This window comes from Vicugna pacos, chromosome 25 (assembly GCF_048564905.1).
Source record: "Vicugna pacos chromosome 25, VicPac4, whole genome shotgun sequence".
In the NCBI taxonomy this organism is placed as follows: domain Eukaryota; kingdom Metazoa; phylum Chordata; class Mammalia; order Artiodactyla; family Camelidae; genus Vicugna; species Vicugna pacos.
In genome coordinates, this window is record NC_133011.1 from 6,752,502 (window position 1) to 6,896,073 (window position 143,572).

The 143,572-nt window shown below is 44.8% G+C and overlaps 3 protein-coding genes across 6 annotated transcripts; 1 reads left to right on the forward strand and 2 right to left on the reverse strand.

Annotated features, from left to right (window-relative positions):
* Window positions 1-17,791: 17,791 nt before the first annotated feature.
* On the reverse strand, window positions 17,792-22,171 carry UQCRB (ubiquinol-cytochrome c reductase binding protein). Its single transcript, XM_006218742.4, has 4 exons — window positions 22,083-22,171; window positions 19,375-19,446; window positions 18,680-18,846; window positions 17,792-17,999 (listed from the first exon to the last, which is right to left on the reverse strand). Exons 1-4 carry the CDS (start codon window positions 22,099-22,101, stop codon window positions 17,922-17,924), a joined length of 336 nt encoding a protein of 111 aa, XP_006218804.1. The 5' UTR covers window positions 22,102-22,171; the 3' UTR covers window positions 17,792-17,921.
* A 2,740-nt stretch (window positions 22,172-24,911) lies between these two features.
* Window positions 24,912-44,003, reverse strand: MTERF3 (mitochondrial transcription termination factor 3). 3 transcript variants are annotated; one of them, XM_006218743.4, is made up of 8 exons: window positions 43,856-44,003; window positions 41,021-41,369; window positions 39,589-39,741; window positions 34,696-34,885; window positions 30,811-30,958; window positions 30,361-30,432; window positions 28,399-28,560; window positions 24,912-25,183 (listed from the first exon to the last, which is right to left on the reverse strand). In XM_006218743.4, exons 2-8 carry the CDS (start codon window positions 41,352-41,354, stop codon window positions 24,989-24,991), a joined length of 1,254 nt encoding a protein of 417 aa, XP_006218805.2. In that variant the 5' UTR covers window positions 41,355-41,369; window positions 43,856-44,003; the 3' UTR covers window positions 24,912-24,988. The 3 variants fall into 3 exon arrangements, with proteins under 3 accessions (XP_006218805.2, XP_072805586.1, XP_072805587.1); XM_072949485.1 differs by lacking the exon at window positions 43,856-44,003 and adding an exon at window positions 43,741-43,845; XM_072949486.1 differs by lacking the exon at window positions 43,856-44,003 and adding an exon at window positions 41,891-41,999.
* Window positions 44,004-44,258: 255 nt separating this feature from the next.
* Window positions 44,259-104,224, forward strand: PTDSS1 (phosphatidylserine synthase 1). Of its 2 annotated transcripts, XM_072949483.1 has the most exons (13): window positions 44,259-44,563; window positions 56,067-56,158; window positions 68,724-68,768; window positions 71,459-71,583; window positions 77,557-77,715; window positions 81,113-81,264; window positions 84,299-84,440; window positions 86,325-86,437; window positions 89,492-89,557; window positions 94,777-94,876; window positions 100,534-100,602; window positions 101,254-101,323; window positions 103,151-104,224. In XM_072949483.1, the coding sequence occupies exons 1-13, from the start codon at window positions 44,385-44,387 to the stop codon at window positions 103,258-103,260; spliced, it is 1,422 nt and encodes a 473-aa protein (XP_072805584.1). In that variant the 5' UTR covers window positions 44,259-44,384; the 3' UTR covers window positions 103,261-104,224. The 2 variants fall into 2 exon arrangements, with proteins under 2 accessions (XP_072805584.1, XP_072805585.1); XM_072949484.1 differs by lacking the exon at window positions 56,067-56,158 and having other exon boundaries at window positions 44,447-44,563.
* Window positions 104,225-143,572: the final 39,348 nt, after the last annotated feature.

A 143,572-nucleotide genomic window follows, 5' to 3' on the forward strand; every position in this document is an offset into this window, starting at 1 on the left:
AGCTGCGCATGAATTTACCCCTTACACCACTTCTCCAGCAGACAGCTGACAAAAGGGAGGACTCCCCTATTTTTAAATCCTTGATCCATCCTTCATTTCTCTCTGACATCTTCAATCTTTCTATCATTAGTGGCTCCTTCTCCTCTGCCCACAAAAACATATCAATCTATTCATTTTTAAAATTTTAATTCTGTTTCCAATCCCCTTCAAATTCGTATCCACTCTCCCTCACTTCACTGCCAAACTCCAAAAAAAGGACTCTCCCGGTCTTTTTTCATCACTTAAAATCTTTCTCCTCCCACTATCCGTTGGCATTTCTTTTGCGAAAGTCACAAAGCCCAGGCCTGTGGCTTCTTCGCAACCTTCCTCATCCCTTCACTTCCCATCACACAGTGCCCAGCGTGCCTCTGGCTTCCACCTCACGCCATGTGCTCATCTCTCACGAGAGGGTGCTCCTCAGTTGGCAAAAGGGAGAAAGGAAATCAGTGGGTAATTCCTGGCTGTTGGACTAAGAACAATGATGTCTATTTATGGTTTAGTATTTAGAATTGTCAGATAAAATACAGGTTTCCAGGCAATAGTTGGGATATATTTATACTAAAAATAATTACTCACTGTTTATCTGAAATTCACATTTAATTGACAGTCTTATAGTTTTATCTGCCAAGTCTGGTAACCCCATTAGTATTTGGTTTAGGTGAATGGCCTTTCCTTACCCTGCACCTTCCGCAATGTCTGCTACTCACAGTGGTAATTTGGGGAGTAAGGAATTAAGGTAGTGTCCTGAAGGGGTGAGGGTTTGAGGAAGGGAGAACACACACAAGAGACTGTAAATTCAGAGAAAGCAGTTAACTGGGAGGGAGGGAAGGCCAGCCAGAAAATCCCTAGAGAGCTAGAAAAAGGTGTACCAAGGTCCCCACCTTATATGAAAAAACAATTCAACCCAATTGATTCCAATAGGAAAGCAAACAGTCATGCATAGCATCTGTCATATGATTTAGAATACCTCGGTGAGGACAGAGTGACATAACTGCAACCTAGTGCCCAGGGAACACCCTATCAGACGTACAGTTAGCGCTCAGCCATGAAGATGAAATAACGCCATTTGCAGCCACACGGATGGACCTAGAGATCATCATACTAAGTGAAGTAAGCCAGACAGAGAAAGAAAAATATCATCTGACATCACTTACATGTGGAATCTAAAAAATGATACAAATGAATTTATTCACAAAACAGAAGCAGCCTCACAGACATAGAAAACAAACTTATGGTTACCCAAGGGGACAGGGGAGGGGAGGGATAAATCAGGCGTTTGGGATTAGCAGACACAAACTACGATATACAGAATAGTTTGAAAAATAAGGTCCTAACATTGTAACTGACTGCACTTCAATAAAACAGAAACAAAAACAAAACAAATAACGTCTTACTGTATAGCCCAGGGAACTATATTGAATAGCTTGTAACAACCTATAATGAAAAAGAATATATGTACGTATAACTGAATCACTATGCTGTACACCAGAAACTATAAACGACATTGTGAATCAGTTGTACTTCAATTGAAAAAAAGAGAGAGATACGGTTAGCCTCTGGAAGGCCCTACTAGGCACCCACACTCTAGGAGCAGTGCCAAGCTGACATTAGTAGAAGCAGCTGCTACAGGAGGTTCAGAGCTACCGTCAGGTTTGTAAACTAGCATCAAGAACGTTGCTGGCGGGGAGGGTGCAGCTCAGGGGTAGAGCGCGTGCACAGCGTGCACGAGGTCCCGGTTCAATACCCGGTGCCTCCATTAAGTAAATAAATAAACCTAATTACATTTCCTCCCCAAACAAAAAACAAAACAAACAAAGTTTTTAAAAGCTATAAAATGTCTTACCGTGGAATTGAGTGATGCTACAGATATGGGAACCGGCCTGAAACGCTGCACAGGCCTCCAGCCAAACCAGATGTCAGATCTGGCGGGCGTGGCAGCCCAGCTGTTTTGGGGGGGCCTGTTATGATCACTTCCTATTCCCCTCCCAGCTAAGGAGATGACCAGACACGGGACACTCAGCCCTGGACAGGTCAGATGGATGGCAGCTTGCTAGTCACATGTACTCACAGCCCGGGAGGGGACCCCGAATGCCACCTGCGGCCAGGTGGGCATCAGACTCAGGAAAGACCAGGCACTCTGGGGAGCCAGCTTCGCAGCATGCAGAGGGGGAAGCGGCCCCTGGCATCTGGGCCTATTTGAATAGCTCCGCGGGCTGGCAGGGAACCGAAGCCCACTCGCTACTCTGGGATCGGCAGGAACTCTGCTGGTCCGTAGGGAGGTTTGTTGGGCCAGGGGGTCTTCTCCGCAGGAGCAGAGCCGGGGGGGAACTTGCAGTTAGGCCCTTCAGGGCCCTCCTGACTTTACTAGAGGCCAAGGCAGCACGAAACAGGGGGCCTTGTTGTTTAGACCGCACAGCTCCCTAGGCTCAGGGCTCCGCTTGGTCCTGAGTGTTCCTACTTCAAGGAGGATTCATCCCATCACCTAGAAGCTGATCCCACCACCACTGTCACATCTACCTCCAGTGCACATTACATGCTAGGTGCTGTTGGAGGTCCAGGGCTCCATTGATCTTAAAAGAAAAGGTTTCGCTGCACCTGCTAATGAACACGTGTGGCATCATTCCTCTGACACTTGCTCTTCCCATTGTCACCTACGTCTTGATGGAGATACTTTGTGGGAGAGCTCATATAACTTTCATGGACTCTACTCCTCAGACTTCCTTTGAAATTTGTCCGGCAATTGTGAGAAGCCAACAGTGGCCCTCGTGGTCTAGAACGCTGGGGGACGCCAAGGTGGCTGACACTAGGGAAACAGGAGCAGCCCCCCAGATGTGTCCCTAGGACCTTTCTCACCTCGCCCACACTCACTCTGCAACATATCTGCTCCCAGGGCTCCAGTTATAATCTCTCTGGATTTTCCCAGGATCGTTACATCCCGGTCTTCTCTAAAGCATCAGATTTGCTTTCCTACCCATGTAGTGAACCATTCATTCATTAGTTCAGCCGTCTCTCAGACATTTATTGGGTAAGAAGTGTTCTAGGTACAAAAATACATGAGAAGTCTTGCTGTCTCCGTGGGGTTTATGTTTGGATGGGGGGTGTCATGGCGGCACATAAACTCAGCACGTCCGATATATTATTACCATCTTCGATCCCCAAATTGATTCCTTCTTTTTCAACTGAAGGTGTCACCATCCCACCACCTGCTAAAACCTACGTCTCCAAAGTCAGACCCGTCTCCTCTCTCTCTCCATCATCCTCACAGTTCCCGGTGGGGCAACAGCACAGCTACATAATCACAATCAGTAAAATAAAGCAGTTCACTGCAGCCCCTTAACCTCCATCTCCAAACTTACGACTCTAATGTTTTATCAAGTAATCCCTCTTAAGGTCCCTTTCAAAGTAGATTCTTGTCTACAAAGAGTTGCACTTTGGCCTTTGCCTTATATCTTTTAAATCCTCTTTTAATCAAGGTTCTCATTATTTTTAAGGTAAAATGTCTAAAACTTCAAAAAGGCTGACAACGCCATTGTCTAGAAGGCCCAAACAAGCCAAGAGATAGGGTCTGGTTTTCTAAAGGCCAGATCCGAGGTGGGGAAAGAAACATCTTTGCTGCTTAGAAAGATGCTGATGGTGCTATTCAGAAAGGGACTCTAAGGATTTCAGGCTTCAACAGACTCTAATAACAAGACACCGTCAGCCAAAGAGAAAGCTGATCTCCTGACATGAAAGATGCCAGCAGTACCACCTTCCTCCCCTCGGTGAGGCTGCTGACGCCAAATGACGCATCTCCCACCCGCTTTGTGGGAGAGCCAATCGGTTCCCTTTGAATGAAATCTTTTATTCAACCCTTTAAACCCTCCTGGGGGAAGGGAGGGAGAGGACCGGAGCAGTATTTCAGAAACAAACGGAGACCCAAACGCCAAGTTTCTGTTCTTGTTACTGTTCAGGTTTTGGCCCCGGGAAGACAGTCTCAATTCCATGTTTTTCGTTCAGCTGGTTTGTTTGGCAAAATCCAATGATAAATACAAAGCTCTGAGGTCAGTCTCACCTTACTCGGAAAGCTGGCTCTGGGAAGGTCAGTTTCCTGTGGTCGGGGAAACTTTCGAAGCCACTGACCTGCTGTTGACAACGGGAGGCGGAGATATGGGCCAGATAATTTTTTTTTTAACAAATGTATGAATCTAGGATTTTTTTTTCCTTAAAAAGCCAGCATACAAGCAATCCTGTGTTGATAGTTCAGCACCGGCTAGGTGGGGGAGGGGAAGGCAGGGTTGGGGGCAGGGTAGAAGAGCCCATGGAACTATTCTTTGGTTAATAAACATGCAAACTGCCTCCTCTCCCTTTTTTTCTTATCCTCAGCAGCTTATAGGCAATCACACCCCTAAGAAGGTAAGACATTCGGGGAAATGGGAGGGGGCAGAGGCCTGGGGGTTTGCAGAGCAGCTGGTCAATCCGGGAGAGTCGATGTTGACTTTCTGGGACCCAGATCTGCGATCCTGGCCTTGCCCCCCAGGTCACGTGCCCCCATAGCTGCTTTACTCCAGCTCAGTAAAATAAGCCCTCTTCCTCCTCCCGCCATTGTCAGCTCCCCTCACATCAAAATAAGAGTCTCAATGTGAAGAAGCCTCTGTTTCAGTGCTGGAAATCAGAAGGCCAAGGTGAACATTTGGTTCTGTGTCACCACCTGTGAAATCGTAGTGAGCAACATGTAGTAAGGGCTTTTATTAAATGCCAAGCGTGTTCTCCATGCTTACCTGCTTAATCACACCATCGCATGAGATGTGTAATATTATCATCACCCATTTTTTTATAGGTGAGGCAACAGTGGCCCAGAGAGGCTTAGCAACTGGCCAAACATCACACAGCAGGAATTCGAACCCAGGCAGTCTAACTTCAGAGCCCATGCTCTTTAAACATCCCCACACAGATCTGGCCTGTCCCCTAAATAAAGGCATGTGACATATGGCCAAGCGTCATGGACAGTACTTCCCCTGACACACACATACTTATTTCTATGAGTGAAGGGCAGCAAATGAGGGCTGCCTGGAAGGGCAGAGGGAACCACGTAAAGAGAGGGCAGCGGCAGCACTGAGTCCTTAGACCGGCCAAGAATACAGGTCTCACAGTGCTGAGCCCGGCTCAGGGCCCCTGCCTTCCCAGACGCCAACTGACCACTCAGAGAGGACTGAGAGGCACCTTACCATTGCATGGCTGTTGGTGGATGTTCCCCCTGATGGAGACTAGGCAAAGCCGGCAAACTGTCCTCAAATGTGAATGAGACTGAAGTGCCAATGCTGGACACTTTATATAGATATAAAATATACAATAATATGTAATATTTATATACATATAATAACATAAATATGTGATGTATGACATATGCCATATTATCTATCATCCAGTAACCCACCAAAGACATGTAGCTTGGATTCAATTTGTAGATTAGAAACTAAACAGCTTGACAGTTAAGACAACCAACAGATCTCCTAGTTGTCTTAGTTCGTGCTGCTGTAACAGAACACACAGACATAGCTGAGTGCCTTAGACAATAAACATGTATTTCTCACAGTTCTGAAGGACAATATATCCAAGATCATGGTACCAGCGAGGCAAGTGAGAAACCACTTCCTGGTTTGTAGACAGCTGTTTGCTCAGATTACCACGTGGCAGACGGCAGAAAAAGAGGACAGGCTCTCTGGTATCTTTTCTTCTAAAGGCACTAACTCATCATCGTCGCTCCACCCTCATGCCTGATTACCTTCCAAAGGCTCCATCTCCAAACACCATCACATGGAGATGAGGGTTTCAATATATGGACTTGGGATGGGGGCCGGGGCAGGGGGCACACAAACATTTGGTCCACAGCAGATGTCATTGTGTAAGTCTTCACTGGCACCATTAAACATTACACCCCCCACCCTCAACACACACACACACACACACGCACACGCATACACACACAGACACGCACAGGTCCGAACCAAGCTCAGAGAGAGCTCAGCCTCACTGATAAGCATCTCTCCCCAAACCTTACTCAGCCAGAAGCTTTAATTACTTGCCTCATTTTAATCACTGTGTCACTGCACTGTCTGCCTAATATTCCACTGCCCAGGACGTAGAAGTACTCAGCTAGAACTGTTGAATTCAGTTTCTCCGACTCTCCTGTTCCTTCGTGTCCTCAAGGTCTGTCTCTATCTTCTCCCTGAAACTTCCAGTACGTCCAAACCTCACACAGTGTCCCTAGATTCTGACTAGACTAAGCTACGTTCATGGACACACAGCAAAGATGGCTGCAATCTGTGGTTATTACCAGTATTTCCATAATTGGAAGGAAGTAAAGGTTCCAGAGTAAAGATAATACTGGGTCAAGATACAGTTAAAGATTTTTCCAAACTATCAGAGAGAAACCTCAAAATACTATATCTCTATTTTTTGTTTAGCTCAATTGCAAACGCTACATTAAAAAAACAAATCTGTCCAGTGAATGAATCCTTTCAAATATTTAAACAACACCCTTCATCTGTCCCTCCGTTCTCAAACCTCTATCTTAAATCCCTGACCCAAAGTTCAGAGATCTTTCTCTCCTAGGAATGGTGGAGCTTTGGAATTAAGGTTATAAATTCAGTCAAACCCCAAGACCATGTTCCAAGTTGAAGTGTTAAGGTCTAATGTTGATATTTTGCTTTTTAAGTCTAGCAAGTCATAATCTGAAACAGTTGTTCATCAGCAAATTGATTTTCTTACTTTTTCCTGATGTTCTGATAACAGCCTCAACAATTAAAAGATTAAAATGTGGATCCGTGAACTAAGCTGTGTTTTTTTAGGTCTCAATACTCGAGTTAGTTAACTATCAAAAATCTTACACCAAAACTTCAATGTGGGTTGGAAAGAAAAGCCATCTGGGGAGAAAAAAAGAAAAATGAACCATTGCCCAAAAATGTCTTTTCCTTCTTTTGGCTCACCCGTTTGCGCTGTAAATATTTGAATAAGGTAAAGACATAAGGTACTCTCTCTAACCCTAGAGACAAGTTCCAGCCAGTGGGTCAGCGAGTTCTTTGCCTTCTCAATCCATTTCCAGTAGGAAGCTTTCCCTCTGAGAAAAGGCATCTGACTGTGTTGCTTTCAGGCCAAGTTTTGCTCACTAAGTAATTGAGTCTTGCAATTTTCCAGTTAAGCACATTAAGATTTGACCCTTGCTCTGGAGGGCAATTTAGGACTTACTCTTTCCACTGTCGGCAAACTTCCAAGGAATAACTATGAAAGTAACTTTTTCATAGTTGAGTGTTAAACATCATTGAAATGGTGGCAAAAAGCAATGGCATATAGACTGAATGCTCTGCCAGAAAGTTCAAGATCCAGAATACTTTATAGATGATAACAGTGACACAAGACATATTAAAGGGTGGGAGATTTCCAAGATTTAAGTTAGAATAGTGCTTTCTGGTAAGATGCACGCTACTGAGAAGTAGAAGAGAGATGAAGAAATGAAGCTGAGAACCAGAGAATCATCTAATATCTTACTTATGAAGAAATTAAGAGAGAGAAGGCATTAACACCAAGGGAGTTTTGGAGTTTGCTCTTTCAAATGGGAAATACATGTTTGAAATTGATGATCCTTAAGAAGAGGAGCCCAGATGATTATGAGGAGGAGGAGGAGGAGGAGGAGGATGATGATGATGATGATGATGATGAAAACATACCGAATCAGAATCTCTGGGGCAGGGATGAGGTGGAGGATGGATGTATTTTGTGGAAAAAGCACCCCAGGTGGCTCTAACATATACCTTCTTGGTTAGGAAAATGTGTGCTCCCATACACAGTTTTCCTTCTTTATTTTCTCCTGAACCAGATTAATTTTTCCAATGCCATAATTTAAAAAATAAGTTCAGATTATAAACACAATTCATTGAAAATTTGGAAAGCATGAAAAAGTACACATAAAAAGGCTAAAAATCTTCTCTAAACTCATTACCCAAAGATTTCCTCTTTAGTCCAGGGAGTCTAAATCTAGAATCCCTGGATGGATTTCAGAGGGTCCATGGTCTAAATCTTGAAAATTTATGGAAAATTACTGTGTCTTTTTTTCCCTTAGCATATACGTGGCTTTAAAAATATTAGTAGCGTATTACATGTTTTGTTTTGAGATTGCTTTTTTTCAGTCCCCAGGACATATTCTTAATATCCCATATCCTTGCGTTTCCTTTGAGAATATTGCTTTTAAAGAGTGAATAAAATTCCAACAGCCATCCCCCACATTGCTGGACAGTGATATTATCCATGTTGGCTACTAGAAACAATGCTGGAATTAACATATGTAATTGTATGTATTTATGTAGCTATGTACATAAATCTCCACATTTTCCTATTTTTTCCGTTCTGAGATGTACCTGAGATGACCTAGAGTCACCGGGTCAAATGGTATGTCCTTTTAAAGACTCAACATCTATTGCTTTGAGGAAAGATCTTGTCAATCTGTACACCTACCAGGAGTGTATTAAAGTGTGGGTGACTCTAGTTTTTTGTTTGCACTCTTTTTTGGGGGATAGGGGGAGGTAATTAAGTTTATTTATTTATTTTTAATGGAGGTACTGGGGACTGAACCCAGGACCTTGTGCATGCTAAGCATGTGCTCTACCACTGAGCTATACGCTCCCCCGGTTTGTATGCGTTTAAAACATTTTGTGTGTCTTTGGTTTCATTTTGAGTCTTTTATTAGTAAAGTTCTTTTGGAAAGTGGCAGCCTAATAAAGGGCTCGGGTGTCCTTAAATGTGCTCCCTGAAGAAGAAAGGACAGAAGAACTCTCCCGAGTTACTCTCACACCTTCTCCAGGCCTCCAGCCCAGGCTTCTCTTCTTCCAGGACGACGCCCTGGCGATCGGTCCGTCCCTGTGATGTAGATGAGGTCGTGAGTCCACACCATGGCCGCCAGCATCTGAACACCCTCCCGGCAGGATGAGGGGGCAGGGAATCCCCGAGTGTGAGTCCTGGTGGGAGGCATTTCCATGCTTCTCATCACCAGAGCTCTAGGAGCAATACTCTCTGTCCTAGCAGTCGGCCCGGGGTGTCTGAGCCAGGCTCCACCAGCTGGATGCTCCAACACAGGTGCAGGGAGATGGGGGAGTTACTCAGGCCAGCCGCAGGGTCCAGCAGCCGCAGCGGCCAGCAGCCGCAGCGGCCAGCGCAGTGCGTCAGCCTGGTCCTGAGGCAGGACCTTGCCTGGGTGTACTTGAGCCCATCCCTCCCTTTCTGGAGGCTTCTCTCTTGCCTTCTGTGGTGGATTGAATAACAGCCTTCCTCCCGGGAGACATCTTGTCTTAATCCTTGGCACCTGCGAAGACATTACTTTCCATGGCAAAAGGGAACTTCGCAGATGTGACTCAGTTAAGGATCTCGATCTAGGGGAAATGTCCTGGATCCTTCTTATGAGAGAAGGCAGGGGGCTCAAAGGTAGGGAAGGGCCATGAGCTGATCGCAGCAGAGATTGGAGTGATGTGGCCACGAGCCAGGCGATGCCTCTAAAAGCTGGAAGAGTCAAGGAACAGATTCTCCCCTAGAACCCCTACAAGGAACCAGCCCTGATGACACTTTGATTTTAGTTCTCTGAGACTTACGGGCTTCTGACCTCCAGAATCGTAAGACAATAACTTTGGTTTGTTTTAAGCTAGATATGCCATGATTTGTCACAACAGCAACAGGAAACTCATACATTTTCCACTATACTCCCAATACGAATGTCTGCTTGGTTTAGCCACTACCCATTCCAGTTGTTTATCACCAACTGAATGTCACCCACCTCCAGCCCTCAGCATGGTGTTAGGTCCATCCTCTGTGTCCCCATCATTGCCTGCTTTGCTTGAAGAAGCCCTACTCACCCTGAGTTGTGACTCTACCTGCTGGGCCACCTCCCCCTACCCCCCAGCATGCACACCCAACACGGGTTGCATGTGTGCATCTTTGGACCGCAGCACCTAGAGCAACCTATGAATAAATGTTAGTGAAATGAATAGATCAGAACCCATTTGTATACAAACACGTGCAGAAAAGGTAAAAACACCTTGAAAAAAATAGAAATAAAAATCTGAGTAGATGGAGAAACATTTTTCGTTAGGCTCCTTTTCTTTGGACAATGGAAAATATTTTTAAGTGGTATACTTATCTATCTAAAAGGAAATTTCTGTTCTGATTTATGACAGGATTAAAAGCTGACTTTCATGTGAACATGAAATACTAAACATACAATATGCTAGTGAAATCATTTGGATAGAACTCAAAGTAGAGCAAATGTGATCAATTTATGATATTACTAAAACCTAAGGGGAAATGAAACGTCCGTTTCAGCAGCGCTGGGTGTGTCCGTGTTTCTCACACTTCAGTGTTATTGCAGGACACTCCAGCAGCGGTTTGCAAAAGCTTGATGGTCTGCTAAACCTGGCTTTATCCAGCCTGGTGTGGAACACACATTTGAGACACTTGGGCTTAAGAGATCACTCTCCCTTGCACGACAGGGAGTTTTAAAGGATTTTCTCCCCTCCCCACCAACCGTATTCCCTGTCTAAATTTTTTAAGCCTTTGGACTCTATCCTACAAAAATGCAAAAGCACAAGTGCACAAGGATATTCACTGCAGCTCTGTTTGTAATAGCATTCCATTGGAAGCAACCCAAGTGTCAATCAACTGGAAAGTGGTTGAGTAAATTATGGGACATCCATAATCTGGAGGGCTACACTCTCCTTAAAAAGAATGAGGTAGTTTTATACATAGTACTTGTTTCAAAATCAGAATTCTCTGCTCTGCTCAAAACTCTCCAGGGCTTCTAGTTGCATTTACATCAAATTCAAACTCCTTCCCCTGGATAAAATGCCCTCCATGGGGGGCTATGCCCGCCTTTCTGACCCAGGGTCTGCACTCTCCATCAGCCTTCTCCATCAGCTCCCCCTCACTGCTCCCCCCAATGCTCACTGCCACCACAGGTCCTTTGCACTTGATATTTTCTCAGCTGAGAATGTTCATTCTTCCCTTGACCAATGTTTCTCAGCCTTAGTTACATGGTAAAACTATCTGCATTCCAGGCGGCATCCCAAACCCATCAATTCACAATCTCCGGAGTGGTACCCAGGTATTCAGCGGTTTGGGTTTGGCTTGCTTGTTGGGTTTTAAGCTTCTCAGATGGTTCTCTGCACAGCCCAGTTTGAGAACCACTGTGGCTTCCCATGGTGGCTCCTCTCCAACATTCAGGGCGTAGTTCAGATGTCACCTCCTCAAAGAAAGGATGGTTCTACTACTTTTCAAACCAAAGAGAGATAAGATGAGTACAAGACAAAACTGAATTTGTAAATATAAAGATGGAAAGTACAAGGTGGCATACATCGAAAAGACGGCATAGCACACAAAGGCCGATGGAATTGAAATTTCAGTTTGCTCACTTGCTAACTGTGATCTTGCAGCAGTTAGGTACCTACCATCTTTGAGCCTATATGAAAAGCAGATAAGCATATCCACCTTGAAGAGTGTTCTAAGGAATAACAAGACCACACAAGGCACATAGTGAACATTAGGTAAATAGTATTTGCTTTTGTTAAGTAACAAAGGATTCGTTGAAGCAGTAACACTTCAGAATTCAAAGAAAGCAGAAATGTCAAGTGTCCGGAGATCAGAGAGGGCTTCTCCAAGTCTTAAAGTAAAGCTAGAACTTGGGCAAGTGGAGAGAACGGTGAGGGTTGCAAGTGGCATCCCAGGAGACAGGGAACAGGAGGGACAGAGGTTAGAGGCAGAATTTTGTGGTGTGCATTTGGGGAAGAGGGAGTTAATCAAGAGGGAAGAGCTTGCCCAGAAAGACGGTGCAGCGGTATGTCAGGATGGGCGAACCTTCTGTTTTCTGTCATACAGCATCTTTTTAGCACTGGCGTTTCCCTGAATTTAATTGTGTAGAAGAGCCTAAGTCTCTGATTGGAAGCAGGCCCATCAGGCAGAAAGGTGGAGAGGTAGCGGTGGTAGGAGACAGGTTGGGAAGGGCATTTGGAAGGACAGGAACTTGTGTGGTCTCTCGGAGGCTGACTCTGAGCTGTTAACTGGCCAACCTCAAAGAAGCAAGCTTGTCAGGCTTCCCAGGGACAGACCACAAACCAGTTTCCAGCCCTTGGTGCTTCCTTGGGAAATCCCAGCCACCCTCCAGGGGGAGGCGGGGCAAAGCTCAGCTCTGTCTGTGTGACTCAGGGTCCTTGGTTGCCAGTCAGGTTCCTGCAACCAAGGAACATTCAACAAAGGAACTACTAACAAAGGGCAGGCAGGGTTAAGGGGAACGAACAAGGGATAGATGTGGAAATGGAAAGGGTCCTGAGCAGGGCGGGTGGGGGTGGGGGCTGCCAGCCCACAGCCCAGCAGGGGTGGGATGGGGGAATAAATACCCTGGTCTCTCTTCTTGATTGCCCTTATCTGCATGTGACTTCCCATTGGCCAAGCCCAAGCCAGAAGCCAAAGGGCAAGGGTGTCTACTGATGCAGTCCATACAGCTCAGCCTCCGGGGTGCAGAGCAGGATGGAGATGTGCAGAGTGGACCTGGAATTTCCAGCACAGCAAACAATCTAAGAGGCTGATTACCAGCCTGCATCTTCAAGGGATCCCCCTCCTCACTTTCCTCTCTACCTCCCACCACCACCCTCTACACATGTAATCGATCATCCAACCTTGCCAATTGGACCTCCTAGTATCTCTCAAAAATATACTCTGCTCACACCATATACCTAATTCCATAGGGATTAAAGATTTATGGTTTTACTTCTTACAGCTAAAAGTCCTGGATGAAAACCTCGCTGGATATTTATATAACTTAGAGTAAAGGGAGGACTTCTCAAATCATGACTTAAAGGCAAAACCACAGAGGAGAAGACTGATAGATTGTACTGCATAAAAACTGGAAACTTCCATTTGACAAAAACCACCATGAGAAAAATTGAAAAGGCATCAAAAAACAACCAAAATATAGTCAAACAACAAAATAAGAAAATACCATTTCAGCAAATTTAAGTAAAAGGAGAACTGTCTAAATATATAAAATTCTCTTACAAATAGATAAGAACTGACCCAAATTTGGGGGAGGAGGGAAATGAGAAGAAAACTAAACAATTAAGGAAAATGCTGTGAAAATAAAAACAGACGCACAGGCAAAGGACATGAACAAGACTGATTAGGGAGGAAAAACAACTGGATAGCGGCATATGGAACATTGTTTAACTACTTAGTCCAAGAAATGCGAATTTAAACAAGAAAATTTCTCCAAACAAATTCACAAAGATTGTTCTTAATGAGAATACTCAGTGCAGGCCAGGGTACAAAGAAAAGGGCCTTCATGAATTGCTTAGAGGAGTGTAAATTATCACAAAGTCTTGAAAAGCAAATTGGCAGCTCAGTATTGAGAAACTTTAAAATTCACTCCCCTTAAGCCAGCTTCAAAATTCTGGGAACTTGTACTTGCTTGAATCTGTTCAAGCACTCTCTTGCACAGGTACCTCAATGGGGCATATACCTTCCGAGTTTCACCTCCCTCACCTCCAGCTGATGTTTTTCTACTCCATCAACATGAAGCTACCTGTTCTTCCCTGTGCATATGCCCTGCACTTCCGGGCCTCTGAGCATCTCCGGTTTATTTTCCTCCTTCACCGCCTTCTTGGCTTGACTGGCTTTGCTTCCTCTTTTGGAATCAGCTCAGTTGTCAGAGGGTCTCCTCTGATCACCTGCCCAGCTGAATTAGTTTTCCCTTCTCCATGTTTCCGTAACACCCAGTGCATATAATTTTACAGAAAATTCACACATTTGTTTACATATATTTACAGATTCATATATTTATTTAGCTATCAGTCTCCACCATCTTGGTTTCTCTTTGTATCCCCTGTACTGGTACTTTTCAACTGGAGGCAATGCTGTCCCGCAGGGGGACATTTAGCCATGTCTGTAGACATCTTTGGTTGTCATAACGGGAAAACCAGGATACTGCTAAACACCCGACAATGTACAGGGGAGCCCCACAACAAAGACTTACCCTGCCCAGAATTGTGATAGTGCCGATGTTCAGAAATCTTACCCTACACCTAGCTTCTGCCTAGCGTGAAACGTAAAAAGCACAGATCAAAAAGGGCTTTTAACTACACCGCGAACAAGGGTAAAATGACCTTTTGAAGCCCAATTTCTTCTTCCATGCAGTGGGTGTAACACTACCTATGCCAGAAAGTTGCAGGGAAGGTTAAAAAAGATGTTATGAACAGTGCCTGGTACAAAGCTGATACTCCATCGGTATTAATTCATCCTAACAGTAAGTGCATAAATTAAAAACACTGGCCTGGAATATTTTGGTCCTGAAATAAAAACTCATTTCATAAACCACTTCGTTTTGTAGCTGAGGAGCCCCAGTCTTTAAAGGATAATGACTTGCCTAAATTGTTGGCGTCAGATCTGAGTTTCTAGTTTAGTGGCAAATCATATTTTAAATGCTTGCATAAGAAAAGAATTAAAAGCGGACTCTTGCAAAATAAATAATTATCATTTTTTTAGGTTTGACTTATTAATACAATTTTCATGTGTAAGTATAAAATTTTCTTTAAAATAGTTCGAATACTATTCTAGCAATAATTCAATTGAGTAATGTTACCAGAAGTTTCACAGGGATTTATTTTGAAGTTACATTCTTGGCATTTATGCAAAAATAGGCAAATGTATTAAAATACAAAGTTAAATAAATAATACATTCTTTTGACTGCAGAAGAGGTATAGCCAGAATCCAGAATAACATTTTAAATAATTTGTCATAATACATAAGCCACTCAAATATTAACATGCTTTCTGGAATCTATGCTAAAAATTAACGACCTTGTAATGACTCAGTTCTTCTTCCCTGCTCAGTTGTTAATACATACAATGAAATTCCTTAGCAAAATATAATTCAGAGGCACCATCTGACCTGAGATCTGATTCTAACATGTTATGGCTTTTAATATGAACACCAGTATAACCAGAATTTAAACAAATTATGGCAAACAAATTAAAACATATATATTTTAATATCTATCGACTTTATTAGGTGTTCCTTATACAGTCATCTGGTATGTTTAAAGAGTGAGCAATCATATATAAATAAAAAGGAAATATGGTCAAAACTGATTGAAGTAATAAAATCCTGAAACTAAATAACATCTCATAATTCATTGCACAGTATATATTAGATTTCATTACATCAGTATATAGCTTAGTAGTAAATTCTCCTGATGGCCATAAACCTCTAAGGTGTTGTCATCCTGAAAAATGAAGGGGAGGGAGTTGGTGGGGGTACAGAATGGATAAATCTTCAGTAATGCTGGTGTGATGTACCTTTACACAGTAAAGTTGTAGTGCATCACCACCTACTGGCTGAACTTAGTACCTATTCCAATAAAGGGATCTTTTTCCTGTTAAACGTCCCATTCACCCTTTAAATGTAGTCACCTCTGATACTGTGGTTCCTAAAACTCCTGTCAAATGGGTAAACCCATTTGCACTTCACCCGCCAGGCCATCAAGGATTTGGTTAATACAGTTTTTATGTTCCTAACCTTTAAATTCTGAATATTTTGGTTATTTTTAAAGCCACGTATTTGATGCCTGTATTAACAAAACAGCATCCTGTTTGTGAACATAGATTATGACTATAGGAACTTTGGGCTTTGGCTCAGTTTTTATTCTTATTACTGAACCTTTTAGCAAGTCAGAATAGTCCTGTGTGCCAGGAGCTGAGTGCTTGACATATAATGAAGTCAGTTAATTTTCATAACAATCCTGTAAAGTAGGTTATCATTAGCCCCATTTTATTGCTGAGGAAGAGACACAGAAGGTTAAACTATGTTCCTAAGGTTACCCCGTATGTGAATGGCTTCAGGTCTGGGCGGTCTAACTCAGAATTGGCTCTGAATTTTTTTTTTTAATTCTGTCTACAGGACGATGAGCCAAATGGGTTTTATGAATATAACACCCACCAGCAATATATGGGATTCAAACTTATTTGAAAAGATCTGAGAGAAGAAACTGGAGCATTGAAACAATGGCAGTCCTTTGCTATCTGAGAATTTATCTCAGTTACCTTGTTAGGTCTAATAGGGAAGCATCATGACACAAAAGTGTTTACTAATCAGCAGATGCTTAAGTAAATAATCCCTTACCATCAGCACTTACCTACATTTCTCAGTTTCTCTGTGATTTTGCAATACTGTTCTGACAGCGTAATTCGATTGCAAAGTCAAATCACAAATTTTACAAAAATACCAAGCATGTTGAAGAACTGCTTTTATCATGACCAAAACCACTATCAAACGAGAATCTGGGCAGCTTGGACAGACCAAAAAATCGACAATGATTTCAGGATAGGTATTTCAGAAAATAACCTGAGTATCAAGAGAAGAGAGGCTCTCAAAGATTTTAATGAGGGTTTCTAATATTTTAGCAAAATTTTAGACATTCTCTATTGGCACAATTTCCAATAGCATTTGGAACTTCATGTCTCTGTCACATGTTGGCAATTCTTGAAATATTACAAACTTACCACTATTGTTATTTGCTATGATAACAAGTGATCTTTGATGTTACTACAACTTGAAGGCTTAGATGGTGTTTAGGGTTTTTTAGCAACAAAATATTTTAAAATTATATGCATTTTTTTTGGACATAATGCTTTTGCACACTTAATAGATTACAGTTATAAACATAACTTTTACATGCACTGGGAAACCAAAATATTCGTGACCCACTTCATTTTGATGTTTGCTTTATTGTGGGGGTCTGGAACTGAACTGGCAATAATCCCTGGGGTACGCTCTATCACACAAAACTTGCTTTCCACTCTGTTGTTTTGTTCTTCAAGGTAAGACCCCAATCAGATATTCCCCCAACACACAGCAGTGGCTTGTGGAACACCGTGTAGTCTGCAGGCTCCACACAGTTGCTTCCCCGCTCGCTGTGGTTTCACACTTCCACCAAAGAAGGCATTTTAAAATTTAGGGGTGGGAATGATGACATTACTGAATGGTTCAAATTTATATTTAAAAAGTAGACCTTTAAATATTACTAGTATCCAATTCTTAAAAATATACTTTTAACAACCACTTTCAAAGTGGGACAGTCACTGGGAAGAAAGTAAGATTTGTGTTCATATTTTTGTTTATTTTTCTAAAGCCTATTTTTCGTTTTCTAATACACATATTAACACAGGTGCATGTATATATATATATATATATATATATATATAATTTATACAGATGCATACAGGGGTTGCATAATTTTTTTTAAAAGATAGGATGTAAAATCAATTATACTTGGAGAGTAGTGGTTGGAAAAGGCTGTCTTCCAATCCTGGCAACCTAGGGGGTGAGTCCTCTCTTTCACTGAGTAACTTTTAAAGTCTGAGAGCCAGTCTGCTTGCGCAGTTTGCTTCAGGTCAAATAGCCACTGATTTCTTACTCCATCCATCCCTGTAAGGGAGGCCCTTCTAAGTGTCTTGCTAACCTACAAAGACAATACAAATGGGACTGTTCTACTTGGAAGGATGTGATTTACTTCAGTAAATTAAAAAGTTATCCAACCAGTGAAGAAAATGGATTCAAGTGGCTCCTCTGAGCTCCAGGAGGCAGTTAACCACTAACTGAAAAATATTTTAGAAGTTTGGAAAGAACTGTCACAGATATGTAAATTCAGTAGTTACTCAGAATAAGGTTTAGAATTCCAAAACTCCAAAATAATTATAATAGATATTTATTTAAAGTAATACATTTATACCCAGATAGTTCTAAGTTGTACATTTCAGGTTTAACCAACTTCATAAAAATATTTTGAGGACAGCGGCATCTGCAGATTTCAACTACATGATTATTTCTTTGCCCATTCTTCTTTCTCTTTTCTTTCCCGAATAACCTCTTTCAGATATGGTTCAAGGTAGAATTTATCCTAAAGAATAAATTAAAAAATATATTATATGCCACCATCACATACTCATATATTGCAAATACTCATTAAATCTTAAACAGAAGAACTCCATCAAAATTAATTTCCAACTTAAGAAAATATATTTTCAAGCAGACTAAAAACTGTCTGCTTTCCTAAAATGTAAAAACTCACAAAGATATTGTCACAAGCTGCCTTGACAGGTTATTAGAGGAAAGTCTGTCAGAGAAGAAAAAGGAATGAGAGCCTAAAGGTTTGGCCTGATTTCAATGCAGCTCCAGGGGTGAGAGTTTGCTTCAGATTGTCCTTCTGGGAGCCAGAAGGCCGCTCAACGGGCTGATCCCATGAGCACCACCATTTTTTTTTCATCTGAGCAGAAAGCAGACTGCAGAGGGAGAACACCACCTGGGACGCAGAAGACCTGCATTCCAGTCCTGATCTCCGTATCAGAGACCCGCTTAGCGATTTGGGAAGTCACGTTACCTCTACGGCTCAGTGTGTTTTATGTCTGAAATACGGAGCTAACATTTGCTCTACTAACCTCACCAGACTGTCATAAGGATATGATTTGTTTGACACAACTTTAAGAACACTAAAGTACTATACAAATGAATGTGCTTCTGTTTCTAATGCTCGAACCTTAACAGCCAACATTATCAGATACATAAAAGCTCTTCTTCTACCTCCTCATATTTCGTCCACTGCTCTTTAGGCAAGATCTGCTGCCTCATGGACAGGTCCAGTGCTCTCTTAATGCGAAACACCCTCTCGTTATAAAGGTGCTCAGGAAGCCTTCTTATGGCCTCTTTTACATCGTCATTCTCATATATTGTATCATCTCGCATTAAGCCTATGATAGAAAACAAGAGAGTTAGACTAAATATTCATTTCAAATTAGGGAATTTTTTAAAAAATGAGTGAAACATTTTTATGAGTTATAACTTAAGTCATTAACTTGGGTGAAATATAAACAGTTAAGTACGATGGAAACTCAGTGCACTTCATATATAGTAAAATGGGTTATTTCTTAAATGGTACTATTGAAACAATATGAGCCTTTTAAAATCTACTTTTACCAATTTTATCTACAGTAATTTTAAAAAGTTAAAATGTCTACCTTGTTTTTAAACACATATCAATAAACCACATCTCTACTTTCTTATACTTTAATTCTGACATCAAGGTATTAAAGAACCTTAAAAGGACAGTGTACTAAGGAAATCAGTAACATTCAATGATGCTTCCATCAGGCTTCAATTACACAAGATGACATTCATGGCCAAGTACACAGTTCTAAAAAAAGTTCAGGCATCAAATAATTGCAACGATGTCAGACATTTTTAACATTTGAAAAGCAGAAGAAAACACAGATACTCACCCAGCTTATTAAACCCGGCAGCATTGTAATACCATTTTCGAATACCATCCAGCCACCGGCTTGATGCTGCAACTGATATTGTCACATTGTTAGCTGCTAACAATTCACTTATACCGTGTGGAAGCAATTAGAGAACACAAACACAGGAAGGAATTTCTTTTAAAAGGATATACTGTATATACTGTAGATAAAAATTGCTTACTTTATCTATGAACAAAAGTGACTGCAGGTAAAAAATCAGGTAGTAAGTCATGGGGAAAAAGGGTAAACTGAAACATCAAATATACAAAAGATCATAGGTACAATTACAGTCCCTCGATGTCCACTGGACATTAATTCCAGGACCCTCCTCAGATACCAAAATCTGAGATGCTCAAGTCCCTTACGTAAAATAGTGAAGTATCTGCATATAACCTAAGCACATCTTCCAGTATACTTTAGCTTCTATTGTTTGTGTTACGAGGGGGAGGTAATTAGGCTTCTTCATTGATATCCACTTGGAGGAGGTACTGCGGATTGAACCCGTGACCTCTTGGGTGCTGAGCATTCGCTCTGCCACTTGATATATGCCCTTCCCTCATTCCAGTATACTTTAAATCATCTCTACATTACTTATAATACTTAATACAATGTAAATAGTTGTAAATACAAAGTAAATGCTAGGTAAACAGTTGCCCAAGAGCAGCAAATTCAAGTTTTTGCTTTTTCAAATTTTCTGGAATTTTTTTTCCCAAAGATTTTCGATCAGGAGGTTGGCTTAATCCACAAATGTGGAACTGGGGACACGGAGGGCCAAATGTACTGCCACCCTCACTTCTCAAAGTCAAGCACCCTATTCCTTTATGTCCCTCCGCTATCATCAAAATTGAAGGGGTGGGTGGAAAAGAAACTACGAACTTCTCCATCATTTGTTGTTTCAGAAATAGATTACAGGAAAAACTAAACTTTTCAAGGGAGTTGGAGTTTTATGAAAAGGTGAGATTTCATGATATGCAGGTAGGTCTAAATGACCCCTATCCCCACCCTCCACCCCCCAAATTTTTATTCTACATTACCTTTATTTCACTTGGTTACTCTCTTAGAAATACATGTATTTCTAGGATTTTGTCATTTAATATCAATATGGACTAGTAAAAGAAGCCCATTTTCCTTCTCCCAAGCAGCTAACTTTACACCAAGGGAATGAACAAGGAGAAATATGTACAGTTAAAACTCTTTGGGGAACAGGACTGAGCCTAATGGGTTAGCCGGTAGGTACTAAGGGCAACATCATTGTGCCTGATGTTTATAGAAGAGCTATGGTATAGAAGGGGAGGTATGCCAAGTTCAAATTTCCCTTAAAACTTTGTCTTAGGGCTAGCCCCTTACCAAAGAAGGAAAGCAAATTTTCCTTTTACTCCAACCTCTCCTTGTTCCCTGCTCCTTAGCACATCACAGATTACAGGGCTTTAGTAAAACTCCCTGGAAATTAAGCACCACGTGTAACACTGCTTTTAGAAAAATAACTAACAAACAGTCAACAATCTATAAACATACTTGCAAGAGACAACTTATTTGTAAACATATTTATCAGTGATGGTGATGATTAACATTCACTGAACTTACTGTGTGTCAGGCACTATCCTATTTGCTTTACCCTCATTAGCTCGGGTTATTTACAACTCGCCTGTCGTTGCAGAAGAGGAATAAGGCTTACTCAGTTATCCCACCCGAGATTAGAGGCAGTTAGGGTTGAGGCCAGGCCTATCTGCTTTCCAAACACAGCACAGAAGCAGAATGCCGTCAATATTTGTCAAGTTAATGAAATAATGTTTTCTTAAATGTTTCTCCCACCCACAAAATTTAGGTCATTTAGGTTAACGAATTTTTCTGGCAAGCTGACGTTTCCTGATAGCTTCACAATTGCTCTGGGGGCAGAGAGAAAAGGGACCAACATTTTAAAAAAACTATTTCAATTTATACCGCCAGAGGGCAGGGATTGGCAAAAATAAAAAAAAATTCGGAAAACCGTATTTGATGTTCACGTTGTTTTAAATATTCCGGTAATTTCTGCATCCTATTCCATGACAAATACGTTTGTTCTAATGCCTACAATGAATACAAATTTCTCCAAATGCACAGATCAAGCTGACGTTCCAGATCAGCCAAGGTTAACCTGAAGCTTTGCCGTAACCCTTGCTCTAATTCCCAGTAGGAGAAGCGCGAGGGATGGAGTGAGGTTTCCAATCCTATTTCTTCCGGTCACTTTGCCTCAGTTATCTTATCAGCGTAAAAGGGAAATTAATACCGTCCTTGTCGCGCGGGCAGGAAAATGCATCGAACTGACAACGCACATGACAGCGCTTGGCTCACAGCGAGCACTCAGTTCACTTGGGTTGGGTCAGCCACTAACTGTCTCCTGATGCCCTTGAATCTTCTAAGGCCGAGGGGAAGGACTGCGCAGCACGCGCTGCCCGAACGCCAGGGCTGTGAGAGCCACCGCGGGCACCTTCACCACCCGCAGGTCTCATCCCAACCCTCCGGGCGAGCCCGGCCAGGAGACAGCAAGGGGGTGGGGCCAGGACGTCCTTTAGGCCGGCCGGAGCCGCCGCCTTCCCTTACGCCGCAAACCTGGCCACTTAGAAAAAACAGAGGAAGAGGAGCAAGTTGCTGCTAGAATAAAAGGTTGAGCGCGGCGATGCCCGCCGACCGGGACGCCGCTCACTTACCGGCAGGCCTGCCCGCCATTTTGACCCGAGACAGAAGCGTTGCCTGCTGGGTAAGTCCTAGAGGACGCGCAGGGCCCAGAGCGCAGGCGCTTCACGTCACGTCGCGGGGCGAAGGGGGACGCTCGCGCAGGCGCAGTTCTGGCGTCCGACGTTCGGCACCTCAGAGCGCGCCTGTCCGTCAGGGCTGTACTAATCCGGTAGGCTTGGAATCCCGCCCAGTTGCAAGACGCATTCCTTGTGACATAATGGGAAAGATACTAGGCAAGGAATTAGGACGTCAGGTCTTTAGCCTTGGGTTCTGTTACTGACGAGCTCTGAGAGTTTCGGCAGTATTTATTGTGCCCTTTGTGCCAAAGAACACGCTAAGCGTTTTGTGGGCATATTTTCATTTAATTACGAATCTGTAAAATGAATGCTACTATGATTATACCACTGTAGGGAAAAGGAAACCGAGGTTCAGAAAGGTTGCATAAATTGTCCAAGGGCACATAAGCTAGGAGAAATTCAGATTCATCTTCCAGAATCTGAAGGACTCAGATAAAACTTTGGCACTCCTTAATTCTAGGGCCATATGCTACACCACTAATCCCAGAGACACCAACCCTCTATGACATTCAATTTCTCTAGGTGAAGTTCTACATCAAGTATTTTAGTGGTTAGTTGAGAAAAAAAAATGTTTACTATTAAATCTAATATGCATAGCAGAATTTGGATGCAATTTTAAGGTAAAAGCAAGTACACTTTTAAGGTCTCAGTCCCAACATGTTAAATCTAACGTACGAAAAACTAGGGGCAGCCGTATCACAAATTGTCGAGGGAGAAAAGTTATTACTAAAGGATGCAGAACAAAATAATTGGTTAATTAGTAGACATGGGGCGGGGTGGGAAGGGGGCAAGTCCGACCCTCTCTCTACCCTTTTCGCTAAAATAAGTTCCAGATATATTAGAGATTTGAAAGTTGGCGCGGGGTGGGAGGGAATACCTAGGGACAGAAAACAGTTGGAGTTAAGATAACTGATAGCTCACTCAGTTACTGATGAACTTCTATCAGCACTACTGTCTTGGTCAGCTCAAGCTCCATGACAAAATACCATAGAGCTGGGTAGCTTAAAAACCAGACATTGATTACCTCACAGTTGTGGAGGTTAGAAGCATGAGATCAAGATACCAGCATGGTCAGTTTCAGTTGAGATCTCTTTTCCTATGGCTTGTAGAGGTCTGTCTTCTTACTATGTCCTCATATGGCAGGGAGAGAGCACTCTGTTTTGTCCCTTATAAGGACACTAATATCATGGAAGTCTCAACCTTTTGACTTCATCTAAACCTAAATTATCTCCCAAAGGCCCCAACCAAATACCATTACATTGGGGGTTAGGGTTTCAACATGTGAATTTGGAGGTGGAGGGACAATTCAGTCCATAGCAACTACCCACTAATGTCTTTTTCTTCCATCCTGAGACCTAGGACAGTACAGAATTCCATATAATTGTAAATTCAAAAGATCTCATGATCTGAGTCACAATCCAGTTCTAAAATTCTGTTGCCTTCTCCCTTCTCTGTGCCCCGCAATTTCTCAAGTTACTCAGTGCCACACATAGTACTAAGAAGTGATGAATGGCTGCTCCCAGACTACACCAGCCAAAGTCAAGTCTGAGATATGAAGAAATGCAATACACTTGTAAGTTGGCATATTGCCACAGGAAGTACTCAGTAAACTCTTCTCCCTTCCTTTTTACCCTTCAAGTTTCAGTTTGCTGGTTCCTGGGTGAAGACAGTGAGAAGGAAGACCTTGCTGTGGGATCAGATACCCAAGACTGCCGCAAAATCCAGCTCCTACAGGTATTAAGTCTAGAGAGCCTGGATGTTTGCTGATAATCATTAGTATTGATTCAAAAATTATTTTTGGTTTTCCTCCAGTCATATGGCAGGATTGCACTTCTCTGCCCCCATTAAAGCTAGGGATGGTCCTGTGATGCTTGGGCCAAGAAAAATCCTGGCTCAAGTTTCCAAGAGGATAAGCACAGATGTGCAAGTGTCCCATGAACCAGAGTGCACCAGCCCAGAGTCAGTGTGGGAGGGGACTACAACACAAGTGCAAATACCAGGTATGGTTCCTTGGGGGCCACCAGTATTAAGTCTACTCAATCTTGTGACCCCCAAGGCAGGTAACCGAAGTCATGATGCCTCATTTTACAAATAAAAAATCAGACTCAGAGGTTAAATCACTTGCTCAGAATTATATGTCTAAATGGTAAATGGAAAAAAAAAGTATCAATTCATGCTATAAATCTTTACACACTGGCAGTAAGTCAAAGTTTTGTTATGGCCTTTTACCTGGTCTTACTGCTTACTTTCAAACTACTGTCGTCCCTATTCCTTGTCCTTTCCTGATTCTTAGCAGCCAGCTGTGGCCAACTATGAATATCTGTGCTCAGGAACGTAACAGTGTAGCTAATGCAAAATCGACTGTGTTTTGTAGCATTATCTAAGTGAGTAGTATATTACGTAGGTAATACTTTATGCTACAGAAGCTCCTAACATTTCAAAGAAAATAGAGCTGTCTTGTGATGAAACCACTTTAAAAGACCTTGAAAATAAAGAGGATAATCCCTTACTGTTCTCATCTTCACCAGAGGGGCAATACACCAGCCTCCAGTACAATGACTCTTTCTCTAAGCTTGCTGTATCTTCAGTTCTCTCTTTCCCAAGGAAGGAAATCGTTGAGTCAAAGGTGAATTACGCTACCAGGAACTTGTAAGAAACATCCACCAAAAGTGTACCCAAATTTACAGTAACAAGAAATTGTTTCCAATATCAATTGAGGCTTAAGGCATTTATTTTAAAATATATTAATTTATTCATATATACATTCATTTACATTATTACATTTTAACATTCATCAAAAACTAAAGAGTTTTTAAGAATTTTTCAAAGTCCTGTACTGAGGCCTTGGCCATCTCTTCACAAAATATTTCATCAGGCATAGATACCAGTTTGTCCAAAGAGATGTAGTTAGGTTTTGCTGGATCATACTGTGCTCTTCCTAAATAGGTAAGAAACAAATGCCTTTCTTTGACTTTGAACAACCTTGTATTAAATACCTAGGGAAAAAAAACAGTTAAAAAAAAACATTATGCACTGAAAAATGAACTGTTTATTTGGCTAAAAATTTTAATAGGCTAGCAAGTACAAAGTTTTGACCACATGCTCTGTTAAGTATGATAAATGCTAGAGGGTTTAAACCCTTTGGCTTCTGCTAAGAAATTCTGATTAAAAAGGGACTCAAAACTTAACAAACAACAATTGTAAAATAATAAAGGGCTACATTACAGGCAAAGACCAGACTAATCCAGGGAGATGGGAGAAGCTGTTAAGAAAGCAAATTCTCAGGCTCCACCCCAAACCTTCTTAACCAGAGACTTTGAGAGTGGGGCCCACAAGTCCACCAAGGGAGTCTCATGCCTGCCAAGTTTGAGAACCAAAGTTAGAGATCAAGGTTTACAGCATCAAAGATTGTGTAAGATTTCATACTCTGTGATGCTCCCCTATTTTTCCCTTCTTTCTTTCTTTTTTAATTCCTGGTGCTCCCTCTGACTGGTATCAGAATGAAATGTACCTTGACCTCAGGGGAGCGGCTTACCCACCTTGGGGTTAAAACTCCTGAGGGAGTGGAATGAGGGCAGTAACTTGAAAAAGGAATCAGAAGCGGGCTAAGTCCTGACAGCCAGATGCAAGAAAGGAGGGAGACCTGGGAGATGTGGCCAGACTTAAAACAGAGCCCCAAGCTGAAGACACATCTGTGAGGCTCGGGGCCAGGCCCAGTGAACCACGTTCAGTGTTCCGTCTCAGGTTCTTCTCTTGGCTGTATTCAGATACACTGGGGATGCTCCACATGGCACATAACCTCCAGGAGTCATTATGTTCAAGTGGAGACAAACTAATTAACAGATCACTTGGAAAGGCTTGGATTCTCTCTCCCCTCCCCCAACCTCTCCCTCCCTCCCTCTCTCGCACTCTCTCTCACTCTCGCTGCTGACCACCAGGGACCACTATGCAATGTCAGAAAAGTTTCATCCTATTAATGATCCATTAAATTCTCAGCAAATAAGCAAAAACAAACACAAACAAACAAAAAAACCCCCTCTAAGTGGAGAATTACTGATCCCTTCTCATCCTAACTGGACTCCAGCTCTGCCTTCGCAGAAGCCCGCAGGCGAAGAGGAGAAACAAGGTCTTAGCGGAAGCAGAATATAGCCTCTTTCCTGCACTAGTGACTTCCTCATGTTAATTACCGCCACTGCTTTGAAATGAGTAAATCAACCATACTTATTAAGTTAAAATTGTTTCCCTGTTTTTAATTAATCATAAAAATAACTACCAACCAGAACTGTTAAACTGCTTTTGCATGAGAAAGCTGTTTCACAACACTAAATTTTTAAAGCACCAGCCAAAAATTTAAAGTCAGTATCAGTTCCCTCATGGTCCTGCTGTCAATTAATGTATTTTTCTACTAATTTTTTTTTTTTTTTTTACAATATTACCCAGACCCCTAGGAGTCTGAGAATCCTCCTGCTATGGAAGCCACAGCTGTTCTACAATTGGACTTCTCAGAGCTAGGAGGTGGGGGGCCTAAAACCTGTTTTTTCAAACAACTGATTTTGATGCATCTAGTCAAGTTTATAGTTCCCTCTCCTTGGAAAGTCTCTGTCCATTTTTGAGACTCCACTCATTCTACTGACAGCTCAGCTGTCACCTTCTTAGAGTGGCAGTATATCCTAGGGAAGCGTGTGCGTTTTCAAACTGACTGCCAGGGTTCTAATCCCGGCTCTGGCCCGTTACCTGGGTAACCTTGGACAACTTACTGAATCTCTTTATGCTTAATTTCTTCATTTGTAAAAATAGGGATAACAATAGTACCCACCACATCTGGTTGTTGTGAGGAGGAAATGAATTAATACAAGTAAAGCAGTAAAGACAGAGCTGGCACATAGTAAATAAGCAACCAACGGCTGTTACTATTTCTGTGCTTTTCCTACCTCTCCTAAATTCAGTCAACAGCTCTGTAAGATATCTGGTTAAGACGCTAACATTATGGAAAGTGAGTACATTTTAAGAACTTGTCTTCCACACGAGATTACAGGTTCCACAAGAACACACGACTCATTGATTTTTTTTTTATCCTCAGATCTTTCCTATCATGCTCTACAGTCACTGAGTTATCTACCAACCCAGTGGAAAACAAATTGTTACTGCTTTTTAGTTGAAGATGATTTACTTTACAGTGCTTCCATAAGCCAAATTTGCACTACCAGGCTTCTAACACTTTTTATAATGAATACATATGATAAAATGGAAAAATTCTCTATTAAGGACCCATTCATAGTGAAGCATGATAGATAAATAAACACAGCTGTTTGTGAAGGGGAATTGTACTGAGCACAGTCCAGTTCGGAGAGTTATATTAAAGTCATATTTCTTTGCCCACCTTTACATCAGGAACACATGTACCAAAGGGAGTAGAAGGATTACTTTAATGAAATTCAATCTTTCATTTATCCAGTGAATACTCACTGAGTGTCTATTCACATGCCACACAGGGAAGAAGGATGACTTTTATGAGATTCAATCATTCATCTGTTCAACAAATATCTATCCAGTACCTACTAATCGGCCCGGTATAGTTTCAGACTCTGGGAATTCAGCAGTATATAAATCAGACAAGATCTCTGCTTTCAAAGAGTTAACATTCTTGTGAACAAGCAGATAATGTCATCCACTCGGCAAAGAACAGTAAAGTCTAATTACTTTAGAAAATGTAATTATGGCTTTGGCGTGATGGCTAACTGGAAGTGTTCTATGCTTTGATAGATCATTACAATATGGCTTATTAACTAATGAATTTAGATAGATTGTGAATAAAAAAGTACACTTAGAATTGAAAGAACCTTTAAGAGCAGTGGTGTATTTCAAACCTAAATGGAGAAAAGCGTAAGAGAGAATAAGTTAGATTCCAACAGGTAGAACCAGGAATAGGTGCAAACCACAGGGAAATAGATTCGTCACTTATATGTCCTCAGAGATGTACATGTGTGCCCTAGAAGTTGTAAACTGTTCACAGGTGGTCCCTCGACTGCATCTGCTGGATGTGTTCTTGATCAAAAGATGAGGGAGAAAAAAGATCTTAATGCAACTCTCAGAACTATACTGCAATTGGTCCAATTCCTTCACAAACAGCAAGGGGTTTTCACAAGTGGACAGCACTGTGTGCGAAGAGCGATGACAGTGCTTACGGAACAGAGAGCCACATGCTCCTTACCTGTGGGAACTTCACAATGATGTGGTGGGGAACGCGCATCACGTTGTGCACGTAGTCAAAAGTCTCGGTAAGTTTCCTTTTATTTGCAGTTAACATCTTTGGGATTTTGGTGATCATATGTTGAATTTCATTATGTTTAAAACCTAGTTCAAGTCGATAAACCTAAAAGAAAGCAGAGTTGCTATGAATCACCGACAGAAATAGTTATTTTGGTAATATGCCAGAGGACACATTGATTCTTTCAAAATTTAAAATTAGGATGTTAAAATCTGGAGACGGCTATGCCAATGCCCTTAAGGGTTCATGGCTTCCTGCTTCTGGGGTAACCTGAACTTTAAACCCCTCTCCTGAGAGTGAGCTACTCACAGCCTGATGATCATCACGAAGATCACCAAGGAGCTATCATAATTATGGGACAGAAGAACGGTGGACAAAGGAGGACTGGTCAGGCTGTCTGTGTGGGCTCCACACCACACAGGCGGGCAGTAAGATTATAAAAGTGCTTCCTGAGCCTCTGCTTCCAAGCACCCTCATATACATGTCATCTGGAAAAACTACATGTCAAAATTCCAGAGATCACCTAAATGTGGGTTAGGTCCTCTGTGTGTAGTCAGTCTCCTGAGCCCCTCACCACCCACTGTTCTGGTCACCGTGCATGCAACCCCTCACTGAGCTGTAAGCACCACAGTGCAGGGACTATCTCCCCAGCCCAGAGCATGAGCAGGTACTCAACAAAATTCTTCAACAGCTGAGTATGAGACACTTGAAGCACCTCAGAAAATAGTCTTTATATAATTCCAAATACCACTACAGCTTCGTATGCTAACAAGTCAGCTGCCCTTGGTTCTATACTGTCCTCATGGAGGGAGGACAGTGAAGAAGATCTGGGATGTTCTGTGACAGAACCAGAGCTGGCAGGTGGCACAGGTTCTGAGAGCAACACACTGGCCACTACTCTCTTCAAAGAAGCCTTTTTTTTGGCTCCAGGCTCCACAGCTCATGTTCCCCTGAGGTGACAAAGACACAGACCCTCACACTGGGCAAAGGGAGCAGACATCCAACCTGCTACTCGAGGATTACGGGGATCAGTGTCTGCAAGGCCACTTATTCATGCCACACCGGCTCAACATGTGAAAATATCAGAAACTAAAATCAACTGCTTGCTAGATATTTATTGTATCATTTCCTTGTCCGTCTTTTTAGAAGTAACTTTTTTTACAATCTAGTTTTCTTTAAGATGATGGTAGCAAATCTATCCTCTTCAGAGGACTTAAACACTTAAAGAAATGGATTCCTCAAAAACTTACAGGCATCTGGGCATATATCCAGAAGGAACCCTACTTCAGAAAGACACCTGCACCCCAATGTTCATAGCATCACTATTTACAATAGCCAAGACATGGAAACAGCCTAAATGTCCATCAACAGATGACTGGATAAAGAAGATGTGGTATATTTATACAATGGAATACTATTCAGCCATAAAAATGACAACATGCCATTTACAGCAACATGGATGTCCCTGGAGAATGTCATTCTAAGTGAAGTAAGCCAGAAAGAGAAAGAAAAATACCATATGAGATTACTCATATGTGGAATCTGAAAAAAAAAAAAAAAAAAAAGAACATAAATACAAAACAGAAACAGACTCAAGACATAGAATACAAACTTGTGGTTGCCAGGGGGAAGAGAGTGGGAAGGGACAGACTGGGAGTTCGAAATTTGTAGACACTGACAGGTATATATAGAATAGATAAACAAGATTATACTGTATAGCACAGGGAAATATATACAAGATCTTGTGGTAGCTCACGGTGAAGAGTATGCAACAATGAATATATGTATGTTCATGTATAACTGAAAAATTGTGCTCTACACTGGAACTTGACACAACATTGTAAACTGACTATACAAAAAACAAACAAACAAAAACAAACAAACAAAAACTTACAGGTGTCCTACCTTCATATTTTCCTTCACAGGCTCCAGACTTCCAGTAAGGAGCCTTGGGAGACGAATTACCAGATCTCTAGTCTACGGTTATAAAACAATCTATTATTAATACATTTGCATATTCAACTGGTTTGGAAAAAAACAAAGCATTACTAGGAATACAAAACTAAAATGTAAAATACGACCCAGTAGAGAAATGCTAAGCCTAGAAATATATAAACTTAATACTGTTTGAGGAAAAAATTAGTGCTGAGAATAAAACTTAAGGAACTAATTTTATGGAATTATTATAAAACAACACAGCTATATGATTACCCTAGCAAGGTAACTCATTTTTGTACAGAAAATACTAGGCATTTATAGAATTCATGTGGGACGGGTATCGGTTAGAAACAGGAGATTTAGCAGTTACTAAATGTAGTTGATGTGGAAACATACAAATTCTCCCCTTTTCTTTACCTTCTTCACACTAAGTTCAAGTTCCTTCTGAAAAAATCCCAATCTGTTATCCAGTCTTTCCACTGAAAAACTCAGCAAAAATGGTGCATTTCTGACCATCTGTGCAATGTCTGCCTTACTGAAATTTTTTGACTGTAGATAAGCCACTCTAGAGAAACAAACAGAATACATGCACATAAGAGAAATATTTAGTGTCACGCGACTTTCCAAAGTAACAACATTCAATAATAAGGGCCCCAAAATGGTGAGAAGAAAACAAGCATTCACCAGCTCTAGAAGGGCTTCCACGTACGTGCAGACACAGACAGTGTTTCTAACATCGACTGATAGATTCCCTTTTCAGTTAACCTGACATTTTATTAGTTGGTAGAAAAAAATGAAATAGATTCTGTTTAAGAATTTTTCTTTCTTTGCTAAGAGTAGAAAACACACAAATTAAGAAAAGAAGAGATTCAGAACTCTTTTTATAAAGAAAGCCTGTCAAGAATGGCTAAGACTGAAAAGAGGAATTTTTTCTTTCAGTACATTTACTGAGAATGTATTTTCATAAATAATTTTTACTAGAATCTTTCAATATGTATTTTGTTAATAACTGAGAACTTTCCTGATAAGTTTCTGGGAACCAAAGTAAGGTAGTAAAATATAGAGAGTCTGACTATAAAATTACATTATTTATTTAAAAAAAATCTATAAATATACAAAAGGCAGTTTACTTAAATGCCTAAAATTCCAGGACATGATCTTGTTTAATTCTCACCACGAAAACAAACAAAAAACAAACAAAAAAACCCTGTGTGACGAGGTAAATGTCCCACATTGCACCTGAAGAAACAGAGATTCGGAAATAACTTGTCTCAGACCAGCAGCTAATTAATTACAAAGCTGAAATTTAAACTCACGCATGCCTACTTCTAATACCTATATTTTTATACCACATATCAGAACTTATATTTTATACTCAGTAACTATTACTCCTTTAAACCAGTCCCTTAGAGGTGATGAGAGAAAAGATTGATAAATTTTAATTACGTAAAAATTTTAAATGCAAGGCAAAACAAAAACAAAAAACCCACCATCAACGAAGTCAGACAAGTGACAAGCTGGGAAAAATACTTACAACGTGTCACAGAGAAAGAACTAATTTTGTTAATATATAAAAGACTGCTTACCAAAAAAAGCCCATTTAAAATGGCAAAGGACATATAGAAAAGGAAATATAAACACAAGTTTGACACATGGAAAGATCCTCCAAACATCTGATGGGCCAAACGTCATTTCCAAAGCAAAAAAGAGGCATTGTTCTTATCTATAAAATGAATTGAACTCATAAAGTTTGATGACACTGGATTAGTGAGGATAACAGGGAACCTGGCACTTCTGTACACTGTTGGTGGGAATGTAAACTACAACTAACTTACATGAAGGACAACTTGTTGATATCTGTTAAAAGTACACAAGCACACACCCCAGCAATGACCTAGCAATTCTACTTTTAAAAATACATCCTACAGATACACATCAATATGTGTCAAATGATGTACATACCAGGGGAGTCACTGCAGCATCTCTGTGATAGAACAGACCAGAAACCACCAACGTATTTACCAAGAGGGGACTAGACAGACCCATAGTCGGGTTAAGAATAAGAAGAGCCAACAAAAACCTATCTCCAACATGTAGTTACGGTTGGGTGCAGAATAGTGTGTGTAAATGCTACCAACTGTGTATGTGTGTTCTTGTGTATGTGTGTACACAGATACACACACATGCTTGTATATGATAGAACATTCTTAGCAAGTTGAGGAAAAAACTTGGTAATAGTAGCTGCCTCCAGAGATGGGTCTTGCAAGGCTGACAAGGGTCGGGAATAAGCAGGTGGGAAGGAGGTTCACCAATTTTTTTTTCTTTGGTTGCATCAAAGATCAGTATCTGATTAAAATGTTACTGAAACTGTTGTTCGTGTTGTGATAACTTTTCCACTAAAAAATTAAGTTATAAGGCCCAGCCAAAAAAAAATTGCTGATAATTTAAATGCAGATTACTCATTTGTATATTTCAAATTCTCTTCACTGGAAAGAAAACAAGCATATGAAATCAGTATTATAGAAATTCTAGAAAATAAGACTGCCGTACATAACAGAGCCAGAAGCTAAGTTCAGTAAAGATTATCATACCCTTGCCTCTTCCAGTAGCTTATTTTTCATTGTATATCCTTTTGAGTGCATGTGGATAAATTACCTATTAAAAAATTCCCAGTAATTTTTTTAAATGCTCCACAGTTTGCTTTGTCAGTCAGCCAGGTTTGGGGACCATTAGTCTATACTATCAACGTGAAAATATTCCTTAACTGTTAGCGGCACGTGTGATCTTGAGCAAGTTAACTTAAGCTCCATTTAAGCTTATGTTTCCTGCATAGAATTAAAAGTAGGGAGACAGTATGGTGTAGTAGCCAGGACTCTGGAATTAGACCAAGTGATTTGAATCCCACCTCCGCCACTTACACTAGCTGGATAATCTTAGGCAAATTATTTAACATCTCTGTGCCCTTCCTGTAAAATGGTGATATTAATAATAATGGTGCACTGACAGCCTCTGAAATGGCTCCCAGTGATCTCCACTTCCTGGTATGTACCCTTCCCTGGAATAAACCTTCAGCAAAAGGGCAAGTTGGGTTTTGAATGGGGAGAGAATTAGTGTTCCAGGCAGCCAGGAGGAGCAGAGCTAGATATGTCAGCCTGTCTCCTAGAATCAGTCTTTCTCTCCCTTGTGCTGTAACAGCCGGTCTAAGTCACACCAGACTGTCAGTCCCGTGAAGGGAGAGAGCGTGTCTGTCTTACATGGTTCAGGACTAGCTAAGTGCCTTCGTATATAATATGGGCTCAAATTATTCAATGTAAGGAATGCAGTTTTTTTGTTCTATTTTTCCATAATTCAGAGATAAGGCATTAGACCCTGATGGTTCAAGGAACTGCAAAGCTCCCTGAAATCAGTGTGAGAAGAGTCTGCAGACTAGTTAGGACACCGCTGTAGTATTTTTCATGTGAAATGATGGGGACCTGAGGTTAGGTATTCAAAGTGAAGATTACGAGAAATGCACTGACTGATTTGAGAGAGAGAAAAATAGAACTGACAGGCCTTGGTAAGGTATTAGACGTGGATGACAAAAGAAGAGAAGCCAAGTTCACACCAGTATTTCTGATTTGGGCAACAGGGTGAACAGTGCTCTCACTCAGGGAATCTGGGAAGACCTGATTTAGGTGAGAGGTGGAGATGATGATAAATCCAAGATGTGAACTTAGAGACAAGGACTCTGTCTTACTGTGGTGTTCCCAATGCCTAGCAGGATTCCTACCTCACAGGTCAGTACTATCTCACTGAATCAGTTCTCACAGAGAGAAGTACAAAGATATTTATAGAAATGTTATTTAAGGAAGAAAAAAAAGGAAAAACCCAAAATAGCCAACTGACAGAAATGATTAAGCAAATTATACAATAACTTGCCAAAGAATGTCAAATGTCAGCCACTGAAAATTGGCCAGAAAAAAACAATAGAAAAGTTCAGGCTCTCAAAACTTTAAGTGTAACCTCAGATAATTTAGCCATTTGTTAATAGATTAAAAAGAATTATTCAAGTTTCCAAAGAGAAACAGTTAAGTATTAACTTAGCAATAAGCTGAAAACATAAAAATAATATTGGGTAGTTGAACAAAAGAACTGACCCAGATACTTAATTCTGATCAAAGAATGTCCATAACAAAGAAGTAGCATTCACATTCATCATGTCAGTAGATCCTGGTGCCACTGAGACTTAAAAACTAACTTACACATATATTTCCTTTCATAACCACTTCTTGGGTTATGTGAAAATCATTCTAAAAGCCATACCTGGTCTTAAGATTTTCAAGATCTTCAGAGAAAATAGCATAGTTTTTAGTGAAGAATGTTCCTAGTTGGTTATCCTCTATACCCAGATCTTTAAGAAACAGGACTATTTGCTTAATGTCTTTTTCAAAGTCCAGTCTCAGAAGGAGGTTGGCTGCATCCGGATGTTTTTCTATCTTGGATAAATCCACTCCTGCAATAAATTACAAACACTACTTGAAGATAACCTTAGCAGAGTCATTAAACTGCATAGATAGAAACACAAGAAGTCAGTGATGGAGATCAACAACCTATCCAAAGGAGACCTGAGACAGGTCAACAGAAGCTTCTAAATATTTTAAAACTAAATTGGTTGCAGAAATAAAAACAAATTAAAATAAAAATGCAGAATTTATTTCAAAGCCATGTATAGAGGGAAACAATACATTTGGGGCTAAACTTCCACCCAAACCAATTCATGCTGACCTAGAATCATCATTTTTACCTACAGTTTCTTGAATATTGTTTGCAGATTTCTTATAAACCCCTAATGATCTCCATGGTAACTGCTTAACTGATAGCTCTGCAGGGTAACAAACCCTATGAATAAACTGTTACTTTCTTTGGAGTTTATCACTTCTTTAGTTGTAAGTATTATTTAAAAAATTTGTCTATGATCCCCTTCAAGGGGGAATAAAAGTGACCCTATGTCTTATCATTGCATTCTCCAGGTTTTTAGCACAAAGACAAGTACCTCAAAGGAGCAAAAGAAATGTCTGCATGAAACAGGTACACATATGTAGCTCTGCCCTGAAATACACAGCAAAGCAGAAAGTGCCCCACCTTAACCTTCACATATCCTCATAATCTTAAGTAATCTAAGTAAATGAGACAAGGGACAGGAGAGGAAGGAAGAAGGGGGAGAAAGCAAGTTGTTATTTTAAAGTATTCTTTGGTCATGGATATAATTAGATGTCCACATTAATTAGGCAGGGAATCAGAGTAACCTTTGATTCCAAATTCTCATTAAAACTGAGCATTTTATTCTCTCGTTAAAAAAAAATTAAACATGAATAGGAAAGGCCTATTCTTTATCTTTAAAATAAACAAAGACAATCGAAAACTTTTACTTAAGACTTAAATTTAATATCCTTAAAAATATTTCTTTAGGTTAAAAAATAACTCAAACAGATTCCTAAATGCAACTTTACAGTCTTAAATATAAAAGCAATGAAATAAAAACACTTTTTAAAGTGGTGTCTACAACCAGAAAAATAAATTGTAAAATTCTATGTATTATTAGATCCAAATATAATTCCAAACCCAAATTTCTTGATATTAAACAGGTATTGATATAAGATGATCATGAACAGAAAAATAGATTACACACACACCCTCAAAACAGATCCAGGATGAACAAAAAAATATACAATATTTATGTATACAATAACAATGACATTTTAAATCAATGGGGGAAAAGACAGACTTCATTACAATATAATGGGACCTCTAACTATACATTTGACAAATAATCAAGAGTTCCTTCTATATCTGATACAAAAATTAACTTCAGATGCATTAAGAATCTAAATGTATACTAACTTAAAAGCTACTAGAAGAAAACACAGAATTTTAAAAATAATATTAAGTTTGACTGCATAAAAATATAAGACCCACTGTATGGCTTTCTGTAGCATACATATATTTGCATAGAAAAAGATGGGAAGAGCTACTCGACAAATTGGTGACAGTAGTCAGGCCTCTGGAAAGTCGAACTGGAGATGTAGAGAAGGTAAGAGTTCTTCCTCCTGTAATAGGTGCACTTTTAGTAACTGGATGTAATTCTTTTGTAATTTAAAAATATTAATAGAAAAATAAATCAAATTATTGGATGGATGGATGGGTAAGTAAGATAGAAACTAGTTCCAAAAATCTGTGATAAATGTGGGAAGGGATGCTTTAAAAATAACATAAAGGGTTCAGACCTCAAGTGTAACTAAACATTACAGCTGACATGTGCTGAAGTGCCTTGCTCAGCATGAGCTGTCACACCCTGACTGTGCTGAAACAGAAATCCTGAAAAGCCGCTTTTTAACAGCAACAGGAGAGCAGAATCTCACCAGGAGAGCACACTGCTGTCAGCACAAATCATTTGGGCTTACTCACGATTTCATTAACTTGAAAAAATAGTCACTGAATGCCTCCTACGGAACAGGCACTTCCGGGAATATAAAAAATGAGTAATACATGATTCTAACTCTAGGTGACCATGTTCTAAGCTGGCTTTAGCCCATCAGTTTAGTAACTAAAATTACCACTGTATTCAGCCATGGATACACACATTTAGTGTATCAATCGGGGTCTGACAGGCAACAGAAGTTGCCCTACCAAGTTCAAGTGAAAAGAACTTTAATGAAGGGACTCTGTACAGTGGTGTGAGCAGAGTCAAGGGAGCAAACAAGGGCATCCCTAGCGCTAAAGAGACAGGGAGAAAAAAGTATTACCCGAACCCAGAGGGAGCTGGAAGCGATTAAGAAAGGGCTGCCCAGTGGGAGCTGTTGTCATGGAGCACAGTGGTTACATGACCCAGAGCAGGGAGGGGATAGGGGAAATATTCCCACCTGCCCTCCCTCTCCTCCTGCAAGTGCCTCCCACTGGCTGACGCTGCTCAGAGGCCAGCTGGCAAGGAGCCCCCGTGCAGAGGTTAGCCTCCTGGGATACGGAACAGACAGAAAGGCAAAAGCAGATCTGAGAAGCAGAGAAGAGCCAGGGTAGCTGGGTCCTCAAAAATGCTGTTGGACAAACAACAAAGTCTACACTTTTTTCGGGCTGGGCCACCGTGCCAAGGAAAGGAGCCAGAGCCTCAAAAATCATGAAATGATTGACAAAAGTTGGGGTCACATGGATCCTTGTAATTTAATTCCAATTTTGTTATAAAACAAAGAGACACTATGGGTCTTCAACAAAAATATAAAAAATAAAAATACTGTTTGACAATGTGATCATGGTTTCTCTAAGGTGCTGTCATTTAAGTTACTGCCAAGATATGCCGTTGAAGTATCAGCAGACAGATGAGGGAATGGCTGAAGCCTATTTCAAAGCTCCAAGCATACTGTGAATTATTTAAAGGCAGGGACCACGTGGGTCTTACATTTATCTTGTATTTACCCGCAGCACCGATCACAGGATGGGAAAGCTGTTCCAAAAGGAAGGGGACCGGCTTTCCTGCTGGAAGCAGATGTCACCTTTCTCTCGTCTTTGAACCCACGGGAACACTTTATTTGTATCTCTTTTGTGGGATTTATCACTTGACCTCTCATTTTTGGATTTCAGTTATTCTTCTATATGTATATTTAGATGCTTCTGAAGACTTGAAGCTTCTTGAGAACAAAGGCCATTCCCTGTACATCTGAGTAACCTGCACAGGGACAGACGAGTAAATAAGCATAACAGCGTTACTAGTGCCAGGACTGAAGTGAGCAGGGGGTGATGCGAAGAGCCCAGAAAGGGGGGTCACTCTGCCCGGAGGGTCAGAGACGACACTCAGGAAGTTACCTGAACTTGAGTGAAGTTCTCCAGTTATCAGACCTGGCCAACGAAAAGGAGGGGAGTGGCAAGCAAGTGAAGCTAAAAAAAAAGGTGAGTAAGGGCCAGGCCAGGAAGCGCTTTGCAGGATTTCAAGCAGGTCACTGACACAATCAGGTCTGCATTTCAGAAAGAGCACCAACGGCAGAGAGATTATCAGGGCAATGCTGCTGAAAAGAAGACTATCAAGGTAGGAAGCTCCTAATTTTTCACTGAAAAATGAGGGCTTAAACTAAGGCAGTAACTGAAAAATGAGAGAAGCAATGGATTTGAGAGATAATCCCTTACCTGTCCTGTTCCTCTCAATCCCCCAAAGGAGGTTCTTTTTTTTTTTTTTTAATTGAAGTACTATCAGTTAGTGTGTCAATTTCTGGTGTACAGCACAATGTCCTAGTCATGCATATACATACATATATTCATTTTCATATTCTTTTTCATTAAAAGTTATTGTAAGATATTGAATATAGTTCCCCAAAGGAGGTTCTTTATCTGGAAAAAATCAAATAAAAGAAGAGCCAGATCCAGAGATAATGGGAAAAACAGAAGGTTGCAATAAGGCGCTAGACTGAAAATAAAAGGACTAATAAAAGTTTGCACTGAGATCTCTTGGCTGCCTTCCACCATCCAGATCTAGGCGCATCCTACTGGTCAAGAAGCTAAGCTAGTTACAGAGCAGGCCTAGAGAGAAACCATCCAAATCAGGAGGGTAGTGGGCTCCAGAAGGAAGGTCGGGGGTAGTAGGGACAAGAGAGTGAAAAATCTTCTGATAGGACTGACTGCAGGAAAAGCTGTCCTGGGTGGCCATTGGAAGGTGTGGGAAAATTTAAGAGAAAACTAATCAAATGAAAAACAAAGCAATGATTAACTCAGGGAAAATGAAAGACCACAGAGGAACGGAAACAGTCATAGTACACTCCCCAAGAGCAGAGAGCAATATTTAGAATTATAACAGTATCAGTGACTAATGATTTATCTAAAAACTGTTGGGAGAATTGAAGAGAATTAGGGGAAACATATGTGTGTGTATGGAAGAGACTAGCTGATGTCTAAAACTGATGAACCAAGCAACAGCACTGTTAACAATTACATAAACATTTAGAGGTTAAATACAAACAGAAAGAGCTGAAAAAGCAGACACTCTGGGATCCGGATGCAAGGTCAGGAAGGAGGAAGGTGGGAGGACGGCTTTTCTCTAGAAGCCTTTCCACACTATTTGACTTTGATTCATGGGTATGTACTTTGGTAGAGATTAAAAATGCTAACTTAAAAAATAAGGCGGAAAACTAAGTGCCGAGTACACTAAAGAAGTACTTGTGGGTTACTCAGACTTACCTAGGAGCACTAACTTCTGCAGAGTCTCCGAATGATCCACATAGTCTCGAAGTGTGAATGAGGACGGGGGCAGTGGAGGGTCTGCAATAATCTGAACAGCCTCCTCCTCAGAAACTGGCTGCAGTGGAGACAGCGGAGGCAAATCGTCCAGTCCTTTGAAGCCAGGATGTGGACAAGTAGAAGCAAGTCAGCTCGTCAGTCTGGACACTTGAAGCTATTTCTATAAAGACAGCCTTTTGCCTAGTTTGCCTCTTTTTAAACCTTGGCATCATTTCTGAGTTCAACATCTGAGAAGTCCCTATATTGCCTACCTTCTAAGAGGTAAGATTAAGACTATTTAGAGATATCAACTACTGTTTGTGGGTGAGTTTCTATTCCATAAGGACATCCTGTACAAAATTCCTTTCCTTTCTGACACTTTTAATCAACAGATACGAATGCTAAAGATCGACTGACCTTCAAGTACATTCTGAGAAAGAGATCGAGTCTGCCACGGCTTGCTCATTTGGCCAAAAGTACAGCATATTCTACAGACCTGAATTATATGGGTTAAAGTCATCACATCCTGAAATGTCTTCATGTTGATCCAATCCCTTCTCCTCCAAGTTATTCTCAAATATGTCTATAAGAGGACTGCAGTGTTCTGTTTCTACCACTTGTGATCCTTTGCTAAGGATGTAACCCTCCTTTAGTTCAGCCTTGATTCTGAGGTTTTGTTTTAAGTCAAACACGGTAAAAAAAAGATGCTGGGAACTGTAACCTACCTTGAGCTAAGGAATCAGGGCTGTGACTTTTTTGTTCTGTTTTTTGCCTCTAATCACTACCCTTTCTCATTTCTCATGCCCAGCCTCCCCACCATGCCCTTACCCTCTAGCTGGCTTGCCTTCATATTCTAATGTTATCTCATTTGCAGTGAAATAGTCCTTGCATAGGAATATTCCTAGAATAGGAAGCACTTAGGAGGGAGCAGACTTTTGCAGTGTTCTGCTTGTTCACTTTGTTCTATTTGTTGGTTTCGTGGCTGTTACACAACTAAATGCATTATGTCAAAATTCATAAAACCGTATCCCCCCAAAAGGATGACTTTAACCTGGGTACAATTATACCCTAATTAGGTACAAAGAATAGGGTAATTAGACCCTAATAAACCTAATTACCACAAGAAAAAAAATTTTTTAAAGAATCTAATAAGAAATTCAGAAAACAAATGTTATTCATATAGCTTAAAATAATCATATACGTATTAGTCTATAAACTTTTTCTTAGTAAACTAGAGGCACAACAGAAACAAATGAATAGAAATGGCATTGTTCTTTTTCTTTCTTTCCTGGCACAAAGTATGACTTGAAATGGGCTAACAAAATATAAACAGGCAGCTTGTTCAAACTACCAAAGTGGGGTAAAGGGGAATTTTCTGAAAGTTCAGAATTACCTTCCTCAGACGGCTCAGAGTCAAAGCTGGGTATCTTCTGTGTCTTCTGTGACCGCGCATTCACAGCAGGAAGCAGAGTGCTTTGGACAGAACCAATCTCTTGCCTATTTGAGCTGGTAGTCTGGGAACAATTCCATAAGGAGGAAGTCCTATAAGTCTTAAAACCACACCGGAGAAAGCAATCATCAGAGGACAGCTGAGGCTGAGCGAAAAAGCCATGCGACAATGTTTTTCCTGGTCTCTGAAAACGTTTTCTGAGTTGGGTAGCAGTAATGAAGCTACTCAGTTTAACTGAGCTGAACCACCTTGGTATCTGTTGGGCTGACAGGGCCATTTTTCTTAAAGTAGCCTACAAAAGAAATACGTAACCATCAAAAAAGAGAAACTTACTTTATGTAAGTGTTTAAAACAGTATTCAAACAGCAAAAAGATAAACTGGAGATTATTTTTTTCCTATTAAAAGATGCTTAACGAATTAGATGACTAAAGCAGTCAGATGTTTTCAAGCACAGGAAAACCCCAAACAAGGAAGTTTCAGTAACAAACCAAAATACAGGAACCTCTGAACTGGAAAAATAAAGATACGCTGTACAAGTTAAAAACCGAAAGCAAAATCAATGGTGTAAGAAAAACTATTTAAAACAAAAATCTATAAATGTTCAAATTACAGCTGAATCTGTTAATTTAATATTTAAAGACAAGGTGATGCAATTAAGTGCTCTTGAAATTTTGTTCAAAGGACGTGTAAGAAGCAGACTGCTGATCAAAACAATAACACTGAATTAGTCAAACATATTTTATGTATGTACATTGGTCACAAAATAAAAACAAGCAGAATTCTACTTAGTCTTAAATGAATCATCAAAATACCGCTATCTAGAAGGCTGTTTCTTGCTTCATCCTCAGGGTTGAGCATTACAGACTATTTCACAGATAAAGCTGTTTCTCAAAAGGGAATTGAACGAGTTTTGCCAAATTTTGTTTCTCTGTAGGAAAAAAGAAAAAAAAAGCCTTCCAAAAAAAAAAAAAAGTCAAAACTAACAAGCAAAATGAACAGACAGAAATATATAAGCATCCAGCAATGAATACATATATATTTTGACTGGAAAAGCAGTTGTTTTTAGAAGGATTTTTCATCAGGAAAGGCTGTCATTGCTTTAAAGTCCAGGAATATGAAGGACTTTTATATTTAGCCTGATTAATTCAAGGGTAAATCTGATGCATGGTATTTTACATTAAATAAGATAATCCACATAAAATACAGCGTAGAGTCCAGCATATGGAAAATGCCCAAAAAATGTTAGCCATCATCATCATTACTGATTACAACCAAACATAAATGAATTCTGAGTTAATTGTTGCTTACAACTTTTTGATTTCTATCCTGAAATTCAGCTTGCTTTATGCTCTGAAATAGACCAAATAAATATAAATACTTGAGGGTCTAATCTCCTCTTAGAGATTTGCAGCTTAGGAAGTCTCCTGAAAGGTATTTATAAAAGTGAAATGTCTCACTGTCATTCTTAAATGATTTTAGAAAGGAAAAAAGTATTCACAATAGCCTTGGGGGGGTGGATATTTTTGTTAAATTTAGTAGGAAATGAGCCTCCAAACCTGTTGCGTTTTTCCTCAATCCTACAACATTCTTTGCACAGCAATGTTGGAAGAGCATTTAATTGGAAGACAGAAGACTTAACTTGACCTTAAGACTGTTTCTCCTGGTGGTCTAGCACAATGACTAGTCCATGATAGGGGTTTCAATAACCATTCTCTAAATGAGTCTTTAAAAAGTTTATGGGTACAATACTTCTTAAGATCCCTATCAGCGTAGATCCCTATCAAAGTTTTGACTTCAAGGTCTATGCATTTTGTGCTATTTCAAAGAAAACTCCTGAAATCCCAAATTCACTCTGAAGCCTTTAGAGCTAGGTTCAAATGAAAACTCCTCCCACATTAGGAAGATTAACTTTTGAATTGTAACAATATGCATTAAAAGATCTTTATGCAAACAACTAATGTTTATCCTTCTGCTTTTATCTTTTCTATATCATTTCTTTGCTGTGTATACTTCTTAACAATTGCTTAATTATTCATTCACGAGAGCAGGGCTGGGTCTCATCTCTGGATCCACCCTCCCAGAGACTACTCCCCACTAGCCCAGGGCCTTGCACTGTTTCAGTGGTTATTGGACGGAAATGAATCAGTTGCAACTACGGTTAACTCATTTGCCTACAGAGTATTCAAAAGCGGTTATGGATGTGTGTAAAAGCCCTACATCGTGGTAAGTCCTCTAACACGACTCTTTCACCAAGGTTAAAATTAAAGAAAAAAGCCTTAAATAATTCTGAAGTTCACTAATATACCAAAAACTAGTTCTCAACTGTGCGCCTCAGTACTTCGTTAGTAATAGTAATTGGCACTTAAATTTTCTTTGGTGAGGGTTCAAGATTTCGACCTCCGCAAGGCTAATGAACGAAATCAGAAGATGAAAGGTGGGTGGAGGGAATGATTTCGCAATAAAGGGCCTCTCATCGGCTGCCTGACGCCCTCCCTAGGCCATTTTAACAAGTTCCTTTTTCAGTTCCCACACCGAACTTCCGGAGGAAGCCCGTTAACACACTGGACCTCCTTCTGCGTCCTCTGCAAAGAGCGCTAATAAACAGGCATGGTTGCGTCTTCTTTTCATCAGCCAAGGAAAAATACAAAACAAAATTAGTCACCCTCGATTGGGCCACGAAGGCCTAGAGGCCCCGGGGCGCCGCCTAGATCGGGATGGGGCCGAATCCGAACCCAGCCGGGCGGCTGCCCCTCGTGCTCCGGCGGCCCCCGCGTTACCTGTGGCGAGGCCTATGCCTCGTGGTCTTTCTCGCGGTGGCCACTCGCCCAGCCAGGCAGCGCGTACCGCCCGGCAGCGCAGCTCACCCGCTGGTCCGCCTGCCCGCCGGCGCCGCCGCGCTCCCTCGCCCACGTGGGCTGCGGCGGGAGTGGGCGAGACCATCTGCGAGGCTGCGCGGGGGGGGGAGCGGGCGGCGTGCGGGGACAGAGCCGGCCGGGGCCACAGTTTCCTTTCTCCTGTGCGCCGCTCCCCTCAAGGCTCTTCCACTAGGAACCTGAAGCCACCGTGAGTCCCTAGAGATGCCCCTCCCGGAATGCCCGCCGAAACGCGGCGAGCGGCGCCCCCCGCGCGAGGCCACGTTGGCGGCGCCGCGACCCCGCCCTCCTGCGCCGGTCCTTCCCTCCGCTCCCAGCCCGTGCTCCGCGCCAGACCCGGCCGCCCGCCCGCCCGCTGCGGCTCGTCACCTCCGGGGTCCCAGCCTCCACGGGCCGGGGCCGCCGCCGCCGCCGCAGGACGGGGAGGCGGGCCATGGCGTCCTGCGTGGGGAGCAGGACGCTGAGTAAAGATGATGTGAACTACAAGATGCATTTCCGGATGATTAACGAGCAGCAAGTGGAGGACATCACCATCGACTTCTTCTACCGGCCGCACACCATCACGCTGCTCAGCTTCACCATCGTCAGCCTCATGTACTTTGCCTTCACCAGGTGAGGCCGGCCGGGCCGCGCTGGGGGCGCGCCCTTGGGCGAAGGGAAGGGGCGGGTGGGGGCGCTGGCGGGGAGCGTGGCCGGGAGAGGAAGCGAGCTGGCTGCTCCTCGCACCCTCTCGCAGACCCGCCGCCCACGCAGCTCTTCCACCCGCCGGTGTCTCACCTAACACACCCGGCTTCCTCCTCTCGAGCTCCTCTGGACCGACATTCGTCCCTACCCTCCAATCCCGCCCCACCCCCACCGCTCTCTGTACCACCATTCCCGATACACCGCCTCGGGCCACATCAGGAACACTCTTGGGTCACCTAGCACGACCCCTCCCGCCGCCCCGCCTCACTTCTCCTACTGCTCTTAGCATCCCTCCCCACACACATCACGATGTCGGCTCCCTCCTCTCCAGCCCCCATCCCTCGCTAGCACTCCGCATGAATCATCTGGTATGCACCACTTTCAGCACATACCACTACACTGAACACACCCCAGTCCACAGCGTCTTCCACGCACCACGCACAGGCCCAGGTGCAGACCCCTTTCCGCTGAACTCCTCCAGCATTCAGCACTACCCGCCATGCACAACATGCACATGTGAGATGCACACAATTATTACAGTCTCTCCCATGCAGCACCTCCAGTATGCACTGCACATTCATCATCTAGCACGACCCTTCCCCCAACCTCAGACACCGCCGCCTGTACCACAGCACAAACTATCGCCTTGGACACACACATCACAGCGGACATCCCAGCACCGCCATACAGACACCAACCCATCAGACAGTGCACGCTGGATTCTGTTCATCACCTAACATGCAAGCGGAAATGAGACATTGTCAGGCAATTGTAGCAGTGCCCGGTGCATCCTATGTGCTATGAAAAGTGTTAAACAAAACACGTAAATCTCACATGCTATAGCACAACAGTCTTATTCCTCTGAAAACTTTCACACGCATACACACACGCATACACACACACACACTGGAAGCACTTCTAATATATACCTGTGCATAGGAGCTACCTGGCCCAACTCTTGGTGCCTGCGTCTTATAACCCACCTCACTGACATGTGGAACCCCTAACCCAGGGAACTGATTCATGTCCAAATGACAGGCACACCATGGGCCCTACTTAAGTGGATTTATATCTTCTGAGTGAACCTCTTTAAAGAAAGGAAAGTCATGCCTACCACACTAATGGTTTAAAAGACCAACCCAGGGATGTGTAGTTTTGGAGCCAGACTGTTGGTCTCAAAACTATTAGTATGACCTTGGTTAAGTTATTTAAGCTTTCTCTGAGCCTCAGGATCCACATGTGTGAAATGGGGGTTGAATATGTACTTACTTCATATGGAGTTATGAGAATAAAGTGAATACACGTGAATGCCCTTAGCAGGTGCACAGTTGGTGTCAGTTACTTCTCTTCCAGTGTATTTATCCAACAGCCAATGGTTCTCAATCCAGATCAGCAGAAAATGTGCAGGGGTATATTCAGTGGCCATGAGCATTGGGGGAAGCCTCTGGTATTTAGTGGTTGGGGGTTAAGGATGCTAAATGTTTACAACACAAGGGATGGCTTTATTCAACAAAGAATTGTTGCCTGTACACAGGTACCCATGTGCACATACACCCTTGTATACACACACATGCCAGTAGTGTCTCCTTTGAGAATCACTGCACTTTTTCAGATTTTCATAAAACTAATAATGTTCTCCCACATGACACTTGTTCCTTACCTTTATAATCCATTTGACTCTTGGTTCTTATTTTGTAAGTGTTCATTTATTGGCATGAATCTACTCAAAGCCATAAAGCATATGTAACAATTACTCTCAATGATTGAGGGATACAGTTACTATTATTGTAAAATCTTTTGCGGATGCTCTGCAGTGGGATAAGATCAGGCTTTTCCACAGTGTCCAACCCAGAACATATTCCCAGTTTTGGAGAGGAATCAGTCTTGTCCCTAATTATGGTTACCCTCAAATACTTCATCATTTGTCTGATTTTACCACCTAACAGCTGTGTGGCCACTTGATTTTGCTAAGTCTGGGTTTCCTCATCTGTACATAAAATTAAAATATCTTGTAATAATACCTCATAGGATTGTGTGCTGTAAGGGCTCAGTCCAGTTTTTAAAAAATAATTTGTGTTCAGCTCAGTGAATGACAGATAGTAAGTACTCAGTAAACATTAGCTATTTCTATTACTACATCATTTCACTGTACACTAATGCCTTCTCAATTGTATTTGTCATTGAATGAGGGTGTGGTATGCTCTATAACTGAGACAAAGGATAAAGACATTGGAAGAAAGGACATTGCTTTGCTTGGATAATGTACATGCCTGTGTCATGTTAACTTCAGTTTCACTTTGTCTCATGTGGGTTGGCAAGGATGGAATTCTTGAGGGAGTTTCTTTGAAACTAGCAAAGTAATTATGGTACTTTATTTTAAATAATGAGAAAGAAGAATGAGCAGTTTGTTTCAACCTTTTATCTTTAATATTATTCTAGGCCCTTTCAGAATAGATTTCTCTTCCTCTTTTCTAATATAGAAAGCCACATTCTTCTGGAATTTCCCCTTTACAGCCTATTCTGTTGAAGCAGTCAATAAATTCCAGCAGTGAAAGTATAAGAAATGAATATGAATTTTAACAGCTTGTCAAAAGTATACTGAGGTTCAGATTACGGCCTTTTCCAAAATCTGAGGTTCAAAAATGATCATAATTTTATTTTTCACTCATTTCGTAGAGAAGGAATCATGTATTAAGGAACTACTTAATAACAAATTTCATCTTATATAAAATCATAGGCACCATGAATAAAAGTACTTACTATGTCTTAACTCATGTTTCGCAATGATTTCTGACCCTTTAAACTGAGACGTTAGTAATAGCTCTGTCTTTTTCCATAAAGTTTGAAAGTAATGACTTCTTAAATGAAAATTACCCATTCTGTGCTTCCTTACAATGATTATTTCTAGTACCTTATCCTTATTTTGTAAGAAGATTTTAGTTGGATGACTGTTCAGTGCAATTCTTTCAATAAAACTTTAAGGATATGTCTTAAGATTTGTTTTTCAAAGACTAGTAGTTGAAGAGGGTAGGCGATAGGAAGCTTTTGGAGTGTCATGTTACCTGTATGTTGGAAACAGTACCCGGGTCATGTCACATGCCGCAAAGACAGCAAGCATTTAGGATTGCGAAGGATTAGATACCTCACACAGAAGCCTGAGACAAATTTGGATTTATCAAGTAGTTCTTTTATTCAACAGCAATTAGGCCAACGCACTGTGAAACCATAGTGTTTTCAGTCTCCAGTCTCTAGCACTGTCACTAACAGTAAAGCTAGGTGCTACTGAGTCATTCTCCCTAAGATTTGAAAAAGCTCATTTTGCCACCTTGTAGGGTAAGTATTTTTAGAAATTAAATACTTTGGCACATGTCTTATAAGTTCGTTCAGCCAAAGTGGGGCAAGGAGAACCTTTGTCTCAAGCTCCTAGTGCCTCGTTTTACTCTGCTTTCGTAGGTTGGTAAACTTGGAAATGTTGAATGACCTCAGTGTCAAAAACTCAGGCTTTAGATTTGAAAACACCAAAATGTGCTAAATCACAAACGTAGTGGCCTCCTCCCTCCTGAAGAGGCACCTGGCCGTAGAGCCATGGAATTAGTCTCTCCAGTGACACTTGTTCAGCGGAAATCATCCGTGACCGGGGAGAGCTTGCCTGCCTGCAGGGTGCTGTCCCAAGGGGTCACCCACTTGTCTGTGCTGGGTTTCTCCCTAGTGTGGGACTGAGGAGACAGAGGCGAGCAGGGACATGGACAGACTTTTGATTTATTTATTTTTATTTATTGGTGATAGGGGCGTCTACTTCATTTCCTTTAGCAGCTTTGGAGCGCCAGCTCATCCTGTCACGGAGCCGCGGTTCCGCCCTCTGTGTCACCGCCCTCACTGGACACCTGCCAGCCTCCCCTGTTCTTTCTCTTCAGACCGTATCAATTCCCATTAGAAAACATCTCCTGATCCTGCCGATTCAGCTGTCTCCGTCCTGTTTCCTTTATGTACATCGTGTTCTTTCTCCCAACAACAGAAGACGTGGACTGGAAGTCCTTGCTCCCCGGCGCCAGCAGGGTTAAGTGGTCGTCCTGAGCGGCTGTGTCCTGGGGTTGCACCAGCCCTGGTGGTGACCGCAGCGCACTGTTGGGTGTTGCCCTCTAGAGAGGCCCACTTAACAGCCAGGTTAACATTCTCTCCCTCACTTCCTATTTGAATCATTTGTTATTGGATTTAAATAAGCATCTTTTTACATCCTTTCATATTCTTAATTCTGGTGTTTTATGTCCCTAATAAGATTATAAGTTTATTGAAGGGGAAAATGAGTCATAGATTTCTTGGGGCTCTTCTGCAATAAATAATGAATTAGTGCCTAGATGCCCCCAAGTATTTATTTGATTTAGAGGATGCTTACCTCAGAGAGATTACACGCCTAGGAACTGCTGCCCGCTGTTTAGCATTTTAGATATAATTCTGTTACCAAGTATAATGCAGTTTTTCTTGTGACATAATCCCCTAGCCCCAGATTTCCATAGAGAAGTTAGCAGGTTTTCAGTCTGATTGATGCTGGAAGCCAGGACTCATCCAGGCAGCTAGGATGGCTTCCTGAGCCCTAGGCCCTGGCATCGTGTTTAATTTGGTTTAACAGTCTGCATTCCACCAAGCCCGGCCCTCTGCCCTCGTGGAGTTCATCTAGATCGTCTTCACAGCATCTAACTGGGCCTTAATAGCCTTCACAGTTGTCTTCCTCTTCCTGTGCCCTGGTTTTAGCTCAGCAAACGCCCAGCTTTTTGGAATAAGACACTCCCAGGCCTTGACTCCATTTCCCTCCCGTCCATCCTCCACACTGCTTTCCTGCTAACCTTTTAAAGACAAGATCATGAGCTCATCTGTCCCTGTCCCCTGCTCACAGACTTTCAGTGGATCCCCATCGCCTGTAGGAAGTGCTCGCTGGACCCTAAGGTCTTCCGTTAGTGTCGAGTAGGTCTGCTTCTCCAGCCTTGCGCCTGCCCCTACGGTGCACAGCACGCACGGCAGGCCCAGACGGCTCCCTGGTTCCACCCTTGGTGCCAGGCAGGCACCTGCCTCCAACTGGAGAGCACCTTCTGGTACCTCCCACGTAAGGAGCCCGTGGCGTCCCTCACAAGCCACCTGGTTGGTCCGCCTCCCACACACCTTTCTTGGTTGTTCCAGAAAGCACAGAGGAAGAAATGTTTATATCCTTCCAAACATTGTTTATTATTGTATCTCTTCTATTTGTTTCTATATCAATTTTTTGAGGCCAGATACCTTCATCATCACAGAATACACACCCAGGAAATGTTCAATGAATCAAATATAAAAAATCATTTATGTGGTAAGAACTTTTAAGAGATATCACTCTTCTCCTTTAGTTGATATCTCAGCCATAATTCTTGACAAGGATCATAACGTTTTATGAAATGAAGTGCATGTAATCTTCGAAGATAATACCAAAGCCAGTTAACATTGGTCCACCTTGTAACCTGGGACTAAGGTTTCCATTGGGAGGGAGGACCCTTAGCAGTGACTGGCCCCATTAACATGACCCTACCTGGGTGTCTCAGTTACAAGGGTTCATATTAAAGGGATGGAAAGGAAAAGATGGGGGGGGAGACAATCAACTTAGCAGCCTTAGGAGTCAGGATAAAGTGTCCGTACCTTCCTGGCCCCAGGGAGACGGCCTTGTCTAAAGATTCTGTGCTAGTGAATGGAGTCGGCTTCGCTTTCCCAAGTCTCCTCAGCCACTGCTTGTAGTCCATTGTTCAAGTTTAAGAATCTGAGTCCAGAACTTTTTCTGAGTGCAAACTTGTTTAAAAAAAAAAAAACCAAAACTCAGGGCTTTCCTTACACCTGCCCTGCTTTTAGGATGCTCTCCTCTGGCAGTTAACCTATATCCTGGTTGAAATGGGGAGGACTGAGGACTTGAGCTATCTGAGTACTTGACTGGTCCCTCAGCACCTGGACAGGAGAGTCGTCATCAGTGGGCCCTGTAGGCTCTGGTGCTGGGACTCTCCCTCGCGTTACCTGGGTCGCAGACCTCCTCAGCCTTAGCCCCTCACTCATTCTGGAACCCCCCATATTGTGAAGGCCTGCTCTGTGCCAGGTGTTGTGCTGAGCCCCGGAGCTGCTGCGGGTTAATGAGGTGGGACCTTAAATCACAGTTTTCCTGTCCTCTGTCCACTGGGTATTTTCACTGTGTATGGTCAGGGCTACCCCAGCGGGCTCCTGGAACACCTAAATTTAGCAGAGCGGGAAAAGGACTTTGCCTCCCTAAGCTTGTCTGCCTGTATCACACTGGTGAGTGTAGCGGTCTTGACCCAGAGCCAGCATTCCAGAAGCCCTGGCACCTGCTTGCTCTTGGCTTCTATTTGTCAGTGTGGGCAAGATAAAGCAAGAGCTCTATTTTCCTCACCCTCCAAGTAAAGATAAAATGCTCCCCGACAGAACTGTGGAGCAGTTAAACAAAATGCCCGCTGGGAAAGTTCTTTGGAAAGTGCAGAGCGCCGGAGGCTCAGGTGCTTGGTGTTAGGAGCCTCAGTAGAGCTGGGAAAGAGGTCAAGGTGCCTGACAGCATCGCAGATGAAAGCTTGAAGTTGTTTCTTCTTTTTTTGTTGCTGTAAAGCAAAATGTCTTGGTTGAGCAAGGCTCCTAAGGCCAGGAAGAGTCAGGATGGGGACCTGGCAGCCTTGACCACAAGTTATCATCTTCCCTGGGAAGTGGGAACTGTACTGCGCCCTCAGCAAAGCCTGAGGAGATGGTAATGGGGTCTTGTGTGAGCAATTGAAAATGGTTTTTTTGGTTGATTTTTTTGGTTTGTCAGGTTAATCAGAGACAGTTCCAGCAAATAAAAAACTTTTCTCTCTGGCCAAGGGTTTGCTAAGATAATACTTTAATTGTATATGTCGTGGTGCATAGTTCTCTGAAGACTCAAGACCATGTCTGTTCATCTCTGTCCCCAGTGATAGGTGTCGGCTAACTGAGGGAATGAGTGGACAGAAATCGGGAGCTAATAAGTGACAGTCCCTCTGTGCCAGGTGCTGTTCTCAGTCTTTACATGTGCTAAGTTATTTTATTCTCACAACAACCCTGTGAGGTGCAATTTTATTATCCTTGATGTACTGATGAGGAAACCAAGGCACAGAGAGGTTAAGTGCTCTGCCCAAGGTCACACAGGCCGAAGAGTGTAAAGTCAGAATTCTGGCCACAAGCCTGTCCTCCCTGTCGCTGCACCCAGCAGCCTCCTAAAGGGGGAAAAGCCTAGACTTTTCTAGACTTTGGAGTCAGTAAAATGCAGCATATGATCATTTACCCCCTTCAAGAGAACTAACACACAGAGCAGCTAGCCTTCCGAGGCACAGGCATACTGGGTGTCCAGAGGCCACCCGTTCTTGTCCTCTGAGTGTCTCTGGAGTCCCTAGTGTGGTCTTTGTGGCCTTTGCAGCCGCGTTGCTTTTCGTGCTGAACTGGGAAATGGCGGAGTCCCTGGATTACTGGGAGCTGACAGAGGACAGTCTGCACCAGCCTTAGTGAATGGCCCTGTGTGGTCAGCTTGTCAGGAGGCCGGTGTGGGTGGGCGGCCTTCTCAGTCATGCATTCCAGTCTTTGCGCCCACCGCTTGCAGGGACTGTTCCGGGGGCCCTGGGAACAGCCTCCGCTCCCAGGAAAGCCAGAGGGTCAAGCGGGGCTGCCAGTCTGATGGGACTGAGGTTTCCTCTTCACCACCTGCCCTCCCCTGTGCCCTAAATCTTTGATCACAGGAATTTGATCCTCCTGTACTGTACGTTTTCAGTTTTGCCAAAGACCTCACTGTCCATCTTTGATACATTTTTATTTCTAATTAGGCAAATAGAAAACAGCCAGCTTTTCAGACCCTCTGCTATTTTATTCAGATTTAATGGGCTTTTTTTTTTTTTTGGCTCCAGAAACTAGGCTCTTCTTTTTGATCCTGTCTTTCTAATAAAATTACTCAAAATTTACAAAAGTGCAGTTTCACTGTTTATCACTGTTCTTATAAATTTAATGTTGATATATAATTAAATTTTTTGACAAGTGGCATATCCATGTTGCTTGAAATCCAAGCTTTCCCAAAGGGTATATGGTTAAAAGTCCAATCCCCACCCCCCACCCTACTCCTCTTTTATCCTTTTTGGAGAAAACCAGTGTCACCATTTCTTACGTGGATTTCCAGAGACATGCTGTGCAGCTGTGAGCACAGGTTACAAGTTACACATACATACACGTGCTCGCTTTTTTTGCGGAAAAAGTTGCTTACTGTACCTACTGCTGTACAACTTGATCTCTGAAGTTATTCTGTATCAGTTAATAAAAAGCCTCTTCATTCTTTTTATGGCTGCCTAGTACTCCATTATGAGACGGGGCCATAATTTACTTAATCAGTCCCTTTTTGGTGGACATTCAGTTGTTTCCAATTTTTGCTAACACATATAAAATACCACAGTGAACAGCCTTGTATATATGTCATTTTTACATAAATGAGAATAGGTTTGTGGGATAAATTCCCATACATGGAGTTGCTGGGTCACATGGTATATACATTTATAAGTTAACATGTTGCCAGATTGCCCTCCATTAAAGCAGTGTAAATTTATACTACACACTAGCAATGTGTGAGAGTGCCTGTTTATCTATTTCTGCATATCTTCACCAGCTCAGTCATCAAACTTTACCTTTGTCCATAAGGTAGCTACAAATGGTCTCTCTGGGTTTTAATTTGTCCATCTCTTACCACGAACAAGGTTGGGTATCTCTTCACTCCACCTGAGAGCCATTAGATTTTCTGCTCTGTGAACCGTCTCTTCATATCCTTTACCCATTTTTCTATTTGTTTCTCTTTGTCCGTTTGCTGTTCTTTCTGTTAACTGATGCTGGGGCGAATGCTTTGTAATTAGGGGAATCAACCCTTTGCCTTCATGTGAGTTGCAGATACTTTTCCCAAGTTTATTGCTTTTCCTTTGCTTTTGTCACTGATTTCTTTGCCGTGCAAATTTATTAGCTTTTTCCTTTATGATTTCTGGGTTTTGTGTCATCCTTTAGAAAGGTCTTCCCTACTCTGAGGCTATTGTGTTTCATTTTGGGTTTTTTGGTTTTTGGCTTTTTTTAATTCTCTCATTTCTTCTAGAATTTTGTTCTGTCTTGTTTTTACTTAATTCTTTGAATCATCCAGAAAATATTTTGGTAGAAAGTATGACATATGGAACTTCATCTTATTTTTTTAGGCAACAGTTACTCATTTTAGCCGTGCTTTTATTTTGTAACTTACAAATTGCATGGCCTGTCAAACTCTCTTATGCCACCCCCGTGCACTTACTATGAATCAGATTGATGTAGGATGACAGCTAAGTTTCCCTGAGGCAGTTTGGCGTAGGGGAAAGATCACCATCTGTGGAGTCTAGCAGGCCTGGTCTTGAATGCTGGCTCTGCAGTTTCTTACTTCTTGGGTGAGTCACCAAACCTCTCTGAACTTTTGTTACCTCATTTGTAAGATGTGGTTGATAACACCTCATTTTGCAAATGGATTGTGACAATTAGAGGTGATGTCTATAAACTGCCTATAAACTGCCTGTTCAGGGCCTGGCACGCAGTAGATGCTTGAGAAGCAGGAGCTAGTATCATTGCTGTCATCAGTACCATTTCGGTCGTGTGATGTTGGTCTGAATGGGGACGTTGTGTCCCTGCCCCCGCTGTGGGTAGCTCTTCTTCAGGAAAAGCCAGTGTTCCTGGAAACCGGATATGGGGCTTCCCTGCATACGCCAGAGGGCATCACAAGTACCCCAGTAATGGCTGGGCTGGCATTTTTAGGTTGTGTTTATAACCTCTGGGCAGATGTTTCATTGTTAGGCTGTCCATTAAAATGAGATTGTACTTTACTGCAAGAGGACGTCTGTCTGATTCTGTAGTTTGGTTTTGTAATCAGATCTATGATGTTAACAGTCAAGTATTATTTGTCCAGCATTAGTTTAGGGCTGTTTGGCCACATGATCTAGGAAACATTTAAGATCTGTATGCTCTCGTATTTTAGAACCTTAGGTTCAATCCTGTCTTTAGTCTGGAAATTATTTCATTGGGTGCGGAAATTTAGCAGCCTAAACAGAAGTTGACAGTCCTTAACTAGGTGATTTATTATTGTTTCATTCCACACCGCTTCATATATATATTCTGGTGCTCTGGGTTTTTTTTTTTTTTTTCCTATGCAAACTTGGTTTTCTTCCAAGATTTTTTTGATTTGTAATGTTTAATTTTAATTTAATATTTGTCTTCTGACAAGTCTTTTACTACAGTCCTTCTTGTCGACTGGAATAAAATGCACAACCTAAAAGTTGAGGGTTATGTTTTATTTGGCGGATTTCCTGAGGACTCAAGCTCGGGACACGGCATCTCAGGTCACTCTAAGAGGCTGTTCCAAAAGGGCAAGGTAGAAGCTAGGAGATAAGAGATTTTGCAACAAAGACCAGGTAGTCAGAACATCAAAAGTTTACTGTTAATTAAAGAAAACCGGTTATCTCAAGTTAAAGAATTTGGTGCTTTTCTTTGTCTGGGAAGATGCAAAGGTCTGGGCTCAGTGAAATCATTCCTTGGATATGCACCTGGCTATCTAGGGTCAGTGTCCTGTTCTTCCATATCCTGAGTCCCCTCAGGGGGGCACGGCTGTGGGGGCTGCAGAGGCCTGGCTGCCTGCTTGTCCTCATCCTGCGTCCCCTCCCCTCACTGTTGGGGGGGGTGGCAGCAGCGGCTGATGGGGTTACACAGGAGTTAAATACAGTAGGACGTTAGAAGTGACCCGGCACGGGAGAAAGGAAGCTTATCTCCTTACTTTACAATTATGTTGCTTCTGTTCTGTGTTTAAATCTTGTATTTTTTTTCTCTTAATTTTTCTTTTAGCATTTTTTACCAGTGCTTTCTGATTACGCTACACTGCGCCGTTTTCATTCATCCCTTAAATAGCCAATTGCCCCAATTTAACAATTGACTATATAACCTCATGGCATTATGCCCTTTCCTTGTAATCTTATGCTTCCTTTCTGATTCCCGAACAGTTTCTTTGCCACAGTCCATATAGTGAAGTCATCTTTAGTTATCCTTAGCACCAAAAGGCATTTCCCCAAAATAAACCTTACCTTTTGACATCCTGGGTATTTTTTAAAGAACAGTGATTCTCAAATGCTTGTCTGAGTAGAATGTGTTTTGGTGTGTAAAGTTGCCGATTGCCTTTCATGTAAGAACTGGACTTTATTAATGAGATTGTACTATTTTTAGGAATGGACAGTGAACAGTAAGTAATGTGTGTAGTGACTTAGCTCAGCAAAATAAAGTTAGCCCTCCCCCAGTTTTTAAAACACGGGAACTCTTACCCCTTCTAGGCTGACTGTTCAGATCTGAGGATGAATACTCAATGTTCCTTTTCTGTTTCCAGGGATGACTCTGTCCCAGAAGACAACATCTGGAGGGGTATCCTCTCTGTAATTTTCTTCTTTCTTATCATCAGTGTGTTAGCTTTCCCCAATGGTAAGTGATGTTACCCTTTCTCACGTTTCTCTTGTTCATTGTGCCCTTTTGGGTATTTTTGAGATGCATGTCACCTGGGAGATGAAACTACAGAGGGTGAAATAAACACGCTGAGTGTCACAGGGTGGTGACGGGCACAGGCTTCGGAGGCTGACTGCCCGCTTCCCGGCTCTGTCTCTCTTTTTAATAGTCCTTCGTTTTCTCTCTGTGAAATGGAGGGAAGTATTCTCGTAAGGGTTAGCTGAATCAGTACACGTAAAATGCTCTGAACAGGGGCCAGCGGACTGTAAGCTCTCAGTGAATGTCAACTGTTACCCTTGTTGCTGTTTTTGTTATCATCAGCCGGGTCATAAAATACTCAGCGACTGCTCAGTTACTCCTTTTAGCTAAGGACAGGGTCAGTGCTCTAATGAGTATTAACTTAAATAATTTGTTGTCTTAAGTGATCTTTTATTGCGGTGAACTTTGCTGGGATATGAATTTTCATTATCAGGTTAAAAAGAAAAACAATTATTACTGTGAAATTTCCCCCTGTCATGTTTATAGACTGAGGCAAAAGCTTTTGTTTAAAAAGCTGACTTGGTGTTCTGCCACACTTGGGATTCATTCCTTTCCTCTGAATTGCCCCTTACAAGTTGCTGTATTTTTTCTTATTCCCCTTCAGTACTTTCTCCCTGGAATATTCTCTACTTACTCTCTGCAAGTGATTTCTGGATGTTCATTTTTTATATTCTGATTCTTTTGTGCTTAGGGTATTTTGTAACCGTATCAGTCTTTTGCGTGAGTTACGCTCCAAGGGCCCGACTCGGGTTTTAAATATGATGCTTTAAGTTGTGCTGCTTCTCTGTCCTCCCGTCTTTCAGTTGAATATAATGTGCCTTATAAGGAGCTCCTAATGAACGTTACTGATTGCTACCTGGTGCTGTACCGTGGTAATAGGGTTCTAATACCACTTCTAATTTGGGTGAGCACATGTGTGGGTGGGTGGGTGGCCGGGGAGGCAGGGGGGTCCCTACACCAACTAGCAATTGTTGAGCATCAGCTGGATGTCCTACAATTCTACTCAGTCCTGGCACTGTCTACCTGGAGGGAGCATCCACTTCCGCAGGTTAAGTCTCACAAGACTGCTCCTGTCCCCACTGCAAACGCCGGTCACAAGTCTAGGGTGTCACCTGTGCTTCTGACCGAATGGCTGTAAAATCAAAGGTTCCCATGACCTCCTGGGGTTTGCTAGAGCAGCTCACAGGACTCAGAAAACCAGTTTACTCACTAGATTACCATACTGGTTCATTACAGGGACTATGACTCAACAGCCCGATGAAGAGGTGTGTAGGGTGAAGTATGTGGGGAGGGGCCGGGAGCTTCCCTGCCTCTCCAACTGTGCCATCTCCCGGGATCTCTACGTGGTCACCAACCCAGAAGCTTCCTAAACCTCATCCTTGTAGGTTTCTGTGGAGGCTTCATTACCTAGGTATGACTGATTAAATCTTTGGCCATTGGCAGTTGATTCAACCTGATTCCCAGAGGTCAGGGGGGTGGGGCTGAGGGTTCCAACCCCTCTAATCTCGCTGCTGGCTCCACCAGCCACCAACCCCCATTCTTGTAGCTGTTTTCCAAAAAGTCACCTCATTAACATAACAGAAGACACTCTTACAACTTTCATAACTTAGGAAATTCCAAGGGTTTTAGGACTGTTCCAGAAAAGGGGACAAAGACCAAACACTTATTTCTTATTATGTAAGTCACAGCAGCATGCAGGGCAAGTCCTTCAGGCTTTCCAAAATGGTGGCATCGGAATTTTGTTCTGTATTGTGGTTTTGCTGGTAGCATAATAATCCGACCAGTAAAAATATGATTCTGTGCCCTGCAGGTAACAGGTTGTTCTAGATCACCAAGTTACTTGACAACTGAGTTTAGTTCTCCAATCACTCATGCTTTTAGATTAAAATTTACTTATTTATTTATTTACCTACTTACTTACTTACTTGTGAAAACCTTTTAAGACGTGAAAACCTGTGTAGCAAGCTGCCTCAACAGGGTCCGTACACCGAGCAACTTAACCAAAGAGTCATCCTGTAGCAGAACCTTCTCCAGCCGTGAGCCTACGAAACCAATCAAGTCCTTGTTGTGGCACATGGTGATTCTTGTCGGTGACATGGTGACGTGTGTTGGTAAAAGAATTTACCGGAGATCAAGTATGAGGATAGAAGGGGAGTCTATTAGGAGTGCACTGCCAGAGACGACAGCCGGCCGCACGGAAGAGAGGTGTCTGTGTGAGCGCCGAGGGCCGGTTGCTGGGGTGTTTTATCAGGCCGGGTCACAAGGTGCCTGATCATCTTGTACACACGTTTCTGATTGATTGTAGGCGAGGTGTAAGAGGTTTAGGGGCCGTGAAGGGCAGTGGGGTCTGTGACTCTGATACGTAGGCATTAGCTGTCAGTTTGCTAGGGAAACACACCCAGCAAAGAATGTCAGACATCTGAGAGCCCAGAAATGGGGGTCGTTGGACTTTGAAGGACGTCAGTTGGCCCCACAGTTCTGTGCTTCTGGAGTGCAGTCATGGGCCAGGCACAGGGTAGACATCTCCATTCCAAATGGGAGGAACAGGAACAAAGGAAGGGATGACAAGTCCCAGGCAGGTCAGACTGTGAGATCTCAAGGCTCGAGCATAATCCTCTTTGGCTTGATATTCCTTCCAGACCATCTGGGCCAGTGGTCTGCCTCGCAGCTCTGCCCGGTGGGGGTCAGATCCCCACGGCTCCTGGGGGCTCTTCCCGTGACTGTGCCAAGCGTTGGTCTCGCCCTTTGAAGCCAAGGTGGATGCAGTCCTCCCCTCCCCCATGCCCTGTGGTAGAAGTGACAGCCCGATGATCTCTGAGTCACCTTGGGGTCCTTCTTCCCTTTGTCTTGAAGAGCAGCAAGCGTTCACAGCCAGTAGGTCTGTGGTTTGGCCCCGTAGGGTTCAGGACATCGAACAGTCTTTACCTTGGGGGTTAGGATTTCAACATGTGAATTTTGGGGGGACAGAAACATTCAGTCCATAGTGTGAAGGAAAAACCGGGCTGATCTAACAAGATAACTCACAAGTCTAGGAATGTGAAGGAGAGGCTGGGCTGGGCTAACAAGATAACTCACAAATCTAAGTATTGGAATACTGATCTGAGTTCTGCTAGACTAACTTGTAAATCTAGGTTAATTAGTGTTGGTTTGCTGTTCATGTTTTTTGCTAGCCAGCTGGGTTTTCAAACATACATATCTGGCTTTGGAATGTTGGTTTGCTGCCTCCCCGCCTCCACTTTTGTGATGATAATGCTGCTGCTAAAGCTGTTCCATGCCTGCTGGCCGAATACCCCAAGCTTGCACTTTACCCTATAAAACCTCATGTGCACGTCTTGGAGGTGCTCAGAGCTTCGGAGCAGAAGCCCCTCTGAGCCCGCCGGCGTAATACATCTGAGTATTCCAACCCTCCGAGTGGTGCTTGTTTCTTGGCTGGCCTGTCGTTTCCGTAACAATAGCACCTGAGTACCTTATGCAGATATGACAGACAGCGTTTGGCCTTTCCTCAACCATTGGGAGTTCTGCTAACACACAGTTATTGGGGTGTGAAGATAAGATATTCATGATATGGCTAGGTCATGGAATGAAGGGGGGTTGACCCTGCTATGGAATTCACTTTATAGGAAAAGTCCCCAGTGTCAAACAGCCTTTTTTTTTTTTTTAAAGCTATTTGCCAGCTTTCTTTTCTGTCCCACTTCCAACACACAAAATCTCAGAATTTTAGGGAGAGCTTGGACATTATGGAACCCATCCCCTCTGTCAAGGGTGCTAGAGGACAGCCTGCGTGGCCAGTTGGGGCATCAGGCATTTTCCATACGTTGGAACCACCACAGGCTGTGAGTGGCCCCCCTGAGCTGGAACCTGGCCTTACAAAGGTGGTGTAAGAATACAGCCCAAAGCAAGGAAGTGGTGAGCTGCGTCTCAGGTTGGGTACCAATACAAGGCCTCCGGCCACCGAAGCCCCGAGGGAAGATGAGGAGGTGACATTTCAGGTAGTGGTCACTGCTGCCCTCCCACAGCCTTCTGCATCCTGTGGAGATCTGCTGCTTGATTCCCTGCCGTCACTCAACGCCCTGTCCCTTGTTGACCTGTGACCTCTGTTCCCATTTCTTTCACATCTCATCTGGCCCCTATCACCTTTTTCTTTGTTTTAAATCAGCCAATCAGAGCATAGTACCTGCTCAGGAAAGCGATCAATCCAAAGAGACCGAGTCTGCAAGTCTTCAGCCTTCTTGGGCTGTGTGTTAACTGTTGCTTTGTTCCCAAGGGTTAGTTCTTCACAGCTCTGAAGGTTTCTTTTTTGCTATATATATATTTTTTAATTTAAACTTGCTATTTCTGAGCCATTTTCGAAGTTCGGGGGATTCCATCTACTGAACGTAACATTTTGTGTGATTTCTGCTGATTTCTCCTCTCTTCCCTGATGACATCCTCGAGTCTTCAGCGTCCACTTAACTGGCTCAGTCTGTCATTTGGGACTGGGCTTTTGTTTTCCTCTGGAAAGATAAAAGTTGTTTGTTTTATGCTTTTCTTATCCTGGCTGGCTGCCCGGCCTTTGTGAGACATACAAAGTGGGGAGGACCCGCGGGGCTCATCGGGTTCAGCCTGCTCGGCTTACAGCTGAGAAAGCTGAACCCAAGGTCGTCAGTCGTCCCCAGGCCGCCACCAGCCCCTGCTGCCAGCCTGGTGTTAGGGCCCGTCTCCCGCGCGTTCCTGGTCCATCGCCCTGGTCTTTCAGGGCCCATCGTGAGATGTTTCGTCTCTGTCTTCTCTAGGTTTTGGTCTCCCTCTGCTTCTCCGTCCCCCGTCAGTCTCTGGGTTCTTCTTTCCCAGGAGCGCAGTCTTAGGGTGGCTGGGCTGCGCCTACTGTGCTTTGGATCCCACGCCCTGTGGGCGGTGGTGGTGCCCCCTCTCCCCTGTTCCCCAGATGTCACCCAGCGGATTGGTGTGACCCTTCCCCTGCCTCCTGTGTGTGGGCTTACACGCCACACTGGTCTGTAGTGAAACAGGCCAAAGAGAAGGTCTCAGATGGAGAAAAGGACAAAGTCCGTTCCGGAGTCTGTGTAGGGAGGATTAGGACGTCGGGGAGGCAGTGCTCGCCGGGCTCTCTTGCAGCCACGTGTACAAAGCAGACACCGTGTCCACCTTGTTGTCTAAAGATCCATGTACTCACACTTCACATAACAGTAGGAAAACTCTTAAGTTTTCCACATTAAAGAGTGCCTGATTGAATATTTTTACACTGGGGGTGGCTTTGGGAGGTCCCATAGAGATGATGGGGCAGCTGGCATGGCCACGGGGACAGGGTGCCCCCCTCCCTCCGCCCAGAGCTGGCATTCAGGCTCCGGCCTGTCCAGGAGCCAGGATGCTAGGTGGGTGCTTCTCAGAGAGGAGCGGACACACCTCTTCTTGTTCTGATCTTGTCAACTTGTCTTCCACTCTCCCCATCCTTGGCAGGGATCCTCAAGCAAGTCATGAAATGAATGGGAGAGACGGAGCGTAGTGTCTGCCTTCTCCTTGAAAGGCAGCTCGGGGGAGGTGCCTGCAGTGGGTGGCATTCCCAGAATGTTTCTGTTTTGGCAACTTCAAATGCATTTACCCTTGACTGGGAAAGGCTGCCCTGAATGTTGAGGTACAGGCCAAAGTTTGATGGTGTCCGTGTGTCTCGTGTACGTGAGTTCATAATGCTGTGTGTGTGCTAGAATTGGTCAACTCCTACAGGAAGGGGCCCTCTGGTTCTTTTTGACCAGAGTCTGAACAACACAGAAGGCCACTGACTTTCTCAGTAAGGTTTATAACAGTCAGGATGCTTTTGTCCATAAGTAATAGGAAACCTGTTTCAAAAAGGATTAAAGAATAAATAAAATGTTTGCTTTTTTATGTGACAAGAAGTTCTCATATAACATGGTGCCGGGGTTGGCCAATTCAGCAACTCAGTGACTTGCAAAGACCCGAGTTCTCTACCTCTTTCTGCTCTACCATCCTCAGCAGGACACCCTGCTTCACTGCCCTCACGATCTTGAGACAGCTGGTGCCCGGCTGACGGATGGTCCTGGACAGTGTCCAGCAGAAGAGGAAGTCGTGTCTCCCTGTGCATCTTTTTAGGATTGAAGAGGCCTTTTCTGAAACCCTGCAGCACACTTGCCCTCAGTCTCCTTTGGTTAGGATTAGGCCCCATGCCTCTTCTCCAGCCGGACCTGAGGACAGGCGTTTACAGTGCCCGGAGGACTTCATAGACACACCAGAGATCTTCAGTAGGTCTTCACTGAAAGAGTAAAAGAGAAACAGGATTCCTCCATTGGCTTAGAATTTGTCACTGAGTTATATGGGAGAGGAGTGGAGACTCAAACAGACTTTTATTTGACAGTGAGTGCCTGCGGTTGGTTCTAGAGTTCTCTCCTTCAGTCCTATCAATGGACAAGGAGGGAGAGAGCCCCAGGGAGACCAGGGAAGGAGAGGGTCTGATACCCACACACACTTCTTTCCTGCCATCTTCTCGCCCATTGTCTTTTGATTCCCTTGAAAAAAATATTTTAAATGCTACTTCCATCTCATAGCAACTGACACTGGAGTGTGAGTGTAATTTGAACTGGACCACTGTATCATTGGAGTGTAATTATAACTGCATCACCCTATCACTGGAGTGAAATTTAGAAACATGTTGAGTCTCCAGTTGGCTGTGAGATTTCTTTCAACAGGTGACCTCTGTGTGCTTTTCCAGCTTCTGGGGACCTCCATGGACTGTTCTTCCTCCTTCCCAGATCGCCCACGCCTTCTCTTGCACCCCCAGTGCCCAGCTCATAGTAGCTTCTCAGTAAATATGAATTAAGCAATGAATCTGCCAGGAAATAGTTCACAGAATTAGCCATCTCTTTTCTTTTCCTCGTCTGCAGGAGGAACACCATTCAGCAGTTCTTCAGGTATTTTGAGGAGACTGAGATACTAGTGTTTCTTGATTTTCCTGAGTTTATCTTTCTGTTTGTCTTTCAGCCTCATCTGATTTCTCTAAGCTAATAAGATCGTGCTGACCACCTCTCCTTGAGGTGTGAAGGTGATCCAGAGAAGGTTCATTGTCTTCTAAATTTAAAAGAAAAAAAAAGGTTATCATCTCCCCCTATTCTCTGTCTCCTGCTCCACTACTTTTTCTTATAAAAAAAAATTCTTAGGTCTAAACTTTGCTTAGAGATAATTTCATTCACCTTTTCTAGGTTTTTCCTAGTGGAATTTCAACTTTCACATAATAATCATCAAATATCTCACAATTTCATTTGTCAATTATACCTCATAAAGCTGAAAAAAAATCATAGAGAGAAGAGGCAGACTGAGAAGGCCCGAGGGCCCAGGTGGGCAGCTGTCGGAGAGGCAGCTTCTGACTCTGGTTGAAAGGCTTCTGCCTCCCTTGGTTGGTCCCTGGAACTCGGTTATTCATGGATATGACAATAGTTTGCTGGCAAGTCAAGCTGTGATCTTAGTTTTTGATTTCTGAGGAAGTATTTTAAATGCTAGCTCTCTCATGTCAAAGATGTTGGGTTTCTATTTCTTTTGAAATCAAACTTGCTCTTTGTATCTGATTGAAAATGACGTATTCTGGGCACAGGGACTGAATGGGAAGAAAAATACAAAATAGGTAGCTTCTCGTTGTGCCTTGTAAGGAAACCACAGTCGTGAACAAAACCAGGGCTTGTTTCTTCATCACCGCCCTAGGGTGCCTCCCCCACCTCTCCTGCGTAACCGAAGACCCAGGCTCTTCCAGGCAGCTTTTACCAAATCAGAAATAGAGAACAGACACAAAGCACACCGGGAGATGGAGCACCCCTATTCCTGAGCATGACCCTGGGCAGAGGAAGAGCCTGGGAAAATGGCAAGGTCTGTGGGAAGGCACGGGGATAAGGTAAACGCTCCTGTTACTGGATTCAGGTCCAGCTTGCTCGCCGCTCAAAAATGAATACTCGAGAGAGTCAAATATTGGTAGAAAGGAAAGTTGCTTTTCATCAGAATGCCGGCAGGCTGGGGAGATGGTAGCCTCAGTGACCACAAAAAACAACTCCCAAGCTTCTGCTCAGCCATGAACGTTTTAAAGGGAGAAGGAGAAGTCATCTTGGTTCATCACTGAGATGGGGCAGCAGACTCACAGCCACGTCCCACTGGTGCAGGCTTGCCCATGCCTCGTGCTCTTTGCTTGGATGCTGTCTTGCTTACACAGTTTCTCTGCAAGGTTGCTGAAGGGGAAGCTCGGGAAGAGATCTGGCCATTGGTCATCTGTTACTTATTCTCCATGTCTGCTGCTTTGATCTAAGGAAAGAACCAACAGGTTAGGCAAGGAATTATGTGATCACAAGGTTTTAAAGGTGTGCGGGGGAGGGGGGCCAGAGATGAGTCAAGCGTGGGGCTGGCCTGGCTTACAGTTAGTGACAAGACAAAGGAGCCTCCTGCAGAGAGCTCTTTCCTGCCAAAAGCTGCTTAAGAATCCCGCCTTGTCAGAGTATCATTCCATTTCTATGGGATAATGGACAAAGATCTGCTTAATGTAACTTCTTGATACTGACACAGGGTGCCGTATCTTAGACTGGAAGATGTTGAGCTGGGTCTGTAGCATCTGTTTGCTGACAGTTGCAGTTGCCCACTTACATATACAGGTGGGACAAGCTACAATTATTTTGATACCCACAAAGATATAGGTTATTATGAGCAATCGTGTTAATTCCGCTCCCTTAAGGCCAGTTCTTGGAATTGTGCTGGCCATCCACTCAGTGCCACTCATGATGGAGCAGCCTGTGTCATGGCTGCAGTCTGGTCATCGTGCAGTCAGCTTTTCCCCTCTGGTGGCAATTAACGGTATCTATAAAACAACTCAGGAATGTGCATCGGATACTGAATCTGTGACTCTCTTGTCCTGATCATTAGCCACTTAAGCTTGCTTTCTGGTGGCTCAGGGAGGCCTGAAAGATTTCAGCTTTTCTGCAGACAAGAGGCAGGGCATGTAGTTGACCAAGTCTTTATGCTTGGAGGGGCCCCGGAGGGTTCTGCCCCATTCTGTTCCAGGAAAGCTATACGTGGTATGCATACACCTGGGCAGGTAGATGCTGTAGGAAGCATGGCTTTAAAGGTGACTTGACGGGAGTAGCCAAGTCTGAGTGACCTAGGGAGCGTAAGCATCAAGGTTTATTGTCCAGGAAAACGCTAGCCTTATCCTTGATATTTTAAGAGCAAAATAGTATATTTTTAGCAATATTATTGTCTTTGATGGTAAAGATGCTCCTCGTGGTGAGTAATGTTCCTGGAATGTACTTTCTGAATATACTACATGAAAGCATTCAGAGTTTCTTCTCGAAAGAAGTGGACAGATTTGATGACTGAAGTAAGGCCTGGATTGGGTTTTAAAATTAGCTACTGAAAGGTCACCTGACATTCCAGGGCCTTATCTCGCCTTTTGTAGGCAAAAGTGATTCATCCCCACCTCCCTGGTCCAGGGCAGGGCACCACGGTGCTCTGCTGTCTCTTCTGAAACCCACCACATCAAATTTCTTTCTCAGATCAAATGCAAGGCAGAAAGGATAGCTTTAAAAAATTCTATTTTATGAGAAACATTTATGATGTAATATTATGATGTGTAAGTGGGATATCTGGAGAAGAGAGGAAAAAATTCAGTAAGGGTAAGACAAGGTAAGACTTTAAAAAGCCAAACTGCAGTGCAATAAGATGAAGTTGCTCTTTCCAGCTCTGGAACACCTGTCTGTCTCAGGAATCACAGCTGGGCAGAGAGAAACGCCCTGGGGCTGAAGCAGTTACCTGCTAGATTAAGGAGGGGCCCCCGCCAATCCCAGATTCCTGGACCACCCCATCCTCTTCACTCTGGAGCACACTGCTTAGGGGCAGACAAGAAAGGGCTGAGTCCCGTGTTCAGAAGGCTGCTCATGGGCTGAAGACCACTTTGGAGGCCTTTCTGCTGGTCGATGCGAGGGAACTTGTGTCAGGCCCCTGCCCTCTCCCTGGTCCTTCCCGACTTTCCTGAACTTGCTTAGCAGTTCCACGTCACAGCAGCTCTAAACACCACCCACTAGCTTGCTTCTCTGCGCTCACTTTCCTGGCCCGGAGACGGTCCTGGCTCAGACCCTCAACTCCTCCCCTGTTCTCTCCTCCTCCTGAGTTGGCCCAGTTCTGAGAGTTGATGGGAAAGTCCAGATGGGCTCTCAGACCGGAGGTGGAGTCCTGTGAGTGGTGGGATGCTGGGCAAATTCCTTGTGGCCCCATGTCTCTATCTGTGAAATGGGAATGATGGTAGCGCCCTGTCAGGAGAACTAAGATAATGTGTGGGCCTCTCATCTCCCCACCTGCTACATGGTACGGGCTCAGGAAAATAGCCCTGACTAGTATAACTGCTCTTGAGAGTAACACTGTGTATGTTGGTTGGGCATGGCATTCTGTTGCAAGGCAAATAATAGATAAAGTTTTAGTGTCATCTTACAAGAGGAAACTATAGAGAAAGTTGGGGTCCCCTGTTATGTCTGAAGAGTTAATTCAGTAGTTTGGATGAAGGACTATTTGCAAGTCAGACAGCTGTTGTAATACAGAAATCCTTCCTGGTGACAAGTTGGGCCATTAACCTAATATCAGTGAAGAAGAGCATTTGGAGAAGACATTTACTTAAAAGATGACAATTTGAACCATCAGTTTTCCAGTAATTTTCGAAGAAAATTCTTAGGTTATGGTACCAGGAGAGGATTCTGGTTTCTATGCTTCTCTGTGCCTTTTTTGAGGGGTGGGGGGAAGCAGCTGAGTTAAAAGATTACAGGTATTCCTTGCTGTCCGAGCTTTTGCTGTCAGAACTCAGAAATGGAACGGGAACAGATAAACTTTTAGACAAACCCCCACTGACTGAGCTCTCACTTCTTTTACTCAGACACCAGTTTAATTTGGATAAAGCAGAGTCCCTCACAAACGTACCTCATCTTCTGAACTCTCACCATCTAAACTCAGCAACTGGGTAGATTCAGATGATAGGGGATGTTTGTAACTGATATGCTTAATAGGAGTTTGATTCATCCAAAGACAGCAGTTAGAATGTGTTTCAATGTAGTCTTTTTAAGAAGAGATGGGTGGTACAGAATGAGTTCCAGAATAAAAATTATATTGCAACATTTGCTTCAGAGAGGATTCCTGCTTGCAAGCAAGGGAAGCTGACTGAGGATGCAGAAGCCTGCCACAGGATATCGACAGGCTCTGGGAATCATAGGAGGGCTTGGAAACTGGCCCCCGGCTCATCTTCTAGAACTGGCACATCAACCAGAACTGGTCTAATGAGTGAGCATTGGCTCTGGTCTGTCCCACTGCCATTTCTGCAGCAAACCCTAATAGAACTGTCTCCACCACAGTCACCAGTGCCGCCTTCACCAGTGGAGGAGTGCCACCTCCCCACGACTGTCCCAGCTGGCCGGGGCCAGAGGGAGAAGGGGAGAGGAGAGCACTGCATACTTCCCTCCACTGCCACCAGCTCCTGATGTTGTACTGAAGGACTGGGCCCCAGCTATAAAGGAGGCTGGGCAGTAAGCTCTGGCATCCCTCCTGGAGACAGGGGACTCCTAACGCCGGAAATCCTCCAAGTGCAGGAAGGCTATTCCAAAGGCACCAGCAGCCCCAAATAGGTCAGGTGCCGCCCCAGAGCCGTGGGGTCAGTGTTTGTGAGCCATAACCGTTAAGTGGGTGGGAAATCAATGTAATGGATCAAGGCTCAGCTTACTTGCTTTCTTCTTCTATTCCTTTTTTTAAAAATGAAATAAAATAGAAGACAGAGTATGGTTGTATCACTTGTAGTAAGCGTAAGTTTCATTCTGTGAAACTTCTGTTTCCACTGTGTCCAATCTACATGGGAGTATCTGAGCTGGGTTGCCATGTCAAAGGTATTTCCCCACAGGTCATGATCAGAAGCCCCTGCAGCAGCGTGTTTCAGTGCTCCAGGGGGTTGCTTTCAGTCTCCCTCCCCGCCTTACTTGTTTTCCAGGCACAGTAGTTCTCTCATTGTCAGTTCATCAGAATGTCTCTCCCTCTCCCCTCCCCCATCTCTCTCTTTTCCTCCTGCCCCTCTCCCCCCTCCCCCTCCAACAGGATTTCCAGAACACCTTTCCCTGGAGCTCCTGGGGAGCTGTGAGGTTTCTTGTTAGGGTACAAGTTAAGTATTACATACAGTTACAGGGTGGCCTGGTAACCTACTCACTGTTTTAACATCATTTCCATGGGGAATTATGGTCTGAGTCCTTAAAACAAAGCTTTTTTTAGCTTTTCCTTAAAAAAAAAAAAACAACCTTGGTTGTGGAGCTTGGCACCTGTTACAATTGTAGGAATGGTTGTTGCAGTGTGGATAAAACATTTCAACCTAGACTTTGACCTCAGAGTATTTATATTGAAAAAAATTTAGCAGTCAAGAGCTTTTTTTAACCCTTTATCTCTATGTCTTTGTTTTTGTCTTTGTTTGAAACTGATCTGTTCTGACCTTGTAATGTTATCTCTGCAGGTCCATTTACTCGACCTCATCCGGCCTTGTGGCGAATGGTTTTTGGTAAGTTTCCCATTGATGGATTTTAAAAAATCCATTCTGCTTAAGAAAAAAATCTTTATCTGTGTATTTTTATAGCAGTTTTCCTTTCCACTCTACTGTAAAACTTTCCCTTTTTGGTGTTGCTGATACCAATTTTTAGTTGAAATGCTTTGCCACAAAATAAAGTGCTTGGTGGCAGCTTGAATTCTCGTACATGTGAACTGTTTCATCCCCACCTGCCCGCTTCGCACCCTGTGGTCTGTTAAAGCTGATGGGATTTGACGTGAGGGAAAGTGGTTTCTTGCTGTAGCTCTTTGCTAGTTCAAGTTCACGTGCGTCGTTTGAGCACGTTTGTCTTGTCAGCATCCGGGAGAGTCTGAAAGCCCAGCCATCTCCCCAGTGCTGGGAATGGGAAAGAAGTCTTAGCAGAGAGCCCTGATTTGAACTGAGGTTTAGTGATAAGCATCTTGTATAAACACTGGACATCTTGTGTTTACTCGATTTCTAGTCCAAATAGTGGATTTAAAGCGTATCTTCAAAACTTCAGCTATTGGCTTTCCTCTTACCTAAATCATCATCACGTAAATTATTTGAAGTTCAGAAAATTTCATCTTATGCAAAAGGATCCTAAAAATGGAAATTTTGCTCATGCTTGCCAATTCTTCTTTCACCCTTCAGAGATCATAGGTAAATCTCACTGAATTTAGTGGCGAACCTTGGCCACTCAGCAGTTGTTCACTGAAGCCCTCTGCGTGGGTGGTAGGTGCCCTGGCCCTGAGACTGCAGTGGGAGGGGCCCCCGGGACAGAGGGCAGCTACCGCAAACACACTCTGAAACAAATCAATAGTCCAAAAATAGCAGATGTCACTCAGTGTTAGGAAGTTTATTAAAACCATGAGAGGCAACAGTGACTAAGCCCCCTTGAAGGAAGGGGGCTTAAGCAAGAAACCCCTCTGCAAAGAAGGATCCAGGCATGCAAAGATATGGAGGGAGGCCAGGCAAGACTACCGAAGTAGGAATTTCTACCCAGCTGGAAAGGGCTTTGTGTGTCCCTGGCCAGTGTGGCTGGAGTGCGGCAAGGCCCGGGAGTAGTGAGAGAGGCAGGGTGGCACGGATGGAACCCCGCAGAGCTTGTGAGGGCAGGGGAAGTCATGCGGGAGGTTTTTTTTTTTGCAGAGAAGTGCATGATTTATTTACATTTCTTAAAAGATAGTCCTGGTTGCATTATACTTATAGCTCATGGAATTAATATTGCTGCTAAAGTTATAAGATATACCTAGTTGGCTGCATCTGAGTTTTTCCTACTTCACATGGTCCGTCGTATAAGTAATGAGCAGCTGTATTTCTTCCGTGGGGTCATGGAACCCTCTGAGAACCTGATGAGGACTATATGCACATGCTCGCACATGCACACAGTTCTGCCCATTGTATCTGGGGCTTCAGGGATGTTGAAGCCCCCCATGAGCCCCAGCTTAAGAACCCCTGCCCCACAGATACTTTCTCTCTGCCTTAAAATCATTACTTCAAAAGGATCATAATAAAAAGTTTATAGTGGGAAGAGTTTGAAGTGAAAAGCTGTAAAAGTAGCTGGTACCTAAGTTCAAACCTGAGAAGGTTCTCACACCAGCTTGCCTAATGTGCACGCATGCTCCCTGGGCCCTGGGGTGCACGACTGAGTCGGCCCCCGAGCACCGAGGGCCGGGAGAGGCCCCCTCATTGGAACCCCTGGGTTGTTGCCGCTACAGGGGATTTCATTCCATCTGTGGACGTTCTCTCCTCTGGAGCAGCTCCCTGGGGATTGGTGCCCAGCCAAGTCTGGATGGGGTACTGTGATCCAAGGTCATTTGTATCACAGCGTCCAGACGTCCTACTTAAACACGTCCATTCTAGCAGGCTCGACAGGAAGGGAAGTGGCGAAGCCCTGCTGGTTGGTTTCCAAGCCTTTCTGAACTGTGTTTACAGGCTTTTGCCTTCTTAGAATAGACTGTCAACTCCCTTTTTCAAACAACTTGGGGTGATTATTAGGATACTGATGGCAATGTGATGTGACAGTAATGTCATGCCCGAAAGGGCTCACCTGGGGTGTCAGGTGAGGATGAGTGACCCTGGGCCACCTCTCACCTCTTACACCTGTCACTACCCCAGACTGGCCCGTCCACCTGCTGGCTTGCCCACCTCCAGTCTACTCTCTACACAGTGGCCAGAATTCGTTTTGTGAAATGTTACCTAGCTCATCTTATTTCCCTATCTGAAACCCATCAAATGCTCCTCCTCTGACTTAAGATCGAGTCTGCGGTCTTCAGTGTGGCCCTGAGCTGTGACCATCACTTCATAGCCGCCTTGCTCCATTCACCTTCTTGCCAGCACCACAGCCACATGGCAGCTCCTAGACCTCTCATCCCAGGGACCTGCCTGTCTTCTCTGCCTGCATCCACTCCTCCGCCCACACCCACAGCCACGCCCATGGTCTGCCGCTCCTTCAGCTCTCAGCTCCAGCACCATTTCTCAGAGATTGTTACTGACTCCTTCATCTGAATTGGGACCATGTGTCAGACTCTCGTCAAAGGAAAGGCCGCTTGTAACGGGGGTGTCCACAGCCCAGGTTGCAATATCAGTGTCTGCTTTTGGCTCTACGTGAGTGGAATCCGATGTGTGTCGTGTGTCTGATACCCGATCGCTCTCACATAGGGGGATGTTCTTGTTTCCCCCAGGACTCAGCGTGCTCTACTTCCTGTTCCTGGTGTTCCTGCTCTTCCTGAACTTCGAGCAGGTGAAATCCATCATGTACTGGCTGGACCCCAATCTTCGATACGCCACCAGGGAAGCCGACATCATGGTACGTCCTCGTCAGCTGTCTCCGAGAGAAACTGGTAGACTCCTGGGTGTAGTAGGAGGCGGTTGACTTCCCATTTTAAATTGGTCCTTCTCCCTGTTTCCCACGTAGAGATCTAAAAACCAGGTCCCTGGGCAGGTTGGTGCGGTGCGTGGTGTCGTGAGTGACACAGTCCCGGGGACTGAATCCTGCTGGAGCAAAGGGGGTGGAAGGAAGAGCGTGCACGTTACACCAGGCAGCCATGGCGTGAATTCTGCCTCTGTCACTTGTAAGCTCTGGAACTTTGGGCCATGAACTTGTTAGCCTGTTCCCTTTTTGGTAAAGTGAAGTAATACTTATTTGGGGAGTTTACTGTGAACTAAGTGAAGGCCTCCACGGTGCCTCGCACCCAGCAGGTCCTCAGTGACGGCAGCGCCTCTGCTCCCCAGCTCCGGCCCCGATGCCGTGACTCCTCCCGCCAGCCTGCCAGGAAGGGGCCGGTTGTAGTGATGTCAGCCATTTCATTCATTATTTTTATTAAACCACTGCAAATGATTTTACTCTCGGCTAAAACTCTGTACTTTGGCCTTCAGTGAAGAGGCTATTTTATACTGTAGTATTGTTCCTTTCCTTTTTTACTTTTTTTTTTTTTTTAAGGAGGCACTGGGGATTGAACCCAAGACCTCGTACATGCTAAGCATGCACCCTACCACTGAGCTATACACACCCCTCCCCAACTTTTTTTTTAATTCTTTAAAGTGCCTAACATTTAGTGCAGATTGAAAAAAGGCCTAGTGATGATCAGAAAAGAAAGGGCATCTGGGCCGTAGATGGGTCCTTGTTCAACAAACGAAGAAGCAGTACAGAAAAACTTAATTAAAAGTTCAAGAAGTGATCATTCTCACATAGTTAAAATTGCTCAGACCCTTCTTGGAATGGTGTTCCCAGATTTTCTCTTTTAACTTTTATAAAGGATACACTAAAGGCAAAAATAAGAATGTCAGAAAGTATTTAAAAGTCTCAAGCCTGTCTTGGAGTTCCTTACTCTGAGGAGGAGAATGCTGCAGGGTGATTTACAGCTGATAAGGATGCTGAAGATGATGGTCATGGTGAGGGTGGTAGCGGCTGCTGGGTGTGGGTTGTCTGCCCTGCCAGGCCCTGTGCTGAGTGTTGCATGTGCAGTCTATGTATTAATATTCCCTCTTTACTGAGGAGGAGTTAGAAGCTTAAAATAAGATCCCTTTAGGTCCAAAACCTATACTTTCCCTTAAGACTGTGCCTTAGGCGTATGGTTATAATAACAAGTGTTAGGCACTCGTTGCAGCCATATGAAATAGAGACTGGGAGGAGGATGGCCCTGATTATATCCCCCCACAGTTTTCCTGGACTTCTAAGCAAAGTTGGTCGTATTATGAAGTAAACGAACTTGCGGGCAGGTTTGCTGGTGTGTCTCTTGGTCCTGCTCTCGCAGCCGGTGGGAGGAGGTTGAATCTAATTATAGTTGGATATCCACCTTCCTTAGGAACCTGACATCACAGGGACATCTGATTGTCACAATTACAGCCCTCGAAGAGCTGAAACTGGTGTTTAAAATCTAGTTCTCAAGGATTGGCTAATTCTTTCTTGCCAAGCAAAGCCAAGTCTGAGGCTGTTTTCAGCTTCCAGAGTTGCAGCTGGTGCTAGACCAGCCCCAGTCTTCTCTTTCTCTCATCCCTCGTCGCTTTTTACTTCCTTCAAGTCATCTTTCACAGTTCTAAGAACCTGTTCATTGATGGCTCTAGAGAAACGACTTCCCTTTTTAGACCTCGTTGGAAGGACAAGTACCCTTATGCAAGACAAACGCCTGTAGTTCCTTGGACCCTCTGCCTTCCCTGTTTCTTCAGCTGCCACCTGTCCCTAATCCCATCAGGCTCTGGTCCAGGCCTGGTATCGTACTTTGAAATTCAGACCCCCTTTCCCCTTAGAGTTAATGTTATGGAGGGAGGGCATAGCTCAGTGGTAGAGTGCGTGCTTTGGCATGCACGAGGTCCTGGGTTCAATCCTCAGTACCTCCATTAAAAAAACAAGCAAGTAAATAAAACTAATTTCCTCCCTCCACTAAATAAAAGTTTTTTTTTTTAAGAGTTATTAATAGTATAAATAGGGTTTGGGGCCATTGAAATCCTGTTAGAGGCAGTCTTTTGTCTTATTGTCTGGAAAGTTTGCTATATTCATTAGTATTTATTCTAAAATATGTGTTCTAAGCTTCAGACGAGCTTTCAGCACCCATCTGATTTGTAACTTGGCATGTCTGAAGCAGCGGTCTTCGGTTTAGTGAACACTCACCGAGCTCTTCCTGTGTGCTAGACGCCGTGCTGGTGGCAGTGGGGGAAAGGGAGGCCCGCCTCCTGTCCTCCCGGAGCTGAGAATCGACAAGAAGGCAAATTAAAGAAATAAGGGTTGGCTCTTTTTCCAAGAGAGTTGTCTGAGACAACTTCAACAGTTTTTTTTTTTAAATGTTATCAACACATGCCCAGTCTTGTTTCATTCCACCCTCCGCCCCCTACACACACACATCTTGGATTATTTTGAAGCAGTTCTCAGACATTATATTGAAATATATGGACTTTTTTTTAACATAACCACAATGGCATTTGCAACTGCTTAAAATTAACAGTATGCAGTCAGTGTTGTAAAGGTTTTTTTTACAGTTGATTTGTTCAGATTAGGATCCAGACAAGGTCCCCATACTGCATGTGCTGCACCTCTTACATCTCTTCATCTGTAGTCCCTCTGGCCCTTTTGTTAACCTCGAAGTTTATTTGTCAGAGAACCCACATTCTTTATTCTCTGGAGCTTCTTGTGTCTGGATTTTGCAGCTCGCATGTGCGGGGTGTTGTTAGCATCTCTCTCTGTCCTCCAGAATTTCCTGTAACCTGGAAGTTACAGATGAAGAGGCTAGAGGGGGATCCAGATTCCGGTGCAGTTTCCGTGGCAGGCTGCTCACAGGGGCTGCTGTGCTTCACACTGGGAGCCGCACGATGTCTAGGTGTCTCTCTTCTGATAACGTTAAGCTTGACCATAGGGTCTGCAGGTCAGCATCACTTGTAAGATGCAGCATCGATTACAGGCATAACTGCTGGGAAGGGAGAAAAGGAACCTTGCATTATGTATGCACCGAACGTAAGATGTGGAAGTACCTACCCAATTCTCAAAATGCTGCAGTGTGAAAAGCTGCATCAGAATCAAGAAGGCATCGTGATTTCAGTATGGAGTGCAGTGCGGTAAAGAAAAAGAAATGGGTGCTACAGGAACTTATAAAAGAGACCCAGTCTAGTCTGGGAGGTCAGGGAACGCTTCTGTGAAGGGCGGGTGTATAAGCTGACAACTGGAAAATGCGTGGGAATTAGCCAGGCAGAGTGGGAGTAGTGGGTGGAGGCCACTGTTCAGGAGGAGGAACACACAGCCTGTGTGGAGCCCCAGCCTGGGGCTCAGGGGTCAGTCAGGAGGAAGGTGGGCAGGGATAAGGGGCAGAGGAGGGCAGTCCTGAGGCTGGGGAGCAGTTAGGGTCACACCGTAAGTGTAATAGAAGACTGGAGGTTTATAAGCAGAGGAGTTACATGATCTCCACTGGTGCTCCAGCGGGTCAATAACTATTACCCCATCTCCAGTCGAGTTGGGAAACAGGTTTTTAAAAGTGCGAAATATCAGCTGACTTCTTCTGGGTTACAGCTCAGTGGCGCCAGTGGCCTTAGACCTGGGCCATGTGACCTTGCTCATCCTCCGCCCTGTTAGTCAGGCTTCTGCTCCCCTGGACCATCCACAACTGTGGGCTGCTTCCCACAGGGCAGAGCCTAACTCACAAAACTTCCTTCAAGATTGAGGGAGGACCCTGTGCTGTCTGTAGGCAAATAGTTTCCAAAGAGAGGACCCAAAAGAGGGCGGAGTACACGTGTTCTTTCTGCTTCTGAGGTCACCGCCTTACCCAGGGAGGAGTGAGTGAGAGAGTGGGGCAAGAGGCCTGGAGATTCTTGCCCCACCAGACACACACACCCACAGTCACCTGATACACAATCTGCAAAATCATTTTGGTCACAGAGAATCAGTCACAGAGAGACCAGTTAAAATCTTAATCTGATCTTAATCAGTCTTAAACTAGAGGTGGGTAGTCAGGTACTTATCACAGCATCATCTGTACTTTTCATCAAAAACCTTGGGGAGGATAATGAACAGGGTCTGGAATCTGGTTAAGTGTTGGGCAAGCATGGGAGAGAGTGGAGCCACCTGGGTAAGCCGTTGACCCGTCGCAGGTGATAGAATTTCTCCTTACCACCTGCTATTCCGGCCTCCCCCGGCCCGGCTCCCCTGCCGGGCTCTGACCCCAGGTGTCCTCGTTTCATGCCTCTTCCTCCCACTTCCAGGGTTGTGCCTCCATGTGCGGCTCCTCAGCTGCATTAAACTGCAGTGTCCTGCGTCCCTCTCACGACCAGGACCTCAGGAGCTTCTGGACGTGATCATTGGCAAATTTGTTCTTGGTGGTTATAATGCCAACAGACAAGTTTCCAAAGTGCCTTTCTGTACACTGAAACACAGAACTATTCTCATAGGACAGAGAGGCCTTTAAAAGTGGTCTTCAGCCCGTGAGCAGCCTTCTGAACACAGGACTCAGCCCTTTCTTGTCTACCCCCAAGCAGTGTGCTCCAGAGTAAAGAAGACGAGGGGGTGGTCCAGGAATTTGGGGCTGACCCGGCCGCTCCTTAACCTAACATGCACCTGCTCAGCCCCGGGGTGTTGCTCTCCGTCCGGCTGTGACTCCCGAGACAGGCACGCGTTCTGGAGCTTGGAAGGAGATGCTTCCTCTTACTGCACTGCAGTTTGGCTTTTTTAAGCCTTATCTTGTCTCATCCCTCTTGATTTTTCTCTCTTTTCTCTAGATTTCCCACTCACACATCATAATATCACAGCACGATGTTTCTCAAAAAATGTAATTTTTTAAAATACCCTTTTTGCCTTGCAAATTAAAATGCGTGTGCCCAGAGAATGGTTTCAGAAGTCTGATGTGCTGGGTTTCAGAGGAGACAGCAGAGCACAGGGTGCTCCTTTTGCTTCCTCAGGAAGTATCGTTTCTAGAATTTGAAAATATGCTCTACAGGAATGCTGTCGGCTGGCTGAAATCTTGCCCCTTTCTACCAGCTTAATTTGGGGAACAAGGAATGTGAAGTGTAGAGCTTTCTGAGAAGTGTTGTATTGTCACAGCTACTTTCATAATGAACAGAAATATAAAGAAGTGGATTTAAAGTTATTTTGAAATACATTACAAACAGATAGATACTCAAAATTGAACCAAAATTCTTAAAAGCTTTATAATGTTTTAATATTTAAATTTTGTAATATCTGATACATTTTTGGGTTCGGGGTGGGTAATTCCATTTTCTTCTCATTTCGAAGTTGGATGTTTTAGCTTTTCTTCTTTTCTAATAAAAACATTTTAGGCTTTATATTTTTCTCTAAATTCTGCTTAACTGCATTTCATTATCTTGATATGTAATATTTTTGTTATTCATTTAATACTGAATATATTTTAGATTTCTATTATGATTTCTTTTTTTCACCCCAGGATATTTAGAAATGTGTCGTTTAATTTCTGAACCTCTTGAGATTCTTATGCTTTACTTACTGGGATTCTGTTTATGCTTTTGTTAATAGGTTTTAACACAGTTGCACGTGGCAGGCTGTGTGATACCGTTTCTTTAAGATGGATTAAGCCCTCGAAAAATGATATTGCTTCCCACTTTTACCAAGCTTTTGCCATTCAGAACAAAGCAACGCTGGTTTATAAACTCTAGTATTTATCCATTTTCCCTCAGGTATCTTCAGTTACTAAAACTTAGTTTTATTGGGCAGGACATTCAGTAGTTGTCAAGGTCAATCAGTTCTTTTCGTTAGTTGTCCAAACCCTGGAAGCAAGGTGATTTCCAGAATGTTATTATGAATTGCTTCCCTCTGTGGTTTAAACAGGAGTATGCTGTGAACTGCCACGTCATCACCTGGGAGAGGATTATTAGCCATTTTGATATATTTGCATTTGGACATTTCTGGGGCTGGGCCATGAAGGCCTTGCTGATCCGAAGTTATGGCCTTTGCTGGACAATCAGCATCACGTGGGAGCTGACAGAGGTAAGAAGGGGATATCTGGGCCCTGCAGTGCGGGTCGTGCACATGTAGGAAGAAGGCAGTCTGTCAGTTTAACAGTCAGCTAATCCATTCTCCAGCTCCTGTGGCACCAAAGTATTTAAATCCCTTAGGAATATTTTACACCTTTGTCAAACAAGCAAAAGAAACTCCTTGCTAACTTAAGATCTGGTCTGTCTCAAGTCTGAAAGAGAAACAAATGAAATCAAGCCAAAGATTGAAGTTCAAATCCCAAGCAAGACAATTCAGTGGCAATGAGGACATCTGCTAAGAGGTAGACAGCTGGTTTACCCACTCTCGGTTTCCCGATAAACAGAATTGCGTTTAGAATTAGGAGGGCACCTGGGACATTTTGTCCTTGAAAAATGGACTCCTGTTGTAGCTCAGCTGTCTCAGTAATCACGTTTGTCTCATGTAATGAGTGAGATATTCTTGAAAAGCTATCAGTGAGATGAAATTTCGGGGAACTAGTTCATTTGTTGCTCAGTTATTACATTATTCTTAATCATCCCCAGGGAACAGAAGTTGGCCACACATACAGTTATTTCTCGATGCCAGTCGTTGTCCTGGCCCTAACTTTGAGCAAAGCGTGCCTGTCAGGTACTGGCTTCTGTTAAGTGCCCCTCCTGGCCCTGGAGGGCAGAGGCCCGAGTTCAGGCTGTGGGCAGGGTTGGCGTCTTCTGATGGCTGTGAGAGGGAGCCTGCCCTGGGCCTCTCTCAGCTGCTTGGGGTTTGCTGGCCACCGCTGCTGTTCCTTGGCTTGTAGACACATCACCCCAGGCTCCACCCTCATCTTCTCATGGCCTCCCTGCGTGCGTTCACAGGGTGTTCTTTTTATAAGGACACCAATCATTAGATTGGGGACCCACCCTACTCCAGGACGACCTCATCTTAGCTAATTCCATTTGCAATGACTGTACTTCCAAATAAGCTCACACTATGAGGTATCAGAGGATAGGGCATCCAGCATACGGATTTGGAGGGGACACGATTCCGTCCATCACAGTGCCCACCGCTGTGCATATAGCATCCTGAATCTTCACCACAAACCACAAGGGCAGTGTATGCATATTCCCAGTGTACTGATGGGGACCAGAGCGCAGAGCCAGGAGTGGATTCCGGGTGTGCTTGACCCCAGAGTGCGGCTCGTGCCCCTGCTTCTGTACGACGTTCTCCCTCTGTGACTTCCAGGCATCGTCAGAACCTCACTGCTGTGCGACATGGTGCCAGGGCTGGGCCTCCTGCCCCTTCCTTGCCCTGCTCCTCAGCGTCCCATTGTCCCCAAGTCCAGGCAACTCTCTTTTCTAAACACCTCTCTAATTCAGACCTCTGCCCAACTGGCATCTAGTCCACCAGACTCTCTTATCTGAATTCCTCGTCTCCTCCCTCCACACTTACCTTTTGCCAAAGTGAACCTTTCAGACCTCAACCTGATCTTGTCATTCTACTGAAAACTCTTCAGTTTTGTCCACTGCTCTTAAGACAGAATCCAGGCTTCTGAGCCAGCCTGCGAGGCCCGGGGTTCACTGGCCGGGTCCACCTCCCGAGCCTCCGAGGCCTCCCCCGTCACCTCCTGTGCTCCGGCACCTTCGTTTCTTCAGCTTAAAGGTCCTGTGTCCTTCCTTCCCGCGGAGCCGCCCTCCGAGTGCCCCCCTCTCCCCGCTGCCCGTCCACGGGCCGTGCTCTGTGTTTGTACACCTGGAAGGAGGGCCTCTGGCCCTTCTCCTCTGAAAGGATACTTGACAAGGGTCTCTTTTCTGCTAAACGTTATGCCTCGAGGGCAGGGCCCGTGTCCCAGACCCCAGTGCTCTGCCTCACACTGGCAGCCGCTCCCACATCCCCAGTGAGTGAATGAAGGTGGCTCCTTCCAGCCGCGACTCTACTCTGCCCGAGGCGTCTCACCCCCGAATCTGGTGCTTTTAGGAAGGCTCTCAGACGGACGGATGGTCCTGCACATCCCGTCCCCTGCATAGGATTGTTTCAGCAAATCTGTGTCATTGGCTTCTGCTGAAGTTCCCCTCTTCCCTGCGTCTGTTCACGCTCCATCTCATGGCTTGGATCCCGGGAAAGCACACTGGGGGCTGCGCCGCCTGCCCAGGGTCAGAACACGGCCACTCGCCATTACACCGGGTAGCTTTCTGTCTTCTCGGCCGCAGGCACATCAGGAAGGCAGACCCCTTGTATCTGTGCTGTTTTACAGTCTATGAAATGCTTTCATGGGCAGTTTTAATTTGTAGTATGTATTACATTACCTCAGAGTTTGTAATTATGGGGTTACCTCTTTGCAGAGAACTGCCAGGCATTGTCTTTGTAATTTCAAACCTTTATTTTAAAATTTTTTTTCAGTTTTATTAGGTAGAATTGTTGCAGTTTAACTGCATATATACAATATATTACATATAAATACATATACACAGTACGACTGCACATATTCTTCAAATATACATATATGTTCTGTTCATTTCAGCCCTTCTTAAATGTGGGCCTGCACACAGCACGCCATGCTGCTCTGGACACAGCCCTTGATGGGCCCTTTGTTTCAGACAAAACTGTTTCCATGAGAGACTTCTGTTCCACCCTTAATCTCTCTGTTCCCTCCTTCTGGAATGTTCTCATCTCCATCTCTTCTCTCTTGAGATCGGCCACTCCTGTCCCTGAAGACCCCACTCCAACCCATCTTCCTTCCAGAAGTCCGCTGCAGTTGCTGTCCGAAAGAACAGCTCTCTTACTGTCCCCAGCATTTGCACTTGTGTCACCATCCTAACACAGCTCACCTTATGTTGCCGTTCTGAATAAACGTCTGGCTCCTGCCCTTGAGATCCAGAACCCTGATCCAGTGTGTCTCACCACCTTGCACATCATAAGCACTTAATAAAAAGATTATCATTGCAAGCCGATTTGTGTGAGATTTCCTATTAAGCTAATTTAAAATTTACCCACTGTTTTACCCAAGTTATCTGTGGACTTTTTCTAAAATGCGCAGCTTGAATTCTCAAGCTAATTTTGAGGATTCTGCCAGTGCTCTGTAGGCAGGTGTGAAAACTTTTCTCCCCTTCCTCTCCTGAATCTGTCATGTTTACATCAGCCAAGGTAATTTGGTAGTATTTTTCAAGATGAATCATTTCTTTAAAGCCCTGTGTCCAAAAAAGAGGAGCTGTTTGGATTAGCAGTATATGCAAACCATCCATGATATAAAAAAACAAAAACCTGATTACAGACCTTGGTTTTTTGTTTTTTTTTTTTAAGGACAGCACGAAAATCTGAAATGTCAACAACTTTTCCTAAAAGAATATACTATTAAAAGGAAATGTATCTTTCTGCGTGATACCCCAGTTTTTTGTTTTGTTTTCTTTTTACAACCATCCTCTCTTGTGTTTCTCAGCTTTTCTTCATGCATCTTCTGCCCAATTTTGCCGAGTGCTGGTGGGATCAGGTCATCCTGGACATCCTGCTGTGCAATGGCGGCGGCATCTGGCTGGGCATGGTCGTCTGCCGGTTTTTAGAGATGAGGACTTACCACTGGGCAAGCTTCAAGTGAGTCGCCTTCTTCCTGGCCGTGAGTCACAGGTTTTCACAATGTGTGTGTAACTGCCTCAGTAGCATGCAGCCTTAGCACGGTCTTTGATAATAATGAATAAATTATGCATTGGTAATTGGGACTCACAAATGATTATAAACATAATTTCAGGCATTGATCTAGAAAATGCTAAATCGTTTATAATTTTCTCAAATTCCTCCTTTTATCCTTACGCCTGTACTCAGACTCCCATTGCTGGATTGACTAGTCCCCTGTCCCCAGGTTAACCCCTCCAAGCCTTCTGCCACCATTGCTTGAATGACCTTAAGAAAACAAAGGTCATCATGTCCTTCCCCTGTGATGGCCTCTCATGGTCCTTAGGACCAAGCCCATGGGCTCGGCAGTGAGGGCCCTTCGTTCGCACCCTCCAGGCACCCAAAGCCTGAGCCTGTGCATCAACCCCTCTCTACCTGCCTTTGAGCCGTGTTCCCATGGCCAGGCTGGCTGCTCCTTTTCTTTCCTGACTCAGCTCACTTGTCACCTCTGCAGGTCATCATCTCTGACTCTCAAATTCACACTGCATGTCCCTCCTCTGCTCCGTGAAAGGCAGGGCACACCCCCAACCCCGTCATTCTTTATCCTGCTTCTCTGAACTTGCTCCTTACTGACCATCACAGGAGCCGTGCCACTGATCAGGAGGAGAAAACAGTAGTGATGATGAAAGTTTGGTTGTTTGATTGTGTTTAAAACTTCATTCATTTATGTAACAAAATATGAGCATTTTCCTACATCATTAAATATCCTTCTAAGGCATAATTCTAAAGAGCTTCTTTGTATCTCAGCATATGGATCAATCAGAGTCTTTAATCAGGTCCCGTGTATGGTCCTTCAGTTGTTTCAAAGTTTTCGCTTTGTATTTATAAAGAAAGCTTGACTGAACATTCTTGAACATATAGCTTTGTGTGCGTCTGACTTTTTTTGGTAAATGAATTCTTAGAAGTAGAGTACATAAGTTTACATTCTGCAATGTGTACATACATCACTTTCTTTGAATTTTATTTTTAAACCTTTGTCAATTTTATCGCATATAAGATTGTGTGATACTGAATTTCTTATCTATTTCTATTGGATTTTTCTTCTTTTATCCAGGCTTTTAAGAGTTAAGGATATTAACACTGTCAATGAATATGACTTTATTTTTCATTTTGTCATTTCCCTTTTAATTTTGTTTGTTGAAGGTTTTCATTTGAACTTCAGAAGCGTTTAATCTTTTTGTTTAGGTAAATGTTAACTTGTATTTTCTCCTAGTTCTTGATGGGTTTAGTCTTTTTCTTATAAGTAAGTAAATTCTGTCTCAGATTTATTTAGTATGCGATGTGGCGGGGAGATTTCACAATGTTACTGTATTTTATGAACCAGTTTTCCCCACCCCTGTCGCTAATAATCATTTCTGTGGCTGCTGACCTGAAAGGACACTTTGTAACACGTTCAGGGCAGTGTATGACGTGACAGAAATATGGCTGTGCTGGGCGGTGCTGTGAGCAAGCGTCATACACCGTATCTCATTTGAGCCTTAAGCCTAGCACTTGACGCTACCATTGTAGTATTTGTTATACTTCCTCAGAGTTTGTAATTATGGGGTTACCTCTTTGCAAAGAACCGCCAGGCATTGTCTTTGCGATTTCAAACCTTTTTTTTTTTAATTTTTTTTTTCAGTTTTATTAGGTAGAATTGTCTTCCTTTAGTGGTGATCATACTGATAATTCCGTTTAGTAATTCGCCTAACGACACCCGCTAGCAAGCGGTTGAGTCTGAATTTGCATCAGGTTGTCTGGCTCCTTAAACACTGTAATGCCCCCCTATTTTCATGCATTTATGCTTCAACTTCAACTCAGGAATCAGCTTATCAAGTCCCAAAACATAAGCCAACTAATAAAAAAAAAAATCCTGTTGGCAGTCTCAAGTTACGTTAACTATCTTCTGAATGAATGGTGATCAGGTTGGATTAACCTCTTCACTACATTAAGGATTCGAGTTCTCAGTCACACTGTCTCTGTTTAGTCCTGTCTTCCTCTGCCTCTTTCCACGAAGTTTCGCCATTTTTGAATACAGGACCTTCATTATTCTTGTTTATTTTTGGACAGTCTCTGTTTTTGTGTCGTCCCTGTGCCTCGCATCTCCTTGCTGGGAGATTTTCTCCCTGCAGGCTTGTTGACGGGCAGGTGAGTGAGCGAAGGGACAGACTTGGTTTCCTCCCCCCTCCCCCGCTGCCCGCAAGAATAAAAGGCCTGGTCTGTTCATCCTCATGCCGTCACACTTAGCACGGTGCCTGAGACCTAGAGGTCCTTGATACACGTCTTTGTTAAATTAAAAAATCTTTACCATTTATTAAATGCTGGTATCTTAGATCTCAGCTCTCCTGGTCCGGCACAAGGGCCAGAACACACACCCAGCCCGGAGCCTGACGAGCTGAGCCGGCGTTAGCCCGTTCCTCTGTCTGAGCCCGAATGGCCTCCTTGGTCGCGCGTGGAACTGTCTGTTTCTGTCATGGGAATATGAACTTTCTAACTGAGTGATCTCTAGGATTAGAAGTAAGAAAGTTGAAAAATCCCTGTTCATCACCCCAAACTGTTCACATGACTGAGGAAGAAAGAGGGAGAGGAGACGCTGTGGGTCACCTCAGATAACATGGCGCATGTCCCGTCTTACTGAAGCGCCCGAGGTGGGGGCTGAGCCGAGGGTGGGATCGTGCCATTGCTGCCTCCTCCTCCTTCCTGGCCCAGTTCCAGGTGCTCGTCTTTAACGTCTCAGCTCCTTTTGTCACCAGGTCACACACTGAGGCCTGCGGTGGCCCGACCTCTGTCACCACTGACACTCCCCTCAGGGGGTGCTGCTCCCAGCGCTTCACCTGTGAACAGAGGCTGTCGTTGGAGAGACAGTTCAAATAGGAAGGAATCTTTTTCTAAAAAGCTTGGTTATAGAATACTCAGTGCAGCTTTTTTTTTCTTCCCCATCTCTCTGATTTTCACTTGGCCCGTTTTCTTCCTGCAGGGACATCCACACCACCACGGGGAAAATCAAAAGGGCTGTCCTCCAGTTCACTCCTGCCAGTTGGACCTACGTTCGATGGTTTGACCCCAAGTCTTCATTTCAGAGAGTGGCAGGAGTCTACCTTTTCATGATCATCTGGCAGGTATTTTTTTCAGATGCTCAGAACTAGGGGGAAAAAACAGAGACAAAATAAAAGCCATCCTAGAATTTATCCTGCAGTTAGTTGACACTGCATGCCAGCTCGAGGCTTTGGAAGAGAGAATCTTCTGCAGCTGACATAGAATAATTAAAGGAAGTGCAGTTATCACACCTGAGGTCTTGCTTCATCGTGGAGGCGTTTTAACATGTGGATCTTGGAATTACAAATTGGAAACAGATTAAAATTCCCTGAAAAACCTCGGGCTCAGCTTCCATCACCCAGTGCGTTAGGCACTGGATTGCTTTCTGCAGTGCTCACTGTCAGGACCAGAGCATCCATGGAAGGCTGCTGCTTGCAGTGCACATTCAGTGTGTGAGTGCTGAACTTGGGCCCCAGCTGTCCCCACTTCGGGTGATTGGTGGAGAGCTAATTGAAGAAGCCCTCTGCCACCTGTGGGGACCTGGGTCCTCCGCAGTGGTGTCGACCGTGGAGAGGGACTCTCGCTCCAGGCAGACCACGATGTGACTGAGGCGACTCAGACGTCAGGGTCTCAGAAAGGGATTGCCAGACGTTTTCCAGAGGCAGCCTTTTTTAGGGATTCTCTTGTCTCTAAGCTAACTGTTTCACAACTTGGGGAGACGCACTGAGGGAAACGATGTTCATCTGAGGAGTCTTTCAGATTCACTAAACGTGATATTTTGAACACACATGTATAAAATACTTCCAGCGTAAGGAGAAAATCGGCACGTGTCACTTTAAAGTCGGGCAGATGGACGGTACTAATGCCCATCTCCATAAATGGAGTTCCTGGCCACAGCAGTGTATGCGGCTAGTTAAATAGTCCCCCGTGTGTAAAGAAAGGCATGTGAATGACTGCGATCAGGTTTTACCTTCCAGGGCAGTGTCAGGGGAGGTAGAGGTTCTTTTGTATTCTGAGGGCCGAGGAGTGTTTGGATTTGTCGGGAGAGACAGTGAGTGTGCTCCTAGGATGCAGCTCTCCACGGACACGCTGTCCTCTTGATGGTGAGCACTGTGCTGTGGTCAGCGTTTCCTGTGTGGTGTTGATGAGTGAACTCTTTTTATTTTATATCCTTAAATCAGCACTAGGGGGAAGGACGCATGTTTGATGTCGCTGTTGGTCTGTATGATGTGCTCTTAAAGCAGCGACCTTCCCTAATCTCTGCCCCTTGCTCAGTCTGGAGGGAAGAGGCAGGAGCACATGGGCATTGAGCACATCCCGGTGGAAATCTCTTTTGTGCCACCAAGGACGGATCATGTGGTGTGCTGCCCCTGCTCTGCCCTCGGGGACAGTACCGCTGCCCCAGCCGAAGCCTGGGCCAGCCTCCACACCCGCTTCTAAGAGCTGCCTTTGGTGGAGGCTCTGCTTGGTCCCAGGCATGTGCTAAACAAGTCCATAGTCATTGCTCAGTGACGGATCTCAAGCTTCTTCTGGGTATTAAAGAGCTGGCTTTCCTGCAGTCGGACTTCTTTTAGACCTGGCCTGATTTCTGTCAGGCTGCACGGGTGTTCCATGGCACAGATCTGCTTCCATGATTTCGCTGTCCTCAAATCATCTCTCTCCCAACTGTCCCAGAAGATCACACACACCAGCCAAGTGAGAATCACGCGAACCAGGAAACGTGACAAATGGCTGGTGCCTCCTGTGCCCCTCCCACCACCCAGCACCTCCCCAGACCCCACTTGGCTGGTCTCCGTGTTGTACTGGTTGTTACCCAGTTTAAACAGCAACCCTTTGAGACCTGATACATTTTCTGAAAATGCTTTGAACGTACCAGTTATTTTTAGTTGTAGACTGTCCATTGAAGGAATACATGCTTATGACTGAGCACAAAGCGTGGGATTGACTAACGCCTCCTTGTTTTGCAGCTGACTGAATTGAATACCTTCTTCCTGAAACATATCTTTGTGTTCCAAGCCAGTCATCCGCTAAGTTGGTGTAGAATTCTCTTTATTGGCTGCATCACCGCTCCCACAGTGAGGTAATTCTGTGTTAGCCTGACTGTCATTGAGCATGTTAACTTGCTCTGTATTCTCCTGTTTAAGGGAAGTCACATAAACTAACAGATTTTCCATGAAAATATCATCTTAAAAAATTATACCTGCAGATAAATTGGGAGTTGGGGATTTGCAGATACTAACTACTATATATAACATAAACAACAAGGTCCTACTGTACAGCACAGGGAACTATATTCAATACCTTTAATAGCCTATAATGAAAAAGAATCTGAAAGGGAATGTATGTATATAACTAAGTCACTGTGCTGTACACCAGAAATTAGCACATTGTCACACAACTCTAATTCAATTTAAAAAAAATTATACCTCCAGAATATGAAGGAAATATTTTGCTTCTCAGACCTCAGTAACAGGAAGACCAGTACCACATAATTATTTTCAAAGCCCTTTATGATCTTCACTGCTGTCCTTCTTTCCCCTCGTAACATCCTGTTTAAAACAAAATGAGTAACAACAGATGGTGACTTTTTTTTTCAATGAGATTACAGAAAAATACAAAAATTTTTTATGGTAGATTGAAGTCATAAATGATGTTATTTTTAGAATGAGACTTTATTAGCTCTTTCAGAGGCAATAATTTAATTTCCTGTTTAAAATGTCCTTCCTGTAGTCCTCCAGGGCAGTGGGGACGCACTTGTGTGTTCGTGCCGTGGTCCCCATACATTCGTGATTCATGTCAGGCCCTAGAGATGAGGCACTGTTCAGAGACTGTCCCTCACATGGACCCATCCCAGTGAACTTCAAAGCAGAACACTTTCATTTGTTTCCTTGTTTCTGTTTAGAAGTGGCATTTGGGTTTTATAAGTTTTTATTTATAAGTTTTTATTTGGGTTTTATAAATACGGAGTACCGGCATTGATCAGTAGAAACACCCACAGTTTCTGCACGGCTGATACATACACAGGCTAAGCAGTTGAAAGGGTTTACTTACTCTTCAGAAGCTGTAGGATAACTGAATTTGTCATTTCTAATGTGCTTGCGAGCTGTGCACGTAGAGGGTCTCATTTGCCAGGGAAAGTGGGCGTTTTCCTTGGGCAAAGCCCCCTCACCCCCAGCTAGAACCTCCTCTTGTCCTCATTCGCTATTACAAATATGTTACATTTATTACATATAATATATGTATGTGTGAATATATATATATAACAGGGAAATAACAGCTGGTAAACCACAGCTGTTCGGCACTTTATGAACCAGTGGTCTTTTGGAGTAGTTACCTCATGAATGCCGTTTTCCCCTTGGATTGGAGCCTCCCTACTATATTTAACATTTGATTTAATTTGAGGCTTACAGTTATTTTCAGGAAAGATTATTAGCAGCAGTTCCCTCATAAAATTAGGAGCAATCAACAAAGTCAATAAACAGGGAAGGAAATCTCTCATAAAACCGGACAGCAGACCCCAGGTGATTTATCATGAAATTCCAATATTGTTAAATATTCAAAACAAAAACTAGAGACTAAAAATCCAGCGTTTGGACTTTTTCAGAGCTCTTCAGAATTTATGCTAAACCTTATGGATTTCTACACAATCCTTTTTGTTTAGAAATTAGCCACTTTCTGTGTTCCCATACCTCTTGAGGCTGCTCCTCTGTAAGGAGATAATTTGACAAGCTTCTTAAAAAGATGAAAGTTCTCTGACAGGTTCCAGCACAGCCATGCTGGTTGGCAGACGCCAGGCCCTGAAAGGAGAGGCAGCCCCTGGGCTTTGGTATCGATGACACATACACACCACATCTCCGTTTTCCTCCTTTTTGGTTAGACTCTCACATGCCTCTGCTTTGAGAAGCTGTTTGAGTGAGCATTCTTTTAACTTAATGATACAATGTGTGACATAAGAGCATGGACACAGTTAGAGGTGAAATAGCTGAGCTGGCGAAAGCAAATTAGGTAATGAAAATGCAAAGTTAGAGGAAAAACCTGAGTTCTTTACAGCTAGAATTCTTCACTCGAGCCTTTGGGGTAAAGAGGCGATAGTTCATGGATGAACTTTAGGTGTCTATGAACCCCTGAAGCTTAATGCAAAATTTTGGATGCGTGTTTCATGTGACTATGTCATGGCTCTCATCAAACCCTCAGAGGAGTCTGACCACACATCCCCCCACCAGAATAAAAGCTCTAGGTTCAGATGCAGCCCTGCAGGGGTAGGTTGAGTTTCGGGGACAGGTGTGAGACTCCAAGCCTGCACTGTCCTACAGGCAGCCACCCTACGTGTGGCCCCTGAGCGCTGGGAGTGTGGCCAGTCACCCTGAAACGTGCTATATGTAGAATACACACCAGACCCTGAAGACTTAGTGCAGAAACAATATAAAGTACTTCTTTATAATGTTTTCAATATATTGGCTATATATATATATATATAAATAACAATTATTAAAATGAATTTCATCTGTTCCTTTTCACTTTTTTAACATGGTTGGTAGAAAAATTTAAATTGCATCTGTGGCTCATACTGTGTTTCTGCTGGGTGGCTGCTTTGCTAAGCCTTTCCACCCCATGTCATCACCTCCTTTCTGACCATGTCAGTAACATTCAAAGTCATTGGCCTCATAATGGGTGCAGCTGCAGTCCCATTCCAGTTTCTGAGCCACAACTGTGAATATCTCTTGCCCGGTTACAGTCAGCAGCCTTTGTCCTGGAGAGAGCACAAGGAGACAGTTAATGACCGTGCAGGTGACCTTCTGGAATCATCTCCCTGGAGAGAGACTGAAGTACCCCCCTGAGGTGGCTTTGGCTCAAGGCTGTGGGCATCTGTGTCTGAATCAAGACCACCTTTGCCCATAACCTGGCTCTTTAAACCATGCTCCCCTCCCTCCAACCTGACCCGAGTTCTTAGCCTCATATGGGAATGTTTCCATAGGCACTGACTTCCTGTCCCCTTGAATAGAACTAGACGGGGCAGCTTGAGTATGTGGAACAAGGCAGACCTTTTTCACAGTCACTCTGTCTGTGATTGAATTCCACGCTGACTGGCTGGTCTTCCAGAAGCTCTCAGTGAATTCCACCTTTGTTCTTTCAGACAGTACTACGCTTACCTCACCGACACGCAGTGCAAACGCGTGGGAACCCAGTGCTGGGTGTTCGGGTGAGTAGTCTGTTGCTGTGGACGTTCTAAACTAATTTAGCCCCTGCATTGCATTGGTTATTTCTTGACCCTTTGCTACATTCAGTGTAATCTCCCTGTGAAGGCTTGATGTTTTTGTATGTCTCTCATTTTTCACATTCCTTTTCTGCTGTAAGTTTAGAGTAGTTAATTGGCAAATTATAGAAAGAAGGTGTAGGAACTGCTTTTAAAAAAAATATTAGGAAACCGAAAGAGATTCTCCCACTTGGAACTTGGAGACCTTGTTTCACGAAATGATCTAAACAGAAAATGAATTGTTCAAATTCCCCATCAAATCAATGGTGAGTTTGGGACAACATCTCCTGATGGACTTAACCACACTTCATTACTTTCACACCAGAAAGACCCCACGGAACAGCTGCTTGCTGTATACCAAAGTCTAGTTTTGTTGTCCCTAAGAGAACTAACACATGGCCACATGGTCACAGTTTATTATCTCACTGCAGATGCAAATGCTGTATCTGCATTTACTATTATTTAAATGATTTGAGAGAAAGCATAGGCTATCTGGTTTAACCCCCAACAGTAAGTGTCAGGCCCTCCTCAGTGTCTCAGATAAGTGGCTGTTCTGCTTAAAACACCGTCAACAATTCACCATGCCATTTAGCACCCGAAGTTCCGGAGCCGTCCAGCACGTCTGTACGTGAAGTCTAGCCTCTCAGGCAGCATAGATTCAGGACCACTTAACCTAGGCTCTGAACTGAGAGTGACAGCATAAAGAGATTCTGATGAAAACCCCAACCGATTTTTAAATAGAGTAACCTCTTTTCCAGTTAAAAAGTAATATGCCCGCGTATTGATAATTAAGAAGAAACTGCAAATCTCCCAAAGACATCAGCTGTTGAGCCATAATTGCTGCTAACACTGCATTGTCTTTCCCTCCAAATGATTTCCTGTGTGTGTGTGTCCCCAGCTCTCATTCTGGATTTGAGGGGGTTACTCAAGTTAGATTTAGGCAACTTTCCCACCACCCTCTTCCCCAGAAGACAAAGGGCCACTGTCATTGTTTCTCATAGATTCTATGATGTAAACTAATTTTTCTACATGAAGTAGCTCAAAGGGCGATAGGATGGCTCTGATCTCTAATGTCAGTGGTCTGGCGGGAGCGACAGCGTACACATCTCCCAGGTTCTGAGGCCTGGACCACAGGGCGCGTGAAGGCGCGGTCGTTGCATCACGGAAAGGGGGCGGTTGGCTTCCTTACTGTCTTGCCCAAGGAAGGGGGGACCTTTCTGCATTTGAGCTCTTCTTCTGCCGTGTACTTTGCACGTGCATTTTTCTCGTCACGTTTACAAGTCTGTGCCAGGGTCTTATTCTACTGTGGGTGGATGTATCTTCCACAGAACTGTGTCTGCTCACCTGTTGAGGAAAAGGAGATGGAGATCGGAGAGAGAGGTGGTGTTACAGCCAAGTTCTCTTTCTAATTGAGTGGCCAGAAAATACAGTCCCTGTGGTGGGAGAAATGGCCCAGAGGAGCTAGGCTGGAGACAGGGAGCGGACACAGCTACAGAAAAGTGGTGAAATCAGCTGAGCCGGACCGGGGCGCAGAGGTCATGTGGCTGAGGGCGCTTTACTGAGAACTGAGGGCTCCCAAATGGTGGCATCAAGGCTGGTGAACCTTGAGAACTAGTGGGCCGTGCCCTCAAAATAGCAGGTCCCGCCGCATAAGGCACGCAGGGCGGACCTGCCCGGCACGTGGACCGGGGCAGGAGCTGCCTCCACGGGGTCGATGCTGCCAGCCCGTGACACTGAAACAGGGGGCCCGGCCTCCAGTCTCTTCTCTGTTCCCAAGAAGCCACCGGAAAGGTGTCTTTGCTCGTCCTAACCAGACCTGGAACCTCACTCTTGAACTTCTGGAGCTGTTCCTGGCACCCTGTGGGGTTGTGTGATGCTCGTGTCACACGTGTACACACCTCGCTTCCACCGTGTGAGGGTCAGCTCAGCTCCCGGCCGGCCGGAGAGCAGCTGACCCACGGCCCGAGCCGTCCTGGGAGAAGGTGTGTGCACCTGCGGGGCAGTGTTTGTGGGACACACGCAGGGTGTGGCATCCTCAGAATCCAAGAGCAGGTGGTGTTGGCAAACTGAAAACTTTGTCTGCCTCTCGAGGTTGGCTTTTTCACCCAGCGCATACACCCCAAGCCTGGAGCTCCCGTGCCCCCGGTGTCAGTCGCAACCCTGCTCACATTCTTGCCCTGCTCACCGAGGAGCTCCCTGCGTGGGGCTCTATGTTAAGGCATCTTTATTTCTGAGAGGGGAGCAAAGAGTAAGTCAGTAGATCAGCCAGGCAGAAGCACCTCAGGCAGCCCAAATGTTTGTCTTCTGACCTTGCTTCTTCAAGATAAGGATGCCCCGATGCACTGAAGGGAGTAGGAACCCCTGCTAAATTCCCTCCAACCACAGTTTGACCGCCTTGCTCTGTCTGGTCAAGATCTGAAACACTGACATTTGCATAAAGTTAAGGTCAGAGGGGTGCGAGGGAGGCCCCTGGGGTGAGGAGGTGGGTGCTGTGTCCCTGAACCCACTCTGTATGGGCTCCCACGGTGCCCAAGCCTTTGGCCTCAGCCCTAAACCAGCAGCCAGCTGAGCCTTGTACAGAAGCAGTGTGGACCCTCCAGAAGAATGTTATTCATTAGGACTTTCTCTAACGGACAGGGATAATGGTGAAGGGCCGTGGCTGGTGATCAAGTGTCCGGGTGATTGTTGGGTTTCTTGCATCCATGTTCCCACCGCTTCTCACAGCTCCTGCCCTGGTCCTCGCCCTGCATCGGAAGCTCCCTGCCTCTCTCTGGTCTCCTACAGCAGTTCTCAGTTCAGCCGCCAGAATGATCATTTAAAATGTAAAACAAATCATGTTAGACCTTCTGCTCCAAACCCTCCGGGGGCTCCCATGTCCTTCAGACTAAAAGCCAAGCTCTGGGCTGGTCCTCAAGACCCCTGTTACTCTTTATCCTCACTCTGCCCCTTCCCTTCATCCCTGACCCGTATCCCCACCCAGTCTCTACTCAGGTCACCTTCTCACTGAGACAGCCATGTGCCTGGACAACAGCTTAGCTAAGGTTCCTCAGCACATGGGATCAGATCATATCTAAAGTTCCTGACTGAAAAGCTCTGGTCTTTAGGACAAACTTCAGGTCGCTATGAAGTGAGTTGAGTAGGTCCTGACCAGCATTTTCTGAAAATGAAATAGAGTAGGAAAATGTCAGAGCGAGAGGACAGTTGTTTTGTGCAACCTTTGTCTCAGTTGTGTGTGTGTGTGTGTGCGCGCACGCGCACGTGTCCTGGGTCACGGTGAGGAATGTGTTTCCTGCCATGGGTCTCAGCCCACAGAAGTTTGAGAAACACAGCTCTAGGGTGCCTCCATCAGTTGAATATCCAGAAACCTCCCACAGTGAGCTCCGGGTGTTCTGTCTGGTTACGGGCAGACAGGCACTCATTATTTCCTGCGCTTGACCGTTTCTGTTGTAGTCCTTCAAGAAGTGCCAGCCAGAGGTTACGTATCTTTCCTGTGTCCTGGGGCTGGCACCCTCCCCTCGCTGTGTGGCTGCCCCCTAGTGGCAGCTCGCTGGCTAGACTTCAGTGTTAAGGGGCCTCCTGCGTGCCTTACATGTGAGGGACCTTGTTGGGGCGGGGGCGGGGGGAGGGGAGAGGGCGTGGTCTTCAAAGATCCAGGCAACCACTTCTAAACCTTGCCTAGTCAGGACTGGGGGAACAGAGACAACATTCAGGAGACTTTCTGCTTTGCCCAAGTGGTTCTGACTCCAGACATTCCCTTTTTTAAAGCCATCCATCCATTTGACTGTGGCGGTGACTTTTGTGTCTGCCAGTGGGGAGGGGACCCAGGGCCTTCTGGGCCCCTTCCTGCCTTTGTAGAGATTATCTGTGCAACAAGACCAGTCCCTGATTGTCCAGATTCCGTCTCGGGCAAGGAACACCTGAAGTGGTGTTGTCTGAAGCTGGCTATTCTTAGGCAGCCTTTGGGATCCCACGACCAGCTGTGTCTCCATTACCTCATTTGTTCTTATCTTCAAGCTCTGATCCTTAATAAAGGTCTGATTTTAATATTTATAAATGAAGATGTAGAATACGAGATAGGCTTTTTTCTTTGATGTTTTAATTAAAGAGTAAAAACATGATTTTTTTTTAACATTTTTGTATTTAGCAAAATTGCTTATAGATGAAGAGAGGATAAAGGGTTTATATTGTCATCAGAACCAGGGCACATTAAATCTGGAAATGTTGGGATGGCCGGGAGGGAATACGGTTGCCACTTTGAGTTTTTGAAAGACTCACTTGGAAGATTCACACGTGACTGCGGAGGGCAGAGTTAGGACGCACAAGGAGAAGGAGGCAGAGACCAGCCTGAGACAAGGAACAGCTTCCTGACAGCTAAAGGGACTGAGTGGTGGAAGGAGCTGCCGCAGACGTAGTAGGCTCCCTATCCCTGCGAGGGCTCCGACCGGGGGGGGGGGGGGTCCCTGCCCAGCGCTGGGACGGGCTGTTAGATGATGCCAGGTGCCTCCAGCTGTGAACACGTACAAGCTGAGATTTTGGTCTATGAGGAAGGAAGACGTAAAAAGCATTTCATTATTTCTGGAGCAGGTTAGGGGGATGAATAGGCAGGGCGCTGAGGGCTTTTAGGGCAGTGAAACTACTCTGTATGATCCTGTAGTGGTGGATACATGTCACTGTACCTTTGTCCAAACCCACACAGCGTGCGACACCAGGAGTGAGCTTGGATGTGAACTGTGGACTTTGGGTGACTGGGATGTGTCAGTGCAGGTTCATCTATCGTGACAGATGTGCCCCTCTGGGGGGCGACGTTGATAATGGGGGTGGCTGCGCATGTGTCGGGGCACAGAGTGTAGGGACTCTGGACCCTCCCCTCAAGTTTGCTGTGAACCTAAAACTGCTCTAAAAAATACTCTGAAAAAAGAAGAGAGGAGTAACAGTAACATAAACTTTACATTTAATCTAAATATGTAGTTACATATATACTGTATATATTATTTATGAAGAAGCACAGTGGGCTGGTACAGTGTCATTTGGTGGGGGACCTGCTGTGTTAGGGGCAGAAATCTTATGATCAGTTGAGCCTTTTGGTGGAGTCCTGCATCTCTCTGGTGACGCATTTGTGCTCTGAGAAGATGGATTGGTATTTAACCTCTTGTTCTGTCTAATAGGGTCATCGGTTTCCTGGAAGCTATCGTTTGCATAAAATTTGGACAAGATCTCTTCTCTAAGACCCAAATACTCTATGTTGTGCTGTGGCTTCTTTGTGTGGTAAGTCATTACTTTCTTACCCAAAAGTGTTAGCTAAACTCCTCATGGTGTCCTAAAACAGAATGAAACGAAACCCTCTTGTTCACTAAGATTCCTTAGAAATTCATAGACAGGACTTTCGACTTGTAATAACCCAAGATTGGCCCCTCGGCTGAACTTCAAGAATAAATACAGGACCATATGGCACCCAAAAGCGGCCACCTTTGCCGGTTCCAGTCAGACGCCCCCAGCAGGTGTGTTATACCCTCGTTTGTTTCATCTGCACGTGCTAAACATTCCAGGCCTGCCGTGAGGGGACAAGGACAGTTATAGTGCCCTGGATTACTGGACAAGGCTTTATGTACAAAGTGACGGATGGTGGGTTTTAGGCCACGTGACATGTTTTTGAAGGTAATCAGATCATACGGTTTCTTCCCTGAAGGCCGACTTCATCGGCCAAGCCTGGGTGGAGGGAGCTTCCTCGCTGAAGGGAAGAGCCCCAGGGACCTCCAGCCCTGTAGTCCTGGGGCTTCTCCTTCATCTTTCAAATGAAGTAAGAGCTTACCTGGCTCAACATTCTTCGGTCGCCCTTTTTCATTTAATTGTTTTGGTATTTTGGAGAAAAGTCTTACTTACATTTAAGATTCTTCACTTTTACTTACCTGTCCTAAAACTTAACTTGGGCTTTTTTTTTTTTTTTATAATAATCATGGAAAAGAAGAGAGAGTAGCTGGCCCCACCTGTACCCATCATCCAGTTCCAACAATGATCAACTCCTGGCCAGTCTTGTCTCCTTTTATTCCATGCTCACTCTCCCCACCCCAAATTACTTGGAAACAGAGCCATCTTTACTATTTCAGGATGCATATCTAAAAGAAGAAAAGAATACTTTTTTGTTTAATGCAATCACTGGACCATTATCACATCAAAAAAAGGATGAATAATTCTTTTTTTTTAACATTTTTTATTGACTTATAATCATTTTACAATGTTGTGTCAAATTCCAGTGTTCAGCACAATTTTTCAGTCATTCATGGACATATACACACTCATTGTCACATTTTTTTCTCTGTGAGTTATCATAACATTTTGTGTATATTTCCCTGTGCTATACAGTGTAATCTTGTTTATCTATTCTACAATTTTGAAATCCCAGTCTATCCCTTCCCACCCTCCACCCTGAATAATTCTTTAATACTGTCAAATAGCTAGTCAGTGTTCACATTGCTGATGTTTCCTTACATTTTGTATTTTTCAACAATTTACTTGAATCAACATCTGCTCATTCACTTGGTTGGTGTGCCTTTCCGTCTCTTTTAATATAGAGTTTTCCCTTTGTCTCTAGTTCTCTCTCCTTTGCAGTTTATTTGTTGAAGAAACAAGCTCTTCTGTCCTGCAGATTTTGCCCCAGTCTGAGCTTTTCTGATTCCAGCCTTACTGTAATTTAACAGGTATCTCTGTCCTCAGTATTTCCATAAATTAGTAGCTGGATCTAGAGGCTAAATCAGATTGAGGTCTAATTTTTTTTTTTCTTTTGGCAAGACTAAACTTTGTATTTCTAAAGCGTTTCTTACTGCCTTTCGTGGTGTCTGTTTTTAGGGTTACTTGTTAGAAATCCTGCCTGTCAGAGTGCCTTGAGCCTGTTCTGTCCTGTCTTGAACAATGATGGAATAATGACCTCCTTTGTGCTGAAATTCCACAATGTATTTTTTTCTGTCACAGATGAGACACAGGGGCTGGTTAGGGGAGTGAGTCAGATGTGCGGGGGACCTGAGCATTTCTCTCTGGCGTGTGCACCCCAGGCCTGTGAATTGTAGCGGGACCAGCAGTGAATAGCAGGCAGGACTGGGTGCGGCCCTCGCCTGGCGCCACCGGGGCCATGAGGACCATGGGGAGGTTGAGGCGGGCAGGTCTCCTGGGACATGGGCAGATGGCCCTTCTCCCGACGGCCCATTGCGGGCCTCCCCCTGGGGCGTCAGCGGCCAGAAAGTTCTCCCAAAGGCCGTGTCCAAGGACCCATCTCTGGTCGCCCAGCTGGTGGGGACCCTCCAGTCTTTCTCTGAGTTTTAGAGACTTTCCTCACTGTTTTCCCGATTAGGCCGTTTTGCTCTGCCTTTGTGTCTGTGTGACTGTAACTTTATTGAGGACCTAACCCGTTTCTTCTCCCAGCAGTGTCTCCTTCACAGTCCCTTGTAAGTCCATCATGGTTCTGGGTGCTGGTCAAAGCCGCACCTGAGGCTGGAACCACAGGTAGATGATGATGATAAGACTCATTAATGCCTACGATGTGCCAGACGCTGTTCTGAGCGCTTTACGTGAGTTGCATATTTGATCTTTACGCCTCAAGGGGAGATACTTTCTTACCTCTTTTTATAGATAAAGAAATCAAGGCACAGAAAGGTTCACTGACTTGCCCAAGGTCACACAGGTAGTAAGTGGCAGAGCCAGGGCTGAAGCCAGGTAGTCTGGCTAAGGGTTTCTTGGTCCACCTCCAAGGAGCTCCAAGTGCACGTGAGAATGACACGTGCAAACTACTGATGTGCAAATACCGTAAAAGATGCATGTGCACGGAGGAGCCCTGGGGAGAGCACCAGGCCAGCCAGGGGTGAAGCTCCCAGAGGCAGTGTGTGAGCAGGGTCACGGGGACCATGGTGAGCGGCTCCCCCGCCTCTCGGGTGCCCCAGTCTTAAGACCGAGGCCACTGCTCCCTCCCCTCTGTCACTCTTCACGTCGGGGGGTCATCAGACTCTATTCCTCCCCCCAGGGAACCCCCCTCCATCCCTGCCCACCACCTCTGCTGCTGTCTAGACACCGTTTCTCCAGGGCAGGTCCTGAAAGAGAGGCCGTTAGCTGGGGTGATTAGGGGTCCCCACTGCCTTGCACATTTACCAGGAACAGTGGAAGCAAGGTCCTGGCACATTTTTATATTCATGGACTTTATTAAAGGTCGAGACTGGTCTCAAACTTAGAAGTGAGGTGAACCTTATTCAGGAAGAGAGTGTAAGTTACAGCACACTGAGAGAAGCAGAGCCCCGAGTTACTCTCCCTGCTTGGGAAGACAGCGTCCTCAGAATTTGAGGCGAATTTGGAAGCAGAGCTCCCGGAAGCGCGCTGGGTAGCAGGCTGCTCCAGCAGCAGCTGTCTGACGGGTCTTGGTGAACGTGATGCTCGTTACCATGACCTGGAAGCCACACCCGGGCATGTGCGCTGCCTTGGCTCGCAGCCCACACGTTTCTCTATCTTTTTTTCCTTCCCGCCCTTTAAACAGAATATGCACAATTGCTCTTTTAAATCTAGGCCTTGACATTTGAAGTGGGTACGGCCCTAGATTTCCACCGGTGTGATTGCAAACAAGCTTTTGCCCCCTGGGACAAGTGCAAAATGGGCCTCTTGTACCCAGGTGAAGGGGTAAAGTTGGCAACCTCAGCAGGCCCTTTGCATGGCGATGGTGATGATAAATAAGCCTGTCGTTCAGCACCTGCCAGTGTTTGCCTGCCCTGCCCCGGGAAGGGAGAGGACGACCCCCACGCCCCTGCCCTCTGGTGGCTAAGATGGGAAATGACAATCGCCCCAGCCCTCAGGGCTCCCTTGGTCCAGCGGAGTGACAGGTCTCTGGCCAGCCTGCTTCCCCACCCTCACCGCACAGCCACTGACTGGTCCGCAGAGGTGGCCCTGCCCTCCCTGTCTCCCCCTCCCTGTGTGAATCCTAGGTCGACCTGTTCTGTTCTTCATTAAGGAACTAACACATCCATAGGCTTACACACTGCAGGTCCTCTAGTCTTCCCACTCTGGCTATGCTGGGAAAATGGCACCCTTAATGGTGGTGTTTATTAAGAATCTGAACAAGTACTGGAATATGTTAAAGATTAAACATGGTTTTCATTTTATAATTTTAATGTATTCATTCATTGCCTAATTTTTTTCACCGGGGGATGTGAGCTTTTTCTTTGAATTCCTAGTGTATGCCAGTTTGCACACGGATTTAATATAAAACGAGCTAGTGAGTCTTCTTCTGTTCCATGTTGTCTCTCCGCCATGCCACTGTTCCCACTTCGTTCATGTGGAAGGAGAATGGCCAGCTGGAGCACTCAGACTCCTTCCTTTTCTGACACTGAAGATGACGCTATGCGCCCGGCAGACCCTCAGTCAGTGTCGCTGACGCGAAGGAACTGGGCCAGGGCTAGACTACAAGCTGCGGCGATGCGAGTGCACAGCCCTGCCTCCCCCGCAGTCTTGGCTCCACAGTCCCGACTGTGGGCTGTGCGGAGGGTTGCTGCCGGGGTTGGCTCTTCCTGTGATGCCTTTCTTTCTCCAGGCATGAATGCGTGGACAGATAAATGGACAGACGTATATAAGATGTGGAGACATAAAAATCAGTATTTGTCTCGATAGCCATCCCTGAAATTCGATCCAGGGATTATAAAGAGACCTGTGTTCTGGCTTCAGTCTTGCCACATATTAGCTGTGTGTCTTTGGGAAGACCACTGACCTCTCTGAGCCTTCACTGCGTTACTGTGAAATGAGGGGAGTTGAAATTAATCTGTGAGGCAACGCCTCTAGATCTAACGTTATGATTCTTAGAAAGGGTTAAAAGTATGGCAGAAGAGAAGATTCCACCATGATTTCACAGCTGTTCCCACGGTTGAGTCAAGGTGACGGGTCCCTAGCAGGAAAAGAAATGGAAGAGATGGCGGTTAGACCTTGAGGATTTGCTGTCAGTGTCCTTGCTAAAGCAAGGAATTCTGAAGAAATGTAACCGCAGGACGGGCCGTTGTTTTGTTTGGTTTTGTTTTGGTGATTCACTTACACTCACGAGGGGACCGGGAGGCCTGGCTGGAGGGCCTGGCCCCAGTTCCTCTGATACAGCTCCTGGCTCCTTCACTGCCCTGTCCAGGCCGCCAGGAACTGTTCCCTGATTTTCAGGCTTTTGATACATTTTTAAGCTTTGGATTCTTAGATACTGTTCTTTCCTTAACTCAGAGGAAAATTTAGGGCGTGGCCGGGGCCAGTGGGGACACTGAGCGATGCGGGGGTTATCCTGGCCCCGGGGTACCCATGGGCCACACCCTCCTCTTTTCACACAGGGGCTCACAAGACATTTATGTTTTTCTTTCCCTGTCTACTTAGCCGAGAAAAACAAAGGCAGCCAGAGCTGGGGTCAGAGTGGGGCCTCTGAGACTAAACAGCAGTGCCAAGCCCAGGGCAGCGGTGTTCTTCTGTGGGTGTCTGTCCTCAGAGCCCTCCAGCACCGCGTGACCTCGGGCCGCCTGCAACTTCCTTTTCATTCAGAAGTCCTCCTCCCCTCTGACTAAGTCCTCTGACTCTCTCCGGTGATGGAGGCAGGGTGCAGAGTGTGGGCGATGAAAATCAGAAACGCAGCGTAGGGTCCAGCGTGTCCTCTTCAGCAGGACCTGCAGGGCCGATCAGAAACCGCGTCCCACCTGATCCCAGGTCCAGAGATGATCTTCATCCCGACAGCAGAGTCACGCGGCAATTCCGGTCTCGTCATAACCCTTCTTGTTAGAGCTTCAGGGATGCTTCCAGCCATCCTGTGACCAGTGTCCTGGGAGAGAAGGCGGACACACGACGAGCCGTCGCGCCGGAATTCCCGTGGAAGCGGGAACTGTTTTGCGCAGCCTCACTTGCGTAACGGTTTTGTGCTTGTTTCTGTCTTCTAGGCCTTCACCACCTTCCTGTGTCTGTACGGCATGGTTTGGTACGCAGAGCACTACGGTCACCGGGAAAAGGTACAGCAGGAAGGCAGAGACGGTGCTGTATTCAGACTAAGCCGTCCTGCTCGGCGCTGCAGCCCCGGGCGCGCGCCCGCGGGGCTGCGGCCAGGACGGCACGCGGAGAGGCGGGCGCCAGGCTCCCTGCAGTCCGGACGCAGCCAGTTCAGAGTTCGTTGCCTATGGCTTCCAACATTAGATTTTAAACTGAACTACTTATTTATATTAAAAAAAAAAAAAAGAAAAAAATTCCGGGACAATCCCTGGACCAGTTTTTGGAAAGCTGGGCCTTATTCCAGGCTCTTCACCTCTTCCCGAGTCCCAGCCTGGGGCTCCCACCCCGAAACTCCTGCCCCGCCCCCCTCATGGCAGATGTGAGCGAGAGTTTCCTCAGCGGTAGTTTTTTTAAGCAAAAATAGCAGCGATTATCCTTTATTCACATCTTTAGTCCAAGGAGCTAAAGGTGCTCTCTAGGAGACTTACTCTGCGCCACCCAAGAGATAGCCTTGACTTCCTAGCTGAGCACAAGCACGGGGAGGTTCTGTGCCTGCCGGTGGGGAACCCCCAGCCCAGACAGGCAGGGAGGGATAGCGCACCCTGGCTTGCTTGCCGGCACCCTCCTCCCGGGAGCAGTCGAAGTTCCATCACCAAGCCTGCCTCTCTCTCTAGACCTACTCAGAGTGTGAAGACGGCACCTACAGTCCAGACATCTCCTGGCCTCACGGAAAAGGCACAAAAGGTACCTCTCCCTCCTTGTTATCACTCTCCTGGGGCCCCTTCCTCCCAAGGCCCAGTGAAGCGATGTAAGATCGGCATTTATCCTCTGAATGTTGATGAACGTGCGCCCCAGAGGGTCTCAAACCTCCTCATCGCACGTCTCCTGTTATTTATTAAGAAACATGCAAGGTGCGTGCAGACTCTGCCCCCCACCTCCAAAACTCACTGCATAAAAGGCGCCGTGTGGTTCTGCCTTTTCAGAGACAGGAAGATATGATGAGACACCCCCTCCCCCCGTCTCAGGCATTCTCCTGGGGGTGTTCTTGGTCTTGGCTTTCATCATCAGTGCAAAGGGTCAGGGAGAGTTGTATGCCAGGAGGAAAAGCCTTTCAAAAGAGGTGGGTCGATTGAACTGCATTTATTCAAGAGACAGACCAGCACAAGATGGGTTTCAGGAATGCAGTCAGGGATCTCCCACTGGTCTCTCTCCGAGGAGTGTTTTGGAAAGACTTGGGGCCACCTGGTTATTTTAAAGAACTAGGCGTGTGGAATAGTGACCCTGAGGAGGCTCCACTGGACAGTAATTCCTCGCAGTGATGAGCTGGCTGTGGGGCTTGACCGAAGGGAGAGAGTCGTGAATGCCAGAGATGAATTTTAACCCAGAGAATTGCTCAGAGGAATGGGGGCACTGGGGTGGAAAGTTCTTCTGAGGCATTTGGGCTCCTGAGTTCGTCTGGGGTCAAGTGCATCCCAGCGCTCCCTGGGAAAATGCTCCAGAGTACTGGTCACCCTTTCTGAGACAGTTTCTCCTGAATCGGCGACGTGCTGTGAGATGCTGATGGAAGTGGGCAGGGGGGTTCCCGAGGACTCCCTTATACAGAACCACCCCCTGTATTAGATCCATCCATGGCACTTCTGGGTTCTCCATTGAAAAGACTCAAATAAGTAATGGTAGAGATATACTTAAAGGTACACGGTTAAAAAAAAAAAAATCTGAGCCCTGGAGCAGAGAACCTTTTGGCTTGGCCAGGGGTTGTCCTCGTGCTCAGCCTGAGGGCAGAGCCAACCTGATGCCAGGAAGTGCCGAAGTTCTGACACACCCCGACCCCGAATGCCCTCTCCCCCGACCCCACCCCTCTCCCGGATCCACCCTCTACCTGGCTGCTGCCTGCTGATTACCCAGCTCCCAGCCAGTGTAGAGTCCTTCTCTGAGCTCCGGAACAAATTATAGTGTAATGGACAATACTGCCCCTGGAGACTGAGCACCTTGGGGGCGTGTGGCACCGTGAGCACGTGGCTCAGGGGCTGTCTGTCCTAAGCGCCAGGGGCCTGATTTGTCAAGGGACCTCCAGGTCAAGCAGCAGAGTGCTTGTACTGTCTTTGATTTTGTCAAGGCAAGAATCTTTCCAATTTAAGGATTTAGAAATGCTGGGGTGCAGGAGGTCCAGGTATGGAGACCCAGGTAATGCATCCTTTGGTTGCAGAGTTAGACTTGACATTCATGTGGTTCACGTTTTAATTGTCCCTCCTTCGTGCTTAGGTGTTATCTGTACTCTCACTTCTGGTCCCCATCACCATGACCACCATCCGCCCTGCTGTGTGAGTGTACAGATCCTTCTGGACCCCCCGACTCTGTGGGGTGGTCACTTGCTAGCTCAGTGCAGGGACTTCTGTGCCTTGATTTATTAAAGAGGCCACTAGATGGAGTGCAAGGACCGGTGGCGGAGCTTCCACTCTGGGCAGCCACTCGGCAGCCTGGGCCGGGGAGCCACCAGTCAGAGGCTTCAGAAGCGCGAGCCCGGGATCCCCGCAGCCCACAGTGATGCAGTGTCCTGATTCCTTTGGCCAGGTTCTGAAGACGGCCCGCCCAAGCACCCAGGCAACAACGAGAGCCATTCTTCCAGAAGACGGAATCGACATTCCAAGTCAAAAGTCACCAACGGGGTTGGAAAGAAATGAAAGACCCTGGTTAATCAAAGATGTTCCGGGGAGTGCCTAGAACTGGGAGGGGGTGGAACTGGCTGGATCTCCCTGTAAGGAGGACGAAATGCTCAGCGCTAGTGGGAAGGAGCGGGGGCTGGGTGGGGGTCATTATTTGAGAGCAAAAGCCTTGTTTCCCACAGACCCAGCCACACCGGGCGGACCATTGCCTGGGGTCCTTGTCCACTTGGGGATCTCTTCTAATTTCCGCACTTGGCACGCGGTCACTGGTAGTAGTGCATTGTGTTTGGAGGAGAGGGTAGCTATTTACTCACAGTTGCCAAGAGCAGCTTTGTGCTCACGTGTGTTGTGGACGCAGTGTAAACATCTCCAGACAGGGCATCAACTGTACAGTTCATGGACCGGTCACCAGGTTTTATTTTTCAGAATCTGCCTCTCTGTTTGACTGATGGGTTTAAGTCCAGGCCGCGTCTCTGTCTTTTATTTTGTTGTTCCTTGTTTGTAAGTGAGGACACTTAAAAGCCTTCAGAAGCCACTGCTGACATTGAATTGGGGGAAGGCTCCCCTCTATTCTAGAGGAAAATAAAAGAGGGGGCATTTGTATTACTGTCTAGCCACCTCCTCCCCCTTTTAGGACCTTAAGAGACCAGGCAGAGGAAAGGTTAGCTACCTACACAGGATCCCGGGCTTCAGAGGGGAACCGCTTTGTTCCCTGTCGGGTGTCCCTTGTCCAGACCTCTCCACAGGGCGCAGGCGTGAGCCCGCAGAGAGGCAGCGCTCCGCCCCCCCCCCCCAGCCAGGTGCCTTCTCCATATCGTCTGTCCTCCTTCCACGGTGTGTGGCTGACACTGTCCTTTAGTCCCACGTGAGGTGCTGGTGAGTATTACCTTCCTCCGTGCCATGCTCTGCAACACCGACCCGGTAGTTCATCACCTCTGGATCCCTGTTTTAAATAAAACAATTCACCTTAAAGCCCATCAAACTCTGTCTCCGCAAAATGCTCATTTCTTTGCATCTTACTGGTCTTTTCCACTGTTTGTGAGCAACCACTGTATTTTTCAAGTGACTTTAGGATACTACGAATGTGTATGTGTTTTATACAGTGAGAAGAAAAGGAAAAAAATGTATAGAGGGCTTACAGTCCTGTTTCCTGACCTTCCTAAGTGATCAATAGGAAATGAACAAGATAGTCATGGCTTTTTTTTTTTTTAACCAAGTTGGATTTTTTTTCTCTAACATGTGGCCGGTACCCAGTTGATTTTCTTACAGATATGAACTTGATGGAAGCAATCCTTTTGTTCCCTCATTTCACAGAGCACAAAGGTTTCCATGTCTTTTCCCCCTTTAAGGAAATCTTTAACCACAGAAGTGTCATGTTTTTCTTTTTCTGCAAAAGAATTCCCGGGTGAAGGGGTTAAATGAATCATGCAAAGCTAGGGTCACTTCCTGTGCTCTGGGCCACTTGGTTGAGAGCCTCACACAGACTTGCTCCAGCAGCCGACGCCTTGCTCTTTGAGAGGCGTCCCCGGTGACCATCGCTTGGCCGCTGTGGCCAAGGGGTCACAGCGCTGAGCTCTCACATGCCAGCCGAACGGAGGCCCTGTCCTTCCCGTGAAAGTACTGAAGAGGCAAAGCGGTGCTTGTTCCCTAAACCCACTTGCATTTTTATAACCCATCAGAGAGGCCTTTTTAAACAGAGGCATGATGTAAACATGGTTTTACTTTGAAAGTAGATGAGTCTGTCTTGTTTTCCCTGCATTTTGCTTCTCTGAATGCTTCGTGTTACCGTATGCAATGTCTGCCTCGACTGTTCCTCGTGCGGGGCCACGTCCCTCCGTGTCTGCAGGTTCATTTTCTGTGAGAGCCGGGCCTGGTGCCCTAATGCCCCTCTGATCACTGGCCTGGTGCAGCTGAAGAGGACATTTCCTTCTCCAAGGCGGGCCTGGGGAGGCACCTGCCCGGCACACAGTGACTTGGCTTTTCTGTGGGATGCGCGAAAAGCAGAGTGCACGTGGGACCGTCTTTCCTCCAGGGCTTTGTCTGGAACAGCCAAGAAAGTCCTCAGATGCTTTCTGTGCCCTTTCTCTGAGTGTAAACTTTCTTCTTCCCCTTTCAGTTACAGCCCTTGACTACAGTGGTTACAAAACCAGTGCCTTCCATGAGTGGCCAGAACCACAGCTGCCTTTCCTCTGAGAAATTGTGCCGCTGGGTTTGGCCTAGTTTTTCCACTCGTTTCTATGGAAATGGGCCTCAAATTGATGGAAATAGATCAGAGTAGTCATTTAATAATAGAAACGATTTGATTGCAAATGATCTCATACTCGCCATTTGCAAACTGTCCTCTTAAAAGACACCGTTGCTTTGGATAGGATACGCGAGCAGTGCTGTATGCATTTTACTCCGTAAGTAGCATCTCATTGAGTGTTACATGCTTTTCCCCCTTTGTCTTTTGGTCTTTCCGTGGTCTTTCCCTGTGTCTGTTTTCTCCATTTGTAAAAACCTTGGATGAACTGCTCCCACAGCAACGCTGGGACACTTCATTGGCCCGTTCTAAGCAGTTTGATGATAAAAAAACATCCTATAAACGCGTCTTGGTTTCACTATGACTGCTTCTGTAGGGAACTCATGGGGGAAGTACTCACCTAGGAGAAATAAACAAAATTCTTTACCAAATACATTAGGCGCAGCCCTGTTGGTCCCGCCTCCCCCCAGCCAGAGCCGCTGTACGGCCTAAGTGATACCTCTTTTTGTCAGGGGTCTTCCTTTGGAATCGGACCCTTGGGTGGTTTTGTTTGTTTATAGCAGTGCACTGGGTCAGGCTCTTACAGGGAGAGGCTAAATGCAGGGTGGAAAAGAAAAAATTTAACCCTTGGAAACCAGAGGAAGTGAGCACTTTAAACAGGGGGATTAACTTGCATGCTCTTTGAATTACGCTCAGTGACCGCTGCTGAATTCCTGGGCCCACCACGTGTTCACCAGGTGGGTCTCATTTATGGAGTTCTTACTGTTACGAAAACTCGGGACCCCCCAGGTAGGCAATTGCAATCCTCAATGCATTTCCCACTTTTATGATTGAAATCAGGACGTGACGAGAGCCAGGACTTCTGTTCATCAATTTTTCAAGTGCATCTCTGGCCTCATGTGTGTACACTGTAAGGGTTATGTTTGAGATTTGATTTTTTGCAATTTTCAGCATCACTGATGGCTAAGACCAACAGGGCTGCCGAGTCCTGTTGCTAGCTCATGATGGACTTTTCCAACATTTCCCTTGATCACATTTTATTCTAAACCTGATGTAAAAATTTATGAAAAATTTTAATTGAATTCTGACATTATCTTTGATGCAATAAATACTTACGGCTTTTTTTTTTAATTTTGCTATCTTCTGTGAATTTAAAGGAATTATTTATTATTTATTAACCAAAGAAGGGGGGAAATAGTTGGATTGTGTTTGGGGTTTTGTTTCTGTTTTCAGTGGGTGGGATGCCGAAATGTAAAATTCTTCCTTGTCTCCTGTGTTTACTAATGGCTGTCTTTAATCCATTTCAAAATGCATCTGCAGTTTTGTCTACCTTGACATTCCCTTTCTTGAACCTTTATTGGGTAGGTTCTAAAGCTGCCTGTCCTATGAGAAGTTCTTTGTTGTCACAGCCTCACACTGTCAAGGGTTTGCTGCAGGTCCAAGGCCTCACGTGGCTAAGCTTTAGTGTATCCATCGAGATGCTTTGGTTGAAGACTGGTCTCTGTGGCCAGCACCTGTTTGACCCAGAGGGCGGGGGAGGGTGACAGGCAAGCTTCCTGCCCACAGTGCTGGCTTTTAAAAGGGCCTCCTACTCCTCAGCACTGTCCTCTTGGAAGGAGAAGGGTGTTGGCAGCTCCATCCCTATCTCATAAGCCCAGTGAGGACGGTACACCATTCAGAAAATAGAATTTGCCCAAGAGTTTTGCTTTCACAGCTGATGCAGCCACTCACCCAGCCTCCTTGGCCATTCTTAGCTCATGCTTGAAGCTCTCATGCCCCAGGTTTTTTGTCTGTCTTGTTACTGAAATGCTCGGAAACGTTGTTCTCCGAGGGCTTGCAAACTGTGGGCACCGATAATGCCGCAAATGGCAGGAAGGCTTTCTGCGATCTGTCTGGCTTCCTGCCCCTCCACACGGTCTCCCCAGGCCTGGGGTCCCGCTGGTCCCATATAGGGTGTGTCCCTTTTCTGGAGGTTGAGTAAAGGGGACCATGTGTGTGGCTTTACAACCACAGGAAATAAGGTTTGTTTGCCTTTAAAAGAAGAGTAGATCTGAGACCAAAGACCTGAAATATTACATTCTCATGTCTGAAGTATACACACAATAGCCTTAATTGCAGCGTCAAACTGCAGGCAGCATTTACGGGACAATCCATACTGGCAGATCTGGACTGTAAACCTTACTGCTCCCACTCGCCTGACTTTCTCATTCCAACAGCACACATCACGGGCTGATTGGGTAGTTTATGGGTGCAGCCTGAGAAAGGCTTCTGAAGGTTCCCTAGGTTTCAAAATGTTTAGAATCCTCTTACCTTCTCTAAGAGAGGATGAAATCCAGGCCAGGAGCAGGGGGATGAGTGCACTGGGGCCACTGCTAACAAATCTTCCAGACAGAAGCATTCGGAGGACTGGGATCCTTCCTTCCAGAAAGACCTCTGGATGGGGCTCTTGGGCCCCCCTCCCTCCCCTGAATCTCCCTAGTGGCCACCACAGCACTCAGGGGCTTTGCGAGAGAGCTGAGTGCCGGAGCAGCACTTCCAGCTCCAGGGAAAGGATGTCCCGGAGACCCTACCCCACGTCCCCGTGTGTCCAGCACCGGATGTACATGCGTTCTTCAACCCTGTGAGTTCGCTGTGTTACCCTGTCTTCCAGGGTTCTAAGGCTTAGGTACTTGCCCTAAGAGCACACAGCCACTAGGGGGCATCAGGTCCACCCAGAGCCTCATGCTTTCTCCCGTTCCAGGCTCCTTGTACACATCTTAAGCCCCGTTAACAGACTCAAGTTTCCACCTGTTTCTCCCCCTACCCTGCACACTGCTGCCCTGCTCCCAGCAGCCTCAGCAAATGCACGGTGAGGAGCCCCTGGGGCGCACAAGCCTTTTCTCTCCCCGCCACCCCGATGCTTACTTTGTCAGCTGTGGCCACGGTGTGATTTCAGCTGGTTGCGTGGTTGGTGGAAGGCAGAACTGGTGTCTCGTGCTCTTCGAAGCAGGGTCCCATCTCTCCGTCGGGTTCTTTTCCTGATGTCTTGATATATCCTGCAAACTGTCGGAAGGCAGCTCCTCCTTCCTGGAGCCGCTCCCTCTGCCCTCAGGAATCCGATTTACGATCTGGCCAGGCCATAAACCTCTGCTCTTCCTTCATTTCTGAAAAACAGCAAAGTATGGGAAAGAATGTAAATTATAAATACTGAATTCCTACGGTCAGCAATAATGTAATGGCCTGGGTTGTGTTTTGTGCTTTTTTTTCTTTAATATGGTATCCATATGGCTTTAATTTCAAAGGGCCTGGGTCCCCCCACCTACCTCCACCACCACCGCCACCACCACCACCACATTTCTAGGGAGAACAGATAACAGTGAAATGTCCTGCTGAGCTAGGGTGTTTTTCCAAAATGAGAAACAGCATTTTCTGATGAGTCACTGGCCAAAGACTGAAATGCCACCTTTCACAGAGGGATGAGGCTGTAGGTGACCCTGACACCTCCATACTCGTCAGCCCGCTGACCTGGTCGCCAGGCTCCAAACCAACCCTGGTGTTCTCACTTGTCAACACCCACCCGAGTCTGACTCTCCAGAAGGAGGTTTTCTTGTAAGGTTTTTGAAACTCTCCAAACAGTCAAAGTCTGCTGACTAACTGGGATCAGATGTCTTACCACTGCTGTGAGCAGTGAAGATGGCCACCAAGCCATCCCGAAGGCCAGACGGTGGCTGGTCTGCATTTTCATCGCAGCCGTGGGTCAGCTCCAGGCTGCGATTTCACGGGCTGGGCAGAAGCCGCTCCCTGCTCTGCTGAGGCAGGAGGGAGCCGCTGGTCACCGCGTGAATTCCTGCTGCCTGAGGTTGCTGTGCTGGTGTTCAGCATGTTTGCCCTTAAACCCAACCTCATCCCAGTTCAACATGCTGGATGGAAGCTGCAGAAACACTCAGAATCTCAGAGCTCCCAAGCTACCATTAGAACAGCCCGAGTCTGCCAGAGCATCTATTCAAGGCCATAGGGTTGTGTTTTCCTTCGTGTGGTCAGGAAGTCTGACCAGAGCAGCGTGCGTGAGGACGTGATGCTTGAGGCCACAGGCGTGTCCGCCCACACAAACACACGAGCTCACAAGACTCAACTCACTCCCACACTCGCCTTCATGTCTTCCTGTCTTTTTCTCTGGACCACAGTTGAATCGCAAAATGCCAGGCTCAGCTCCGGTGTGGGAGTAGCCAGACCACACCACGCACACAGGCGCCGCAGAGACGGCCACGTTCTCGGAAACGTCCAGGTGGATGTGTACACTGGCCACCAGGATCACCTCGGCTGCAGGTCCACTCCTCAAAATTGTGTCTCTGCCGGAAATTCCTGTTTCTGTTCTTCTACATAATTTCAGCAGAAGGGGTCCAAGATAAGCCAAGCGGTGATGGCCATGAATCCGTATGTGTCGACTGATGGTTAACTTTAGGTGTCATCTTGACCGAGCTAGGGGACACCCAGCCAGCTGGTAAAATATTTCTGGGTGTGTCAGTGAGGGTGTCTCCTGAGGAGACTGGCTTTTGAATCAGGCAATAAAGCAGATCTCCCTGACTGGTGTGGGTGGGTCGCATCCAACCTGTTGAAGGCCTGAATAGAACAAAACTACAGAGGCAGGGTGAATGTGTTCCCTCTCCACCTGAGATGAGATGTCCATTTTCTCTTTCTCTTGATGTGATTGCTCTTGGTTCTTGGACTTTCAAACTCAGATGCTGCACCCCACACACAATTAGGCCTTTGGACTCAAATTGAATCGCACCACCAGCCTTCCTGGTTCTCCGGCTTGTAGACAGCAGGTTTGGGGTTGTATTCCTCCACAACTGTGTGAGCCAGTTTCTACAATAGCTCTCCTCACATATGCAGACATATGTATCTCCTGTTGGTTCTGCGTCTCTGGAAAACCCTGACTAATACTGCCAAAAAGCCTTGTACTGGGACTAGGGTTTGTAAGCGAAACTTATAAAGGGAAATGAGAAAATCGGAGTTCTTGAGTAACCCATGCTCCGAAATGTACTGTTGGCCTGTAAATCAGCTTGTATTGTCACTGGTTTTTCAGATAACATTGCTGTGAGCAGCAGAACTGCCTTTTAAGTTTAGAACAATGGCGTAAACACAGCTTCGGGGGCACTGCTGTGGAGCTGGCCAGGGCTGTGAAATCTACCCCAAAGGGGCAGAACAGAGTTGGCCTGAGGACAGGAAAGAAAGTCTACATCACACACTGGACCCAGTGCCGCAGCTTTTCCCACTCATCCTGTTCCGAACCTTGATTTAAAAAATAAAAGCCAATGCATTTGTTGTATCTTGTTTAAGAAAATCCTTTAATGAGCAGCTGCTCAGACTGGGAGAGGGAGAAAGAATATTTAGTTTTTCCAAGTAAGTTTTTCATTTAGTGTGTTGACATCCCCCAACTGCTTTGCTGTTGAGATGCTCGTGTGACTGGCAGATGGTATTTTTGCCCCATGTGGCAAAATGGTTAATAGTAAAACCTAAAGCAGCTAAGCCATGCTCGATGCTTTCCATGGATCATCTGATCTGACCTCACAAGACCCCCGTTGGAGAAGAGCCTGGAGAGGCTTTACAGAGAGAAGCAGTGAGGCCAGCACCTGATGAGAGAGAAGTTCGGGGTCAAGCCCACGCTCCTTGGCATCTCAGGGGTCAGCAGGGTCCGACCCAGCCACGTGTCCGGCGTCAGCTCCTGCTCACCCCCGGCCCCACCTCGTGCCCTCCACTCCGTGCTGGGACTTAGTACTCTGGAATCCCCAGCCCCTCCCATGGCCACCAGATACCCCGCAGTCGGGCTCCTCAGCACCCGTTACGCACCTGGAACGTCTGTCCCTGGTCCTGCCTGGTGAGGTTCATCCTCCGGCAGGTCTCAGCTCAGACACCCTGTGCTCTGTGAAACTCCCCGGATCCCTGATGCGCACGGACACGCTCCTTCCCTGCGTGCTGCATCTGCCTCTGGAGGGTGGTTTTGTCTCAGGTCTCCTCTGCTCAGCCCAGGCTCTGAACAGCATTCATCCCCAACGCAGCCCACAGCTGTGCTGGGTAAATGCTCTCTGAACAAGTGTGTGAGTGAGTGGTTATAGGACAGGCCATGGGCAGGCAGCGCGTGGCTGTTTATTCCCCTCTGATGCCACAGGAATCCTGTCCAGGACCCCCTGGCCCAGACACACTTTGGCCTGCACTTGGGTCTGCAGTTAGGTCCTGCTGCCTCCGCTTTTTTTTCTTCAAGTAAATTATTTTTTTCTTAGGAGTTTTTGGGTCACTGGAAAATTGAGCAGAAGATACAAGAGTTCTCATATACCCCCTGCTCCTACTCACGCAGAGTCTCCCCCACTGTCAGCACCCCCACGGGAGTGGTACATCTGTCACGACTGATAAACCTACACTGATACATCACTGTCACCCAGACTCCGGTTCACCTTACAGCTCACTCTGGCCGTTGTACGTTGTACGGGCTTAGATAGATGCATAATTGACAAGTATCCACCGTTTCTGTCTCAGACAGAGGATTTCCACTGCCCTAAACGGCCTCTGTACTCTGTTCATTCCTCCCGCCAGAATTTCAGGTTAACAACTGACCTTTTTATTGTCCCCATAGTTTTGTCTTTTCCACAATATCATGTAGTTAGAATCATTCAGTATATAGCCTTCTCAGATTGGCTTCTTCACTTAGCAGTATGCCTTTCAGATTCCTTCCTGGCTTGACGGCTCATTTAATATTAGTGCTGAATGACATTCTATTGTCTGGATGGACTCGCAGTTTATCTACTCACCTGCTGGAAGACATCTCGGTTGCTTCCCAGTTTTGGAGATTATGAATAAAGCTGCTATAGACACTTGTGTGCAGGTTACTGTGTAGACATACATTTTCACCTCCTTTGGGGACATGCCGAGCAGCCCCGTCGATAGATCATATGGTAAGAGTGTATTTAGTTTTGTAAGAAACCATCCAACTGTCACCCAAAGTGGCTTGTATCATTTTGCACTGCCACCAACAGTGAAGGAGAGTTTCTGCTGCTCCACATCTTCGTCAGCATTTGGTGTGGTCAGTGTTCTGGACTTTGGCCATTTTAGTAGGTGTGTAGCCATATCTTATTGTTTTAATTTTCATTTCCCTGAAGACACAGTAGACCTCCCTCCGCTTCCTCGCCTAGCACCTGCACCTCCATCCACCAGGCCCACAGCCTGGCATCATAGGGGGCTGCCTTGCTTGCTTGCTTTCTCTTAGACTTCCACCAGCGGTGGAAACTGGTAGTGCCCCATTTGGAGTGTTAACCAGAAAACACCTGACTTTCAAGTTTCTTAGAACATCTTTCCTTTGAAGGTGATGAATAGAGACCACGTCTTGGTTCTCCACACAAGGGCTGGGACAAGCCCCCCAAAAATCCATTCTCCTCCCCAGGACCTGTTCTGATATTGCAAGGTCCTCCAAAATGCTCTGATTTTCTCCCTTGGATCCTGGTTCATGTGTGTAACTCAAAACTCCCAAGTTTTGTGGGGCCCTCCATTTGGGATTCAAAATAGTAGAAGTCCTTTCAAAGAAAAACAATATAAAAAGCTCTCACTCTTGAAATCTGATACAAAAACCAAATGCCGTATGGCCCCAGTCCTAGGCCACCTCCCCGAGGCTTGGAGGAGGCCGGGCCAAGTGAACAGGGACCTGGAAGCAGCAGCTCCATTAACTCTGCAGTAAACCTGTCTCCACGGGAACCAGTGCCACAAGCTGCACCTGCTGGGGCTTCAAACAAACCACGTCTCGATTCTTCCAGTTAATCGCGCAACCTGCAAGATGCCATTATCAGCAGGAAGTGGAGCCTTTCCTGCTGAGGCTTCCCCCCACCCCACCTGAATTCTCCCAGAACTTTCTGGATTTGTTCCATGCACGGAGTCAGAGAACTGGGCCATCTCGTCAACCCTGGAGCACTATGATTCAGGTGTCTTCAGGGCAATGGACAACTGTCCACTCTGCCGTCACACTTTGTCAGTCCCCATCCCATGGTCGTAGTGTCCCAGCTGGGGTGGCAGATGGCACCATGCCTGAAAGTCACTCCCAGAGCCGGAGACTGTGCCAGGGACAGGAGGGCTATTGGATGTTCAAGACTCAAATACCACCTGCCCCAGACCCAGCTTTTATTCCCATGGAGCCCAGGTCAGCAGCCCTCTTTCCATCATGATGAGTCTTCCTTTGGGGCTTCAGCCTCCATCGCTGTCAGGGCCACGCTAGGCCATCTAGGGAGGACATTCCATAAGCACGGCTGCAGAAGGAAAGGATGGAGCTCTCAGCCCCTCCTGCCCTCCCTGCAGCTCTGTCCCCTCCTGCTGGGAACAGCTTGGCTAATACGGGATATTGCCAGTGGGTGTCTTGCCAGGTCAGGGAAGCAGAACCCAGAAGTCCTGCTGATGCAGGCCCCCAGTTGCCCAGTTCTCTGGTTCTTCCCCATAAGGAGCTGCCTGGATCTGCTTCATCAGATCTGACAGCTTACAGAGGAGTTCCTGCTCCTGTGTGAGTAGCATCCTTCCTGATGGGACCCACAGCCCCCCTGGTTTTCACATGGTGATGGCAGCATTCTCGGGGGCTCTTCCTGGAGCCCCAGGGTCTGGGCTGCCAGGAGCTGCATCTGCTGGTCTTCCTCCTGCATCTCACAAGGCCCGGTGACTGCCTGAATGAGGGAAGGGCCCCAGAGAGGGGATGCTTGCATTGGTGGTTCTCCCCAAACTGAAGCTATTCTCTTTCATCCTGTTCACTTTATCCTGCCAGGACCAGTTTAGTTGGGGAAACTATTTTTGCTTTTGAAAGCAAACATTCTCCCCCCTCGCAGCTGCTCACCACAAGCTTACCAAACAGGCAACAACAAGCCACTGAGTAACATGTTTTACCCCCTAAATAGAGCACGTATGTATTTTTTGAAAATATATTTCCTCAAGAAAGCCACCCCTGTGTGGAACATTCCGCCTTTTCCACGCAAGTGTCTATGAATCTGACTTCTCTCCAGGGTTAACTGAGCCAAAAATGAATCACTCACCTGGCTGCAGGGGGAGGGGAAGCCCCCATCCAGCAAAATTACAACCCTGTGATCAACCTGCCGAGCCCTTTTGCTGATAGAAGCCAGAAGACTGGGCTGTATTAAAAGAAGGCTGAGGAAACGACACAGAATAGCACATTTTCACCTTCTTTCCAATCCAAAGCAAGTTGCTCCCAGATGGTGCTTCTGTAGTCCAGCTTCTGACTCGCCAACTGTTCAAGAAGGAGGTTGTGGGCTGGATGGCAGAGGGCCCGCATGACATAACTTCCATGTTGTAACACACACTTGCAGACAGAGCACACAGACATTTGGAGGAAGGGGCTCAGGGTCAGCCTACGGTTGCACCCCTGCTGTTCATAGGTCAGGTACCGAGGTACCCTCACACCCATTGGGATGGCTAGCATCCAAAAAACAAAAACAAAACAAAGTAACAACAACAACAACAAAAACATATGTTGGTGAGGATGTGAAGAAACCAAAACCCTTGGGCACTGTGGTGGGAATGTACAATGGAAAACAACATGATGGATCCTCAAAAAAGTGAAAATAGAATGCCATGGGATCCAGCAAGCCCACTGCTGGGTATGCATCCAGAAGAACTGAAAGCAGACTCAAAGAGAGATCGGTACATAGCAGTGCTCTTCACAACAGCTGAAACGTGGAAGCAAAACACGCGTCCACCGACAGGTGAATGGGTAGGCAAAATCTTGGTATATACATACAATGGAATATTATTCAGCCTTAAAGAGGAAGGAAATCCTGCAATATGCTACACCATGGGTGAACCTTGAGGTTCACTGTGCTGAGTGAAATAAGGACATGAAAGGGCTGTATGATTCCACTTACCTGAGATACTGAGGTCAAAGTTAGAGAGACAGAGACTAGAATGGTGACTGCCAGGGGCTGGGGGAGAGGGGAAAATGGGGAGTTGTTGCTCAATGGGTGGAGAATTTCCCTGTTACAGGATGGAAAGAGATATGGAGATGGATGAATAGTGGTGATGGTAGGACAACATGATGAATGTATTTTTTTTTAAGATAATGATTTTTTTTATGGAGGTACTGGGGATTGAATGCAGGATCTTGTGAATGCTAAGCATGCACTCAACGACTGAGCTTTTTCCTCCCCCCCACGAATATACTTAAAAACCACTGAACTATACACTTCAATAATGATCAAGATGGTAAAATTTATGTGTATTTTATCATAATTTAGACAAAAATTAGAAAGAAAATAAAAGATACTGAGGCCCAGAGTAGTGAAGTAACTTGGCCAGCATCACACAGCTGCCTGTACCAGAGCCAAGGTCTGGGCTGCCTCCCGCCCCAGTACATCATGTCCTCCCGCAAGTTACTGAAGATGAACTGTGTGCTGCTTGTGCAGCTGCCGAGACTCCATGCGTGTAGGGTATTTGTCCTTTCTACCAAACTTCTTTTCTCCTTTCCTCATCACTGCACGTTCCTCACTTTCAGAATCCAGCTCCATTCTCTGAAGCCTTCCATCACTAACAAGTTCAAGTTAAGGGGCATATACAAAATTAGAGTGCACAGAGCCAAGGATCCTTACAAAAGGGTAGCAACTCCCCCCCCCAAAAGTAGAGTATCCAGAGTGGCCAAAGCCTGGGGTGATCTGAGGTGTTTGGAAAGTGCTGAGAACAATCTTTCAAATGAAGGTGGGGAGAGCATTTAAAGTCACATAGAGGACAGGAAGGGAAAACAAAAGAGCAGTGTCCACTGTTTGGAAAAAGAGTTCAATCCAATGATGCCTTTCCCTGTTGCAGGTCCTTTTGTGATTCCTCTTTACTCTATGTTATGGCTCATAAGTCAAGTTCAGGCCCTCCTGGGCACCGCCCCAACCCCAATCTCTGACCTTCAGCCGTTCTGACCTATTTTTATTATTTGAATATTCATCATAGTCCCATCCCCCACTATTCTTCTAGTAAATTCATCCACAGCCTTTCATTCTCAATTGGAACATCACTTTGGTAAAAAGACCTTCATCGACACCCAGCCTAGCTGATATATCACAGCGATAGCACCATCCGTCTCCTTTTATAACTTAGTGCCAGTTCAACAGCTATCTTCCCTGCCAGGTTACTAACTTCAAGACTGTTTTTGGCTTGTCCATTCTTAGATACCCCACACCTAGCACAGTAGGCACTCAGCAAATATTTTGAATAAATTCTTTAAATGATAGAGAAAACAAGACAAGTCAAAACACACATGACAAAAAAGGAAGAGCATGAGGAGGTTAGTCAGGAAAGACTTGAACGAAGTGAGGGATGGTCCAGGCAGGTTTCGAAGGAAATGATATGAATGAGCAGAGATCCAGGAAGGCAAAGAGAAAGCATGAAAGCCTGAGGCAGGGTCAGAGAGGAATCTGCCTTGACCATGAGGCTGATGATGGATATTTCATTTACATTTTCTCCATCAATAGAGTGATGTTCAATGGACAAGGCAGAAAAATGCATCAGTAGAAGGGAAATGAAGCCCAAGATGGCACCTAACTGTGTTAAAAATGTCATCTCTAGGTAAATGTCATGTAAATATCACAGTGCTGAATTTCAGAGTTGTTGTGGGTTAAACCTTGAGAAACAAGAAAGTGTCATTAAGAGAGAGGAGGAAAGAGGTAGATTTTTGAAACCTGCAGATCACCAAGCTTGGTAGTCGTGCACAGTAAAGTCCTAGAGCAGGTTATTTAAAGGTAGTCTGCGTCCATACTTACAAAAGAAAGTGTTAATCACTGGGCGTTAGCAGAAGCTCACTGAACAAGCCACGCAAGGCTAATGTGTCCTTTTTTTCACAGGAATACCAGATTTGGAGTTCAAGGGAATACCACAAGTGAGCAAATCTCAGAGATAAATCCCACCTGAGCTAAAAAAAAAAACCCTAAAAACTAAACAAACAAAAAAAAACTGAAAAAAAATGAAACAAATAAATACAGAAAACCTACCCCAGCTTTCAGAAACCCAGTATGCTATTAGAATTCCTTTTTGAGAGTCATACCGCACGTTAACTCACTAAAGGCTCTGAGAAGTCCTGCACCAAAGAATTTAACATTATCTTACTGAGCAAGTAATCCACAGAACACACTTGGAGAAAGGATGTTTTACATAAATTTCAGCAAGGTATTTTGCTAACTTTTTTACTGTATCAACTGTGAAGAAGGAGGAGAAAGGCAGGGTTTAAAATAGCTTGCTGGAATCATAGCTAGGTAGACAATTCTACCTAAGAGCATTAATTAATTGATTAATAGCTACTCTATGGGTGGCGGGCAGGGGTCTCTAATGGAATGTCTCAAGGCTCTGCCCTGTCTCCTGGAATGTTCAACATTTTATCACAGCACTGAAGTGTCACTTTAAAAGTATCACTACTTTAAAATTTTTCAGATAACCTAAAGCAAGAGAGGCAGCTAATATGCTATATAACACATTGGAATACAGTCTTAAAACCAAGAAAGGAATCCAACTGAACCCCACTGAGACCTGTTAGAATCAATAGTATAAATAAAGGATAGATGAACCCTTGACTTGAAAGTAGCTCATATGGAAAAGACCTGGGGTGGCAGCTACACCAGGACCAGCCCAAATGTGTGATGGGGCTACTATGCTTCTAAAGTCAGTGAACCATATTGGGCAGATAAGATGGCTTGGAAGGCAAACAAGGCAGGCAAGTCGGTCTGGCCACACCGGGAATGGTATTCTGGTCTTAGGTTCCATTTTGAGAGGGACATTGAGAGACTGGGGTGTGTTCAGAGAATGACCAACATCAGGAGAAATCTGGAAAACATGTGCTCTGAGAAGGAAAGTTTGCAGAAACTGGGGTCATTTAGATGATCTGTAGAAGAGAAGATAAGGAGTATTTGATAACTGACTTTGGGAGGCCATGTAGTAGAGCAGAAAAGGGGTGAGTTTGTGCTCAAGTCTCTTCTCTAGTATTCCTGGGCTGTGTGACCTTAGACAACTTTCTCAGCATCTCTTAGCTTCAGAGCCCTTAGATAAGAAATCATTTCTTCTATTTAGTGGGTTTACTGTGATGGTCCTGGAGTAGTGTTGGTTGTCACTGCCTGTTTTCTTTCTCCACGTGAAGATGGGCAACCATAGCATTAGAAAGGTGATTTATTTGATATAGATCCTGGGTAAAAACTGAACCAATGGGAGAATTCCCCAAAGGGAGGTATATCTGGCTGATGAAAAGTAGGAACTTAATAATAATCAGAAGCTGGAAAACAGCAGAGAGGGATAAATGGGGAGTTCGAGATTTGTAGATACTAACTACTATATATAAAATAGATAAACAACAAGGACCTACTGTATAGCACAGGGAACTATATTCGGTACCTTGGAATGGCCTATAGTGAAAAAGAACATGAAAAGGAATCCAACAAAACCCCACTGAGACTTGTTAGAATCAACAGTATCACTGTGCTGATCAATCAATCAATCAGTGGATCATTCAATAAATCACTATGCTGTACACCAGAAATTAACACAACATTGTAAATCAACTAGACTTCAATTGAAAAAAAAAAGCAGGAAAACAAAAATATTGGCTTGGATACCTTTAGGTTGGCAGGGGAACTACCACAGAGTCTGTAGAAGAGATCCCTGCCCTGGGTGGGAAATGGGATGAGATGACTCCCGGGTGCCTTCCAGCTCTGAGATTCCATGAGTCAAAGGCCCAGCTAGACTGTTCACTGTTCTCTTCCATGTGGAGTCAACTCATGTATATTCAGCTCCCATTCACAGATATTGAAGAGATACTTCTGTGTGCCTATTTAAAATCATTCTTTGGCCATTCCCAGGGTGTGGGTTCTTTCTCTCTTATTTTGGGGCCTCATTACAGCCTAGTGCAGGGATTTGTCCTCATTGGGAACTTGCTAAATGTTGATGGACTAGTGAGAGAGGTCTGTGGTGGTCTGACTTGGGACTCAGACAGGCAGGCATGTGCTCAAGTCCTGGCTCTCCTTCTTGGCCTTGTGACCTTTGGCAAGTTACTCTCTGGGCCTCCATTCCCTCATCTGTAAAATGGAGATGGCAGTAACAGCTTTATGAGGGAACATGAATAGTCTATTCTGATTCCTTAGAAAAACAGTAAGTGTACAATAAAGGTACTATTTTTGTCACTGCTGTTAAGAGTGAATTAAATCCACTTACTACTTATATAGGGGTTTTCTGACCACACAGTAAGAGGCTTAGGGATGGCACGGTTCCTCCCATACAGACTCATTTTAAAATATTTTCTCCTCAACAGTGTTCTTAGTCATCATGCTCCAAAGCCTACTTAAGTCTATTACCCCAGTTTCTGCAGTATTCATGCTGGGAAAAAAGAGGAGTCAACTGGAAATAAGCAAAAATTAAGACACTGAAGTGGAGGCAGTCTGGCCTTGGCCAAAAAACTCTAGGACAAGGTCAGAGCTGGTCTGAAGCATCCTCATAGGGAACCTCTGGCACGCAGTCAGCCTACACTGGCGACCAAGCATGCCTCCAGATGTGGCCACTTGGGAAATGGCCCTGCCTCTTGTTCTTCTGCTCTACAGAACAGGGAGTGTCCAGCAGGCAGGCCCTGGGGGCCCTGTGAGCATCTCCGACAGGGCCTGCATCTTGGTTAGCACTTTGCCCAGCATGGGCCGTGACCCAGACTTACAGATACTCAACCAGGAAGGGAGGGAGGGAAAGGAGGAAGCAAGAGAAGGAGAATGAAGATGCTTTGTAGATTTTTCTTAAATTGTGGTTAAAAAACCATATAACACAACACTTTCCATCATCACCATTTTTAAGTGTACAGTTTTGTAAAGCCAAGTATATTTATAATTTTGTGAAACAGATTTCCAAAACTTTTTCATCCTACAAAACTGAAACTCTCATTAAACAAGTCTCCATCTCCCCCTCCCTCCAGCTCCTGGCAACCACCATTCCATTTTCTGTTTCTATGCATTTAACTACTTTAGAAACCTCATGTAAATGGAATTACACAGTATTTGCCTTTTTGTAACTGGCTTATTGCAATTAACATAATGTGCTCAGGATTTATCCATGTTGCTGGATGTGACAGGATTTCCTTCCTTTCTATGAATGAATAATATTCCTCTGTGTGTGTGTGCGTGCACATGTATCAGTCATGTTTTATTTATCCATTTATCCATGGATGGACACTTGGGTTGCTTCCATCTCTTGGCTATTGTGAATAGCTATGAACACAGGTGTACAGATGGAAATGCTTTTAAAGGGACACAGAAGTTACAAGTTTGGAAAGGTGGAGAGGAGGGGAGATTTGGGGTTATAAATACATGGAGACAAAGAAGCAAGTCATGCTGATCAATGGTTTTGAAAGGAGACCAATGAAGAGTTGACAGAAAAAGTCACGGAGTGTTCAGGCATAAGGAACAGAACCCAAACTAGCTCAAAAAAAAAAAAAAAAAAAGAGGAGCTTACTATGAGAACACAGGGGTGTCTCCTGGTAGCCAAGAGGGGGCCCCAGAAAAGACTGGATCCAGACACTGGAGTTAACCAAAGTCCTCTCTTCATCTCTACAGAACCCACATTTATTCTGTCAGCAGCAGGCACCACTGTTCTAAACCTTAAGGCTACAGCTGTAAATAAAATAGACTGTATGCTGGGGGAAGACGAGCTAGAAACAGGTAAACAAACAAGAAATTCCAAATTCTGTAAATTGTATGAAGGAAAAAGCAAATGCAGTGAGAAAGAATTTAAGGGGGGTGGGGGTAAGGAGGGGTGCCCAACTTTGCCCAAGTTGGTCATTGAGTGCTTCCCTGAGTAGATGACCCTGAAACTACAATGTGAATGACAAGGAGGTGTCAGCCACGTGAAATTCCAGGCAGAGGGAAGGCTGCATTGAGGAAGAGAAGACCACAAGGGGGACCATGAGTCTGGAGGGGACTGAGTGAGGGGGAGCATAACTGCTGGAAAGGAAAGGAATGTCTGGTGGGCATGATCACACAGAACCTTGTTGACCATGGAGTGGAGTTTGGATTTCTTTTCTACCACAATGGGAATCCGTTGAGGAGTTTTAAACTAAGGAGTGACACCATCACCCAATTTACATTTCTAGAAGATCCTTCTGGAGGTCAAGTGGAGAGTGGACTAGAGAGGGAGAAGGCTGGGGACTGAGATCGGGTGGGATTCCAGTAGGCGATGGTTTAGCCCAACATGGAGACACGAGAGGTGGCGAGAAGCCCAGGGTCAAGACATACTTGGGGTACATGAATGTTCATAGCACCACTACTCATAAGAGCCAAAAGGTGAAAACGACCCAAATGCCTATCAGCTGGTGGATGGATACAGCTCTGGTATATTCATACAGTGGAATATTATCCAGCCATAAAAAAAGGATGAAGTCCTGACACATATGACGATGTGGATAAACCTTCAAAACATTATACTGAATGTAAGAAACCAGTCACAAAAGGCCACATATTATATGAGTCAATCTGGCTAAAGTCCAGAATAGGAAAATCTATAGAGACAGAAGGTGGATCGGTGGTTGCCTAGGGCTGGGGGAGGGGTGATGGGAGGAGAGGAGACAGCTAAATGGGGGGGGGGGTCCTTCTGAGATGATGAAAACATTCTGAAATTGACTGCGGTGAGGGTTGCACATCCAAAAAGCCGTTGGATTGTACACTTTAAACAGATGAATTACACGGTATGTGAATTACTTCTCAATAAAGTAGCCTTCTTTGTTTGTTTGTTTGTTTTTTTTTAAAAAGAGCCATACTTGGGAGTAAACTGATGGGACCTGCTGCTGGTTTGGAGAAGGAGGAACAGCCTCTCATCTCTGTTTTCCCTGTGCCTCTGCTTCATTTCTCTTCCTCTCTGTGGCTGGGACTTCTCTGAGCACAAGGGCAAAGGGGGCTGTCCTCAGGTTTACTCTATGCTCTCCATCCAGCCCAGTGCCCAGACGACAGAAATCTCTATAACCCAACCTCAGGTCCCCTGGATGGAGACTCGTTCGCCCAGCGTGTGTCAGTGCAGGGAACCCGGGCTGCCTGGTCCTTAGCACCGGGCCCGCCCCCTAGCAGGGCTGTGTGGGATGAGCAGCTCCCATCCTCAGGGGTCAGAGGAAAATATACTCAGATTTTTCAGACATAACCAGCATATAATGCGTACCTTCCATGTGCCCCACTGAGCATCAGTGTCTTTCACATCCCTAATCCCACTTAATCCTGTATCTACACTGAGTAAAAGCTTGTGCTGACTGAAACAAAAGCATTCTCCATTGGGCTCGACTTTGTGGCGTTCGCACAATGTCGCGTCAAGGCCACAACTGGTAAAATCGTCTACCCGAGGGAGGGACGAGGCCTCCTTGAAGTGGGATTGTCAGCCTCCGAGCCTGGTTGCCAGAGGACAGTGTCTTCAGGTCACCAACACACAGGGCTCGGAGTTCCACCTGGTTAGTGAGCGGCAGGCACTGGCCAACAGACAGATGTTTCTGGAAAACGCTTTAGAACCCATCCGGTGGGAAGAGGATCTGTTACCAAGGCCATTCGGTTCTGAAACAAACCTGTGAATTGCCTGTTTAAAAATCCTCCCTGGCCTTTATCATCTGATGTTACTCTTTAGAAAGAATAATTGCTAATGCCTGAGGCTGAGGGTGGACAGCAAGACCCACGGAAAATCCATATTCTTGAACTTCATCAGCGTCTGTGGAGTAGACAGAACCCAAATCCAAACCATATTTTCCAAAAAGATTTTTCCTCTTAACTCTTAAATCCATGTGTATTATGCGAGAAATCTAATCCATATGTTTCTTCCTCATTTACACTTAACTCATCAAAGCGTTTCCTCTGAAGAATCATTTGATGTCTGAGGAGAATTTTTTCTTTTCAACAAGCCTTTGTTCTTAGAAATAAAGAAGCTGCTGAATTTGCATATGCAAGGAATGAATGAACTTGAACCCCAGAAAGGTTAAACTTTGTTTCCAATAAGTTCTATGTTCAGAAGGAATGGCTTTAGGAATGAGCTCGTCTTCTTTTCAGCTTTTTTTTTTTTAATTGGGGCAGTGGTGGGGAGGTCTCCAAATGGATGCTCAATTTTCTTGCCAAAACAATTTCCTCTTCAGCTGCCAGTAGGCGCACTTAGATAAAGTCCATCTTCTTAAAGTATCCTGAGGTGGGCTTCAACTTTTTAGTTAGATGTGACTGCACCTAATTTTGATTTCTGTCTCATAACTGGCGGCAAAATCTGGGCAGAGGAAGACGGGTGTATCCTTCTGAGATTCCCGGCAAGCTCTTGATGGAAGAGGTGCCACGGGACCAGAGGGCAGGGCCACCCCCTAAGGCGTTCGTCGGGACGGTGCCTGATAACCTCCTTCATCCCCCACACTCCACATTTCTTCCTTAATCCGCTGATCTGTCTTTAGCCTTCCTTCATGTCACATTTATGTGCATCATTTAGCACAGCTGCATCCGGGGCTGTGCAGGATGGAGGAAGTAGAAGGCGCTGCCCCTGCCCCTCAGAGAGTCATCACTTCACTGGGAAACAAGGCAGCCCCAGTGAGAAGTCTGCTGGGAGTGTGCTTGGTGGGTATTCCAAGAAAGGAAGGATGGTCAAGGATGAAGCGGACAGGAAAAGAATCCCAAAGCAGGTGCACCCTGGGGTGTGGGAACACAGCCATACCCAGATGAAGACACAAGGCCTTCCTGGGCTGGCATCAATCAGACACTCCTTCAAATTTATGTGCTAAAAATATTTGCTTGATATTTATCTGGAAGAGACTGCAGACTGAGCATGGAGGGCGTGCAGGACCAAGGGGGCGAGGGCCACAGCCACTGCCACCTCTGCGATTCTGCCCCACCCAAATTCGCCCACGCCGCCCAGCAAGCCCGGTCACCCGACCACCGGCTGGAATGTCTCATGCCCCTTGGGAATCTTACTGCCCATCCAAAGTGCTCTGTCTGTCTTTTAGTGAACACAAATGTCTTCATCTCATTCCATTTCTAGTGACATTCCAGCTCCCCTATGGTCTTCTGGCACATCTGCCTGGCTGGGATGACTTGAGATGTGGGCAAATATTTGGCTTGGTGCACAGGGAAAAGGAACAGGCTGAAGGAGAGAAAGCGGGGTCTAGGGACCCCGTGTTCGCTTGTTTTCTCCTGTGCTCCAGGCCATGGCTTGGTCCACAAGCACATTCTTGTATGGTCTATGACAGCCCCACAAGGCAGGTGTTGTGATCCCAGTAATAGACGAGGAAGGAGGTACCTGGAGGCTAACACACTTGCCCACAGGCAGCTAATAAGAGTGGAGCAGCAGAGGGTTAGGATGGGATGTGGTGGGGAGAAGCTGGATGTCAGGAGAGCGATGCGGGGACCACCAAGAAGGCTGGCTAGGAGGGAGGGGCAGGGAGCTGGAAACGGGCCATAGGAGAGAGGACTGCGGGCAACGGAAGAACAGGCTTTTGTGACTCTGCCACACACCAGGGTCGGGAGTAAGGTTAGAGGGAGAAAGAAGTTTCCAGCCCTGAGAAAGCATTGGCCACACCAACACCTGGATGTCAGGGAAGGCAGAGATTCCATGGCAAAGATACTAAGTCTGCTGTGTTTAAGGTTCCAGAAGAACTGCAGTCTAGGCTATGGTCCCTGCTGGAGGGTGGCTGGTGCTGGATCGGAGGACTAGCCTCTTGTTGAGGTATAAGACCAGGGATGGGACCTTCAGGCAAGGAAGCAGGCAGCCCACTGAACACCGGACCTTTGGGACCTCCATGCTGTTTCTCAATATACAATACTGCTGCTCCTCAGGGGCTCTGCTGATGCTGAGCCAGAACGTGGGAAAGCAGAGGGGGTGCTTTCAGTCACCCCAGGGACTGGAGGATGCCACCGGTCTCCAGTAGGCACACAGGGTGCACGGGGGTACAAGACGTCCTACCACGCACAGGACCACTCTGCACAACTTACATAGACTATAAACAGACTTCTCACCTAGATGAATGTCCTATTTATTTGGGGTATTTAGAAATCAAGAGGAACCCAGGGTAATTTTTTGGTCTCTGAGCTTAGAATCTAACTACAGTTTCCAAATATATATTTTGCTCCATTTAAATTTATACTCAGTTTCACAAGAATGTAACCATGTAAATAACAAATTGTACTCTGTTTTGCTGGAATTTGACTGAGTTGTTTCATTTCAGAAAATCACACTTCTGATGGCAGTGTCGTTGCTAGAATTTAAATTAGTTCTCGGCATTAACAGTGACCCCATTAAGGGCGATTCTGCATATGTATTCAAGCGTCTGATTATTTTGTCTTCAAGTACTTATGTCTAGCCATAAGTTGAAATACTTTTTTTCCCATCGACTTCTTTCATTTATCCTTCACATTATCATTAGGCCATTATATTAGGCCATTATATTGATTTTTTTAAATTATGCATATGGATGAGTTATATTATCTGTAACTTTCCTTTCAAGAGAGTGAAGGAGGTATTACAAATTGGTTGTTATAAGGAAGAGCTGGGACTAATGGAGTTGAGGACTGCATGTTCTAAACTAGCACCATCCTATAGAAATACAATACAAGCCACAAATTAAATTCTAAGTTTTCTAGAATAGAAAACTTAAAAACATTAAGAGGGTGGAATATTATGTAGCCTTAAAAAGGAAAGGAATCATGTCACATGTCATGTTCCATGTTCAGATGGATAAACCCTGAAGATATTATGCTAAGTGAAATAAACTAGTCACAAAAAGATAAATACTGATTCCATTTATACGAGGTATCTAGTCAAATTCTTTTTTTTTGATCTATTTTATTGAATGTTTAAAGTACTAAATAAGTACATCTATTCAATGAAAAAATTCAAACAATATAAAAGTGTATAAAGTCATTTTCAATTCCTCCTCCTTTAACCCTGGCAGATTTTTTTACTCTAAAATTAAAGTAGTTAAATTCTTAGAAACGGAAAGTCGAATGGTAGTTGTCAAAAGTTAGGGGGAGAAGGAAAAAGGGAGTCATCATTTAATGGATATAGAGTTGCAGATTTGCAAGATGAAAAAGTTCTGGAGATCAGTATCACACAATATGAATGTAATTAAGATGAGAACTGTGTGTCACGTGTTTTTTTAACAAAATTTTTTTAAAAGGGAGAAGTCAATTTTTATTCTATGTGTTTATTTAACCCAATATATCCAAAATGCTATCATTTCAACATATAATTAAAATATCAACTTAAATTAATCAATATAACAACTATCAATGAGATATTTTGTATTCTTTTTCTTTTTCTTTTTTAACTTATTGAAGTACAGTCAATTATAATGTGTCAGTTTCTGGTGTACAGCACAATATCCCAGCCATGTGCAAAAATATATTCCTTTTCATTAAAGGTTATTACAAGATATTGAACATAGTTCCCTGTGCTATACAGAAGAAACTTTTTTAAAACCTATTTTTATATATAGTGGCTAACATTTATAAGTCTCAAACTCCCAAATTTATCCCTTCCCACCCTCTTTCCCTGTTAACCATAAGATTGTTTACTAAGTCTATGAGTGTACTTTTTCTTATACAAAGTCTTTGAAAGCTGTTTTATACCCACAGTATTTACCAAGCCAGACCAGCCACATTTCTAATGTCCCACGGCCGCGTATGGTTAGTGGTGCCCATACTGGGCAGTGAAGTCCGAGGAAATAACTAGCACTTGCTGGGCAGACCTTAAGTGCCAGGTACCGCTGGGAGGGCTTCCCAGGGAATGACTCACTTAAGCCTCATAACGGCCCTGTGAGCTAGACACAATTACTGTCCCCATTACACATGAGGAAACTGAAGCTCAGGAAGCTTGAGTCGCTGGCTTGAGGTCACACATCATCGTGTCCTTGAGTGGAAAGCCGAATCCAGGCACCCGGCTCCAGAGCCCTGCCTTAACCACCGTGCAACGGGCGCCTTTCTAGGACTTTCCTCTTAGGCGCCTCTTCTGGCCCCTAGAGTCTGCACACCCCCCGTAGCCCTTGGGGCAGCAGGAGCCTGGCTGGCCCAGCCGGTGGGCTGGTCTTTCCCTGCCGTTCCCAAGGAACACGGCAGAGGCTCTGGCCAGCTCTTCTGAGAAGCAGAAATAAACCTATGTTTGCCTCACAGCTCCCACAACATCCTCTGTTCTTGTCTGCGTTTCCATTAGGAGAAGCAGTGGGTCTGGACAAATCAAGACAAAACACAGATGGGGCAGAAAGACTGCCCCAACTCATGCATCTAATGAAAATGTGCTGCCAGCACCTTGCTGGTGAATTATCTGCATTCCAGTAACTTTTCCCACTGGGTTTTCCTTAATAAAGACAGATTTCTTCATTTCCTGGGACTCCCTCAAGATCATACTCACAACTTCCCCATTAATTATCAAATTATGCCCCATCACAAAATGATTACATTTGCCTCCTACCTAAACACCTCCCTTCATTGACGAAAAGGCTCATTTAAACTAATATGCTTTTAACTTGCTTCATTTAAACACCTCCATGGAGGCCACTAACGAGCTGACTCCTTGCCCATCTGGTCCCTCCCTTCCTTGTGTTCTGTGTTCCAAGACCAATTTAGATCTGGCGGAACAGGAAAGGGGAGGACTCACCCTTTGAATCGGAGGCTTGGCTGGAGCCTTCTGGAGGGATGAGTGCACTTAAACACGTGCCCTTGGTTCTGACCTTTCACAAAAGTGAGACTCCACTTGCTGCTTCCAGAACCACAGAAATTGCCTAAGAGTGTGGCCACTGGAGTAAAACGGCCTCCCAGTTTCGACTGGGCAGCTTAATGAGTCACGTAATTATACCCAGATTCCCTTTATAGGGGCCTCTTAATTATCATTTAATAAAGAGATGATTCCGGGCTGTGACCCGCAAGGCTGGCAGCGATATAACCATCTCGTGGGAGAAGCACCTCCTGCCAGATGTTGCCTCCTCCAGCTGGGAGACAGGGTGCTTTGAAAGGACCCTTCATCCCTGCTTTTGGAGACTGTCTTGTGCCAAGCAACTCCTCTTCCTGGCACTGCCTTCTCCGGGATGTCAGATGGGTCACTTCACTGGAGTGCTGTGAATCAGGTCAGACTGTTCCTCTGAGTAACCCTGAGCTCATTCTGTTGGCAGCAGGCAGTAGCCGCAGGCCCTGCTGCCTTCCGAAGGCTGCCCGCTCATGCCAGAGCTACTGGGAGCAGGAAGGGCTGACTGAGCTCCCACTGGGAGCCAGGATTCGTTCTAAGTGCTCTTGGTACCAGTCTCCTTCAATGTTCACATGGGCATCATTATACATTATACACCCCTTCCCATTTCACAGATCAGGAAACTGAGGCTCACTGGGGTTATTCACAACTAATATAACTGGGAGAGTGGGGATTTGAACCTATATCTGTGTGACTCCAGAGCATCAGGGCTTAACTTCTGTACCATACTGCTAGGGGTTAGCTGGCCAGGGAGGAAATTACTTGGACCATGTTTTCATGGCCAGAACTTTGGTGGATTATCTAAGGACATCCATTTTCATCAATATTGATGGTGTATTGTGCTCTTGGCCCCGAACCATGGACATACATAGTCGTCATGGCTCCCTTTCCCATCCCAGTAGTGCTCATTAGACTGGGGATGGCCCATCATCCTGGCCGGGACAACAGGTCTTCCCTGGAAGTTTTCAAATTAGAGTTGAAGAAAAGGGGGGCCTCATCAACACTCTAGTGGAATTAGCAACTAGGTAGATATGAACTCCACGTGGCCAGAAGACATGGTTCAGGCTTGTGGAGAAGGGCAAAGATAATGTTGATGATTCATAGAGGAAGAGAAAAAATTCCAATGGTATTTGAGCTCCTGATTCAAATTCCTGGGACGTAACCTGTGTATTTCCTCCAATTCATCTCTGTAAGCTAATAAAATTTCCCCTTTCACTCCAAATAGTCCTATTTCAGTTTCTATTACTTGTAATAAAACTGTTCTAATACACCATGTCTGGAATTCAGTCTCCTAAGGACAATGGGGAGCCTCTTAAGGGTAGAGGGGCAGCTGTGGCTTGATAGAGAGGCAGGCATGGAGAGGGAGACGCTGTAAGCAGAAAGGCCACAAGGAACCTCTTGCAGTGCGGGCTGCAGCAGTGGTCCCACGGAGAGAGGATGAAAGTCAGAATCAAGGCGACTGGGGAGGGGGTCAAGACATACTTAGTTGGTAGAAGTTTTAGACCTGGTGGTTGATTAAAACTGGGGAGATGGTGTTAGAGATGCCCGAGATGAGTGTCAAGTGGGTGGTGATGCCATTAGCTTGGGAAGCACAGGAGGCGGAGCAGACCCAGGGAAGGTGAGTGGAGAAGCACCAGGTAACAAACTTGGCCGTGGTAGTTGGCCAGTGTCCAGCTGCATGTATACAACATGCTCTGGCACTATGACAAAGGTGTGCTCTGGCAGTCAGTCACCTGCTGTTCACAGCCTCAGTCCTGACTCGCCCATCCTAACGTGTGCTTCACACCCCCTTCCATCCTGCTCTCAGCTCCCAGTCACCAAGTGGTCTCATTTTTGTCCCTGCGTCCCCCTGCAGATTTGTCAGAACTGGTATTGTCTTCCTGGCTGGACTTTTGGGCTCCTTTCCATGGGATTCTGTCCTTCCTGCTGCTCAGCTGAATTGAGCCACCTTGGATAACTCCCTCTCTGGAGCGGCAGGGAAGGATGGCTCCTGCGGTTAAAAACAAAGGAATCATGCTGCCAGAAACGTACTCCAGCCAATCTGACTGCTTATAATTGCTAGGTTTTTCGTGTAGGGTATCTATAGCCTATCATAGATAAAGGGAGCAGAGGATTGTAGATCTCCTCCACCATGTCTGCCGCTAAGGGGTTGGTTGCATTGAGTAGGCTGCATTGAAACCAAGACCCAGACCAAATTCTGCTGTATATACAAACTTTAACTAATAAGCAAACGCTACAAACATGCACGATCTTTTTTCCCTGAGTTTGATGAGATCTTTGCTCTCGGACATACACCTTGCATGATGAGACAATATTCTAGTGGAATTCCTCTGGGCTACTAGTTGGAATCAGGCAATAGCCTCATCGGTTATGTGCGGCACACAGATCAGATGGAGTCTTTGGTTTGACGAGCCATTATGAGGGGGTAAACCCCTGAGCTTGCAAAATTCTTACAAGCTGCTCGTGTAAGCATGGGGGGCCACTATCATATTTCTAGGTATCCACATGTCATTTTCATCATTCATTTAACAAATGAAAAGTATTTCTAAGCCCAGTATACAAATGAACAAACTCTAGTGCTAGTGGAAAGTAGATTGCTGAAACTCTACCCAGAAGTAAACCCACACATATATGGCCAACTAGTATTTGGCAAGGAAGCCAAGAAGACTCAGCGGGGAAAGGATAGTCTTTCCAATAAATGGTGACGGGAAAACTTGACAAGCATATGCAGAAAAATGCAATTAGATCCCTATTTTACAACACTCACAAAAATTAACTCAAAATTATTAAAGACTGAAATGCAAGACCCAAAACTGAAATTGCTAGAAGAGAATATAGGGAGAAAGCCCCTGACACTGGTCTTAGCAAAGAGTTTTTGGATACGACACTAAAAGAACAAGCAACAAAAGTGGAAGGAAAAAAAAACCAAAGGGGACTACATCAAACTAAAAAGTTTTGCACAAAAAAGGGGAAGAATTCCAAATAAAAAGGCAACTTAGAGAACAGGAGAAAATATTTGCAAACCATCTATCTGATAAGGGGTTAATATTCAAAATATAGAAGGAAGTCATACAACTCAATAGCAAAAAACAAAACAATCCAATCAAAAAAATGGGCAAAGGACTTTGATTAGAGATTTTTCCAAAGAAGATATACAAATGGTCAACAGGTACATTAAAAATATGCTCTAATCATCACTAAGCATCAGGGAAATGGAAATCAAACCATGGTAAGATATCACCTCACACCTGTCAGAATAGCTACCATTAAAAGACAATAGACAACTGTTGACGAGGGTGTGGAGAGAAGGGAACCCTTGTGCACTGTTGGTGGAAATGCAAATTTGTACAGCCGCTATGGAAAACAGTATGGAGGTTCTCAAAAAATTAAAAATAGAACTACCATATGATCTAGCAATCTCCGTTCTGGGTATATATCCAAAGAAAATGAAAACATTATCTTGAAGAGATATTTGTGCCACCATGTTCACTGCAGCATTCCCCACAATGACCAAGACATGGAAACAACCTAAGTGTCCATATAAAGTGACTATATAAAGAACTTATATATACATATAAACATTATTCACCCATTAAAAACAAAGAAGGTAATCCTGCCTTTGCAACAACATGGATGGACCTTGAGGACATTATGCTAAGTGAAATATGTCAGATATGGAAAGACAAATATTTGTCTTGAACAACAAACAAAAAAATTCTCAATTATATGGGGAATCTAAAAAAGCCAAACTCATGGAAATAGAGAATAGAATGGTGGTTGCCAGGGACTGGGGGTGGGGGAGGTGGGAGATGTTAGTCAAAAGTACAAACTCCCAGCAATAAGATGAGTATATTCTGGAGATTCAATGTCCAGCATGATGACTGTCATTAACAATATTGTATTACATATTTGAAAGTTGTTAATAGAGTAGATTTGAAATTTTATCACCACAAAAAACAATGATTTTATGTGAGGGGATGAAAGTGTTAACTAACATGATTGTAGTAATCGTTTTGTAATACATACAAAACGTATCAAGTTATCACATTGTACATCCTAAATTTACATATAAGTCAATAATATCTTAATAAAGTTGGAAGGAAAAAAAAGATGGTGGAAACTCTTGTAGATGGTACCTCTGGAGTGTGATGTCCAATTAGCATCTATCTAAGCTTACAAACACTCAGGAATGTGCATTCCTCCTCAGGGTACTTTAGATGTTAACAAATTGCTGCTAGGATGTAGATGAAACTACACATACGTCTCTCAGTTTTGGCTGAAGTATTTGAAAGTAAATTGTATGCAATATAATTCATGCCATGTACTCACTTTAGAACCTTTGTATAAGCTGTCCTCTGCATTAAATGTCTTCACCCCCTTCTCACTCATTTGTCTAGGTAACGCTTATTCAATCTTCAGGACTTAGACTAGCTGTCACCTCCTCCAAGAAGCCTTCCCTGATCCTTCCCCATGCCCACCACCAAGGCAGAGTTGAGTGACTCTCCTGTCTCCTCTAGCGTGTGTACTAACTTCTCATCATTGAGTATCAACTGGTCTTTCCCATCACTTGACTATAATCTCCAGTCCTTTTATCCCTCATACCAAGCAGAATACCTGGCTATTAGCATGCACTCAACTTGCTTATGAAATTGAATTTAACTCAAATAAGAAACCAGTTCTGTTTTTCTTCCTCCCTGCTTCCCATCCATGTGCTGGAAAAAGAATCACTGATAATGATTAGTTGGCCAAAGACAGGTAACCGATGAGAAGGAAATGAATGAGACACGGCCCTGGATAAGTTGTAAGTATGAGACTAATTTGGAAGTGACCAAACGCAGAAACATGTTTAGTTTGTTTTTACTTTGCATGCTCCAAGTCGTCACTGAGTTTGCTCTCAGGGTGAGCTGGAGTAGCGGCAAGCATCTTCTGTGTTGGCTGATCGCTGATATGTATCCTGAAGAGAAGAAAGCCACTGGAAACCTTATTCAGTTGACGCGTCCCTAGGAGCCCGCAATTCCTAGTGGAGTGAAGGTCGGGGAGGTGCTGTCTGCCAGACAGAAAGCCCAGCAGGAGGCTGCCCGGCCTCATTTCGTCCGCCGCAGTCCAGGTACACAGACTAGGACTTGACATTTGCCAAAGTGCAATTAAACAAATGGTGGTAAAATGATGCCCCACCTATTCAGCCCGCATCAAAGTGGCTAAATAGGGTTTTCAATGGCAGAAAATAGACATGGCAGAAACGCTGAGACAGAGCCCCTTTATCCCTCCACGGGACTCTTTTCCTCCACAGCTCCACTATCTGTGATTTTAAATCAGACCAGGCCTGGATCTCACTGGACATTCTGTCTCATTTAAATAAATAGTGAAGAAGGAGAGAGGATGCTGTGGAATTTATGCATTCGAAATATGTAAAGTGTACGCTTTTGGATGATGTTGAAAATACTGTGAACACACCAGTCAGAATGGCCATCATTCAAAAGTCCACAAATGACAAATGCTGGAGAGGCTGTGGAGAAAAGGGAACCCTTCTACACTGCTGGTGGGAATGCAACTTGGTGCAGCCACTGTGGAAAACAGTATGGAGATTCCTCAAAAGACTAGGAATAGACTTACCAGATGACCCAGGAATCCCACTCCAGAAGGAATCCTACTTCAGAATGACACCTGCACCCTAGTGTTCACAGCAGCACTATTTACAATAGCCAAGACATGGAAACAGCCTAAATGTCCATCAACAGGTGACTGGATAAAGAAGATGTGGTATATTTATACAATGGAATACTACTCAGCCATAAAAACTGACAACATAACACCATTTGCAGCAACATGGATGCTCCTGGAGAATGTCATTCTAAGTGAAGCCAGAAAGAGAAACAAAAATACCATATAAGATTACTCATATGTGGAATCTAAAAAAAAAAAGCATAAATACAGAACAGAAGTAGACTCATAGACAGAATACAAACTTGTGGTTGCCAAGGGGGTGGGGGGTGGGAAGAGATAGACTGGGATTTCAAAATTGTAGAATAGATAAACAAGATTATACTGTATAGCACAGGGAAATATATACAAGATCTTATGGTAGCTCACAGAGAAAGGAATGTGACAATGAATAGATATATGTTCATGTATAATTGAAAAATTGTGCTCTACACTGGAATTTGACACAACATTGTAAAATGATTATAAATCAATAAAAAATGTTAAAAAAAAAAGAAAAGAAAAAAGAAAAGAAAATACCGTGAACAAATGATTACTGTCCCCAGAGGTTCCAGGAAAGGAACCGGAGGCTGGGGAGGGCCACCATTCCTGTTTCTTGTCTACATGTTTATCCACGGCCACATCATTGTCCACACCTCAACCCTCTTAGCCCGAAACACCTGAACCCAGCCCCACAAAGGCAAGCCACAGAATCAATACTCCGGGCAGGAGAACGATGCAGGACGATTCTACAACCGGGCGTGGAAAGCCACAGTTCTGGGAAGCACGTGGGGCAGCAGCCAATGAGAACCCCAGGCCCGCCTCCAGGGAGAGCTGGACGGGGATGTCTGGCCTGGGGCTGGTTATTCTTGCTTGTGGGGAACCCGGGATCCTCTGAAGAGCTCTTGGATAAAGGTTCTTTAAAAGAAGGTCATTCCGTGAATGAAATCTGGTGTGTCTGTGTTCTTTGCTCTGGCAAGTAGCAAAATCTGTCAGAGATAGTAAATTAAAGGCCCCCAAGCCCTCATCCACAATTCAGAATTTCTCAGATTTTAGAACAGGAATTCAGCAGTGGATACCTCAGAAAATCATCACATGAAATTCCTGCAGTAAACATACGACAATTCATCCCTTCATGAGCCCCCAAAGACGACAAAGGGCTCACATCTGTTTGGGTCAAGTCAGAATTATGAAAAGCTTTTGGTTTTCAGAGCTGTCTGAAGCAAAAATTTTGAATAAGAGCTCATGGACCTGCAATAACATTTTCCTGTAGGGCTTGGCTGTCTGGAGAAGAGAGACTCTGATTCCCACCACCCCATTTAGGAAGCCAGGAACCAGCACCCAGCTTCAGGCCCGGAACCCTGACATCCTTCAAGTGAACCAGTGGCAACCCCCTCTCACCTGCATTTCCTTCCCAGGGATTTTAAGACTCTGCATGTGCCTTTTCATTTTTCTCCCTTTCTTTCTCCATTGTGCTTAAGGCTGTGTTGTCATCGCTCCCGCTGATACCCACAGTGTGAGAGAAGCCAGAGTAAGGGTCAAAGCTAAGACTTCTTGGTCAGAAGGAGCTTGGTTTAAATCCTACCTCTGGCACTCTTTAGCTGTTTGTTAGATCCTAGGAGGCTGCTTAACCTCTCTGAACCTCAGCTTATGCAGCTATAAACCCTCTTGCAGGGCTGTCATAAGAATTAAATGAGGCTATAAAATTGCTGACATTTACAGAATGTTTGCTCTGTACTGAGCATGTGTTAAGAGTTCTACATGAAGGGTTATTCTATAAAACAGATATGATCCTTATTTTATAGATGAGGAAACTGAGCCTTAGAAAGCTTAGTAACTGGCACCATACTGCTGTCAAACAGAGAAGCCAGCATTCAGCACCAAGTAGCCTAACCCCTGGTGCTCTCAACTACTCCACTGTGCCAGCTCACCAGATGGCTGGCGAAATGCTTTGCACGGTTTCTGGAACAGAGTGAACTCTCAGTAAGAATGCTGTCATAGTGATGATGATGATGATAAAGGAGAACTGACTTTTCAAATAAGCTGAAGGGGAGGATGTAGCTCACATGGTAGAGTCCATGCTTAGCATGCACAAGGTCCTGGGTTCAATCCCCAGTACCTCCTCTAAAAATTAGTAAATAAATAAACATAATTACCCCCCCAAAAAAAAACTAAAAAAAGAAAAGATTCAAATAAGCTGAATCTGGAGGCAGACCACTGAGTGACTTGATTGTCCCTGTCAACGAGTACCCATGTGGTGCCCCTGACTTAACTTGACAGCCTAGGGATAACTCCCCATAGCTCTGTCAGCATCCGTTTATGTAGAGTCTCATGTCTAACTGTCTCAGAGCTTTTTTTAAAATGTTACCAATCTGTCTTCCATACCCTCTAGCTCAGCTGTACAGCAGCACAGATCAGGTTCCTTGGGAAACACTCACAGGCAGAAAACTTACTGGCAAGTGCTCTAGGGATCAATGACTATGGGGAGTGAAGGCAGTAGGACTGGGCAGAGAGAAGAGTTGCACTGTGATGCAGTCCCAGCAAAGGCCTCAGTCTATCCCACCAAGAGCTCTGGGGCCAAAATCTAAGATTCCTGCCCTCTGGTGTACATACATTGTAAAACTTCTTTCCCTTGAGTGAAGGCAGAAGCTGTGAATATGATGGAGTATCACGCCCATGGTTAGGCTACTAATCAATTGACTTGCAGTTAATTAAAAAAAAAAGCTTCCTGGGTGGGCCTGACCTAATCAGGTGATGCCCTAAGTGGACCTGGGCCCTTCCAGAAAGTAGATTCCAAGTATGAAAGGGAATATGGGAAGGGCCACATGGCAGGAAGTAGCAGGGAGGCCCTAGAAGGCTGAGAATAGTCCCTAGTCAATGGTCAGCAAGGGAGGGCATTCCTAGAGTCACAAGTAACTGACTTCTGTCAACTCCCGAGTGAACCTGGAAGAAGACCCCCAAGCCTCAGATGAGACCACAGCCCTGGCTGGCACCTTGGATTCAGCCCGGTGAGACCTGGGCAGAAAATCCAGTTGTGCTATGCTTGGACCACTGCCCTACAGAACTGTGAGGTGATAAAGGGGTGCGACTTTTGATTTATTTTTTTAATTAAACTTTCCATTCTGAGGTAATCATCGATTCATGTGCAGTTGTAAGAAACAATACAGAGAGATCCTGTGTACCCTTTTCTCCGATTTCTCCCAAGGGTAACATCTTGCAAAACCATAATACAAGATCACAAGCAGAATATTGACATTGAGAATGTCAAGCTACAGAGCAAACCATCACTGCAAAGAGGGCTCCTGTCATCCTTTTACAGCCATGCCCCCTGCCTCTCCCTCCACTGTTCGTCTTTAACTCCTGTCCATCAATTGCTAATCTGTTCTCCATTTCTATAATTTTGTCACTTCCAGGAATGTTATATAAACATAGTAATACAGTAGGTCACATTCTGGAATTGGCTTTTTTCCACTTGGCATAAATCCCTGGAGATTCATCCAGGTTGTCGTGTGTATCAATAGCTCCTTCCTTATTACCACAGAGACGTATTCCATGATATGAACGTACCACAGTGGGTTTAGCCATTCACCTGCGGGAGGACGTCTCGGTTGTTTATAGCTTTGGGGTGCTAACAGAAAATCTACTGTGGACATCTGTGTACAGTTTTTTGTTTGAACATGTTTCCATGTCTCTGCGATGGATACCTAAGATTGAAACTCTGGGTCTCACGGTAGTTGCATTTTCAGTTATTTAAGTGGAAAGGCTGCACCTCCTCACCCTGCTTCACCTTCTCTTGGAGTCAGAACTAGCCATGCTAATTAGTTCTGCCCACTGGATTGTGGGCACAGGCGATGTATCACTTTTGGACTGAAGCATTTAAGAACTTTCCTCTGAAGATGTGATCATAGAGGAGGCCCCCGCTGAGAAGATAGAGTCCCAAGACTGAACAGAGTCCCCAGATGGAAGACAGCAGCTTCAGAGAGTAACCTGAACCCAAAGATGTATGTACGACTAGGAAGTAAATTCTTATTTTATTAGGTCATTGAGACACTGGAGCTGCTTTTACCTAGCCTATTCTGATTAGTGTACTTATTTCATTCTTTTCATGAATCTCTGTTGAGCTGAGCTAAGCACCAACTGTAAGAAAGACCCAGAAATTCCATTTATGGGGAATAATAAAGTAATCCTAAGTATGGGAAAAGCTATTTATACATGAAGATGCTCACTGTAAGGTTATTTTAAAACCAGCATTCCTATAATAGAAGAGTAAGTTGCAAAAGGAAAACACATCACACGCTTGTACTAGACATAAAGAAGATGTAATAACATGGGAAAATATTTGTGACTGGCAGTCCCCTAAATTTCCTATACATAGAAAAAGAAGAGTGAAAGAAAAAACAGGGAAAATGTTGACGTGTGGTTTTGTTGAGTAGTGAAAATCAAGATCATTTTTCCTCCTTATTTCTTTCTACAGCTTGGAATTTTCTAAATATTTAAAAGTAAATTGGTACGAATTTTCATAATGAAAAGCAATCCTTCTCTCCCAATTCCTCAGTTTGTAGATTTATAACAAATAGGTCATTTTAACATTTCTTCTTGGTAAGATTTGTCTTAATTTTAGAAACAAACTTTTCCCAAGTTGCTCTAAAATCCAAATGGTAGGGGGAGGGTATAGCTCAAGTGGTAGAGCACATGCTTAGCATGCACGAGGTCCTGGGTTCAATTCCAGTACCTCTTCTAAAAATAAATAAACCAAATTACCTCCCCACGTCCCTCCCACCAAAATAATAATAAATTATAATATATATATATATAAACAATAAATAATAATTAATAAATAAAATATTTTTTAAAAGAAAACATGGAATCCAGACGATGGATGATCTTAATCGATACTTTTTGCTAGTTTTATTTTTGTTTGTATATATGCAGAAATTGCAAATTTTAAAGAAAAAATTCTACCTATTCATCTCGTTTAAAGGCGTTGCTGACTGTTGATTGATGTTTTAAAATCGAGAGAATCTGATCTTGAGCAAGACCTTCCTCGTCTCTGGAACCCATTGTCTTTTTCTGAACAGCGGGAGGCTGGGCCTAATGATCTCTGAGACCCCCAGCAGCCCTAGCAATCTGTGATTCTATGTTCAGGTGGAATAAGGAGTTAATAATTTCATATGTCAGAGGTGTCACTCAAGCAGATTTTGGAAAACACTTGTCGTATTAGTCTTGTGAACAGGTATCTATGGTAACAACTTATATTTGTACTCAAGGGAGATAATCATTTACGAATTTATCTCCGCACAATCTTCACAAAGATAAGTCATGCTGAGGCTAAGCTTCTAACAGTAGGTACTGGAAGAAAGGGTTTTACACCCTTTTTTGGTAGAATCAAGTAAAAATCATCCCGGGAAACTGAGATACCATCAGAGTTTCAGAGACTTTGAGTTTTTACTTGAAAATACACCACAGGGATCTGGAGAGTCACAGTGCTCAGTAGACACAATTTTAGAAAACTTGAGAAAAATACTCTGGAATGGTGGCAGAACTAGCCAAGTAATCATTGAAAGCAGAAGAGAAGAGCTGATTAGATGCAAGCAGCATTGTTTATCATTCAACATCAATAAGGAGTCATTTTCATCCAATGATTCTGGAATGACCAGCTCTCTCCCTAATTAGCTGCTCCTCTGTGGGCCTGAGCTTCTGAATGTAGAACATGAGGGACCTTAACCAGATGACATCGGAAGTCTTTTGCAGCTCTAATAATACGATGATTGAGCTAGCATTTAGCATTTTTGCTATCATGCGATGTCCTTCAGCACAGATTAAAAAAGACAAAACCCAGGCTATGTGCAAAGAGGCACTTCCACGCTTTGCAATTGTCTGACGCAGAACTGGTGTCTCCAGTTAACAGTTCTTGACTCCTCTCTGGCTATATTGCTCAGGACTCTGGTCACCAATGAAGAAACTGAACTTGACTTAGCGTAACTCCAAAGGAGAGGCCTAGGCTCTCATAAGCAAATCCCTGGAAGAATGTGGGTCAGGTAACAAAGGACAATGAATTCAAGGACTCAGAAACACTGTCAAGACTCATGCTTCCTGGGTGTCAGGGGCTAGACCAGTTACACCATCTAGTGAGGGACATGGCTGTCTGGTGGTTCTGGGTTCACATTTCTACAGCTTAGGACCAGAGAGGAAAATTAGCTCTCTTCTTCAAGTTCAAGTTTGAAAATTCACAGGTAAAGACACTGATTGCACAGCTTGGATCAGGTGGCCAACACCCGAGCCAATCACTATGCCCAGAGGCAAGAGAGATGACGATTTACCAGCCTCATCACTTAATCTTTGTTGTCAAGGATTTGAGCCTATTATTAGAAGGAACTGAAAGGAAGGATGTTGAGCAGGGAAGCAGGATAGTTGCTGTGTTAGCTTTCTATTGCTATTAGCAAATTATCAAAAACATAATGGCTTAGAACAGCACCCATCTGTGAGTTCACAGGGCTATAGGTCAGGAGGCTGTGCAGGGCATGGTGGGTTTCTCTGCTCAGGATTTCACAAAGCTAAACAGTGTCCACAAGATTTTGTTCTCTTCGGAAGCTCAAGGTCATCTTCCAAAGTCACGTGATTGTGGCAGTACTCAGTTCCTTGTGGTTTCACAACTGAGGTTTCCTTGGTGGCTGCTCTCTGTTCCTAAAGGCCACTCACATTCCTTGCCACAAGACCCCCTCCAGTTTCAAAGCCAGCCAGTGTTGAATCTGTCTCACTTACCAAATCTGTTTCACCAGGAAGAGCCCAGTCCCTTTCAAGGTTTCCTCTGATTAGATCAGCCCCAGCCCCAGGATAATCTTCCTATCTTAAAGTCAATTGATTTGACTTTAATTACACCTGCAGAATCCCTTTGCAAGAGTTCCTAACTTAGTGCTTGATTGAATAACTAGGAGAAGGTATATCCTGGGAGAAAGGAGGGTGGGAATATTGGGGACCGTGTTAGAATCCTGCCAGCCATAGTTACTATACGAGCTTAGGACATTTAACTGTCTTGAGCAGACATATTTCAAAAGGTCAGTCATTCTAAGACTAAGTCTATCTAAACCTCGAGCAACTAATTCATTTATCAGACTGGTTGCTTGACTCTTATAATCAAAATAATATGATTAGATAGGTTTTTTTTATTATTAATCTGATGGTCAATTTTAGGAAGACAGAGTATAAACTAAAACAGCTTACTTTGTTAAAAGCCTGTTTTAAACACTTTCTTCATGCTCCTGCCCTAGAGCATGAACTGCTTGATCCCATAAATTCAGTTTGGTCCCCCTGCTATACACCCTCATGGAACCCTATTCATTTCACTTGTGACCTTTGCAATGCTCCGCATTGCTTATTCAACATCGTTCCTACCAGACTAGATGTGGATGATACAGAGTCTGTCTTTCCTGTTTAGTGCATAACGCAGCAGAGTACCTGCCCCTTCCGGTAAGTATTTCTAGAATGAAAGAGGACAGGTGCCATGCCATGCCTCAGTCATGTGTGCACTTCGGTGCCAGCACATGGTGGGAGTTCAATCAAAGTGGAAGGAAGGGAGGGAGGCAGGGAAGAGGTGGGAAGGGAGGGCGTAGCTCTGGGCTTTTATAGGAAAGCAGCTAACTTGTGTGGTTCTGACTTGATCAAACCATACAACTTCTTAGCATTTCGCTTCCAAGAGAAATTGTATATAATGCTTCCATTATTTCAAAACGGCTTTTGAAACCATCCAAGCCTATGCAGCACAACAAACAGGCAAAGGGTCCCCCCCACCCCCCGCAAAGGCTGGCACCTGTGTGCCGGAGGGCTTAAGTATGGCTGGGCTCCAGGCTGATGGACTGGCCCCCAGGCAGTTCTGTCCGTCTGCTTCCTCCCGAGCACAGACCCTTGCCCACTTCAAGACTCTGCCCAGGTGAAGTGCGCCTGGGGTCAGTTACTCCCAGAGCAAAGCAAATACTTTCCGCCCCAGGCCACAGGCCAACAGCACACAGGCCGGGAGGCAACCTTGACTCACAGAACCTGACACTGATTATAGAAAAGATTTATCACGTCTGGGAGTGGATCTCATTTATACATTAACTACCTCCCTGACCCTGGGGATTCAGTTTTGGCGAGGGTCTCAGAATTTCACACAGCTCAGAAAAAAGTACATATTCTGTGTACAAAATATTGACTCAAATGTACAGACCATCTTTGCTGAAGGAAATCTGGGAAATCCCTTCCAGGGCCATTGCTGCTGGGCTCCTGTCGGTCTTCCCTGCCAGCCCCTCCTCGCCCCCTACTCCCCAGCCTGGCCTCACTCACAACTCAGCCCCTCTTTTCATCTGGTGTTTGAAAGTCTGACAGACAAGCATAAACATGTCCTCCTGTGGAAGCGATGTAACACGTTCTGCTCTGCTCCTCTGATGCGCCCATCGCTGCAGGAGGAAGCTACTCATAGACCCAGAAACAAGTGAGTGCGAGAGGGACCATCGGGAAGGATGTGTTTTCAGATCGCTATCCCAGACCACCTTTCTCCATTCACTTCTTATTGGCTAAATGTTTGTGTCCCCTCAAAATTCTTCTGATGAAGCTCTAACCACTAATGGGATGATATTTGGAGGTGGGGCCTGTGAGAGGTGATTGGGTCCAGATGAGGTCATAAGAGTAGGGCCCTCAAAATGGGACTAGTGCCCTTTTAAGAGAGGAGAGAGAGAGAGATCTCCATCTCTCTTCACACGCCTGCACCGGGAGAGGCCATGTGAGCACACAGCTAGGTGTCTGTCTGTCTACAGACCAGGAAGCAGGCTGTCACCAGCACCTGAATTGGCCAGCACCTTGATCTTAGCCTTCCAGCTTCCAGAACAGTGACAAATGTCTTGTTTAAGCCACCCAGTCTCTGGTACTTTGTTACAGCAGCCCAAGCAGGCTAAGACATTTATATTCCTGCAATTAATTATTCGTGTGACGGCAGATTCCTTCACTTATATTAGAGCTCACCAAGAGCTAGTCTTACTCACCTTTGCCCCTCGTGGTGCCTAACCACCGGTACCCAACTATCCAGGTGCTTATTAAATGCTTGTTAAACCTTAAATTCTGTTCTAGTGAGTTTGGACTTGAGCAATGGGAGCCAATGTGAGTTTTTGAATGGGGAGTGGTCTCAGCTGTGTATTTGCAACCAGATGACTTGTCCTTTGGAAGCTCAGGTTTCTGGTAAGAAGAATTAGTTTGCACAAGACTAAACAATGTTCAAATTCTCTGAACAGCATAAGTTATCACATAAATGTACGAAAGCCATAGCTTTTCACTTTTGCCTTTCTGCATTCTTCCCAAGGCACGAAAATCTGCCGAAAGTCCACTCTGTGAAGTTCATTTGATTTCTGTTTCTTTCAGCTGGACAACCCTTGAGATGGAGTAATTCTTTCTAACCCTGTGCCGTTGCTGCCTAGGCGGAGAAAGCGGCCAAACGCGGAGGGGATTTGAAATCCTTTATCACGGGGAACATCCCCCATCATGCCTTGCAACTTTACTTCTAGGCAGTAAGCAGGGACTCCTTTCTAAATAGCTGAAATTCACTTTGCAATCCAGAAACTGCTGAAGGGGACAAAGGCTTGAGTTTAAATTGGTTAGATATGTCCTAGTGGCAAAAAAGGCTGTTTAAACAAACACACACAAACACACACACACACCCATGTTTGCTGGTGGTGT

Bases quoted from the DNA above. Each gene is read 5' to 3' on its own strand.
- MTERF3 (XM_006218743.4), bottom strand. From the start codon at position 41,354: ATGGCCCTGTCAGCCCAACAGATACCAAGGTGGTTCAGCTCAGTTAAA. The intron at 30,959-34,695 runs GTATGGCTTTTA...TTGTTTCTCTAG, and splicing joins CTTGAAAATCTTAAGACCAG to AGTGGCTTATCTACAGTCAA. The intron at 30,433-30,810 runs GTAAAGAAAAGG...TTATAACCGTAG, and splicing joins TTGAACTTAGTGTGAAGAAG to ACTAGAGATCTGGTAATTCG.
- PTDSS1 (XM_072949483.1), top strand. From the start codon at position 44,385: ATGGCGTCCTGCGTGGGGAGCAGGACGCTGAGTAAAGATGATGTGAAC. The intron at 68,769-71,458 runs GTAAGTTTCCCA...TGTTTCCCCCAG, and splicing joins CTTGTGGCGAATGGTTTTTG to GACTCAGCGTGCTCTACTTC. The intron at 89,558-94,776 runs GTGAGTAGTCTG...TCTGTCTAATAG, and splicing joins ACCCAGTGCTGGGTGTTCGG to GGTCATCGGTTTCCTGGAAG.
- UQCRB (XM_006218742.4), bottom strand. The intron at 18,847-19,374 runs GTGAGTATCTGT...TTTCTATCATAG, and splicing joins TGCCGGGTTTAATAAGCTGG to GCTTAATGCGAGATGATACA. The intron at 18,000-18,679 runs GTAGAAGAAGAG...TTTATTCTTTAG, and splicing joins AGTGGACGAAATATGAGGAG to GATAAATTCTACCTTGAACC.